Consider the following 144,179-nt stretch of genomic DNA (forward strand, 5'->3'; position numbering starts at 1 on the left):
GACATTTATAATCTTCTTATCTTTTATAATACAGACGTTACTTAAAAAAAGAAGATGATTACGTCCTACGCGTATTTTGTATTTTGATAATACATATATTTAGCAATGATTGAAAAAAATATAGGGCCTACTTAAAAACAAAAAAAAAAACAGATTTTGCCTAAACAATCTTTAAAGTATCCACCCAGTAGGGTACGAGAAGAGGGTCGGGGGGAGCACCAGCTAGTTTTTTAAATAATTTTTATTTATTTTCTGCATTTCGCGCTTCTGAACCACAGACATATGATACAATATATATAGGTCTTAGTTCTGAACTCACATCTCCTTATAATGAGAAAATCTGAAGTCAAAAAAGGTAAAAGGTAAGATCACAGACCTACATAATCTACATTGTCGAAACATGACATTTTTTGTTATCTCCATGGAAACTAAAAGGCAATAAACTTTTGATTATATCATAGATTAGATTTGAGTGAAAATTTTCTGAAGTTCTGTGATTAATAGATCTAGCCTCTTCTAGATCTATTTAACTATTTAAAATCCGCGAAACGGGATTGTAATATTTCTAAACTTTAAAGACTAAAGATCTTTTTTTTTTTCTGAGAATGAAGACCGATTTCCAAGATCGAACCACAACTGGTTGGGAATAGGGTCCGCCTTCCAAGATTTAGAAATTAGATCTATAGATATAGATAGAATAGATCTAGATGATATTACTATTACTAGAGTCTAGATCTATATATCACAAGCTTAATAGGAAAGCCTTGATGCTGAAACCAAGAAGCACCAGCATACCACATGCTGGCTAAATCAACTAAATGATCTTGCCATTGGCAATGAGATGTGAAACTAGATCTAGATCTATGAAATTAAAAAAATGTACAATGTGAATAAGCATTTGTAGCATGTGCAGGGGCGGACTGGCTATATGGGCATTCGGGCAAATGCCCAGTGGGCCGGTATCCAAATGGGCTGCTAGGACTACAGTAAGTATCTCTCCTTTTTTGAAATCACGTTTGGTATTTTATAAGATAAAGTAAAGGCTATAATTACTATAAAGGCCACATGGATGCCAATATTCAATTGGGTATTAGTATACGACACTAGAAACGCTAAATTAGGTTTCTCTTATATTTTCAGAATATGCAGAAAAAAATGCAGATTACAAATATGCAATTTGATTTCCTCGGAGATAAATAGTTTTTAAAATATATATTTTTTAAGTTTTATTTCTTATTACCATATATTGTCATTGGAAATACGCCATTTTGGTTTTAAGGCTTAGTACTAGACTATCTCCCTTGAATTACTTGCCAACTTTTTTCTGTTGCTGTTTTGTCTTTCTTTCTAGCAGCTATTAGATCTAATATTAAAATTCATTTAAAATGCAAACAATCTTTTGTACTTTGAAAAATAACTAAAAATCGAAATTAAAATCATGTAGTTAAAGTAATAACAACAGACAAAAAAATTAATAGAAAAATAAAAAAAATAACTCTAAGCCTAACAAAATATCTTTTATTGGCAAAATAAAAGTAATTAAATAAATAGATACCGGTACCCTGACTTTAAATACATGAAAATAATGGACATAAAAATTGTTATTTAATGATGAAATTAATGACATGCAAAAGAAAAATGTGGTATCTTTTAAAAAATGGGTATATTTCTATGTATTTTTATGTAATAAAATACAAAGGCAAGAAAAAAAATCAAATAGCCAAATAGATCTAATCTGAATATATTGTAAGATGAAATATTAATCAACACTTAAAAATTTAGGCTAAATCATCATACTCCAAGCAGTGGATTTGGCAAAAAAACGGTTACACGTGGCCTCTTGTGGTACAACCACATCAAAGTGATTACCATTTGTATGCAATAGTGTTATATTGCAGCATATATGGTTGTCTGTGTGAGATAGTATGTATGTGTTTGCATCATGAAATAAAGGTTTTAATAATAGCCATGAGTATTTTGTTTTGTTGTGGTTTGGTGAGAATGTATAGATGTCTCTTTGCAGTAGTGTAGCAGCTGCAAGCATTTCTGCAGATTTGTCCCATGTTTTTTCATCAGCTCCATATGCTGCTGTTAAAAAAAATATGGTAGCTATAAGTACAAGTTCTTTATCCTTCTCTTATTATGTACGGTAACTTATAATCATATTGAATGAAAAACAATGCACAATATAAGAACAAGCAATATCTACAACAAGGTAGAGAAAGTAATGATAGGCTTGAAGAGTGGAAGGGAACTGCTTTTATAACAGATTCGGGAAATGTTACAATGGCATCACAGTTAGTAACCTTGTGATGGCTCCAAATAGGGATGGGGCGATGAAAATCAAAGGCTTTATCAAATCTCTTTAATGAGATGAAAGAGCTTCAAGATAAAAATACTATGTCACTACTTCTGTGGACCAAATAGGGGAGGGGGACTAGACTCTATGACAATCAGAGTGTATTTGTCATACGTAACTACTTCTTGATGTAACTACTTATAGACTGCCGGCCAACACGATATGATCCAACCACGGGAGTTTTTGTAGTACATAACTATCTGTAGAAGCTGGCCGACATTATAGGATACAACCAAGAGAGTTTTGATCATGACATGGTTTATGTTGCATCACGTTTCAGTCTTAGTCTCATCCGACTAGACCTCAGTTGAACTGCATGTCGGTGAAACGAACCGACAAAGAAAGCGAAGAAGGATAAATTTTGACCAAGTAAAACACCGTACCTTGCCCTTCTCCCTTTATGAGCATACCAGCGATCCTAGCAGTAGATGACCTAATATGACCACGTCGCCGGCGAAGCTCTGAGCAGGGGAAGGTGATTACATCACACCTAGTTCTGCCGTAAAGACAAAGATCGCGTGTGACGGCCGGCGCAGCGAGGGTTTAAAGGTACGTAAGAATAAATGGAGACAATCGCCACCTGTACGGTACGGCGGGAGAGAAAAACTTGATTTGGACTCCGTAACGGAATGTAATACATGGGCGCTAGTGGATCCATGTGAAGAGAAGGGTTGGTAGGTGGAGTCGCTACCCCCCCCCCCCACACACACACACAACTACACATCTTAAACAAATTTAGTGTAATAGGTGAGGAGTTGTTTTTTTTAATGAACTCCGAAAGTAAAGATGCATAAATTATCTAAATAGTAGTGTATATGCTTCTTACCTGTTTCTTTATACATTGGCTTTTGTTCCCCACTCTACGCAAAGTAAATTTCAGATTGTGAAACATGATAGTTTAACAGGTGCTACGTAACGTTTAACAAAGACGTTCGTGATCTAGTTACACTCGACCTATCCTCCCTCCAAGAGAGGTGGAGCCAGAGGTAGTGGTAAGAGTTATAAACACAGACATTAGTCCTATCTGATCATAAAACACACGCCAAAAAATCTCTGGTAGACAGTAGACTCCACTCAGAAGACCTTACGGCGAAAGAGAAAGGGACACTGATCTGTGTCAGCTTCATAAAATTCTTTCTCTTCGTGGTGTGATTTTACGAAAATAGAGAGTGCTCAAAATTCGTTAGAAATGTATAGATCTAACTGTAGTCTTAATCATCAACAGATAAACATAAAAGTATTATTTCTGATAGTAATAAGTTTCCCGTACTAGATCTATATCATTTATTGTCATTGCTCTAAAAAGATCACTAAGTCATAATGCATAATTTTGTTCAAAAAAAAAAAAAATAATTAAACATAACATGTATATATAGATGCGTGTTTCATTTCATTTAATTCATGCATATTTGTTTTTTTTATTTTATCATTATTTCGCTTTGCTTGGTGAGTTAATATATTAATTATAGATCTAATTGTTAACATATATTTTTTAATTAATAATTTCATAAGTAGAAAAAAAGAAGAAACAACAAGTTCATCAATTTATTAATAACATTTTATTTAGACCTTCATTTCAGTACATACACTTAAAAAATCATAAGTTGACAGCATAAGAACAAAAACTCTCTTTAAAAAAAGTTATTGAAAGTTCAATATAGGTAAGGGAGATAAATATTGTTAACAAACAACACGGTGGTCGGCAAAGGTATCTGCGTATCTAAACTATTACCTTTTAAATTGTTACATTTGTCATAGTATTCTTTTTTCAGGGGACGTGTCCTCTGAGCGAAGTATTTCCTTAAAAATCTTTTACAGACTCTACTAGGCCTAGTAATTTAATCTAACACATTTTCCGAAATAATGTAATAGCCTACATCGATAGAGCTTCTTCCTTTTAGGGCCTAGTAGTAGAGTCTAGATACACTTTACCATTAAAAAGCAACATAAAGCCTTTATTCCTTATAAGGACATAGTGTTCACTTTAAGCATGTGTACATCTATCGATACATTATCAAATTTAACAATGATTTTGAGGACAGGTAGACCTAGAACTGGATGCCCATAATATAATATACAATTTATGGGCCGGATGATTTAGAAATGCCCAGGCTGGTTTTGATACCCAGTCCACCCCTGAGCATGTGTCACATATATAAAAGGTTACTCATTAAATTTTCAAATAAATAAATATATAAGTATTTTTACCAGTAACCATTTGTTTCCTAATTTAACCAGTCAACCAATTCATATGAAATAGTTTATAAACATTTTTTTTTGACCAAAACAAAACCTACAATAAAATTAACTTTACTTAATAGTAAAAAAAAAAAAGAAGTAAGTACTATTACTTTTTTCTGTTTATATCTAATAGCCATTTTTATCCAAGACAAGGTTCTAATATTGGTGCATCCATGTAAAGCTCCCATCACCTCTTGGTTGGTTTAGCAGCAAAATGTTTACATTTCTCACTCATCCCTCTGTACTCACTCTACTTTCATAAATATGTTTGTTAAAAATATCAATTGTTGCCCCTAGTGTTTGTTTATATTTGTGTCTGTATCTTGACCTGCAGTATGTGTGAAGTCATTTTTTTTTTTTTATTCATTGTAATAAAGCTTAAAATGTTAACACTGTTTAAGTAGTACAGCCACCCCCAATGCAGCTTTATCTGCATGGGATGGGATAAAACATTTTAAAATCACAATTAGGTCTGTCTCACTATGGAATATTTTCTTAATCTTTGGGTTTAAAGACAATTTACTTCATTATTTTTATTTATTACAAACAGAAGTAATAATTGGATGGCTGCCTGGTCGTGAGGTTTGCGCGTTGGACTGTCGTTCGGATTTATCGATGGTCGAGGGTTCAAATCCTGCCCGCTCCCATCCCCCGTCGTCCTGCAGGAGGTTTGGACTAGGAAGTAAACTATCTTCAACTCTGAAGGAACATCCGAAACATGTAAAACATTTTACAACATTTTACAAGTAAAAAAAAAAAAATTAAATGTAGAGAACAAACTTATAAGATACTGTACTGTATGCAGAGCTTTGTGATGTATGAAAGCAGGTATCGTAGTCTTAAACATATGTTCCAAGAAGAAAGATATTAAATTAGGACAATTCATATGTACATGATTAGTGTTGATCTTTGCTCAAATAATACTAAAAATAATTATTGTAGGCCTTAAATTAGGTTCTAGTCATCATAATTTAAAAGAAAATATATTTTGCAAATGTATACATTCTGAAAATTTAAAAAATGCTACATTTTTTTTTAATTTTCATGATAGGCTTTTTTTTTTTTTTCTCATAGGAAATAATTCTTATTATGTTTTAAGGACAACTCCATTTCTAAATATAATTTCTTAATATTTTTTAATTTTTTTTTTACAACTATGTGACTCGGTACCCACTGCATTATTACAGGGGTGCCATAGCGTTGTTTTATGTTGTGTGAAGCCATGATGACAGTGTCGATATTGGGAGGCCATGGTTTGGGGCTTTGCAAAGCCTGTAGTACAGATTTTGAGTCAGTGACCCCAACAATCTGTGTTGCCCTCAATTGTCCCTCGCCGAGTTAAAGTCAATGACTTTTAAGGCTTCACAGACTGCCATGGTCTCCGCATTGAAACTGCAAACACTACCACATGGACCAAAGATTTTGACTGAGTGAGAGCCAAGAAAGTCGATGTAGGCTCCATAGCCTGCTCTTTCAGAATCTATCGATGCCGACCCATCAGTGAATGCAAAAATAGCACTGAGCTTGAAGGTATTAATGGTCTCCAGTGCTAGAATTTGAAGGTCTTTAGATGAACGACTTAGCTTAGTGGCATTAGGGTCTACTAGTTTCAAACATATATTAGGGTCTACTAGTTTCAAACGTATGTCTGGGGCCGATGGGCGACACCAAGGAGGAAGGGGATGAAAATGTTGAATGTTTTATCGGTTGGTGGAGAGGCCAGCATCTGAATACGTCTTCTGTATCTCCAACCATCCACTAGTTTTCTAGCTGGGAGGTATTCATCCAGCCTTTTATACTGCTCAAAGCAGGTCAGTACTGACCTTTCCCTCCTAAGGTTTAGTGGACCTACATTAGCCATTATTTCAGCTGCATTTACTGGACTTGTCCCACAGACAAATCTTAGTGCTTTGGACTGTATTTTATCAAGTTGTTCAAGAGCAGTCCTAGAGCCATAAATTTGCACAGGTAGGCTGTAGTCTGTGAACGGACTGCTCCTAAATACAGTGATTGGAGCATGTCTGCTCCGCTCCCCACTTTGTGGATGCCAGCTTCCGCACTTTTTCCACTATTGCAGACTCCTTGGCCCACCAGGGAGGGCAAATTCCACCCACTGAACAGGCTGTAAGTTTTCATCATGCTCTGGCTATAATTAAAAAAAACAGAAATGGAAAAGTAGTTTGAGTGCTGGGACAAATCCTAAAAAGCCTGTGGAGTCTGGGAGCGCATGAGGTGCCCTGACCACACTTCCCCATGGTGGAGACTGTCCAGGCCTGAGCAAGCTATTATAGCACAGTGCAGGACAGGCCATTGTCCTGTTGGCTCATATTTCTCATGGCTAAAAATTGTACAAGAAATGATGGAGAGCCTAGATAGAGAGGCACCCAAAATTTGGCATCCACATAAACTTGGACAAAACCTGAAATTCTGGCCCGAATTGCACAGTCCACAACAGCCCTTTCAAAACTATTGATCATAATTTTTTACTTTACTAAAACTTGACTAAAAGAACAATATTCACTACTGTGATATTAACCAAAAATTGGAGGGATGGGGTGACATCTGACCTTGCACACATAAACATTGCAATGAAGATTCTTGCTACATGTCAGAGTATATATATATATGGCTCCTTTTGTCTCAAAAAGCAATGGATGCGCCCAAATGAGTCACTGGTTTTGGCTTAATCTTGAGACGGGGCAGAATCTGGTGTGGCTAATCAAGCCAATTCTAGAACGGCAGACTTTGCCACAATTCATACATCTGTATGCCTCTGATTCAGGGCTAGTGGACAGGGCAGCTTTTTTTTTCCCCTCAGAGTATACTACTGCTGCAAACCTGCTACATCATACAAACATTTCTTAGTGCACACTATGAAGGGACACTACTTTTGAATTTTTTGCCCCTTTTTCAAATTTGGATGCTGGCAGCTGCCATGGTATGATTATGAGCTCATTTTTTATAATAATATTTTTTTTATTAACCTGAAGGAAATTTGTTATAAAAAATAGTGCCTTACATATAAATTGTTACAATGCCAAAAATGAAATATAAATTCGTGTTCCTCTATTTTCTAGTACATCTAAAAATGTCCGAGAAAAGTTGAGGACATCCTCATACTTGTCTAGAATCTCTTGAAACTTAAGGCTCTAGGAAATTATAATAATTATAAGAAGAATTACAATATTAGAGCAAAGGTTTATTTTAGCTCATATTATTAAAAAAGTAAGTTCCCCTTTCAGACCATGATGTCTATAGTGCAAATGATGTAAAGGTGATCTGTTTCTGTGGCCTATGGTTAGCTAAAGTCATGTGACCAGCACAATAGCCGTCATTACTTTTCCCCAACTAATGTCAGGTACCCATTAGATCTGGGTTGACTAAGAGGGGCCTTAAAGATCCTGAAAGTAAAAATTTCAGTCTTCTAGGATTCGAACCTGGGACCTGTGCTCATAAGCCAAGTGCTTTACCACTCCCCACTGTGCCTCTCATATTATTAGTTAGGCTTTAAACATTTCTTCATTAGAACTGAAAACTTGGTGATTCAAAGATATAACTATACTTGTTTAATTAGTTAATTAAAGTGTTTCAATTTCACTTTGTTTATTATCTTCTGTAGATTATTCATTATTGAGTAGGTCTATTTAGGAAAAAAATCCACTAGATTCAACCAATTCAGTGAAGCATTTCATGACACTTTTAGCTATTAAACAAATCCACTTACTTGCACCTGGTTAGAAACAGAAGTAGGCCACCAATTTCCTTCCTATTGCATGAAGGGCTAAGGATTCTTGGCCAAGGCATAATATTTTAATCATGATGATATGTAGGATTTGAACACAGGTTATTATAATAACAACATTAGTGTAAGTCAAGTTTACTTTAGCCAACTTAATGAAATTATGCGAAAAGTATCTTAATCTAGTTATTATTCCATAGGATGTTTCAGTCATGATTGCCTTTATATGTGGACAAATAAGCCTATACAGTATTTCCAAGAATGAGAACTTTGCAGGGTAGAGTCATTTGACTTACAAGGTGAAGGTTTTTTATATTTAATTTATGGATGTTTTTTTTTGCAAAGCAAAATAACTTCAGGTTGTATAGACATACTCAAAAGAAAGAAATTTTTTCTGAAAGTGACCTTAAAACTTAAAATAAATAAATTATGGCTTTTATTGGTAGTGTTTAAAGTTAAATACTTTGAAAGCTGATCACTAGTTAAGATGTTTAAGTTTACAAGATAATATATTAAATTAGCTAGATGATATTAAATTTACTAGATTTTACAGGAATTAATTTATTCCCAAATGTACTTAAAAATATTTTATTTGCTGACCAAAGACTTTTTTTTCAGCCTCTTAGAGACCACTGGGACATTGTTCTGGGCTGCCTTTGGTATTGGGAACTCTCAGGCACCAGCTATTAAAGAAGAAACAAATAGCAGTCAGGTTAATGGTGACTCAGAGATAACAGACAGCTGCCGGAAGTCATTGAGGTGGTTGGCTACGTTTTGTATGGAGTTTACATTCTTGATGCTGTCGTGGTCCTGATCAACTTGTTCATTGCTATGATGAATTTGAAGACATTTAGGTTTGTTTCATGTTATGTTAATCATTAAGTTAAAACTATTTATATATCACATTTCATTCAAATACTCTTTACCTATCCATTCATCGGAGAGGACCTTTTTGTAGTTTGTTTTACATGTTAATTCAGGTTTGATGATTATTACATCCTAGTCCAAACCTCCTGCAGGAGGCAGGGTTTGAACATATCAGTAGGACAGTATAGAGTGTATGCTTCATTAATAGAAAATCATCCAAAGTTGTGGGGTGAAAGTCTCTGATGATTAAATATAACATCATCTATCTATTTCCTTTAGAAGTGTTCAGTGCACTTATGAAAAAAAAAAAAAAGATTCCTCTGAACCTTTGCACTGTTATCAGCAGTAGACATCTTGGCTAGCTTGGACATGTTCATGGAATGCCACAAGGTTGACTTCCTCAAGACATTTTGTATGGTGATCTATTAGAAGTCAGGAGAGCCTTGGGTCACCCACTACTTCTAACTATCTCAACATTTCAGCACTACTTCTAACTATCTCAACATTTCAGCACTACTTCTAACTATCTCAACATGCCAATTTTGGATGAAGGAATGATTCCTTGCCAAGGCTGATTTGTTACAAAGCAATATATAAAAATCCAAACCTATCAAAGTGGTAATGAAAACTATGGCTTATGAAGCAAATAATAATAATGGCAATGTCATTGCTATATCAGCATAGAAATTCAACACTGGCAAAACAAAGAATGTGATTCCAGAATTAATATGTCGTTCTTAGCTTTGTTCTAAGGCTGTTAGCCGCTTGATAAACAAAAATAATATTGTATACATGAACAGATTTTATAACAGTCCCACTGTTTGACACTTTAGCCAATGATTATGGAATATTTGCTGATGGAACTGCAATGGCTTTAAAAAACTGACAAAGTTGAAGAAAAAGCAGAGAAGTCAATCTGAATTGATCTATCATGGCAATAGAGTAAGTCTTATTCTGGATGGAGAAATGACCCATTCATCTGTTCACACCACAATCCAGGCAATATTCTTATTCCATATGCTAGGCCAAATTCCTACAAGTGCTCTTTCTTCCCTAGTTTGAATATAGAATGGGCTGCCTGAATCAGCCAGGAAAACCAGTGACTTAGCAGAGTTTAATTCCCTAATTAACATGCATGACTAGATTGACACATGAAATGCATAGAACATAATTATATTCTTTTTTGAAGCAACATCAGTAATCTATAAGATATGAGGCCTTGTTAGGATGGACCAAAGAGCCATTCATTTTAGTTTTTCATCCAACACAAATGGGGACCTTAAAAAAGAAGAAATAAAGATGGAATATCTGTGGATGTGCTAAAACCATTGCTCTGTATTGACTTCACCAAATACATGGTTTTGATGTCAACAACCAGGTTTGCAAAAATGGCTCTTTCATCCTTTTCAAAAGAAAAGATAAACTGGGTACTTTATATTTATAAACAACTCTTGACAAAAAATTGAAACATATTTGGAAAATTGGTAGGCCAATGATTCCACTTTCACATGGATAAGCAATTGTGGAAAAATGATTTTCTATTAAGAACTAGAGAATTGCAACTTGGCAGAGAAAACACTGGACTCGGAGAATCGTCATAGACAGCTTTTGAGGATTCTAACTTAGTGACTTTGTTATTAGACCAAAAAGTTTTAATCTGATGGAAATGTTCATGGAAGATGTACTCTGTATTTGATGAGCCAAGAAATAAATGTGAACAAGACCAAAAGGGAGTAAAGAGAACCAACAGTAGAGATGATGCAGTGATGCAACTGAACAATAGATAATGAGTCCTCTATTTGAGAACCCTCAACTCAATAAAACATTAAGAAACTAGAATACACAAGATAGAGCAGTGAGATTCCGAACTAACAAATATTCACATTTGATTATAGTTAGACCTCTAGTAAAATTATTACATTTAGAGATCTTTCAGGACAGAAGACTTCAAAAGTAAAGTAGCAATTATACAAAAAAAATTAAACTATAAACTTCAAATACAAAAACAAAACTTAAAAAAATACTTAGAAAGACACAAAGATAAAGGAACATTCCTCATCCCATATGCTAGAAGAAATTTATACTCCTTCTTCCCTAGTGCTATTAGAGCATGGAATGGGTTGCCTGAGTCAGCTAGAAAAAACATGTGAATTGGCAGAGTTTAAGTCATTGATTAACTTGCATGACTAGATTGACCCTTGAGACACCCCTAGTATGTAATAATCTTGGATAAGAAGATGAGATACTGCAAAAAGATGGCAATAGACTGGGGGCTGTTAACGCTCTTAGTTTATTTCATTTGCCAATGAACAGTCTAAGAAAGAGTGAAGGAAGGAGAGTCCAAATCAGTGGAAAGACAGTCTGAATTAAAAAACATGGGTTTATTTGTTTAGATTGGTTTATATTTGTATCAAACTGGTTGTTATTATTTTGATTTTGTTGAATTTTCTGTTTTAACTTGATGATTTCTCACTTTGATATTGTCTGTAATATTCTTCACCTATCTCTTAGTTTGTTGGGGCATCTTACAAGATTTGTAGATCTTCTTTTGGGGTGTTATTCAGGAAGTCTAACTTGCATCTGGTCACAGCTATGTGATGGGGATGGTTCTGAGGTCCAAGGTTTGAGTCCTCCTTAAGACTTATCTATGCATTACTACAGTTTCTTCACCTTCTTTTCCCTGGGTGCTGCTATTATGTTTGATGTCATGTTTATTTCATCAATAGTCAAAGTAAGAAGTATTTGGGCCTGGTATTGATTAATTCCAAACCTACTATTACTTAGTCATAGTAAAAAGTATTTGGACTTAATAGTGTTAAGTTTTGTTTCACTTTCAAATAGAATAGTTACTTATTCAAATTCATTTGTTAAGGTATGAAAGAGTTGAAAAAAACATGTAAATTTTTTTTTTTTTTAATGCTTTTGATGTAGTGCATATTTTATGCTTAGAGCATACTTATTTTGCTATGGCCCAATCTCCTTTTGTTGACTATTGGGGGAAGGGAACACATGGGAGGTTTACATGCTGTCTTTGGGCTTTCAGAAAACAACTCTGCTCGGTTCAGGATTCAAAATTGAGCCCCCATGGTAAGTGGCTAAGCTGTAGCCAAGCAGTGTAGGCCCGCCTCTCAGCCACACATGCCACAAATTTTGTGAATGAAAATGGGAAAATGGAACCTGCATCTGACAATGTTATTATAGAAACTCTTTTAGAAAATACTTTTTACTATGACTATGGGTGGCTGCCTGGATGTGCAGAATGCACGCTGGACTGTTGTTTGGACTTGTTGATGGTCCTGGATTCATACCTTGCCCTTCCCTATCGTCCTCTGAGATGTTTGGATGAGGAAATAAATTATCTTCAACTTTGAAGGAACATTTGAAACATGTAAAACATTTTACAAACTATCATCTCTATTTTAAAAATGGCCTCGTTCTTAAATAGGGCACTTGCTAACATTGGATACTAAAGAAGTTACAGTGTTACTAGTGCAGCCTTGAGTTCAAATCACAGTATAAAATGCAATTTTTATTTAGGGCTTCAGGATGCTTCCAACCTTGAGTTATGGATACATAACTTCATTTTGGGGTATTATCTTTCCTGAACAAAAAATCCTTATTCTATTAATTTTTTACTGTTTGGCTTAAAAGTTTTTAGGATAAGAAGAGCAGCATTCAGAGTCTGAATCTGGGACTGTCAAATTGACCACCATTTCTGAAACTTAATTTAATTTTTTATTTAAATTACATTGTGATACCATGCAGTGTTGACTTGATGTGAATAGAACTGATGTAGGTCAGTGAGTTCAGCAATACAAACTTAACTAGCAGAAATAACTGGAATATAATAGCAAAGTTCCCCTTTCAGACCTTGCGATCTATAGTGTTAAGGCTCTTTTTCTTCTCTAATATATGTATGTGTACTTCAATGCTGATTACTAAATGTACCCAATTCCTGGTAATACCTTAACAACACATATAACTACAGAATAAAGTGTTGAGGAGATGGAGTGTTGAGATGGAGCGTTGAGGAGATGGAGCATTGAGGAGCTGGAGCATTGAGGAGCTGGAGTGTTGAGATGGGAGTGTTGAGATGGAGCATTGAGGAGATGGAGCATTGAGGAGCTGGAGCATTGAGGAGCTGGAGCATTGAGGAGCTGGAGCATTGAGGAGCTGGAGCATTGAGGAGCTGGAGTATTAGGAGATGGAGCATTGAGGAGATGGAGTGTTGAGGAGATGGAGTATTGAGGAGATGGAGCATTGAAGTTGAAAAGCTGGAGCATTGAGGAGATGGAGTGTTGAGGAGATGGAGTGTTGAGGAGATGGAGCATTGAAAAGCTGGAGCATTGAGGAGATGGAGTATTGAGGAGATGGAGTGTTGAGGAGATGGAGCATTGAAAAGATGGAGCATTGAAAAGATGGAGCATTGAAAAGATGGAGCATTGAGGAGTTGGAGTGTTAAGGAGATGGAGTGTTGAGGAGATGGAGCATTGAGGAGATGGAGTGTTGAGGAGATGGAGCGCTGAGGAGATGAAGTGTTGAGGAGATGGAGTGTTGAGATGGAGCATTGAAAAGCTGGAGCATTGAGGAGATGGAGTATTGAGGAGATGGAGTGTTGAGGAGATGGAGCATTGAGGAGATGGAGCGTTGAGGAGATGGAGTGTTGAGGAGATTGAGCATTGAAAAGCTGGAGCATTGAGGAGTTGGAGCATTGAGGAGTTGGAGTGTTGAGGAGATGGAGTGTTGAGGAGATGGAGCATTGAGGAGATGGAGTGTTGAGGAGATGGAGCGTTAAGGAGATGGAGCATTGAGGAGCTGGAGCATTGAGGAGCTGGAGTATTGAGGAGTTGGAGTATTAGGAGATGGAGCATTGAGGAGATGGAGTGTTGAGAAGATGGAGCATTGAGGAGCTGGAGTATTAGGAGATGGAGCATTGAGGAGATGGAGTGTTAAGGAGATGGAGCATTGAAAAGCTGGAGCATTGAGGAGATGGAGTATTGAGGAGTTGGAGTGTTGAGGAGATGGAGCGTTGAGGAGATGGAGTATTGAGGAGATGGAGCATTGAAAAGCTGGAGCATTGAAAAGCTGGAGCATTGAGGAGATGGAGTGTTGAGGAGATGGAGCATTGAAAAGATGGAGCATTGAAAAGATGGAGCATTGAGGAGATGGAGTATTGAGGAGTTGGAGTGTTGAGGAGATGGAGTATTGAGGAGATGGAGTGTTGAGGAGATGGAGCATTGAGGAGATGGAGTGTTGAGGAGATGGAGCATTGAGGAGATGGAGCGCTGAGGAGATGGAGTGTTGAGGAGATGGAGCATTGAAAAGCTGGAGCATTGAAAAGCTGGAGTGTTGAGGAGTTGGAGTGTTGAGGAGATGGAGTGTTGAGGAGATGGAGCATTGAGGAGATGGAGTGTTGAGGAGATGGAGCATTGAAAAGCTGGAGCATTGAGGAGTTGGAGTGTTGAGGAGATGGAGTATTGAGGAGATGGAGCATTGAAAAGCTGGAGCATTGAAAAGCTGGAGCATTGAGGAGTTGGAGTGTTGAGGAGATGGAGCATTGAAAAGCTGGAGCATTGAGGAGTTGGAGTGTTGAGGAGATGGAGTATTGAGGAGATGGAGTGTTGAGGAGATGGAGCATTGAGGAGATGGAGTAGTTAAGGAAACAGGAAACTTGTTCTATTCTAAAGTCACTAAAAGAAAGCCTTTACATTTATTTTGTTTAGTTTTGTAATTATTTTTTTCTCTTTTGTTAAAAAAATTTGAACAGAATTTTTTAAATACTCATTTGGGAATCAACTGAAATTTATTAACCGGCATATAGGCTAATTGATTAATACTATTTGATATCTATCTTGTAATTTTGCTTTCCTCTGCTATGCTGTTTTTTTTATTTACACATTTTATCTCATATTGTTTGAGATCTATCTGTGATCTATATTATCTTGTTTAAGATCTATCTGATCTAATTTGTGATCTATCTTATTTGAGATCTAAATGATCTAATTTGTGATCTATATTATCTTTTTATGAGATCATTATTTTCATATTTGAGATCTCTTAGCTTCTGCAAATAGAATTTCAAGAGATGATGATATTTATATTAAGCCCTTCTTGCATTTATTTCTTCCAGAATGCCCAAAAGATTAGTCAGCTAAGGAGCCTAAAATGTTAGCCTGTTTACAAATATGAGATCTTCCTTGACTACACAAGTACCTTACAGAAGAAGGCTACTCACTTGTGTTTGGATATGTCAGCTGTTTTGGTAATAAATCAAGTGTTGTTTTTTCTACTATCTCTAATGTTTGTAGGTTCTAAAGTTAGAAAGTGTTGTTGTTTTTTAATGCCACATTGCCTGTCAATTCTGTTTAGTTTTTATATATTCTTTTTTTTAAATACAGTCCCTGTGGCCCTTTTCAAGCATGACAGATACTATTCTAAGCAGCTTTTTTCTCTGGAAATTATTCAACCACAGAAGCTGTGAGGGATATCTGAAATCCATTGCTTACTTGTCTAGAAAGACTTCCATCGATTGAGTGATAAAAGATTAAGCATACACAACTTTTAGTAGTCACCACATAACACTTAACATTTTGATGCTCAAGACAATACTGTTCATGAATGGTTTATTTTTCTTTATGCTGAGAGTGTCCAAGAAGGATAAGGTCAAAGGTTAATTGGACAAACAAGTTAATAAACTTTGTCTTTGAATCTGAAATTGTAGAACTTGTAGAGAAAAAAAAACAACTAAGTGTTTTTTATTTTAATTTACCAGGCACCAAGTACCTACTATTCATTTACTTTGACTGTTGACTTTAAGTTAGAAATTAAGGAAAGATTTCTTTGAGCTATATTTGTCAATGACCATAGGCATTAAGAGAGTTGACACCTCATTTTACTTTTCAACAAGATGATGATGTCTTAAAGAAATTAAGAGCTTTTGATGGAATTCTGTGGTTGAATAACAAAAGGAATAATCACAGGATTCCATCAAAATCATTGCAATTTGAACATTGTTGGTAGTGTCAATGTTATTAAGTTTACATAAAGTATTTAAGTATAGTTCTTGGTGTTTTTACATTATTCATTTTCTAGTGACCAGGCAGTGTTTTATACCATGAATGAATATCTGTTGTAAGAGATTTAAGGTATACAACTCCATTAATAATATCTTTGACAATAAAATATTTTGATCAAGTTTATATTTTTGGAACAGAATATGCTAATGTGTTAACTGCACATTTTTCTTTTTTTTTTTGAATAACAACTGATATTTAGTTTTATCCCTTTGTATCTTTCTACAGTAGATGCACTGTCATACTAAATAGAAATTTTAAAAAATTATAATTTCTAATCAAATTGTCTCCCTTTTAAAATCAAATATCTAAATGAATCATGCTACTTTGATTCTACACAATCTACAGGACTACCAATGTACATTAGTTTCGAACAAAAAGTTGCTAACTTTAAATAATTGATTAACACATTTTGATATTTATGTATACCTTGTAATAAAAGTGGCATTCATTTTACAATTTCATTTTTTTTTTATTGTAACTGGTCTGTGTTAATTTCTTTTTTTTTTCAAATTACTTTGTATTGCCAATATGGGGAAATGGTATTTCTGGTGTTTCTTTGCTCAGCAAAAACAAGTCAGGATTTGAACTCAAGCCCCCTTGACAGTGGTTTATGCCAGATATCCAGCATTTCATGTAGTTTGTAGGCCAAATTTGATACTCACAGTGCCCCAGTGCAGGTAGAAAGAGGAAACCTTGCCTCATTAATGTTTGCTGCTCCAGACTTGCTGCTCTCTATCTCAACTGATCTAGGAAGCACTACAGCTGGGTTTCAGTCCACTGCATTGGCTAGAGAGGATTTCAGTCTCTCAGGCTGCAACTTAAATGAAGTCTGATGTGATTTTATTTATAAAAAGTTGTATGGATGTCTTTAAGCTACATAACTTATCCTAGTCCAATGTGTTGATTGACATAGTTACCAGGTACTGGTACTAAAAAAATTGCCGCTTTTATCCTCCCCTTCCAGCAACCCTTAGATCTAGTTTTTCTAAATTTCTAGTAGTTTAATAGTGCTTTTCCATATGTCATTAAAAAGTTATGTTAAAAGTTAACAGGTTTCTTTAGCTAATTGCTTTGTAACAATATTTGTTTTTGAGCAAATTTTTAGCAAATCTCAAACTTTGATCTGATTCTATGGCCTCCTTCAGTCACAAAGCTGCTATGGATCATCTCATTTTCAAAACATTAGCTATGAATCATTTTCCTGACATTATTTGTGGTTGCAATGATGTCACCCACACAGCTATATATTTGAAGGAATGGAATATGCCAATACAGTTTGGGATCAATGGCATCGTAGGCTCTGCCTGGGAGTAGCACTGTATGCTGCTAACTGAATGGTTGACTCCTGATTTTTCCTCAAAGGCTTTCCCATGTTGGTTTTAGCTGCAGACTTTGCAATCTGTAGGGCAGATGATATAAAGGTCATCTGTTTTTGCGTCCCATGGTCGGCACTATGACCAACTGTCTTTACCTTTTCCCTAACAAATGCCAGGAACCCATTAGAACCAGGTGTACTCAAAGGTGCCTAATAGTCCTAAAATTAAAAATCCCAGTCTTCAAACCCTGGACACATGTTTGGAAGCCAGGTATTTCACCGCTCAGTCACCTCACCTCCAAGTGAATTATATAGAAGCTTTTCACTGTTTGCTCAACTTTCGTTCTACAACTAAAGCAAGGTAATTATGTATTGTTAGGGACAGGGGTGGTCTCAATGCTGTCTGGAATGATTCAAGAGAATATTAGTATTATGTTAGCATGGCAGGGCCCAAGGTCATGTCTAGCCTGCACTAACAAGAAGTTACAGTTGCCAGAAGGTCTACTGGGTGGGTTGTATCTGTGCACCTCAGTCTGTGACCAAAGAAATCAAGAAAGAGAAGAAATAACAAAATGATACTTTAATTCAAATGAGCAAAGCAGCAGTTACAAAACACTGCAGATAAAAAAAACAAAAAAATTAGGAAAAGATCTAGTACATAAACATTAGAAGTGGCCATCATTTTAAAACAAACTTTAAAAAAACAAACTGCCAATTATTTTGACGGTTGTTTCAATTAGAAAAATAATGTACCATAATATATAACTATATATATAAAGTAGCTTTACATATAGAAAAAAAAAAACAAATTCTGAAACTTAAAGGCAGTTCAAAGTACAGAATAATTAAAACTGACACACTCTGGTCAACAGTACAGGAAACAGCATCGCCCTAACCCATATAATAATAGGCGGAAGTATAAGCATACAGCTTAGCACTAGTCTACAAAAGTAGCAAAAATAAAAATACATAAAAATAGCTCTGAGAGCATCAGTTCACAATTATAAAAAAATGCTTGCATGACCTGTTAATAAAGTCTAGGTCTACTGTTTCTTTTCTTGGTTTTACATGTGTTCCATCAGAAATAGAGATTACATCCTAGCCCTAACCAGGACAGTGAGTGTTCATACCAGAGAATATGAATAGTGGATACCCCCATGATCACCATTAGATAAGACAAAGTGAATTAGTATTTGAAAGTTTTAAATAGATTATGGGGATGAACTCAATGCTATAGTGAAGTCTGACAATATTAAATATTAATATAATCTTTGTTTATGAAACAATTTCTTATTTATGATTTCAGACTAAAACTTAAAATGCATTCATAGCAACACACAAACACATTCATATTAATAACATCATAGAAAATGCTAACAGTTTTAGTTTAAATATAATATAACATATAATTGATCTAAATAATGTCAAGTCACTATTTACACTATAAAAAGCATAGAAAAAATTGTGCATGGATGTGACACTAATGGACATTAATATGATAGCACACAAAAGCAGGGGAGATAATAAATTGAATTAAAAGCATAATGTATCAAGGCTTTGGTGTTGTGACTTCAATAATAATAATAATATACGACAGCCCCTCCCTCCTCCAAAAACAAAAAAGATAAAAACATTAACTGAAACAACAAGATGATTGAGGGAACAAAAGGAATATTAAAAAAGAATGAACAATGACTGGACTGATTGTCAAGATATACCTATATATAGAACAAGATAGAAATCAATTATGGTGATTCCACCTAATTAGTTCTTACAAAGTACATCACTTGAGTACTTGTACCTGTATCAGAAATGATTGTTCCACTCATTGTCATCTGTTAGGTTTTCTGACTTTGCGACCACTTCTTGTAATGTAACCTCTTTTTCTTCTTCTTCTTCTAGCCAGCTTTATTGCTGCTGAGCTGTAAGCTCTTTTGCAGACTGTGCCAAGGAAAAAAAGTGTGCTGTTTTCTTCAGTTGTTCAGCACTGCCGTACAGGGTGTTGGTTATGTTGGGCTGTAGTGGAAGTAGGGTCTGCCTAAGGTGGATTAGGGAGGAGCATTCAAAGAGGATATGGTTTACGGTTTCAAAGGGGTGGGCGCAGTGTCTGCAAAGGAGGAGTTGTGTGGAGTTTATTTTGTTCAGGTGGTAATTTAATAGTGGAGTGTGTCCTGTTCTTAGTTGGAAAATTGTAGATTGTTCTTTGCAGGGGGAGGAAGTTAATACTGTCCAGTTTGTTAGGTGTAGTCATTTCTTTGTACATGGCTCTGCCTGTGTTTCCTGATGCCCATTGGTTGAGCCACTCCTCTTTATGATTGTTGACTAACATTGACCTTAGGGTGAGGTAGTTAACAGGTCTATCTGGTTGTTCCATAGATGAACCTGCCTTTGATAGCTTATCTGCCTTTTCATTTCCCATGATGCCAATGTGTCCAGGGATCCACTGTAGTGTGATATTGATATTTAATTTTGATATCATCTGATGGATTATCACAATGAGTGTTGTCAACTCTCTTGGGCTGTTTGAGGTGCTGCTGTTAAGTTCTTGAAGAGTAGATTGGGAGTCTGTAAAGACAACAATATCTGATGGTGGTTGCATTCCTTCATATAATTTGTTTTCCACTGTCTGTAGTGCTATGGTAATGTAACATAAAGTAGGTGACCACGGGTACTCAGCCTGAGGTTGGGAGGAGATCTGAATTTGAAGTAGCATTAGGGAAATGTTCAGTTCTTTCAGATGCAGGTTCCCTCACAAAAAAGGCTCTAAATGATGGTAGAAAAGGAAACAATCTCTTATGTATCTGCTGTGTCTGTGTCTTTGCCTATAGGAATTGTTTTCCCTCTCAAGATGTTCACTGTAAAGAGAACAAAAATCAATCAAAACATTTTCATAGTCAGTGAAACACAAAACTTGGCAAAGCTTTACTTAGAGGTTTAGTATAAAAAAAAATATTAATTGATATACATAGCTTTGCTTACCTTTTTATTCCATACATCTCTTGATAAATATTTTGGTCTACATTTCATCTTCATGTCAGTCTACATCTTCATGTTGGTCTACATCTTCATGCTGGTCTACATCTTCATCATGCTGGTCTACATCTTCATCATGTTGGTCTACATCTTCATCATGTTGGTCTACATCTTCATCATGTTGGTCTACATCTTCATCATGTTGGTCTACATCTTCATCATGTTGGTCTAAATAAGAATAAGAAAAACTTTTGCCTTGAAAAGGGAAAAAAAAAAATTCTATTGCTTTTCTTTTCATGTTCAATAAAACTATTCTGATGATGCAGCTTTATGTTTTAACTTAGTATTTTATGAATAAACTTTAAAGAAAAAAAATACACTCAAGACACCTACTACAGCAGCAAAGAATAACTACCCAAATTAAGTGAAAAAAAAATTTAAGTTTTATTAAGCCTTTAAATTCTAAGGAATTTATTAAAGATTTTCAATTATGCCAAAAAACTATAAATAACTAGCTATTTAGTGTATCTAATGTACAGAATACAGAAAGCTTTAATATTTAGAGTGAAAATTCTGCTATAAAGTTTGTGCTTTTCTAGAAAATAAAATCACAACTTTTTAAGTTCTTTTGCTTGTAGTCCAAACTAATTTGTTTTGTTTAGTTGGCAATAGCAATCTTTCCAAATAGCTACAGAGACTGTCTAGATTGTTTCAAATTCTCTAGGTTTATTCTTTTTATATATTCTTTTATTTGATCTCACTTTCTTTATATTGCTTCAGCCAATCTCTATATTGTTTGCTCTCCTTTTACTATCCTTATGTATTGTATTTCTTTTAGAATGTACTTAAAAATCAAAATGTAAGCAAAGAGCAAATTATCAAGTTTAAAATTCCCACGAGATAAGATCCAAACAAATGAAAATTCAGTTTGATTACAATTATCCTTAGGATTACCACTATAACAAAGACAATATAGATGCAAACAGGAACAACATTCACACATATAAACATATAAACACACAGTCTTATACAGCCAGTGCTTAATGAACTAAGTTTCTTAATGATGTGACAAATGACTATGAAACACACTGACAGAAAGTAGAGTAAAAGAATAATAAAATCTTTCTGTTCTAGCCTTAATGAAGAGGAGGCGACCACTTTATCCAGATCTGATGTAACTGGTTTAGTGGCTGCAGATCGTCCTCAAGAATGCATAAATGAGATCAGATAATGTTTCAACATTACTTACATGTACACTGCACTTGCTTGATATTCTTGTCAAATGTTTGACATGTTTTGAATGTTTCTTGAGAGCTGAAGAGAATCTACTTCCTTGACCAAATGTCCAGCAGAATAAATGTCATCAGGCAAGATATGAGCATCAAGATGACCACACACAGTCCAGCACACATATCACATGACCAGGCAGCCATCCATTCTTATGAGAAGACAAAGTCTTAGTGTAGTGACCTCTTTTGCTTGAATTTTTTCTTGTAACTTAGTGCACAAAATAATTGAGAACTGAAATGACTTCAACAAAATATGAAAATCTAGGAGACAAAAAAATGCTAAGTAGAGGAAAAATGACAATTATAATACACATTTTGTTAATGTTTTATTTCATGTCAGTTCTCTGCAATTCTATAGAATTTGAAGAGTTAGAGCATGAATAAGATGATAATTCCCCTCTCCCTTTTCAAGTTAGTTGTTAGTAACACCAGGTTAGTAGCAACAAAATCATGTAGAAATAGACATGGCTTTATTTAATTTAGTCTGACTGTTGTTGACTTGTAGCACCAAACTGCTGGTAGGCAACTAAACTGTTGAAGGCATAATATATCTTAGCTAATAAGAACTTGAACAACTTCCTAGTGAACGAAACTAAATATAACATTTATAATACTTGTGATCACATGAAATAAATGTAGTAGAGACTTAAGTAATAAAATTTCTTACAATCTAACTCACTACAATAACACAACCTTTCAGTCTTACATTCTGGAGTCGTCTCCCCTAAGACCAAGTGACGACAATGCCACTTTTGCATCATTCACATCCAATCGCTAACCTCTTTCCACAGTCACCATAAAAACACACACACACACACTCCATAACACTTCTGCTTGTCCAACATTCTTTCACTGAATCAAGCCACAAGCATCCTACTTGTCCATATGTTAGACTTTGCAATGACCATGTTTTTAATCATACTAGTTACATTTAGCAGACACTCTGGCACATATTGAAAATAATAGTGCAAATATTATGACTAATCAAGCTTTAAAAAACTCTAAATTAGATTCTTATTTCTGTACCTTGATATCTGTCAACAAAAACAACTGATACATTTGAACCTAAGGAAGAACAAAAAGAATCTGAAATATAAAGTTGTGTAACAAAAACTTGAAAGAGTTCAAGGTAACAAAACTTAATATATAGATATAAATTCCAGATATAGGCGAGAACCTAAAAAATTGGAATTTAATTTTGTAGCTTGATATCTGTTAACAAAAAATTAAACTTCAGTAAAAAGAAGTGTGATTAAACATTTCAAATATATAAATTCATATGTTGCTAATGACACTGAAAAAAAAAAGTGTTTCTGGGAGTAATAAACAGGACTACACATTTGTAAAAACACTGCAGATTATGTATAATATATAATAACCATAATCATATATATTTATTTATTTATTTATAACAGTAATCAAAACTAACATAATATAATATAGTATAATATAAAGAGAGAGAGAGAGTTGAATGAATACTTGATGTGCCCCAACAGTTAATAGGACACTTGAGGTGCCACATAAGTTAAAAAGACAAGCAGTAGTTAGGACACTTGTGGTGCCCCAACAACTGATAGGACACACATGAGGTGAACAACAGTTGGTATGATGGATGAGGTGCCCAACAATTGATAGGACAGAGTGCCCCAACAATAAGAGTTGTTAGGATGAATGAGATGCCCCATGATAGGATACTTTAGGTACCCCAACAGTTAATAGGAGACTTGTGGTGACCTAACAGTTGGTAGGAAAGAAGAGGTGCCTTACCAACTGATAGGATATTGAGGTGCCCCAACAGTTATAAGGACATTTGAGGTGCCTAAAAAGGTGCCCTACCAAACAATAGGACAAGAGGTGCCCTACAAATTGATAGGACACTAGAGGTGCTCTACCAATTGATAGGATGCTTGAGGTGCCCTACCAATTGATAGGATATTGAGGTGCCCCAACAGTTATAAGGACATTTGAGGTGCCTAAAAAGGTGTTGAAAAACTTGTGGTGCCCCAACAGCTGATTGGACAGACTTGAGGTGGACAACAGTTGGTATGATCGATGAGGTGCCTAACAATTGATAGGACATTTGGAATGCCCAAACAATTGATAGAACACTTAGAGTGCCCAAAAATAAGAATATTGAAGTGCCCAACAGTTGTTAGGATAAATGAGATGTCCCAACAAATGATAGGACATTTGAAGTGCTTCAACAATAGATACAATACCTAAGGTGCCTCTAGAGTTAAAAGGATATTTGAGGTGCCCAAACAGTCGTTAGGACACTTGTGGTGCCCCAATAACTGACAGGACACACTTGAGGTGCCCAACAGTTGGTATGATGGATGAAGTATTCCAACAATTGATGACCATATAGGTGCCCAACAGTTGGAAGGTATTGATATTTTGTTTTTTTGGCACATCAGCACAATTAAGGCTATGTCATGCCCATAATCCCTCAAGGGTTATTCCCCCTTCATAGCTCAAGAGCTAAGTTTTATACAGTTGGGTCATTAAAAACAAGATTCATTCACAGCTCAGATGGTGAAAATAGTAAACATTTACATAAATGAATAAAAATCTATTTTAAATATTACATATTCACAATTGCTTTACCCTATCACAAATCAAACACTGGTAGACAGTTGAAGGATGAATAAGTTGCCGTAAAAATTGACCAGACACTTCAGTTGCACCAACAATTAATTAGTAAATAGTATATTGAAGTTGGACAGTGATTGTAAATTTTGACACAGGCAGACAATATTTTTATGCCAATGTATATTATATATCTCATCAAGTAATAGTCAGTAATTTTGTGCAGTACAAGTATATATATTGCATTGAAGTTGAACTGTAATTGTAAAATTTAACCCAGGCAGACAGTACATTTGTGTATATTATATATCTCATTAGTAAATAGTATGTAAACACTCGTAGACAGATGAAGTCAATAATTTTATGCCAATGTATATTATATATCTCATCAAGTAATAGTCAGTAATTTTGTGCAGTACAAGTATATATATTGCATTGAAGTTGAACTGTAATTGTAAATTTTGACACAGGCAGACAGTACATTTGTGTATATTATATATCTCATTAGTAAATAGTATGTAAACACTCGTAGACAGTTGAAGGATGAAAAAGTGCCCCAAAAAATCAACCAGACACTTCAGGTGCACCAACAATTAATTAGTAAATAGTATATTGAAGTTGGACAGTGATTGTAAATTTTGACACAGGCAGACAAAATTTTTATGCCAATGTATATTATATATCTCATCAAGTAATAGTCAGTAATTTTGTGCAGTACAAGTATATATATTGCATTGAAGTTGAACTGTAATTGCAAAATTTAACCCAGGCAGACAGTACATTTGTGTATATTATATATCTCATTAGTAAATAGTATGTAAACACTCCTAGACAGATGAAGTCAATAATTTTATGCCAATGTATATTATATATCTCATCAAGTAATAGTAATTTTGTGCAGTACAAGTATATATATTGCATTGAAGTTGAACTGTAATTGTAAATTTTGACACAGGCAGACAGTACATTTGTGTATATTATATATCTCATTAGTAAATAGTATGTAAACACTCGTAGACAGTTGAAGGATGAAAAAGTGCCCCAAAAAATCAACCAGACACTTCAGGTGCACCAACAATTAATTAGTAAATAGTATATTGAAGTTGGACAGTGATTGTAAATTTTGACACAGGCAGACAATATTTTTATGCCAATGTATATTATATATCTCATCAAGTAATAGTCAGTAATTTTGTGCAGTACAAGTATATATATTGCATTGAAGTTGAACTGTAATTGTAAATTTTGACACAAGCAGACAGTACATTTGTGTATATTATATATCTCATTAGTAAATAGTATGTAAACACTCGTAGACAGTTGAAGGATGAAAAAGTGCCCCAAAAAATCAACCAGACACTTCAGTTGCACCAACAATTAATTAGTAAATAGTATATTGAAGTTGGACAGTGATTGTAAATTTTGACACAGGCAGACAATATTTTTATGCCAATGTATATTATATATCTCATCAAGTAATAGTCAGTAATTTTGTGCAGTACAAGTATATATATTGCATTGAAGTTGAACTGTAATTGTAAATTTTGACACAGGCAGACAGTACATTTGTGTATATTATATATCTCATTAGTAAATAGTATGGAAACACTCGTAGACAGATGAAGTCAATAATTTTATGCCAATGTATATTATATATCTCATCAAGTAATAGTCAGTAATTTTGTGCAGTACAAGTATATATATTGCATTGAAGTTGAACTGTAATTGTAAATTTTGACACAGGCAGACAGTACATTTGTGTATATTATATATCTCATTAGTAAATAGTATGTAAACACTCGTAGACAGTTGAAGGATGAAAAAGTGCCCCAAAAAATCAACCAGACACTTCAGGTGCACCAACAATTAATTAGTAAATAGTATATTGAAGTTGGACAGTGATTGTAAATTTTGACACAGGCAGACAAAATTTTTATGCCAATGTATATTATATATCTCATCAAGTAATAGTCAGTAATTTTGTGCAGTACAAGTATATATATTGCATTGAAGTTGAACTGTAATTGCAAAATTTAACCCAGGCAGACAGTACATTTGTGTATATTATATATCTCATTAGTAAATAGTATGTAAACACTCGTAGACAGATGAAGTCAATAATTTTATGCCAATGTATATTATATATCTCATCAAGTAATAGTAATTTTGTGCAGTACAAGTATATATATTGCATTGAAGTTGAACTGCAATTGTAAATTTTGACACAGGCAGACAGTACATTTGTGTATATTATATATCTCATTAGTAAATAGTATGTAAACACTTGTAGACAGTTGAAGGATGAAAAAGTGCAACCAGACACTTCAGGTGCACCAACAATTAATTAGTAAATAGTATATTGAAGTTGGACAGTGATTGTAAATTTTGACACAGGCAGACAATATTTTTATGCCAATGTATATTATATATCTCATCAAGTAATAGTCAGTAATTTTGTGCAGTACAAGTGTATATATTGCATTGAAGTTGAACTGTAATTGTAAAATTTAACCCAGGCAGACACTACATTTGTGTATATTATATATCTCATTAGTAAATAGTATGTAAACACTCCTAGACAGTTGAAAAATGAAAAAGGTGCCCCAAAAATTGACCAGACACTTCAGTTGCACCAACAATTAATTAGTAAATAGTATATTGAAGTTGGACAGTGATTGTAAATTTTGACACAGGCAGACAATATTTTTATGCCAATGTATATTATATATCTCATCAAGTAATAGTCAGTAATTTTGTGCAGTACAAGTATATATATTGCATTGAAGTTGAACTGTAATTGTAAATTTTGACACAGGCAGACAGTACATTTGTGTATATTATATATCTCATCAAATAATAGTAATTTTGTGCAGTACAAGTATATATATTGTATTGAAGTTGGACAGTAATTGTAAATTTGGACACAGGCAGTAATTTTGTGCTGATATATATTATATAACTCAAGTAACAGTATATATATTTATATATACATTCTATTGAAGTTGGACAGTGAAAAGATTAAGAAGCACTCTTCAAAGTGATGAGCTATATCAGTGCTAGTATTCAATGACATTACAGGAAGATAATCAGTATTGAAATATATTACTGATAATTTTGATTTTCATTTTTAATTTTTATGTTCTATATTTAGAAAGCTGTTGACAGTATTGTTCTTGTCAAAATTTGGTATCACTGATATTGTGTCCTTGTTAAATTTTGTCATTTTTCAATGTGTAAAAAAAATATATATATGATCAGAACATAAGGTTTTAGAGGTCGCAGATTTAACACTGTAGATTTTTGTGTTTAGACTATTGTTTATTTTAATGTTTACATTGTATTAATATTGTGCACAATTTCTTGGGGTCTTTAAGTCATTTTTATTTATATTTGTAAGTATATGTAGTATTTCTTGAAAATTTTCTGTCTTTTTCCTGCTGTGCTTGTTTTTTTTATATATAGACCAAATCATGCTTTTGGAACAGGATGTGCTTTAGGGTAAGAGAGTGAGGTCAATGTGTTGCTCGAATCCTCCTCAATTTAATCAAAGTTTTCAGTGCACTGAGTCATCATATCATCATTTATATAATTGTAACATTTGGTATAAACTTTGTTACATTTTTTTTTTACATTATAATATTTTATTAATTTTGTTTTCTCTTTCTATATGACAAAATAATATATTGTAAAGACATAATAATTGATTATGACATTGATTATTAGATTGTTGACAATTTAGTGTGTTATGTTAATCACAATAGTATTGGCTTGATAATATTGTCAGTGATTGTAAACTATAAAAGATATTAGATATCATTATTATCTATAAAAAAGTACAGAATGCATTGGTACATTTGATAAGTATTAATAGATACATGGATGGATATACTGAAGTAAAGAAAGTTGCTGAATTGTTTGGTCTTAAAGATGAAGAAAAGAAAGATGTTTTGACATAAATGGAAAGGAAAGAAAATCAAGTTGATATTTTAAAGAGTTGGCGAGAGCACAAAGAGAAGAGAGAAATGCAACTAGATGCTGAAAGAAATTAAAAGGAAGCAAAACCAGACAAAGAATCAGAAATTAAAAAAAAAAAACAACTGAAAAATAAAAGCTGCAATTCAAAACAAGGGAGACAAAACAGAAACTACCAAGCGTGAGCATAAAGAGAATATTTATAGGCAAAAAATGAGGGACCTTAAAGAAACTGATGAAATACTGAAGTTATTTTCAGACTATCTGTAAAACTTGCAATTACAATGAAGATACTTGTTCTAATATATTCATATGTAAACTAAGAGGCAAGACTTTGAGTGTTATTAACTCATTAATAGAGAGAACAAAGAAAGAAATGCATCCTGTTAAAAGCAATATTATTGGAATCTAGATCACCAAAGAGAAATTTATTATCAACATCAAAGACAAGAATCTAATTCTCCAAAAATATAATGTACCAAGAAATAGATAAGGAATTGGAAATCAGAATAGGTAACAAAGTAATAATGTTAATACAAATGAAGTTCCAACCTACAGTATATAATATTGAAGTAGAACTGGAATTTTTTCCAGCATATGTTAATGGTGTACTAGTGAAATATACCACAGTCACTAATGATAAACATGTTAAAACAAGATACTATAACAGGTATAACTAAGAAAATATAACAGGTATAACTAAGATAATATGACATGTAAAACTAAGGAAATATGACAGGTAAAACTAAGAAAATATGACAGGTAAAACTAAGAAAATATGATGGGTAACAGTAAGAAAATTATGCTGGCAAAACAACAAGATATCATGTCCAATAGCATTTATTGACTGCCCATGGATAACAGAAAGAATCACAGCTATGGTGATGAAAAATGTTTGTCCCCTGATTATTGCAAATATTCACTGTTACCATGTTCATCTTTCACCTCACCAAAAAAGACTGCTTTTGGCATACGTTCATCACCCATATGGAATACATGCCCTGCCCAGCATAACTGTCAGACCAAAAGAAGTCTCTCTATTTATAAGACACAGAAGAGAGCACATGGTTGCATGCGGCTTCAGGGTGAGAACGCTAGAGGTCACTTACAAAGGCAATGATAACTACTGATTGATGATAGAACTACTCCTGGCTACTCTCCATTTGAATTGATAATTGGATGCAATCCAAAGAGTCCTTTAACAATATTTTTTTAAAAGTTAATTGGAGGCTATATGTTATTAAAGAATGAATTTGAATTTGTAAATAAAGTAAGAGAAAACAGTTATTTTACTTCTAAAGTAGCAAGAGCTAATTCAGATAAGCAATGAAGAAGACAAAGGAACATAAAAAGTTAACACTGCAACATGAGAAGGCTGATAGAAGATTAAGTTTTTGTGTGGTTGGATTACTGGAAAAAATTAAAAGATCTGAAATGGAACTTTATAATTATAAAAAAAAAATATGAAATGGAACTTTATAATTATAAAAAAAAAAAAAGTCAATTATATGATCAATATTCATGTCGATGGAAATGTGGTTCCAAGTTATGATGATGCTTTGTCCAAGGCATTGTAGCACGTGAAAAAAGCAAAACAAGAAAAAGGATGTGCACTGCTGGGTTGTCTACAAATGCACACAGACATAACCAACTATTTTGTCTTGGATCAACAATTCAATTGATGACTATTAATACATCTAGTCCTCAGCTAAAAATCCTCATGTTTAAAACATAATACAATATCCTTTCCTATAAGTACAAAGATGGCCACCGAGACCGATCTTCTTTGAAAAAGTCCTCAACTACATCCTTTTAACATGAAGATGGCTAAAGAGCCCAGTCTTCACTTTTAAAATTCCTACGTTAATCATTCCTATGAACACGAAGATGGCTAAGGAGTCCAGTCTTCGCTTTTAAAATTCCTCCATTAATCATTCCTATAAACACGAAGATGGCTAAGGAGTCCAGTCTTCGATTTTAAAAGTCCTCCATTAATCCTTCCTATGAACACGAAGATGGCTAAAGAGTCCAGTCTTCGCTTTTGAAAAGTCCTAAGCTAAACATAGTAAAGTCATCAATTAAATGTGTTTTCTCCGCAACTATTTAGTTGGTCTGCAAGTACAAATGTTGATTAGTGTGCGTTGCATCACGAGCGGCGATATTTCCTTTGATGGACAGGTTCTTATGTTCCTTGAGTGTGACTTAATTATTGTTACAAACCTTCCATCGGAATATAAATGAAGACGTCTAACACAGTTATACATCCTTATGAATTTCTTTTTTAAGCACTCAAAGAATGATTTCACTGGGAATCGCAAATACATTTTGATCACCACATTAAGTGCAGAGATGAAAAATCTGCGAATTATCACATATTTGTACACAAACGTTTGTAGATATCCTCATCACAATTAAATAGAGATGTTTCGAAACATCACTGGTTACATCGCTTCACAATGTCTCAGTGGATGAGAGATGAGCGTGATACAAACGACACAAATCCCAACTGTTCCTGCACAATCATATACATCTGATGGCTTCTATTTTCATCCTTTTTTTTTTAACATTTGTTTTGCAAACGTGCATCAGTTGAATAGCTGGAGCCCAATAAAAAGTTTCAGGCTTGCATTTTCGGCTGACTCCTGTTTTGAGCTTGTCGACCGACAACTTCATTTTGATGAACTGACTGTAACAATATTTTTGATGACGTCGTGTTCAAGCTATTGAAGGTGGTCTACAAGCATCCGGTTTGAGGGCTGAATCAGCCTCACAAACTTCGCACTCAACTAATGTCGAGTGAGTTGAATCAGCCTCAAAGCTTGCACTCAACTAATTATGTCCCAACTATTATTCAACTGAACTGAAATAACCGGTTATTTCACAAACTCATTCTTCTATGATATTTTTATAATGCCTTTAAACATTCCAAGTTATGATGATGCTTTGTCCAAGGCATTGTAGCACGTGAAAAAAGCAAAACAAGAAAAAGGATGTGCACTGCTGGGTTGTCTACAAATGCACACAGACATAACCAACTATTTTGTCTTGGATCAACAATTCAATTGATGACTATTAATACATCTAGTCCTCAGCTAAAAATCCTCATGTTTAAAACATAATACAATATCCTTTCCTATAAGTACAAAGATGGCCACCGAGACCGATCTTCTTTGAAAAAGTCCTCAACTACATCCTTTTAACATGAAGATGGCTAAAGAGCCCAGTCTTCACTTTTAAAATTCCTCCATTAATCATTCCTATAAACACGAAGATGGCTAAGGAGTCCAGTCTTCGATTTTAAAAGTCCTCCATTAATCCTTCCTATGAACACGAAGATGGCTAAAGAGTCCAGTCTTCGCTTTTGAAAAGTCCTAAGCTAAACATAGTAAAGTCATCAATTAAATGTGTTTTCTCCGCAACTATTTAGTTGGTCTGCAAGTACAAATGTTGATTAGTGTGCGTTGCATCACGAGCGGCGATATTTCCTTTGATGGACAGGTTCTTATGTTCCTTGAGTGTGACTTAATTATTGTTACAAACCTTCCATCGGAATATAAATGAAGACGTCTAACACAGTTATACATCCTTATGAATTTCTTTTTTAAGCACTCAAAGAATGATTTCACTGGGAATCGCAAATACATTTTGATCACCACATTAAGTGCAGAGATGAAAAATCTGCGAATTATCACATATTTGTACACAAACGTTTGTAGATATCCTCATCACAATTAAATAGAGATGTTTCGAAACATCACTGGTTACATCGCTTCACAATGTCTCAGTGGATGAGAGATGAGCGTGATACAAACGACACAAATCCCAACTGTTCCTGCACAATCATATACATCTGATGGCTTCTATTTTCATCCTTTTTTTTTTAACATTTGTTTTGCAAACGTGCATCAGTTGAATAGCTGGAGCCCAATAAAAAGTTTCAGGCTTGCATTTTCGGCTGACTCCTGTTTTGAGCTTGTCGACCGACAACTTCATTTTGATGAACTGACTGTAACAATATTTTTGATGACGTCGTGTTCAAGCTATTGAAGGTGGTCTACAAGCATCCGGTTTGAGGGCTGAATCAGCCTCACAAACTTCGCACTCAACTAATGTCGAGTGAGTTGAATCAGCCTCAAAGCTTGCACTCAACTAATTATGTCCCAACTATTATTCAACTGAACTGAAATAACCGGTTATTTCACAAACTCATTCTTCTATGATATTTTTATAATGCCTTTAAACATTCCAAGTTATGATGATGCTTTGTCCAAGGCATTGTAGCACGTGAAAAAAGCAAAACAAGAAAAAGGATGTGCACTGCTGGGTTGTCTACAAATGCACACAGACATAACCAACTATTTTGTCTTGGATCAACAATTCAATTGATGACTATTAATACATCTAGTCCTCAGCTAAAAATCCTCATGTTTAAAACATAATACAATATCCTTTCCTATAAGTACAAAGATGGCCACCGAGACCGATCTTCTTTGAAAAAGTCCTCAACTACATCCTTTTAACATGAAGATGGCTAAAGAGCCCAGTCTTCACTTTTAAAATTCCTACGTTAATTATTCCTATGAACACGAAGATGGCTAAGGAGTCCAGTCTTCGCTTTTAAAATTCATCCATTAATCATTCCTATAAACACGAAGATGGCTAAGGAGTCCAGTCTTCGATTTTAAAAGTCCTCCATTAATCCTTCCTATGAACACGAAGATGGCTAAAGAGTCCAGTCTTCGCTTTTGAAAAGTCCTAAGCTAAACATAGTAAAGTCATCAATTAAATGTGTTTTCTCCGCAACTATTTAGTTGGTCTGCAAGTACAAATGTTGATTAGTGTGCGTTGCATCACGAGCGGCGATATTTCCTTTGATGGACAGGTTCTTATGTTCCTTGAGTGTGACTTAATTATTGTTACAAACCTTCCATCGGAATATAAATGAAGACGTCTAACACAGTTATACATCCTTATGAATTTCTTTTTTAAGCACTCAAAGAATGATTTCACTGGGAATCGCAAATACATTTTGATCACCACATTAAGTGCAGAGATGAAAAATCTGCGAATTATCACATATTTGTACACAAACGTTTGTAGATATCCTCATCACAATTAAATAGAGATGTTTCGAAACATCACTGGTTACATCGCTTCACAATGTCTCAGTGGATGAGAGATGAGCGTGATACAAACGACACAAATCCCAACTGTTCCTGCACAATCATATACATCTGATGGCTTCTATTTTCATCCTTTTTTTTTTAACATTTGTTTTGCAAACGTGCATCAGTTGAATAGCTGGAGCCCAATAAAAAGTTTCAGGCTTGCATTTTCGGCTGACTCCTGTTTTGAGCTTGTCGACCGACAACTTCATTTTGATGAACTGACTGTAACAATATTTTTGATGACGTCGTGTTCAAGCTATTGAAGGTGGTCTACAAGCATCCGGTTTGAGGGCTGAATCAGCCTCACAAACTTCGCACTCAACTAATGTCGAGTGAGTTGAATCAGCCTCAAAGCTTGCACTCAACTAATTATGTCCCAACTATTATTCAACTGAACTGAAATAACCGGTTATTTCACAAACTCATTCTTCTATGATATTTTTATAATGCCTTTAAACATTCCAAGTTATGATGATGCTTTGTCCAAGGCATTGTAGCACGTGAAAAAAGCAAAACAAGAAAAAGGATGTGCACTGCTGGGTTGTCTACAAATGCACACAGACATAACCAACTATTTTGTCTTGGATCAACAATTCAATTGATGACTATTAATACATCTAGTCCTCAGCTAAAAATCCTCATGTTTAAAACATAATACAATATCCTTTCCTATAAGTACAAAGATGGCCACCGAGACCGATCTTCTTTGAAAAAGTCCTCAACTACATCCTTTTAACATGAAGATGGCTAAAGAGCCCAGTCTTCACTTTTAAAATTCCTACGTTAATTATTCCTATGAACACGAAGATGGCTAAGGAGTCCAGTCTTCGCTTTTAAAATTCATCCATTAATCATTCCTATAAACACGAAGATGGCTAAGGAGTCCAGTCTTCGATTTTAAAAGTCCTCCATTAATCCTTCCTATGAACACGAAGATGGCTAAAGAGTCCAGTCTTCGCTTTTGAAAAGTCCTAAGCTAAACATAGTAAAGTCATCAATTAAATGTGTTTTCTCCGCAACTATTTAGTTGGTCTGCAAGTACAAATGTTGATTAGTGTGCGTTGCATCACGAGCGGCGATATTTCCTTTGATGGACAGGTTCTTATGTTCCTTGAGTGTGACTTAATTATTGTTACAAACCTTCCATCGGAATATAAATGAAGACGTCTAACACAGTTATACATCCTTATGAATTTCTTTTTTAAGCACTCAAAGAATGATTTCACTGGGAATCGCAAATACATTTTGATCACCACATTAAGTGCAGAGATGAAAAATCTGCGAATTATCACATATTTGTACACAAACGTTTGTAGATATCCTCATCACAATTAAATAGAGATGTTTCGAAACATCACTGGTTACATCGCTTCACAATGTCTCAGTGGATGAGAGATGAGCGTGATACAAACGACACAAATCCCAACTGTTCCTGCACAATCATATACATCTGATGGCTTCTATTTTCATCCTTTTTTTTTTAACATTTGTTTTGCAAACGTGCATCAGTTGAATAGCTGGAGCCCAATAAAAAGTTTCAGGCTTGCATTTTCGGCTGACTCCTGTTTTGAGCTTGTCGACCGACAACTTCATTTTGATGAACTGACTGTAACAATATTTTTGATGACGTCGTGTTCAAGCTATTGAAGGTGGTCTACAAGCATCCGGTTTGAGGGCTGAATCAGCCTCACAAACTTCGCACTCAACTAATGTCGAGTGAGTTGAATCAGCCTCAAAGCTTGCACTCAACTAATTATGTCCCAACTATTATTCAACTGAACTGAAATAACCGGTTATTTCACAAACTCATTCTTCTATGATATTTTTATAATGCCTTTAAACATTCCAAGTTATGATGATGCTTTGTCCAAGGCATTGTAGCACGTGAAAAAAGCAAAACAAGAAAAAGGATGTGCACTGCTGGGTTGTCTACAAATGCACACAGACATAACCAACTATTTTGTCTTGGATCAACAATTCAATTGATGACTATTAATACATCTAGTCCTCAGCTAAAAATCCTCATGTTTAAAACATAATACAATATCCTTTCCTATAAGTACAAAGATGGCCACCGAGACCGATCTTCTTTGAAAAAGTCCTCAACTACATCCTTTTAACATGAAGATGGCTAAAGAGCCCAGTCTTCACTTTTAAAATTCCTACGTTAATTATTCCTATGAACACGAAGATGGCTAAGGAGTCCAGTCTTCGCTTTTAAAATTCATCCATTAATCATTCCTATAAACACGAAGATGGCTAAGGAGTCCAGTCTTCGATTTTAAAAGTCCTCCATTAATCCTTCCTATGAACACGAAGATGGCTAAAGAGTCCAGTCTTCGCTTTTGAAAAGTCCTAAGCTAAACATAGTAAAGTCATCAATTAAATGTGTTTTCTCCGCAACTATTTAGTTGGTCTGCAAGTACAAATGTTGATTAGTGTGCGTTGCATCACGAGCGGCGATATTTCCTTTGATGGACAGGTTCTTATGTTCCTTGAGTGTGACTTAATTATTGTTACAAACCTTCCATCGGAATATAAATGAAGACGTCTAACACAGTTATACATCCTTATGAATTTCTTTTTTAAGCACTCAAAGAATGATTTCACTGGGAATCGCAAATACATTTTGATCACCACATTAAGTGCAGAGATGAAAAATCTGCGAATTATCACATATTTGTACACAAACGTTTGTAGATATCCTCATCACAATTAAATAGAGATGTTTCGAAACATCACTGGTTACATCGCTTCACAATGTCTCAGTGGATGAGAGATGAGCGTGATACAAACGACACAAATCCCAACTGTTCCTGCACAATCATATACATCTGATGGCTTCTATTTTCATCCTTTTTTTTTTAACATTTGTTTTGCAAACGTGCATCAGTTGAATAGCTGGAGCCCAATAAAAAGTTTCAGGCTTGCATTTTCGGCTGACTCCTGTTTTGAGCTTGTCGACCGACAACTTCATTTTGATGAACTGACTGTAACAATATTTTTGATGACGTCGTGTTCAAGCTATTGAAGGTGGTCTACAAGCATCCGGTTTGAGGGCTGAATCAGCCTCACAAACTTCGCACTCAACTAATGTCGAGTGAGTTGAATCAGCCTCAAAGCTTGCACTCAACTAATTATGTCCCAACTATTATTCAACTGAACTGAAATAACCGGTTATTTCACAAACTCATTCTTCTATGATATTTTTATAATGCCTTTAAACATTCCAAGTTATGATGATGCTTTGTCCAAGGCATTGTAGCACGTGAAAAAAGCAAAACAAGAAAAAGGATGTGCACTGCTGGGTTGTCTACAAATGCACACAGACATAACCAACTATTTTGTCTTGGATCAACAATTCAATTGATGACTATTAATACATCTAGTCCTCAGCTAAAAATCCTCATGTTTAAAACATAATACAATATCCTTTCCTATAAGTACAAAGATGGCCACCGAGACCGATCTTCTTTGAAAAAGTCCTCAACTACATCCTTTTAACATGAAGATGGCTAAAGAGCCCAGTCTTCGCTTTTAAAATTCATCCATTAATCATTCCTATAAACACGAAGATGGCTAAGGAGTCCAGTCTTCGATTTTAAAAGTCCTCCATTAATCCTTCCTATGAACACGAAGATGGCTAAAGAGTCCAGTCTTCGCTTTTGAAAAGTCCTAAGCTAAACATAGTAAAGTCATCAATTAAATGTGTTTTCTCCGCAACTATTTAGTTGGTCTGCAAGTACAAATGTTGATTAGTGTGCGTTGCATCACGAGCGGCGATATTTCCTTTGATGGACAGGTTCTTATGTTCCTTGAGTGTGACTTAATTATTGTTACAAACCTTCCATCGGAATATAAATGAAGACGTCTAACACAGTTATACATCCTTATGAATTTCTTTTTTAAGCACTCAAAGAATGATTTCACTGGGAATCGCAAATACATTTTGATCACCACATTAAGTGCAGAGATGAAAAATCTGCGAATTATCACATATTTGTACACAAACGTTTGTAGATATCCTCATCACAATTAAATAGAGATGTTTCGAAACATCACTGGTTACATCGCTTCACAATGTCTCAGTGGATGAGAGATGAGCGTGATACAAACGACACAAATCCCAACTGTTCCTGCACAATCATATACATCTGATGGCTTCTATTTTCATCCTTTTTTTTTTAACATTTGTTTTGCAAACGTGCATCAGTTGAATAGCTGGAGCCCAATAAAAAGTTTCAGGCTTGCATTTTCGGCTGACTCCTGTTTTGAGCTTGTCGACCGACAACTTCATTTTGATGAACTGACTGTAACAATATTTTTGATGACGTCGTGTTCAAGCTATTGAAGGTGGTCTACAAGCATCCGGTTTGAGGGCTGAATCAGCCTCACAAACTTCGCACTCAACTAATGTCGAGTGAGTTGAATCAGCCTCAAAGCTTGCACTCAACTAATTATGTCCCAACTATTATTCAACTGAACTGAAATAACCGGTTATTTCACAAACTCATTCTTCTATGATATTTTTATAATGCCTTTAAACATTCCAAGTTATGATGATGCTTTGTCCAAGGCATTGTAGCACGTGAAAAAAGCAAAACAAGAAAAAGGATGTGCACTGCTGGGTTGTCTACAAATGCACACAGACATAACCAACTATTTTGTCTTGGATCAACAATTCAATTGATGACTATTAATACATCTAGTCCTCAGCTAAAAATCCTCATGTTTAAAACATAATACAATATCCTTTCCTATAAGTACAAAGATGGCCACCGAGACCGATCTTCTTTGAAAAAGTCCTCAACTACATCCTTTTAACATGAAGATGGCTAAAGAGCCCAGTCTTCACTTTTAAAATTCCTACGTTAATTATTCCTATGAACACGAAGATGGCTAAGGAGTCCAGTCTTCGCTTTTAAAATTCATCCATTAATCATTCCTATAAACACGAAGATGGCTAAGGAGTCCAGTCTTCGATTTTAAAAGTCCTCCATTAATCCTTCCTATGAACACGAAGATGGCTAAAGAGTCCAGTCTTCGCTTTTGAAAAGTCCTAAGCTAAACATAGTAAAGTCATCAATTAAATGTGTTTTCTCCGCAACTATTTAGTTGGTCTGCAAGTACAAATGTTGATTAGTGTGCGTTGCATCACGAGCGGCGATATTTCCTTTGATGGACAGGTTCTTATGTTCCTTGAGTGTGACTTAATTATTGTTACAAACCTTCCATCGGAATATAAATGAAGACGTCTAACACAGTTATACATCCTTATGAATTTCTTTTTTAAGCACTCAAAGAATGATTTCACTGGGAATCGCAAATACATTTTGATCACCACATTAAGTGCAGAGATGAAAAATCTGCGAATTATCACATATTTGTACACAAACGTTTGTAGATATCCTCATCACAATTAAATAGAGATGTTTCGAAACATCACTGGTTACATCGCTTCACAATGTCTCAGTGGATGAGAGATGAGCGTGATACAAACGACACAAATCCCAACTGTTCCTGCACAATCATATACATCTGATGGCTTCTATTTTCATCCTTTTTTTTTTAACATTTGTTTTGCAAACGTGCATCAGTTGAATAGCTGGAGCCCAATAAAAAGTTTCAGGCTTGCATTTTCGGCTGACTCCTGTTTTGAGCTTGTCGACCGACAACTTCATTTTGATGAACTGACTGTAACAATATTTTTGATGACGTCGTGTTCAAGCTATTGAAGGTGGTCTACAAGCATCCGGTTTGAGAGCTGAATCAGCCTCACAAACTTCGCACTCAACTAATGTCGAGTGAGTTGAATCAGCCTCAAAGCTTGCACTCAACTAATTATGTCCCAACTATTATTCAACTGAACTGAAATAACCGGTTATTTCACAAACTCATTCTTCTATGATATTTTTATAATGCCTTTAAACATTCCAAGTTATGATGATGCTTTGTCCAAGGCATTGTAGCACGTGAAAAAAGCAAAACAAGAAAAAGGATGTGCACTGCTGGGTTGTCTACAAATGCACACAGACATAACCAACTATTTTGTCTTGGATCAACAATTCAATTGATGACTATTAATACATCTAGTCCTCAGCTAAAAATCCTCATGTTTAAAACATAATACAATATCCTTTCCTATAAGTACAAAGATGGCCACCGAGACCGATCTTCTTTGAAAAAGTCCTCAACTACATCCTTTTAACATGAAGATGGCTAAAGAGCCCAGTCTTCACTTTTAAAATTCCTACGTTAATTATTCCTATGAACACGAAGATGGCTAAGGAGTCCAGTCTTCGCTTTTAAAATTCATCCATTAATCATTCCTATAAACACGAAGATGGCTAAGGAGTCCAGTCTTCGATTTTAAAAGTCCTCCATTAATCCTTCCTATGAACACGAAGATGGCTAAAGAGTCCAGTCTTCGCTTTTGAAAAGTCCTAAGCTAAACATAGTAAAGTCATCAATTAAATGTGTTTTCTCCGCAACTATTTAGTTGGTCTGCAAGTACAAATGTTGATTAGTGTGCGTTGCATCACGAGCGGCGATATTTCCTTTGATGGACAGGTTCTTATGTTCCTTGAGTGTGACTTAATTATTGTTACAAACCTTCCATCGGAATATAAATGAAGACGTCTAACACAGTTATACATCCTTATGAATTTCTTTTTTAAGCACTCAAAGAATGATTTCACTGGGAATCGCAAATACATTTTGATCACCACATTAAGTGCAGAGATGAAAAATCTGCGAATTATCACATATTTGTACACAAACGTTTGTAGATATCCTCATCACAATTAAATAGAGATGTTTCGAAACATCACTGGTTACATCGCTTCACAATGTCTCAGTGGATGAGAGATGAGCGTGATACAAACGACACAAATCCCAACTGTTCCTGCACAATCATATACATCTGATGGCTTCTATTTTCATCCTTTTTTTTTTAACATTTGTTTTGCAAACGTGCATCAGTTGAATAGCTGGAGCCCAATAAAAAGTTTCAGGCTTGCATTTTCGGCTGACTCCTGTTTTGAGCTTGTCGACCGACAACTTCATTTTGATGAACTGACTGTAACAATATTTTTGATGACGTCGTGTTCAAGCTATTGAAGGTGGTCTACAAGCATCCGGTTTGAGGGCTGAATCAGCCTCACAAACTTCGCACTCAACTAATGTCGAGTGAGTTGAATCAGCCTCAAAGCTTGCACTCAACTAATTATGTCCCAACTATTATTCAACTGAACTGAAATAACCGGTTATTTCACAAACTCATTCTTCTATGATATTTTTATAATGCCTTTAAACATTCCAAGTTATGATGATGCTTTGTCCAAGGCATTGTAGCACGTGAAAAAAGCAAAACAAGAAAAAGGATGTGCACTGCTGGGTTGTCTACAAATGCACACAGACATAACCAACTATTTTGTCTTGGATCAACAATTCAATTGATGACTATTAATACATCTAGTCCTCAGCTAAAAATCCTCATGTTTAAAACATAATACAATATCCTTTCCTATAAGTACAAAGATGGCCACCGAGACCGATCTTCTTTGAAAAAGTCCTCAACTACATCCTTTTAACATGAAGATGGCTAAAGAGCCCAGTCTTCACTTTTAAAATTCCTCCATTAATCATTCCTATAAACACGAAGATGGCTAAGGAGTCCAGTCTTCGATTTTAAAAGTCCTCCATTAATCCTTCCTATGAACACGAAGATGGCTAAAGAGTCCAGTCTTCGCTTTTGAAAAGTCCTAAGCTAAACATAGTAAAGTCATCAATTAAATGTGTTTTCTCCGCAACTATTTAGTTGGTCTGCAAGTACAAATGTTGATTAGTGTGCGTTGCATCACGAGCGGCGATATTTCCTTTGATGGACAGGTTCTTATGTTCCTTGAGTGTGACTTAATTATTGTTACAAACCTTCCATCGGAATATAAATGAAGACGTCTAACACAGTTATACATCCTTATGAATTTCTTTTTTAAGCACTCAAAGAATGATTTCACTGGGAATCGCAAATACATTTTGATCACCACATTAAGTGCAGAGATGAAAAATCTGCGAATTATCACATATTTGTACACAAACGTTTGTAGATATCCTCATCACAATTAAATAGAGATGTTTCGAAACATCACTGGTTACATCGCTTCACAATGTCTCAGTGGATGAGAGATGAGCGTGATACAAACGACACAAATCCCAACTGTTCCTGCACAATCATATACATCTGATGGCTTCTATTTTCATCCTTTTTTTTTTAACATTTGTTTTGCAAACGTGCATCAGTTGAATAGCTGGAGCCCAATAAAAAGTTTCAGGCTTGCATTTTCGGCTGACTCCTGTTTTGAGCTTGTCGACCGACAACTTCATTTTGATGAACTGACTGTAACAATATTTTTGATGACGTCGTGTTCAAGCTATTGAAGGTGGTCTACAAGCATCCGGTTTGAGGGCTGAATCAGCCTCACAAACTTCGCACTCAACTAATGTCGAGTGAGTTGAATCAGCCTCAAAGCTTGCACTCAACTAATTATGTCCCAACTATTATTCAACTGAACTGAAATAACCGGTTATTTCACAAACTCATTCTTCTATGATATTTTTATAATGCCTTTAAACATTCCAAGTTATGATGATGCTTTGTCCAAGGCATTGTAGCACGTGAAAAAAGCAAAACAAGAAAAAGGATGTGCACTGCTGGGTTGTCTACAAATGCACACAGACATAACCAACTATTTTGTCTTGGATCAACAATTCAATTGATGACTATTAATACATCTAGTCCTCAGCTAAAAATCCTCATGTTTAAAACATAATACAATATCCTTTCCTATAAGTACAAAGATGGCCACCGAGACCGATCTTCTTTGAAAAAGTCCTCAACTACATCCTTTTAACATGAAGATGGCTAAAGAGCCCAGTCTTCACTTTTAAAATTCCTCCATTAATCATTCCTATAAACACGAAGATGGCTAAGGAGTCCAGTCTTCGATTTTAAAAGTCCTCCATTAATCCTTCCTATGAACACGAAGATGGCTAAAGAGTCCAGTCTTCGCTTTTGAAAAGTCCTAAGCTAAACATAGTAAAGTCATCAATTAAATGTGTTTTCTCCGCAACTATTTAGTTGGTCTGCAAGTACAAATGTTGATTAGTGTGCGTTGCATCACGAGCGGCGATATTTCCTTTGATGGACAGGTTCTTATGTTCCTTGAGTGTGACTTAATTATTGTTACAAACCTTCCATCGGAATATAAATGAAGACGTCTAACACAGTTATACATCCTTATGAATTTCTTTTTTAAGCACTCAAAGAATGATTTCACTGGGAATCGCAAATACATTTTGATCACCACATTAAGTGCAGAGATGAAAAATCTGCGAATTATCACATATTTGTACACAAACGTTTGTAGATATCCTCATCACAATTAAATAGAGATGTTTCGAAACATCACTGGTTACATCGCTTCACAATGTCTCAGTGGATGAGAGATGAGCGTGATACAAACGACACAAATCCCAACTGTTCCTGCACAATCATATACATCTGATGGCTTCTATTTTCATCCTTTTTTTTTTAACATTTGTTTTGCAAACGTGCATCAGTTGAATAGCTGGAGCCCAATAAAAAGTTTCAGGCTTGCATTTTCGGCTGACTCCTGTTTTGAGCTTGTCGACCGACAACTTCATTTTGATGAACTGACTGTAACAATATTTTTGATGACGTCGTGTTCAAGCTATTGAAGGTGGTCTACAAGCATCCGGTTTGAGGGCTGAATCAGCCTCACAAACTTCGCACTCAACTAATGTCGAGTGAGTTGAATCAGCCTCAAAGCTTGCACTCAACTAATTATGTCCCAACTATTATTCAACTGAACTGAAATAACCGGTTATTTCACAAACTCATTCTTCTATGATATTTTTATAATGCCTTTAAACATTCCAAGTTATGATGATGCTTTGTCCAAGGCATTGTAGCACGTGAAAAAAGCAAAACAAGAAAAAGGATGTGCACTGCTGGGTTGTCTACAAATGCACACAGACATAACCAACTATTTTGTCTTGGATCAACAATTCAATTGATGACTATTAATACATCTAGTCCTCAGCTAAAAATCCTCATGTTTAAAACATAATACAATATCCTTTCCTATAAGTACAAAGATGGCCACCGAGACCGATCTTCTTTGAAAAAGTCCTCAACTACATCCTTTTAACATGAAGATGGCTAAAGAGCCCAGTCTTCACTTTTAAAATTCCTCCATTAATCATTCCTATAAACACGAAGATGGCTAAGGAGTCCAGTCTTCGATTTTAAAAGTCCTCCATTAATCCTTCCTATGAACACGAAGATGGCTAAAGAGTCCAGTCTTCGCTTTTGAAAAGTCCTAAGCTAAACATAGTAAAGTCATCAATTAAATGTGTTTTCTCCGCAACTATTTAGTTGGTCTGCAAGTACAAATGTTGATTAGTGTGCGTTGCATCACGAGCGGCGATATTTCCTTTGATGGACAGGTTCTTATGTTCCTTGAGTGTGACTTAATTATTGTTACAAACCTTCCATCGGAATATAAATGAAGACGTCTAACACAGTTATACATCCTTATGAATTTCTTTTTTAAGCACTCAAAGAATGATTTCACTGGGAATCGCAAATACATTTTGATCACCACATTAAGTGCAGAGATGAAAAATCTGCGAATTATCACATATTTGTACACAAACGTTTGTAGATATCCTCATCACAATTAAATAGAGATGTTTCGAAACATCACTGGTTACATCGCTTCACAATGTCTCAGTGGATGAGAGATGAGCGTGATACAAACGACACAAATCCCAACTGTTCCTGCACAATCATATACATCTGATGGCTTCTATTTTCATCCTTTTTTTTTTAACATTTGTTTTGCAAACGTGCATCAGTTGAATAGCTGGAGCCCAATAAAAAGTTTCAGGCTTGCATTTTCGGCTGACTCCTGTTTTGAGCTTGTCGACCGACAACTTCATTTTGATGAACTGACTGTAACAATATTTTTGATGACGTCGTGTTCAAGCTATTGAAGGTGGTCTACAAGCATCCGGTTTGAGGGCTGAATCAGCCTCACAAACTTCGCACTCAACTAATGTCGAGTGAGTTGAATCAGCCTCAAAGCTTGCACTCAACTAATTATGTCCCAACTATTATTCAACTGAACTGAAATAACCGGTTATTTCACAAACTCATTCTTCTATGATATTTTTATAATGCCTTTAAACATTCCAAGTTATGATGATGCTTTGTCCAAGGCATTGTAGCACGTGAAAAAAGCAAAACAAGAAAAAGGATGTGCACTGCTGGGTTGTCTACAAATGCACACAGACATAACCAACTATTTTGTCTTGGATCAACAATTCAATTGATGACTATTAATACATCTAGTCCTCAGCTAAAAATCCTCATGTTTAAAACATAATACAATATCCTTTCCTATAAGTACAAAGATGGCCACCGAGACCGATCTTCTTTGAAAAAGTCCTCAACTACATCCTTTTAACATGAAGATGGCTAAAGAGCCCAGTCTTCACTTTTAAAATTCCTCCATTAATCATTCCTATGAACACGAAGATGGCTAAAGAACCCAGTCTTCATTTTTAAAATTCCTCCATTAATCATTCCTATGAACACGAAGATGGCTAAGGAGTCCAGTCTTCGCTTTTAAAAGTCCTCCATTAATCATTCCTATAAACACGAAGATGACTAAAGAGTCCAGTCTTCACTTTTGAAAAGTCCTAAGCTAAACATAGTAATGTCATCAATTAAATGTGTTTTCTCCACAACTATTTAGTTGGTCTGCAAGTGCAAATGTTGATTAGTGTGCGTTGCATCACGAGCGGCGATATTTCCTTTGATGGACACGTTCATATGTTCCTTGAGTGTGACTTAATTATTGTTACAAACGTTCAGTCGGAATATAAATGAAGACGTCTAACACAGTTATACATCCATCCGTATGAATTTCTTTTTTAAGCACTCAAAGAATGATTTCACTGTGAATTGCAAACACATTTTGATCACCAGATTAAGTGTAGAGTCTCAATGAATGAGAGATGAGTGTGATACAAATGACAATCCCAAATGTTCCTGCACAATTATATACATGTAATGGATTAAATCTTTTTTTTTTTACATTTGTTTTGCGAATGTGCGTCAGTTGAATATCTGGAGCCAAATAAATAGATGCATCATGAGCGGCAACATTTCCTTTGGTGGAAACGTTCATACTGATTGTTCATTGAATGTGTTAGGGTTAGGATTTTTTGCATTTGTATGTCATATCACATGGAATAGTAGATTTTTTTTTTCACATTAACTCCCAACAATAGTAACTTGAATCATCCCAATCTCCAGTAACTTGAATCATCCCAATCTCCAAGTGGCAAAGTGAAAGTTGATGGTGATTCACAACTTTTCATTTTTGTGTTTGAATTCCATATTTAGAATACATTACTATTGAATTAATCCAAATGACAAAGAATCCAATTCCATTATTTGTTGAAATATATTTACATTTATACAGTTGGAATTATTTCAGAGCAATTCAGTTTTTCTGAAAAATTTAATAGGAACATCCACATATTTTAACTGAAATTAAAATGGTATATCACTAAGTTTAACAAATGAAAATTCAGTTTACTTTCATAACTACACACTACTAAAACAAATACAATACAAATTTCTTTAACTAGACAGGTGAACTTACAAGTTGTGTGCGAAGTTGTTATGTGTTTGTGAAGTAATTACTGACATCATAATATACAAAACAAATACAGGAACCATGCATACATATACAACATACAACTAATGCAGGATATTTAAAGTAACATGCACAAACAACATACAACTAATGCAGGATCATCACTTTACAAAAAAATAGATGCTGTGAAGTATAAGAATATTTCTTACCTTATTCTGACTATGGCTCCATTTGAAGAAATGGCAGATGAACTTTAGATAAACATGTTGATCATTTGTAGATCGGTAGAATCTTTTCACAGTGAGAGAGATGTTTAATGTTCCTCCTGCAGCCTTGAAATGTTCATCCTTTTTCCTTGACCTCATGTTTAATAGACCATTTAGTCCCTAGTTGATTTGAGAAAAACTCACTGTTTAACAGATATATATCACATCTAAATGCATTACCATATAATGCAGTATTGATAAAATAGTGCAACTAAATATTTTTTTCAAATAATTAATTTAAAAAATTTAAATCTAATGCAAACAAATAAATAAAAAACTTGAAAAACAGAGCTAGTTTAAAAATACTTCAAATATCTTTAGTATAAGTACAAGTTTTAAAAATACCTAATTTCCCAAGTTGGCCTTATAAGCTGCTATATCTGGACTTTTCTTTAAAAACATTTTCAGAAAAAAAAAAACACTATACAGATCTGGCTTTTGTTTTGTGCTTTCATTCTAAACTAGCTCTGATTGTCTGAAAGTTTAAGAAACTATTGCCAGGGTCCTAAAACATACAACAGAATTAGGCGCATAGTGTAAAAACAATGTATCCTAAAGAAGAAGTTCTTGGGTTATAGAGTAGAAAAATATTTATTACCTTGATCTGTAGATCAGTAGATAAACTTATGGCAATCAAGGCATCAGTGGAGAATCAGTGCACAATGATTGAGCCACTAACCCACAGATCAGCAACATGTAGTGTCTGTCTTTAAAAAAAAAACCTGAAATGTTGAAGCAAATTTACAAATTGAAATAAAAATGTCAATAATATATTTTTAAAAAAAAAGGAAACAGAGTAATTGCCCTTGCCCATGTGTATAAATTTTTCTCCATAATTATTTTCCACATTCTGGCAGAATTGTTAATGTTTCAATTCCACCCTGTTATGATTAAACTTCAATAACATTTTTGTTTGTAATCAGAAAACGTTACATTTTGGTATAGAATTATAGGACAATGCATGCTCTTTTTATATAATACAGTATACTTTCTAAAAACAAAATTATATATTTAATAAATTGTCAACCTTATAAATCAGAGGGTAAGTTATTATGAAAATGTATGCACTATTCAAACATTCTTACAGTCAATGTGAAGCAGCTCTTGCGTGATTAAGTACACCACTTTATAAAAGTTTACATTTTGGTCCTAATTGATTCCCTTTAGAAGAAAATGTATCTTATAAACCTAAAACTAGAGCAATATCTGAAAATTTGCTGGCCAAACAACCCATGGTTAACCATTGACCATAGAAACAGTTGAGCTTAACACTATCTGACCTATGATCAGATGGTCTGAAACGAGTACTCTAAAACTCTAGACATTGTGTTTATATAATAGATTTTTTATATGTTATACATTTTTTTTTTTTTTTTCATTTTGCTAAAAGGTATTTGACTGGTACACTAGAATTCAACTCACCTATTGTTCTCAGAGAATTACCTAAGTAACCTTGGACACAAACTTGATCTCCTTGGCCTTGGGCTGACATATCCAGACTCCTGAAGTGATTGAAGTACAGTAAAGTACTACCACTGCAAGAAAGGTGTACACACTGTTTGGCAGAGTGACTTGGCAATGAAGACTTGTATATCATAGGGGTGCATTGCTGATAGCTGGTACCCAGAAAACAGTTTAGATCACATTATCTTATTTGATTGACCTAAATTTTAAACTAATAAGTGCCTTTGAACATTATATTAGTTATGATGATGCATTGTCCAAGGCTTAGTAATGCATCAAATAAACTTGATCACTATAACAAGAAGGTTGTTTAGCAAACTAAATACCTATAGCTTTTATTATTTTTTTTCAATAGTAAAATTTGTGTTGTGAATGAAAATAAAACTTTGTACTCACTGTGTAGCCATCTTCATAGTGAGAGAGATGAACTAGACACACCAAACATTTGTTAATATGTAGTACAGGATTATGCTAAACAAATCTGAAACATGACCAAAACACTGAAAAATGGTAGAGAAATATGTATAAAAAGTTCTTTATTATTTTTAACATGCAATGATAAATTATTTTAGAATTAGCAGTCAAAGAAAAAAAAAGTAAGTCTTACTTAAGCCTTGAAAGCTTTAATTCATAAAAATGCCAACGAGAAAACTGTTATCTGATAGCAGATTACCAAGGAATATTTGTTGCTTGGTTGACAAATTGGTACTGTTGGCAGCAGAGAATGTGTGCTTGTTAAGCTGATGATATATGGAAACATCATATACTGAGCTAGAATATCTCTTAAATACAATATCTCATGGTATTTTAAAAAAAGTTTTTTCTATGGAAACAATAGTAAAGCCTATAAGTATTACATAGTTTGACTAATTATGTTAAATAAGATATAAAGGAAAAATACTTGCCTTATAATTGGACTTCCCATGATGTTTACCTCTAGTTTCAATTACCTGGACTGTCTATTTACAGCTTTGGCTATTTATCTCCCAAGCTAAAAGTTGAATCAATACTCAACATCTTGAACTATTTTAAAAAAAAAGTGCAAGCTAAATAAATAATTTTACAATTACAGATTAAGAGGCAATTGTTATCTGAATTCAACCAGATATCAAATAGCTAAGCATTTAAGTAAATAAATTGCATCTAAAAAAATTGCTTAAAAGTAATCACTATACACTTGTAAGGAAATATCTGTAGTTTAATAGTTTTGAAATATTTGTGCTTCTAGTAGGATGTTCTATTGAGAATAAACTTTGTCTTGACCACAGAAAAAGAGGGGGGGGGGGGGGAAGTATTTAAAAAAATAGACAAGAAAGTAGATCAGAAAAAAAAGCAGGGTTGTGGTATCACATATGTTGCCTTGTTTCAAGTCTCCTAGTCCTGCTCTTCATATTAACTACTTGTAGATGGTTTCCATAATCTGTATTGGCACTCCATTTCTTGAATAAGATCTATTCACCATCTTAATCTGAAAAATGTGAAAATATAATTGTATTTAACTTGTTACAATAATCATGACTATATGTACCTAACTCTAAATGCTAAATGACAGAAATGAGTGTTTTTATGTAAATAATTTCAAAGCAATTACTAAAGACCAAGAGGACAAAGAATATTCAAAATGTTATCTAAGGGTACCCATGATGAAAAAGCTTAGTAAAAAGCACAAATGCTTAAAAAAAAAAAAAGAATTGTTAACATTGATAATGCATTCACCAATGCAAACACTAACACAAAAGATGGAATTCAAATGAAACATTTAAAAATAAGCATTACAATATTCATAATTTGCCTATCACTTCAGTATACATTATATTAAAAAAAGGTAAATCCTTAACATTTAAATGAACTACTTGCCTTTTAAGCTCAATACACAGATGAATGGAAAGCATGTCCAGAATTCTTGATGGCTAGAGAACCACAAGAATGAAATTGGCTTGACTAAAAAAACTTCTGGATAAGCTTGCTACACTGCTTTTTCCTGTTCCCTATAACTTGTAGTTCTTTTCATTACCTACATCTGAGGAGCACTAAGCTCTACTCAGCATCTTAACCTGAAAGTTGTAATAAAATGTGTACAGGCAGATAAACACAAATACAAGTCTTAGTGAAGTGAGATTTTGACTAAACTTCATAATGAGATAATCCCCAATTGATCTAGCTCTCTAAATGTTAAAGTGAAGAAAATAAGTTTTATTGTTATGTATACATTTGAAACTAATTACCATAAGGCTAAGAGATAACAGAAAACATGTATTTTGAGATTTTGATAGGAAAATATTTAAACATTTTCAATTAGCATGCAAAAAAAGCAACAACAAAAAGAAAAAATGCAATTAAAATATACAAATACATAGAAAAAATATACTTGCTTTGATAGATCTGTAGTAAGAAACTGGTTCTTATTTAACATACATGAAAAGAAATGAATTAAAAGTAGTTAAATGTAACTTTGGAAAGGACCACTTGCCTTAAGAAAAATGTGGTACAAGCTTGCTACAATTCTGATTATTTGTGCTTTATAGTTCATAGTTCTCATAATCTGTATTCATGCTCCATTTCTAGATCACTCGGTTGTAAACTGCATTTGGAACTGAAAATGTTATAAAATAGGTGAATGTTGATAGAATGTTATGGCTGCAAAGATAAAGAGTTTTGTTTTGAAAATACTGACTTTATTACCAAATTAGTAAGGCTAAACCTGAGTTTACCTATCTCAATAAATAATACATCAAGGTAATGAGGCTTCTCTAACATGCATATATTCAAAACTAGTTACCAAAAACTAAGATAACAGAAAAGTATACGAAGTGTTATGTTAATATTAAAAACAAGTTTAATTAGCATGCAGTACAAAGTCAAAAAAACTATACTATTACTTACTGTGCTGCTCAATATCTATATATACCAATTGCCTGCCTATTCTTTATTAAGCAAGCATCAAAAGAAACTTAAGTCTAAATTACATAAATTATAGCATTTGAAACAATGTCTTTGGAAAAAAAAAAAAATTGATCATCTTATCTTCACTACTTTCCATCACAACACCCTCACCTGTTCTTTTGTTGGACTGTCGGGGCACCACACATGATCTGTTGACTGTCCTCCTTCACTTCACCCACAGGCTGTACACAATCTTGTTCTGAACATGTTTAATGTGACATGAAACTTGTGTTGAAGATTTGGCTGCTAACAACAAAAAAAGTTTTATTTCATTATTTCAAGATGCTGTTAAACTTTAAATTATAATACTCCTAAATCTATCTTGCACATCAAGCTTCAAGAAGTTCAACCATTGTTATGCAAATATTTTTAATTACAAAATGTTCTATAAAATCAGAAAAAAATTTCTTTAAATGTTATATAAACATTGAAAACATTCTCAAATTGCATGCACAAAAAATAATAAAAAATAAAACTGAAACATTAAAAAAAAAAATACATGCCTTGCTAGATCAGTGTTCCACAGCTTTCCTGTTCTTAATAAACATACACCAAAAGAAACTATGAAATTAAATTTAAAATTTAAATTATATTGAATAGATTACTTGCCTTAAATACAACTTTGTGGCCTAGCATGTTTCAACTTCTGACCAGTTCCTCACAAGTGAAGGTTCTAATCCTCTGATAACTAGACATTGATCTGAAAATGTTCCAAAATTTAATTATGATAATGAATACATAAAACATTTATGCAGAGTTGTTGAGTTTAAGTCTGTTTGAAGATCAAATTTCAACTTAACCATTAAAACCTTTTTTTTTTAAACTAGATCTATAAAATTTATATGAAGCTAAATGATTAATTATCTAACAATTATTCTTAAAATAATTTTAATTAAAAACATGCTCCATTTGCATGCAATAACACAAAAGGTAAAGCAACAAACAAACAAAAAGAATGAAACTTATAAAGACACTTGCTTTGCTGGATCAGCGGTTTCATCGCTTGCCCTTGCTTAGTAAAAACATTTTTATGATAATAAATCAGAATAGTTAAATTCTAGCTTTGTATGACTACTTGCCTTAAAGAATGCCGGCATCCTTGATTCACCATTTTTTTTTAAAGTGTTTTCATTTCTTGTCTGTTTCTCAAAGGTAATAATTACCAGCAATCTTTATGATGTTCCCATTTTTTATTTCAAAGAAGAGATCTGCGTTTTGATCTGAAAGAAAAAAAAATCTGCACAGTTAAAAATTATTTATTGCAACACTCCTGTTTAAAATATAATTGGTTTGGTAAATTTTTTAGATCTAACTTATATTTCTAGCATAACAAGGCACCATCTTTAATACAAAGGACTGTGAGGGTAATGGATAAGTAGACAGTCTTTAATACAAAGGTTATGGATGTGTAGGCACCATCTTTAATACAAAGGACTGTGAAGATTATGGATAAGCAGACACAGTCTTTAATACAAAGGTTATGGATAAGTAGACACAGTCTTTAATACAAAGGTTATGGATGTGTAGGCACTTTCTTTTAAACAAAGCTTATGGATAAGTGACACCATCTTTAAAATGTAGGTTATGGATGAGTGACACCATCTTTAAAATGTAAGTTATGGATGAGTGACACCATCTTTAATATGTAGGTTATGGATGAGTGACACCATCTTTAAAATGTAGGTTATGGATGAGTGACACCATCTTTAAAATGTAAGTTATGGATGAGTGACACCATCTTTAAAATGTAGCTTATGGATGAGTGACACCATCTTTAATACGTAGGTTATGGATGAGTGACACCATCTTTAATACATAGGTTGTGGATGAGTGACACCATCTTTAAAATGTAGGTTATGGATGAGTGACACCATCTTTAAAATGTAGGTTATGGATGAGTGACACCATCTTTAATACATAGGTTGTGGATGAGTGACACCATCTTTAAAATGTAGGTTATGGATGAGTGACACCATCTTTAAAATGTAGGTTATGGATGAGTGACACCATCTTTAATACATAGGTTGTGGATGAGTGACACCATCTTTAAAATGTAGGTTATGGATGAGTGACACCATCTTTAAAATGTAAGTTATGGATGAGTGACACCATCTTAAATATGTAGGTTATGGATGAGTGACACCATCTTAAATACGTAGGTTATGGATGAGTGACACCATCTTTAAAATGTAAGTTATGGATGAGTGACACCATCTTAAATACGTAGGTTATGGATGAGTGACACCATCTTTAAAATGTAGCTTATGGATGAGTGACACCATCTTTAATACGTAGGTTATGGATGAGTGACACCATCTTTAATACATAGGTTGTGGATGAGTGACACCATCTTTAATACATAGGTTGTGGATGAGTGACACCATCTTTAATACAAATGTTATGAATGTGTAGCCTGCAGTATTTCACATGACTATGCAGACCAAGTTGTCAATGCATATTTTGCCACAAATGAACAACTTAAGACCTAAAATCTAAACTAAGTAACTAGTTATGTTATTAAGGCAGCATTTTTCTTTTCACAAATAGTTAGGAACAACTTAAGACCTAAAATCTTAAGTAACTAGATTTTACTAGATCTAGTTATGTTATTAAGGCTGCATTTTTCTTTTCGCAAATAGTTACGCTTTACAGTATCTTTTTTTGTTCGTTTACACATTTATCATTAAGATCTAGATCTAGAATGTTGTTTGTAAGCTATACAAGATCTAGCAAGACTAGATCTTGATATAATCTAAATTATTCTAAATCTACAGGTCAGCAAGCCTAAAAAGGAATGAAAAAGAAATGTCCAAGTTTTGCATAATCTCTGAGCTGGTTTAAGTTTAAGCCCAAAAATTGATTATTCAACTAGATCTATAGTTACAATGGCAACAATGCCCCTTAAGGATTACATTTTTGATAAGTTGTGCTGACAGCTATTTCTAGGACTAGATCTAAGCCAAGCTTATCTAGAGCTAGTCTAGATCTAGAGTTCTAGAGTCTTGATGATTAATAATAATACATCTAGATCTAATCTAGATTCTAATGAGACTAATGTAGAGAGGTCCTATGACTATGTAGTCATGATAAATCTAGTTTACTGTAATAGAGTTAGATCTAGATATAATAGATCTAGATCTATATTCTATATAGCATAGCCATAGCCGCCATAGGATAGCATAGGCCAGGCATCCATATTAATATATATATGATAGAGAAGACCACTAGACACTAGAGATCTAGATCTAGTAATAGAGTAGTATCTAGTAACTAGTAGAGATCTAGACTACAGATGAGCTGGTTACCCTAATAAAATTATTAATTATTCTACTTTTGTGACTTTATCTAAAAATAAAAGGCCTTAATTAATGCCTATCTATTATTATAGTATTAATTATTATTTATAGATGATAATAGATCTAGTAGGCTATACTATTAAATTACTAGTAACTCTAGTATAGTTATACTACTTTAGTTATAGAATAGATCTATATAGATGTCTAGATCTAGATAAGATATAAAATATATCTATTATCTAGATTCTAGACAATCTAGAATTCTAGATCTAGTCTATCATTAGTATCATATTATAAAAGTTATTGAATCTTTGACAAAATTTATTACCATATCATAAAGTAAAGAAAATAGTTTGTTGCCAAAGCAAATAAATATTGACTAGATAATACGATGGTATGAGATCTATAATAGTTGGATGACACTGGAAACGAGATGACACAGATAGAACTAGATAAATAGGAGCGTACCGTTTGAATGCGCCACACGTGACTGAGCTCTGTTCACTTGACCACGGCAGTGACCCATCATATGATCATAGGCATCTGTGCCAAAACTTGATTTGATTAGATCTAACTAAAAGATGACCGATTGGTCAATTTATCCGAGGCGTGAAATAGCTTGTTACATCCGGAACTAGATAGACCTACACGGTACACACTTTGACGTTTAGTTGCTATGAAACTATAGATCGCTTAAATTACTCTGACCCGTGACCCCTCAATACACATACACACAATCTACTAACCAGTGGTCGCCAAACTCGTCATCCAAAAGAGAGATACAAAATTGAAGTTTGATCAGAGTTAGCAGCCCTGAAGACATTTTTATTGCAATAATTAGGTTTAAAAGTACAATCTCGCGCCAACCGCTACCTTTGTCTTAGGTTGGGGGGGGGCCTAAAACTTAGTATTATACCAAGGCCGGATTTACCTAGCCTATAGGCAACACATGTTAGGATTAGGGTTAGCCGTCCCTAACCCTCAAAAGCTACGGTCTGCGGGCTTTTTCTGTGCACGGCCTAAAAATGTGGAACTCACTTCCCATTGATCTCAGACAACCTGCTTCGGTACACTACATTCAAGAAGAACATTAAGACCTATCTGTTTAAAACTTTTTTAGATTAGTTTGTCATTTTATGTTTGTAATGTTATCACAGCGCCTTGAGCCTACATTTTTTGTTTGTTAATTAACAGCGCTTTATAAATAAAATTACTATTATTATATAGAGCCCCAAAACATATTTAGCAATCACATAATCAGGACTTGGTCGGCTAGGGTTTAATTTGTGTTGTTTTATTCTCTGCGCACTACGCGGCACATCCGAGCAACAGTGTCTCTTTGCCTGTGTGCTGTTGTCAAAGACTGTGTTTACGTCATCTCTTAGCGTCCTTGGCTACCGATGGACGATTGTTCAGCATGGCACAGAGGCTGTTTGTGGTATTGTACCTTTGTTGCCCCTTTCAACTAGGAACGAGATCTACCTTTAAGGTGTGAGCTAATGATTCGACCAGGTTCAATATTTTGCTGAGTGATTCGCTAGACTTGCCAAGGTGTGTTGAATTTATGTTGGCCGTGTAGATTGGAAGTTGTGTGAAGAGATAATAATAAATGTAGCTTTTATATAGTGCTACCTTCATGCTTGTAAACACAACCCTACTCGAGTCGGGTGTCGAACCTCGAGCCCCCTTCATAGGTAGCCAAGCCAAGATAAGTTCAAGCGTACTTAGCCTCTCGACCACGCTTCCCAGATGTGACGACATATTCGATGATTAAATCGCAAAGTGTTGCGTAATAACATGACTTATGTCACTCAATTATTCTAAAATGTTTTACATGTTTCGGATGTTCCTTCAGAGTAGAAGATAATTTACTTCCTAGTCCAAACCTTAGCCAGGAAGACGGGAGCGGGCGGGGTTTGAACACGGGACCATCGAGAAGTGCGAACGACAGTCCAGCGCGCATACCGCACGACCAGGCAGCCATCCTCGTAAATAATCCCCCATCGTAAATTATCATTCCATCAAATATTGACTATGTTCGTTATCTGTGCACAGTGAATAGTGAATACTCATGAAGATTTTAAAAAAATTCTATTTCTCTCTCTCTCTCTCCCCCCCCCCCTCTTCCTCTCTCGGGCGTAACAAAGATCCCCCCCCCCCCGGGCGCTATAAAGGTCAAATGAGGCGCCATTTTGATCGAGCTGACAGAGAAAAACAACTGCCAAAAAAGAACACATTTGATTGGAGTAGCACAATGATCGAAATCACTCAGAAGGCTAAAAAGTAAAGTAGCAATAATACATAACACTAGCTGTACCATAATTTACAAACACGAAAGGTCACCCGTCGTCATCGAGAAGTACATAGAAGTCTAACTTATACAGCGCTGGTTGTTAGTGTGTATGTGTTCCGTGTGTGAATGGTGTTCGTATTTGCATCTATATTGTTAATGTTACAGTAGTTGCTCTTCATTTGTGTCTGTGGGAAAAAAAAGAGGGCGCGGGTCAACCTACGAAATAGAGACGGAGGTCGGTCTGCACGACTGGTTTAAAGTCCCCGAAATTGTAGGCGCCTAGCTGGATCTCAGAGTTCAAGGTCAGGTCTAAACTTGTATCAACTGCATGTTATAATAAATGGATAAAATAACTAATACAACAAAAGATATATATTTTTTTTTAACTGAATATGCCTAACTACTCAATGGTTGCCAACATGCGTTCTCTCCCTTGTTTTTTTAGTCTTAAAAAAAATAAGTATCCTTTCAGACCTCACCATTTATAGGTCAAATGATGTAAAGGCCATCTGTTTTTAGGGCCAGATTTAAGGGAGATTATGCCGGGCTACAGCCTCTATAAAAAAATAAAAATAAAACCGAATTATGACGGGTCAGTACGTTTTTTTTATTTTTTTTTTGTTAAACATTTTATTCGCATTTTTACCACCTACACTTTAAATCTTACGTCGGCTGGCAACATTGTCGTGATTAAGAAGTGCCCGCTTGTCGCATGCTCATGAGTCATTAATAATAATAATATCCCTCATAATATGTACAAGTAGCTCCGAATTTACGGCAGTGCGACTACCAAAAGCCTTACCGTCCACAAACTCAAGACTATGGGCCTACACTTTTTATGCGTTTTAAAAAAATGGTTTTTAAAATGAGATTAAATGTAAAAGTAGGCCTACTATTTCTTTCTTCTAAAATATGGCATCCTTTTGGATATAAAAGTACCGGTAGTTATTTATATTAATCATAAGTGGATCTTTTTAAAGGTTTTCGAAAAAGTGTAGGTGCCTTAACAAAATCCTGCCCCGGGGCCTACACATATTTTAAATCCGGCCCTGTCTATTTCAATAGCCGACGCTTAACGATAGTGCCATGTGGCCAGCACAGCGACCAACCTCCCCACCAGGTACCCATTAGCCCGGGTACGCTATTCTGCCTCATCGTGGCACCTGGGTGGAAACGGCTACTTGAGGGGGTAGTTAGGCTAAATGAATGGCGAAACATAACTCCCGTGGGGATGCCCACGGGTAGACGAGAGTCAACCTCTTGCACGGGCGGGGTTGTAAAAAAGTCCCCACGAACACGTCCCACATCCATGCGCTGTTCCTCAAAGGGACCGTTACATCAATGGCGGTTCCCACACAGCTAGCTTGGTACAACGAAGGAAAATGACGGTGGCTCCCGGTGCCCTCGGCCTTCGGCCATGTGCAGCCAAGCATGCGTCGGGGCCAAAGGCATTGGAAACAGCAATGTTTTACATAGGCATTGACTCGGGTCCCTCTCAAACAGAACTGTGTTCCCACAGGTTTGTTTTTTTTTACTGTTCGGCTGGACGTCCAAACAGGTTTTTTTTCAAACTTAGAGCTCGAAGAGCCTTCGGCTCAACTCTTAGACATCAACAAGGTACCCATTAGTAGCATTAGAGTACTGTAGACACAGGCGTCATAATTATCACGAACTTAAAAATACCAGTCTTTAGAAATTCTTGCTGAGAACCCTTGGAAGCCAAGTGCTTCACCACACAGGTACTTATCCCCCCTTGGAGTTTTTAGAACGGATAAAACAAAATGGAGTTGGGGGTGGTAGCTCATAGCGCACCCACCCACGTTCCCCTGTGTCCACCAACTGACATTTATACTGTTACGAAGTGTCCAGTTCGGTTGACTCATCGAACAGCTCCGTGTTAGTCTCACATTTCGTCCCGCGCCACAGACGTCTGCCAGTCTACCATCACAACAGTCTATGGCAGGGTTTCTCAACCTGTGGGTCGATTTGCCAGGGGGTCGCCTAAGACCATCGAAAATATGGATTGTTATTGTCTACTCTTCTATTGCTATATGTGTGTGTTGGAAAAGGGGGGGGGGGTCGCATCAGAGTGGGAGATTGTAAAAAGGGGTCGCCGAGCATAGAAGATTGAGAACCGCTGGTTTATGACGTAATCTTCTCTGCTTGAGATTTTTTTTTCTGGTTGCGCTACATCGAAGAAGGCGTAGGTCACGGAGAGTTCATAAGGCTGTCTTTCCCGAGCGGGTCCTTCGCGATCAGTGCAGAAGTCGGCTCAGTGCAAAACATCATGATTTAATATAGACCACGGCATGAGCCTCGCTTCTGTCCGTTTTTTTTTAGTTTTTTTTTTTGTTTGTTTTTTGTTTTTGTAACGTTGTTATTTGGGGGGGGGGGGGTATTTTTGTGTGTGTGTTTTTTTTTATGTTGTTTTTTTTTTATGTTTTTGTTATGATTTTTTTTTTCAGTGTTTTCCAGTGCCTAAAGAGAGAGAAAGAGAGAAATTGGAGCCCCGCCACAAAGAGAATCTTTCGTCCCCTTCAGCCCATTGTACAAATATTCGTGCCCCTAATGCTATCTTCATTTTTTTTTAAATACAGTTTTGTAGAAACAAAGGGAGGATACTAGAATCAAAGCATACCAAACGACGAGAGAGAGGAAGAGAAACACAAAGAGAGAAAGAAAAAATTAGAGATGTTGACATTGTGTTGATGTGTATGTGTTTGTATGTAGAGTTATTCCCCTTGGTAAGAAAGCTCCTATTGTTGTGTGTGTTACGTGTGTTATTAAAGAGTTTGCATGTACCCAGCGTCTAGTGTTAGCGCGGCACCTTCGACACGGAGGTCACAGTTAGCGTCGCAGGTATAGAACATCTTAATCGACCACCGGCGGACAATGGTTATGCTTGCCCTGGGTGTAGTAAAATAAGTAGGTCACGGCTGGGACTGCATAGCCACGAGAAATGTTGCATTCCTCATTAATCTTCGGACTCCAAAACAAGCCTTATTATTATTAGTAGCAGTAAAGCTAACATGAGAGGGAAAGAGAAAAATATAGAGAAGAAAACAGAAAAAATGAGAGAGAGAAAGAGAGATTGGAGACCTGATGATACTCGACGAGAGGGAGAGAGAAGGAGAGAGAGAGAAAGAAAGAGATAAAAAGATAGACTTGTTGACATTGTATTTATGTGTATGTGTTTGTATGAAGAGTTAGTCCACATGGTAAGAAAGTTCATACTGTGTTGTATGTAACCTGTGTTTTAGAGAGTGTTTTATGAAAGAGTCTGGTGTAGGCTATCTAGCATGTAGTGTTCTTAAGTGCTTTATTAGGCTAATGAGTGTATCATTGTTTTAAAGAAATAGAGGAAAAGAGAAAAATAGAGATAGAAAGAGAAAAATAGAGAGAAAAAGAGAGAAAGAGATTGGAGCCCCACCACAAAGAGAATCTTTCGTCATCTTCAGCCCATCCTACAAATATTCGTGCCCCTAAAGACACTCGCACAAGCCCCGTCCAATGCTAACGCCGTCTCTGAAGACTGCCCACCTTTTTGAAATAAATTACCATGTTTTAATTACTTTTTTTTAAAGATTAGAAGTTGTAATACCATCTTCCAACAGAACTAGACCGTTGCAATAGGACGAATCATAAAGATAGAAAGTGTCCATTTTGTACACCAAAAATTGGTGATTCTTTTCATTACCTGCTGGTGTGTGAGCATTTTAAACAACACAGACTAAGGTTGGTAAAAAAAGAAAATATTATTCCAGGTCCAATGTTGAAAAATTAGCTGAACTGTTAAATTCTAAATCTGTAAAAAAAAAAAAAAAAAAAAAAAAAAATCTTAAAAAAAAATATTGGTTTATTCATAAAGTTAATTCTGCCTTTTTCAGAAGCTAAATCGTACTATAGAATGTTATATTGTTATTTTAATATATAAGTTTATTAAATTATTGACATCATTATTCTCATATTGTGTGTTGCTATGTCTATGGCTTAGAATGTAATTGGGTTCTAGATGATTATTTCACTGTTTGTGAATCACGTGATCTGATAGTTGCGGTATTGTTGTTCATTATTACTGTTGTAAATATACTTTAAATTACCGATTTCATTATTACTAGTCGACCGGCGGCGTAGCATACGCCGCTATTTTGCAGGGCCGAGCTTAGGCCACTGCAACCTATGCGACCACAGTGGGACACGCACTTTTATAGGACCCGCGCTAATTTTAGGTGTATAAATTATTAAATTAAACCATTTTATAACTTATAACAGATTTCTCGCGGCCTCCTGTCGATTTAACAGGAGGTCCTGGAAATATTCTGAAATTGCAAAATATACCTACGAAAAAGTCCTGGAAATATCCTGAAATTATTAAAATCTTTTGAAAACTTATACAAATCTCACGTAATATATAGACGAATATTGTCATTTTGGGGTGTCATTCAATATGGAAAAAGCCAATCCTACGCACGATAAAAAAACGGCATTATGCAATACCCGCAATTGTGGAATCTATTGAAATAAGCTTCTCGCGCCTCAAACTAATGAAGAATTACTTGAGATCAACAATTCTCGTAGATAGTTTGAAACATTTGGTAATTCTTGCTATTGAGCGTGATCTATGTAGGAAATAGAATTTTTATGATAGACTGTATATGACTTCGCTACACGCAAGGCTCGTAAAGTAATTCTGTACGTAGTAAAGAATGAATAAAAATGCAAAGACGAATTTATTTTCTAATACAAACTCTTAATTTTCACTTACTATCCGTATCCCTACCCAAACTTGGCCCCGCGAAATCCGTTTCGCATAGGGCTCTACAATGGTTAAGTCCGGTTCTGCTATTTAGAGACGGATGAATAGTACTTCACCCTCCCCCTCTCTTTTTTTTTTTTTTTTTGCCTCTAGACTCTAGGATAACTCCCTCCGTCCGACTTGCAAAAATAAAAGAGTGATCTTTCCATGGTGTCCAAACTCTTGAGCGTGCTCCGTGTCGCCTCGATAGTTACTACAGAGTAGATTACTCCCCCCCTCCCACACACCTTTTTTTTTTTAACGTGAGGTAGAAATAAAAAAAAAAGTGATATTTCAACGGTCCGGCTCTGCTATTTTGTGACAACGTGTTAACCCCCCCCCCCCAACCCCTTGTTTTCTCGTGGAATATCCGCAGAGATAAGAGAGTGATCTTTCCTTTACTTTTATACTATTGAGGGAAGAGGAGAATTATATATATAGATTACTTTTCATTTATCTTAATCTTGATCATGTGTATATTGAAGTTTATATTTTAATTGACTGCTTCAGTAGCACTTGTGCTTAGCCACGAAACAAATCACATTATGAAATTGTTCAAAAAAAATTTTATTCTTGTAGTAATGCAATTTTTATTTTTTGAATAAGAAAAAGAAATGTAATATACATATATTTATAATTCCCCCCCCCCCCCAAAAAAAAAAAAAAGATTGTAGAAGCGAAGGGAGGATACTAGGATCAATCCATAATTCGTGGATTATTTACCCTGTCTATTTACAGTGTTTAACTAATCTCCATCGTTTGAAGATCAACATGTTTAAGAGAGTCTCAATTTTAGAATAATTTTGTTTCAAATCATGTTGCTATTGATGTCTAGATGACACACTGTACAGTAACTGTTAATAATTATTGTTTAAATAAAAAAAAAATTCAGAAATTGTATAAATGATGTCATGCATTTTTAATTTTTCTTTTCATTCTAAAGAGAAAAATAATTAGGCAGTACGAGGATCGAACCCACACGCTGTAGCATGACGCTATAATAACTTAGCTAACCAGCCATACTACTAAAAAGTTAAAAGTAGTTACCCTTTCAGACCACACGGTTTATAGGGCAGATGATGTTCAGGTCATCTATATCTTTGGCCAACTGTTTACGAGAGTTTCATGTGGCCAGCACAACGACCAGCCTCTACTTCCATCAACTAAAGTCATTAGAGTTGGGTGGACTCTGAATGCAGAACTAGAGGGAAGGATCCTAGCAATGGAATTGAGATGCTACTAAAAGATCCTAGGTATCACATACAAAGACCTCATCACAAATGAAGAGATTAGGATTAGCACTGCGAATGGACCCCACGATAACTTGCTAACTACTTTCAATAAAACGCAAACTAAAACTCTATGGCCATATCACAATATCCTCAGGGCTTGTAAATGCCTTCCTTCAGGGAAAAGTACCAGGTAAAAAAAAAGAAGATACAGATGGAGAAAGAAGAAGGCAACATCAAAGAATGGACGTGCTTGTCATTGAAAGAGATTTTATCCAAGGCAAAAACAGAGACGATCTATTGGTCTAAACTGGGTCAAAGGTTGTGACGAAGCAGGTCAAGGTTGAGGTCTTCTATAACGATTGGACTCGATTAACTACCCACTTTTAGACTTAGCGGTCTACATGGCAGATGATATAGAGATTATTTTTCTTTGACAAACGGTTAACGAATGAGGGTGTCATGTGGCTGACAAACGATCAACAGCCTTAATTTATCCCAGCAAATGTAAGGTACATATTATAGTTGGATGGACTCATAGGTGTGCTAATATTAGAAGATATTACGTCATTGTTTGTTGTTTATGTTTTATGCGAAAGCAAAGAATCGGACGGAAATAAAAGTTAGTTATATATGTCTACCTTGATAAAGACAGTCTCGTTATTATCATTATTAATTAGTAACGTCTACAGTAATTTATTATTAATCTGTGATAACAGAACAATAGGTGTCCTAAAAAATCCCGAAATTCAAAACCAAGTCTTCACCGAGATTCGAACCTGAGACCACTCATCCCCCACGGCCACATAGTAGGCCTATTTTTTAAAAGAAATCGTTAAATTGTCTGTGCTGGATCAACTATCTTGCATAGACAGTAACAACTGACAGTAAATGACTTTCAAAACACATATAATGTATAGAGGTGTATGTTTTACAAGTTTCGGATGTTCTTTTCAATATGAAGTTTATTACATCCTACGGCGTTGGTGGGGTGGCGGGCGAGGTTCAAACTATGCACGAGTGAGACAACAGAGCGCATAACACAAAACCTGACAACCAAATGTCCACATTTGATATCCCATGTAAAGCTCTTGCTGAGAGAGAGAGAGAGAGCTTATAGAAATATACTGGCCTACAAACAGACGGAAGTACGGATAGATAGACAGACAGATAGATAGATAGATAGATAGATAGATAGATAGATAGATAGATAGATAGATAGAAAGAAAGAAAGAAAGATCATGAAAAAGACGTCGTGGAAATCAACATGCATGCCCTCAGGCCTGTCTACCAAGTCAAGTGAGACCATGGGATAGAAATGTTGTACACATAGCACTGGCTTAACGAGTTCTATTGAACTCCTGGAGAGTAGTTCAGGTCATTTAGAGCAGTTTATCTTTCTAAAAATAGTTTTCTTAGTCAATGGTCGGCTTTGAGTATTAACTTGTTTTAATTTCCTTTCATATGTTTCATCATAATAGAAGATGAATACATCCTAGAAACCTTTGCATGAATAACTTGTGTAAAGCAACGGGCGGGGTTTGAACCCGGTACCAACGAGACAGTAGCCCAGCGCTCTAACCACGTCACCAGACAGCCATAAATAAAGTAAGCACCCCTTTTTGACCTTGCAATCTATAAGGCAGATAGTGTAAAGATCATCTGTTGCTATGGCCTACTGTTAACGAAAGTGTCATGTGGCCAGCACAACGACCAACCACTTTTACTTTCCCTAACTAATGTCAGGTTACGTGTTGATAGATAGATAGATAGACAACAGGGGCGGACTGGCTATATGGACATTCGTGCAAATGCCCGGTGGGCCGGTATCCAAATGGGCCGGTAGCCGGTAGGACTAGAGTAAGCATCTTCTTTTTTTTTAAATCACGTCTGTATTTTATAAGATAAGGGCCGCATGGATGCCACTATTAAATTGTTAAATGTTTTATAATATTCTTTTTTTTCAGGGGAAGTGGCCCCTGAGCGAAGTAGTTGTTTTGTTTTTTTTAAATAAAATAAATATACTCTACTAAGGCCTATTAATTCAATCTAACATATTTTCCGAAATAATGTAATACTAATAGCCTAAATCCATAGAGCTTCATCCTTTTAGTTTAGGGCCTATACACTTTGCGATTAAAAAGCAATATAAAGACTTTATTCCTTATAAGCAGGACACAGTGTTCACTGTAAGCATGTGTACAGCTTTCGATACATTATTTATCAAATTTAACATAATGATTATGACGTCAGGTAGACCTAGATCTGCATGTCCATCATATAATATACAATTTTATGGGCCGGATGGTATTGAAATGCCTGGGCCGATTTTGATACCCAGTCCACCCCTAACAGACAGACAGAGATATAGAGTAGAGCACCTATTTTAGACCTTGCAATCCATAAGGCAGTTGACGACGCTTAACTAGAATGTCATGTGGCTAGCACAACGACCAACCGCTTTTAAGTTCGCTAACTTATGTCAGGTACCATTAGAGCTGGATGGACTCAGGAGCACCCTAAAAATCCAGGAATTCCTAACCCACTCTTCACCGAGATTCGAACCCGAGACTCATCGGTTAGGAAGCCAAACCACCAAGCAGTCATCAAGCATTTTCTTTCTTACAAATTTTATTTTCGAAATAGGCCTAAATTGATTGTATGCAATCTCCCATAACAAATATTGTTCTGTTACTTTGATATTGTCCTTAGAAACTTTACAGGTAAAAAAAAAAAAAAACACAGACATATAGGCCTATGCCTTTATGTCTGTGGTAAAAATATAAACTTAAGTAATTGTTTCGTTCCCCTAACACTTCAAAAATAAAACTCGGCCACTTTTGAGTCTTGAACATATAGCAGCGCACAGACCACAATTACAAGTCGCTAAGGCACTTTATTGATGTAAAGTAAAAAATAAAAGTAACTTTTTATAACAAAATGAATTTTTTTAAAAAGCACTATTGTGATATAAATTAAATTTTGAATACATTTTATTCTGAGCGCTGATGTAAAGTATTACCAACAAATATGATAATAATATTCACATAGGACATAGGCCTAGTTGCCTAGACTATATTAAGTATAATATACTAATATAGCCCCTATATATATAGTGATGGTATCCTATAGGTCTAAGTATATCTACTACTAGAACTAACTAGATAGATTGACTTGATCTAGATCTAGTTAAAAAGTAGTAGTTTATTATACATTATAAGGCTTGTCTTTGAGTCCCAAGATTAGAGAGGAATGCTTGTATTTCCCATGACTGTGCAACCCCAGCTGTGACCTACATATTTTGCCACATCCAGGGCAAGCATAACCATTGTCTGCAGGTGGTTGATTTAGATTTTTTTTTTGCCATCTGCATTTGTCCTTGGCAGCGGATTTTATTTTTGTCTCAAATGTGTATCCCGTGGCCTTCGTGAGTGACCTCTAGCTGTCTCGTTCTGAGGCCGCCTGCAACCAGGTGCTCTCTCTTCTATGTCAGCTAAGAAAAGTTGACACTTAAGCTGGTGTTTGAAGCGTTTCCATGGAGCACCTCTGTTACGTTGACCACCTTTTACTTCATTAAAAAAGACTGCCTTTGTCATATGTTTGTCTCCCATACGGGATACGTGCCCTGCCCAGCGTAACTGTCAGACCATAAGAAGCCCCTCTATACTGTCTATACTGGCGTTTGCAAGGACATCACTGTTTGTAGTGCAGTCTTAACACCGTATGTCCATGATGGAGCACAAGCATCTTTGGTGAAAGCGCTCAAGAAGTCTTGTTTTCTGTATAGTGTCCATGTCTCAGAGTCATACAGAAGGGTTGAGAGAACCACCGCTTGGTAGACATTGATATTTGTAGGCAGGCGGAGCAATTTGTTCCGCCAAACTCTTGCCTGAAGGCATCCAAAAGCGCGACTGGCCCTGGCCAGACGGTTATCAACTTCCCTTGAAAGTGAGGTGTTATTTGACACAATACTACCTAGATATGTGAAGTGGTCTACATTTATAGTACCATTTTATAATTAATATTGTTATAATATAGAATATCCTAGATCCTAGAGATTTAGTAGAGGTAGTCTAAGGTCACTATGGAGATTTAGTTACAGTTAGTGTATGAGATTAGAGTCTTATTAAAATTAATATTGTTTGTCTACAATAATAAAATAATCATTTCATATCACCAACAGAAAGAGAGACCTGACAACCCAGCAAGTCCGACACTTCGTTTTTCAAATTAAGGACACAGAATAGAGGTACTTACACAGCTTTTGTAGTTACAAATAGATATATGAAGAAATAACCTGTGGTTAGCATGGCCTTTGCCCCCTTGTAGTAAGTGGGCTCATGACCGGAGTCTGGGCACTATGTATGTGGCACAACCCAATCTAAAAATGGTTGCTGCCTTTGTGGAACCTTGAGACAAGACTTGGGTTGAAGAGATTTTGATCCATATCTGGCCTTAAGAGAAATACTTTCTAACAGTCAAATGAATAATGGAGAGCATTACAAGCACTCTGATTTCCTAATTGACTTTTTCAAAGGCTACAAATGTGTATCCGGTTTTAAAAGAAAAAGTTCTGAAATATATCTTGCCTTTTCAAAATTTATATGACGTTACTTTTTCAGCGTTCTATTGAAAAAATAGGAACAGATGTGGCACAGTGTCTCAGATTAAAATTAACAACCAGGAACAGATGATCTGTCATCTCGGTTAGGGGGGGCTAGGTATGCATATGTTAAAAGTTTAGGAAATGCTGGTGTAGATCTATTTGAAAATTTAATTACATGACTGATCCAAACTTATTGATACAGCTATAGATGCTTAATATAATCTTTGTTTTTCTTTTTTTCTCTGAATACTAATAGCTCTGATGTACTGTTACATAAAAATGATTATGCTTTGTTTTAAATATTTATGTATTTAATTATACTTCAATGTTTATAGAACACATTTTTTTGTTTTTGGATAGAACAACACATTAACAATATATATTTTTTAATTTACAGCTGCAATATATATGGATCCATCAATCAGGTTAAGCATTTTTATTTTATTTAATTATTTTCTTTAAAGCACAATATTTCATACTGTTTTTCATAATTGTAAATTATTTTTAATGTACCGGTATTTTAAAAAATCACCCTGTAATTTATAACAAAACATTAAGCATAATTGATAATCTTTGTTTACCTTTATTTACGTATTTTACTTTTTAATTTCTTGTAACATAAGGGATGCTTATGCCAGATACATTAGGTGTTGAACCTTTTTACAAAGCTTAAATATCAACTCTCTATCTGCCTGTATGTTATGTCTGACACCCGATCTCGGATTAAGCTGAAATTTTTCACAATTATTTCTTTTACCTGATAATACAACAATCAATAAAATAATTTAACAAATTTAGTAAAATAACTATTGGTAATTTATTATTTTGTTTCATATCTTTAAATGAGGGAAAGAAATTGTTTCGATACTTGACTGAAGTGGTGGTATAAATTGAATGTCTCCTTTTTAGGTTGCCCCTCTAAATGGAAACAAACATACAATCTTCCAGTCACAAGTACCTCACTAGCAGACTGGTTAGCACCTCAGCCCAAGGAGGCATGAGCCTGGATACTAGTTTGAATTCAGGTCATTCCCTTTTTTTTTTAAATGCCTTTAAAAATCAATTACAGTAACATCCACCCTGGTCCAGATAAGTGTCATACTGAGAAAGCTAAAAGCATGAAATAATTCTAAAAAAAAAATTGGTAAAAATATTATTAATCGTACAGATTTATTGTTGTTGTTCAATATTACTATAATTTCTTATTATAATTTATTATAATCTATTAGAAATTTGATTACATGACTGATCCAAACTAATTGATACAATTACACTTCGTTTAAGCTTTTTTTTTTTTCAAACCATTTTTGTTTTTACAATTTTAACATTAAGATCAATAGTAAAGCTGCTGAGCAACTCAACACATGCATGGTTGCAGTGCTAGTCATTTAGTGTTGAAGAGTCATGTTTTTTTTTTTTTTGTTTTTTTTTAAGCATTTCAATAGTACCTAGTTTCAGACCTTGCAATACATGGAACAGATGATGTACATGTCATTTGTTTGTGTGGCTGATTAGGGTGTCATGCTGCTAGCACAATGGCCCACTGCCTTTACTTTACCCAAAAAAATTTCAGGTAACCATTAGAGTTGAGTGAACTCAGGTGCATCCTTAAATTCCTGAAATTCAAAATCAATCAGATTGGAACCTAAGATCCCTCTGTTTAGAAGCTAAGTGCTTTGTAACTAAGTCACTTGCCTTTTTTAGCTTAATATCTTATCTTATCTTATATAATACAGACGTTACTTCAAAAAAGAAGATGATTACGTTGATTGCGTTTAGTCATGCATATTAACCAATGATTAAATTCTGCCAAGTCACTGGTTTTCCTGGCTATCTCAGGCAACCCATTCCATGCTCTAATAGCACTAGGGAAGAAGGAGTATTTGTACAAATTTGTCCTAGCATATGGGACGAGGAATGTGCCTTTTAATATGTTATATATTAAGTTTCAGTATTTGTAAACCTGCTTTCTTTGTCTACATCTTTACAAAGAAATTCAATTCAAATATTGCTAAGAGTTCGCCCTCCTGATCCAAGTGAAAAAGACTTTGCACCACGAGTTCTGGATGTTAACACTGCAGACAATGCCATTATTCTTCACACAAAGCCAGAGCCCAAAGTTTTCAGATATGACAATGTAGCAGATGCTGACACCACACAGGTTGGTCACAGTAAAGAATGAAATTTTATTCCTAACCTTTAACCTTTAAAAAAACCCAAAAGAAATGAATTAGAATGTTTTATCCAATTTTTTGATGTTACAAACTACTTTTCCTTTAATATTCCTTTTTAATGTGAAAAATTTAAATTGTGTGAATGCTTGGTACAGACAGTAGTAGAGCAACCTAGTTTATACAATTAAAAACAAATGTTCACTCTATTAAATTTTTATTTGCAAGAAATTCTATCAAAATTTCTGCCGCTGTCTTAGTATGTCTATCTATATAATTCAGTGTTGCAAGCAGGAAAAAATCATGTATGATTTGAGATGAAAATGTGTATATTTATATATACACAAGAGATATGATTTACACTAGACAAATAGAATAGGTTTAGTTTTGAAGAATTGAAGATTTCCTTCTTTTTCTAGCCAGCTTTTTGTTGCTGGGCTGTAAGCTCCTTTGCGATCTGTGCCAAGGAAAAATTTGAATGTTTTTTTTAGCTGTTCCACACTGCCATACTGAGTGTTGGTTTTGATAGGTTGTTGTAATATTGTCTGCCTAAGGTGAATTAGATTGGAGCATTCAAAGAAGATATGATTGACAGTTTCAAGAGGCTGGGCCCAATGTTTGCGGAGGGGTTGGTGGGTCTGGTTTATTCTGTTATGGTGAAAATGTCAAGCTTTGTGTCCTGTTCTAAGTTGAAAGAAAGTAGATAGCTGTTTTAAGGGGAGGAAATTGATACTGTTTAGATAAAGCTTGTTTTTGCATGGTCATGCAATTGCTTGCTAACATTGAGTTTTGAGTGTGGCAATTAAATGGTCTGTTGGGTTTTTCCATGGATAATTTGCCTATTCATTTCCCATGATGCCTATGTTAACAAGGATCTATTGTAATGTCACAGTGATGTTAAAATTCAACATTATATAAGATAAGATAATGTTTATTGATCCAATCTAATGGAAATTCAGTTTGACTACAACTGACAACCTCAGGGTAACTACTGTACTGTATAGGTTATCAAGATTTCTTGGGCTAGATGAGTCTGTTAAGACAATAATCTCTGATAGTGATAGTTGTTATAGACTTTGTTTCTTACTGTCTGTAAAGAAATATAGATTGCATCCATTTCGGCTTCAATATTTGACCAATGCTTTCCACATTTTGCATTTATCCTTAAGTGTTTATTTTCGGGAAAGACTTGGAGGACACTTAAGACCATCATTTATAATGGCTTTGAAGAATGAAGTGTATATGTGGATAGCTATTTTTGGATAGCTTTCTATTGATTCTAGGGTACCTGTATCCAATTGGTTAGGTTATTGCTTATTAATTTTATCTTTTAGATTTGAAGATAAAATTCAAGATATTATTAAAACATTTCTTTTTCATTTCCAGGAAGCTGTGTTTTCACTAGTTGGTAAAAAGATTATTGAAGATTGTTTAAATGGCTACAATGGATCCATATTAGCTTAGTAAGTCATGAAATCTAATTTGTTGAAGGTATTTAGAAGATGGAGTGATAAATACATCATTGTCTAGTCGTGTTTGTCAAGTCTTAGCTCTTTCCTCTTAAGCTTCAATAATTTTATAGCTCACCTTTGTTTCAGATTTGTTTTTAACATAACAGTTTGTTTTTTTATACAAAGACTCTGTCAGGGGCAGTGGTAGAGGTTTGTACACTGTACACTTACATTTCACTCTCTCTATTGTTAACATTTTATTTATTTTGCACTTTTTTAGTGGTCAGACTGGCTCAGGAAAAAGTTTTACTATGTTTGGTAAGTGTTCTTTCATCATTAAAAAAAATAAATCTTGGCATTTGTGATATTGTATTATTTTTTTGTTACAACGAAAATTAATTTAAAAAATTACCTTAAATTAAATAGATTTTCTGAAGGAGGCACGGTGGCTGAGCAGTAAAGTGCTTGGCTTCCAAACAAGTGTTCAAATCCTGGTGAAGACTGGGATTTTTAATTTTGGGATCTTCAGGCGTCCACCCAGCTCTAATGGGTACCCAACATTAGTTGGGAAAAGTACATGTGATTGGTCATTGTGCTGGCCACATGACACCCTAAGTAACTATAGGCCATAGAATCAGATGACCTTTACATCATCTGCCCTATAGACCACAAGTTCTTAAAGGGGGAATTAGATTTTATGAGTTCTTTGGCCAGCATTTCTCAAGTAGGGAGACATGACATGCATACAAAAGGGAAAGCTTTTTTTCAAAGGACAAAATATTAGTTATATTTTAATTGTAGTTATAAATATCTATATTTGAATATATTGATCTAGTAAAAATTGCATTATTGCCGATGTTTAAGAAAAACATTTAACAGAGAAATTTATTTTAAATCTTTTTTTATTTTATTAAAGGTCCCTCTGAGAACTTGGAAAGCTCTCAGCTTCGTGGTGTGATTCCCAGAAGTTTGGAGTATCTCTCTAGTGTAATAGCTCACCAACAAGATGTAACTTTCTTTTATTGTATACAATTGTTTTTATAAGGTTTAACTGGTGTAATGAAACCATTAGATTTAAATGTTTCCTTTTTTTTTTCTGCCCCACTTTTGTTTAAAACACGAATCATAACATTTTTTTAATTCTCTTCACAGCATGGCAGTAAAAAACAGTTTTTGTGTCACTGCTCCTTTTTAGAAATCTATCAAGAGTAAATCAAGAGCAAATCTTTGATCTTTTGGATACAGCTTCACAAGGTATTCGCTTATGTGAGAATATGAACAAAGGTGTCTTTGTAGATGGACTCATTGAGCAAGTTATCTGCAACCCAAGAGATGCTTATCAGGTATTAAAGCCATCATTGAGTTAATTCTAGTTTTACACATTTTTGTTTTTTGTAAGATTTTTCTTGATAATAATATGCCTGAATTGAGTTTTAAAGGAATGGAACATACTTTGTTGTCTTCAGTTAATAATCAAGGGCTGGTTGAATCGTAGAGTAGCTCCTACTTCCATGAACAGAGAGGGTTCGCGCTCTCATGCTGTTTTTACAGTTAAAATAGAGTCAAAGGTATAGTTTTTATTTCAATTAAATGTTAATGTTAATTAAAACATGTACACTTAATGTACAAATAGACATTTATTTTTGTCTGTGTTGATCTACTAAGAGGAAGTAGGTGGTTTCTTAAAAAGCAATATATCACAGATAAATCTAATTGATCTGGCAGGATCAGAGAGACAGAAAGCTACCAACACTGACAGCACTCGACTCAAAGTAGTTCTTCATTTTCTTTTGGAGTAGAAGAAAGTTATAATATTAATTTCTGATAATTGCTCATGAAATAGTCTATGATAGAAAACTAATGTCAAAATGGATTCTAGCTGAATTTTATGTTTTTGCTAAAGTTACTTATATTCTGTGAAATTTTACAAAGGAAATGTTTGGTAAGCTAAGTTTAAATGTTTCAATAGAGATAAAAGAAAAAAAAAAGTATAGTTTCTTAACTTTGATAATAAAAATCATGCAAGTAATAATTGAGCATAAAATAAATTTTATATATTAAATGTACATTTTGACTTGCTACTAGCCTATGAAAATAATAAATTTACTAGATAATTAATTAGTTCTAGTCGTAAAAGTGTTAAAGTAGTACAAGATCCATTTGGGTAGATAACTGCCTTTCTAAACAATGCAATCAAACCAAAATGAGTTTGGATGTAAGCTGTAATCTTTCAAATTCCTTTAGGGATACACATTTTTTTAAATCAGGTACTAATATTTTTTAATTTTTAATAATACATTTCTTGTTATTTTAATTAGATGCTTCAAAACTTAAATATTTAAAAAGAGGTTGAATTGGTCAAGAAGTGTACTGAGAAAAAAATTTACTCAAATATTTTATTATTTTATTTTATCTTAAAACACAGGAGGCTGGAAGCATCAATAAGTCCCTCTCTGTCTTATGGAATGTCATCATGTCTCTGAGCTATGGAAAAAAACGTCACATCCCTTACAGAAACTCCAAATTAACATTTTTGTTGAGGGTTAGTGCTGGCTCAATGAATTTAGTTTGTTTGATGAATATATGTTTACATTGTTATAAGTGTCTTATAAAAAAAAAGAAACAACACCTTCTGGATTTCAAAACTAAGAGGCTGTTAATGATGTTAGACTTATATTTTCATGTCACTAACTCAGAATAAACTTTTCGTATAGGATTCAATTGGTGGAAAAACAAAGACAAGAATGATAGCTTGTGTTCATCCAGACTCCAGGTAGTTCAAGTAGAAGTACTAATGACTCTAATATTGCTCAATAGTTTTGTTTACTTTCTTTTTCCTAATCTCATATACACACACTTACATCTATATTTAATTGTGCAGGTGTTGTCTAGAAACATTATACACTTGAAAGTTTGCCAAAAGTGCCAAACAAAAGAAAAATAAGGTATGACTTTAATCAGATACATTGTTTTTTTACTGTTAAGTGAGTAGAATGTATTCAATTGATAAATGAATTATGCAATTCCATGCATCAGGCTGTTGTAATTAAAGACATTCACAGCAATAATCAAGAACTTCAAATTGAAATTAGTCGATTAAAACAACTAATCGAAACTATGCACAGTTCACCTGGGCCAGAGATAAGACCGAATGTTGTTACCGCACCAGGTAAACTGTTCTTCTATTTCATATTTATTAAGTGCTATTTTTACTTTTTTAAAAACTCTGCCATAGGACGGTCCCAAGCCCATTTGAGAAAGGAAGAGGGTTGGGCATTGGGCTAGCTACCCTACTCTTTTAAAACAACCACTAACTATAGAAACACAAAATAGCAAATCAACAGAAGTCATGGACCTGGGAAAAGATGGACCTCCAGCTGGAAGTCCAGAGACACCAGGAAGCTGACAGGCCAAAGACCATCGTCTCTACCAGGACCACCACCACCATCGGTCCTTGAAACGTCCGGACCGTGTATGAGACTGGGAAGACAGTGCAAGTGGCGGCTGAAATGAAAAGGTTCAACCTCACCATTGTAGGAATCAGCGAGTAAAGATGGACTGGTTCCAGGCAGAAATGACTGATTTTGGGTGAGCTACTTTTATGCTTAGGGCATGAGTGGGAGGCTACACACACTCAGGAAGTAGCCCTGATGCTTTCTCAGTGAGCTCAGAAAGCATTTATTGGTTGGGATGTGCATGGACCACAAATAATAACCTCTTTCCACACAGTGAAGAAGAGAATTAACTTAGATATTGTCCAATGCTACACCCCCAGTAAAAAGGAGGAGAAGGATAATTTTTACAACAGGCAGACTACGATCATATAGGACAGACCTGAAAAGAACATCCTCATCATAATGGGTGACTTCAATGCTCTCATAGGATATAAGGAGATCATGGGAACGCATGGACTAGGTGGAACAAAAATGGAGAAAGATTTGAAGATATGTGTGCCACAAGCAACTTGGTGATAGGAGTAACTGTCTTCCCACACAAAGGAATAAACAAGGCAACAGACCATGTCTGTATTGTGAAGAAGTTCTGTCAATCTCTTTAGGATGAACGTGTCAGGCAAGGAGCAGTTGTTGCTTCAGATCATCATCTTCTGATCGCCAGAGTGAGACTGAAGCTGAAGAAGAGTTGGACTGGAGTGTCCTGAGTCAGATGTCCTGAAGGTCCGAGAATGTCCCGTTCCCTATTATGGACCTCTTGACCAAGGAAAGGCTTTTATCCATGGCCAGGATGAGGCATCGGCTCTTCACCAATCCCTCTGTCCGAAATCCCGCCTTATCTGAAAGATCATGTATTCTCGTCCGGTATGTCGCTGGACACGACCCCCTTGAGCCCCACACGAGTATCCCCCTCTCATGCGAGGCTGGAGGCCGAGCCACGTGGGGGCCTTTCGTATGCCTATAATGTCCCACCGAACCCGTGCGAGGGTCCATCACAGCACGTATGGCCCCCATTGGGGAACGAATCAGTGGGGGGTTGGACGGGTTAGCGAGCCTTTGTTACATCCCTACCACGTGCAGTGTACAGTCTCTCGACCGTATGAGTGGTAGCTCACTGAGAGCTATGTGCGCTACCATTCTTAGCCTATCCGCATCCCCTGGCGGATGTATCCACGGAAGCGCCACGCTGAGGCGACGGTAGCTGGAATATCCTCCGGACTGGAGTGTCCAGCCAATGCCAACACTACACCATTGTTCTGAAAGACTGCGAAAATGGTAAGAGTTCAAGGTCATTTTATCAAATAAGTTCCAGCTCCTAAAAGAGCTGCTTGAAGAGGAGACAGTAGAAAACAGACGGGGCAGAAAGTGTACATGCCAAGAAGTACTAGAGTCCAAGTCATAAACACACAAGGAGTGGATTTCAACAGAAACTCTTCAGATGATAAAAGAAAGAAGAGAGAAGAAAGCAGGCATGAACAACAGTAAAACAAGAACAGCAAAAGGAAAAAGCACAAAAAGAATATGCTGAAATAGTTAGGAATGCCAAGCATAGCAACAGAACAGACAGGAGGAACTACAATGAAGCATGGCAAAAGCAGAAGAAACAGCCCTTCAGAACAGTACCAAACAGCCCTTCAGAACAGTACCAAACAGCCCTTCAGAACAGTACCAATGACCTGTACTAAGTCATTAAAATCTGGAAAATTTGCTAAGCCAGAGAGACAAGTAAATGGCAAGAATGGTGAAGTGATATCACGAAGAGATGGATCGAGGATAATTTGTTATTTAAAACTAAAATAACTTTTGGTCCTTAAATGATTATTTAATTTTATTAAAAAGGACATACATTTCTCCTTAATTCTTTACCAATCATAACATTTTTTTTATAACAAAAAGGTTATTGAAGTGTAATCATAACAGGGTAGTGAATGATGAACATGCCAAGAAAATAATTCCATCAGATGTTGAAAATAATTATGGCAAGAAATATTTGAACCTGTGCCTCGAACTAGACCTAACCATCTGTCTAAAAATTAAACAAACTTATGTTAACATTAAATATAACTTTTGTTTTGTGCTTCTCTGAAACATACATATGCTCATTAAAAGACCATATGTGTACTATACAATAGGCCAAACTCATGCACTCTAACAAGTCTAAATCTCTGCTAGCAAGTTAAATATGTTTTTACATAATAAATTTTTACCTTTTTACTTCAGATCTCCAAAAATAGAGGATTTGAATCTTTCTTTCAAAGATTATCAAAAAATCTTTTTACAGGAGGATTCATTTAAGGTTGGTTGAACTTGAAAAAAAACCTGTGCTCATAAAGTGAAAATAAGATATCATGTATATACATTTTTTTTAAATTGAATTAGGGGTCGTTGAAAAACTGTCTATTTTTATTTATTGACAGAAATTGTATGCTGTCATTAGTAAACTTCAACAAGAAAATCAAAACTTGCTGGAAAAGTTGAACTTTATGAATCACTTAGAGGTTTGTTAGTGATAGCTAAAATAAATTAGCACTTTTCATTTAAAGTTTTTATAAAACCAATATTTATGTATTGTACGATAATAATAAGGCTTGTCTTCGAGTCCAAAGATTAGTAAGGAATGCAGTATTTCCCGTGGCTCCTCAGCCCCAGTTGTGACCTAAATATTTTGCCACATCCATGGCAAGCATAACCATTGTTTGCAGGTGGTCGATTTGGATTTTCTTTTCGCCGTCTGTGTTTGTCCTCAGCAGCGGATTTTCTTTTGGTCTCAAATGTGTATCCTGCGGCCTTTGTGAGTGACCTCCAGCTGTCTTGTTCTGAGGCCGCATGTAATCAGGTGCTCTGTTCTATGTCAGCTAAGGAAAGTTGACCCCTAAGCTGGTCTTTGAAACATTTTTGTAGGGCGCCTTTGTTACCTTTTAGCTCACCAAAAAAGACTGTCTTTGGCATACGTTTGTCTCCCATATGGAATAACAATAGACTTAAAATGAGTTCTTTGTTTGCGCAGCAGCTTTTAAAATGGATAAATAAAAAAATGACATGTAACAAATCAAAGCAGCACTAGGGTACTTAAGTATAAAGTTAATAACATTTGGTGAAGCATTAGCTCTTAAATCATAGAGTTCTGAACTGCCAACGTTGACCAGGTACTAAGCTAACATCTGATTGTGCCATACAGGTCCCCCCAGAAAAAAAAGCTTCCAAGCCAGTAGAGTTATTTTGGTCTGTAGACCTGTATTGTTACCCAGGGTAATGTCAGAGCCTATCTTTGTTTCACCAGATTTTGTTCACTTTTTTCTGTCAGCAATTATTGTGCTTATGTTATATGTCATGTTTTATTTGTTTTAGGAGGCCTGGTAAATGCTGGCCCTCCAAGCCGGGGGTCCCGGGTTCAACTCTTGGTGAAGCCTGGAATTTTTCATTTCAGGATCTTTGGGCGCCTTTTAATTGGTACCTGACATTAAGTGGGGAAAAGTAAAGGCTGTTAGTCATCATGCAGGCCTTGTGACACTCTTGTTAACTGTGGGCCACAGAAACAGATAACCCTATATTTCACTAAGGGGAACTGTACTGACAACACTTTTTTATTTGTTTAACATTTAAGCTTCAAACACCATTTACGTTACCTATTAAAAGAATCCCACTTTGTAAACTTTTCTATTTAAATGTTAAAATGGTTAAAGTCCACCTGATAAAGATGTAAAGAAAGATGATTTCAAGTGAATGATTGTCTCACACCACTCTCTCAAACTGAAAAGATGTTGCATTGTTTTCAATTTTTTAGGTAACAAATACAAGAGTTTTCTTTATCTATTGATAATGCTTAATTTTTTTTTATTAAGTTTAAGGACCACAGCTGCTCCAAGCCCCCAGCAGTAGACTGCATCAGTGAAGGAGAAGAGGAGGAGGAAAGCAATTTATCTTGAACAACTGAAAAAAGAGACATTGACATCCAGACAGACATGAACACTGCAAATGGTTTAGATGAGATAAGAAAATGTGCGATGGATAAGCTTGAAATCAGTCAAGATAGGAAAAGCATGGACCTAGTGAAGCAAGAGAAATGTGTTCAACAGAATAATGACCAGCCGAAACGTGAAGAAGAACTTTTACAAGATAAGCTGGATGAATTGTTCTCTAAAGAGAAATCGCTGTCATGACAAAGGGATAGTAAAACCGACATAGAGAACAAACTATTGGAAAGTAAGGTCCGTGAGCTTGATGAGAAACTCCTGGCGATAAGCCTAGAGATGTTTGAATAGGAAATACAGACAGATTTATTTTTAGAACCAGTCACTAAAAGAAAAGATGGTAAATGTTTGTAAAATGTTTTACATGTTTCGGATGTTCCTTCAGAGTTGAAGATAGTTTACTTCCTAGTCCAAACCTCCCGCAGGACGACGGGGGATGGGAGCGGGCAGGATTTGAGCCCTCGACCATCGATAAATCCGAACGACAGTCCAGCGCGCAAACCTCACGACCAGGCAGCCATCCCGACCAGGAGGAAATACACACAATGAAAGCTTTACTAGCCCTAAGTTCAGAACATTGCAGTAGAATAAAGTTTGATACAGAAGTCAAAGTGTAAAAAATAGAAACTATGCAAACTAAGTTACAAATGGAGTAAACAAAATATTTTTTATTCCTCAGAATCTCAGCTGACAGCCAAAGAAGAAGAACTGCAAAGAGTGAACATGACTCTTCAGGTGAATTTCTTGAGTGAATGATCCTAAAAAAAAAAGTCTATGTCAGTAGTTTTTAAACACAGAAAAAAACAAGAAAAATAAGTATGAAAATAAATACAAAATATTTTCCTCTAAAGCTTTGAATAGTTAACTTGAAAGAAAGGGTACCTTAAGGAACAATGTTTGTCTAGATCAGGAGTGGGCAACATTTTTTCATCCAGGGCCGCATTTAAAAAAAAATTGGAGATGGGGTTCCGCACATGTACAAATGTATGTATGTGTACTTACAACTTAGAAAAAAATGATAACTAACTATGTATACTATCTTTTAATTCACATATGTACTGTAATATACATTTACTTTAATTTTTTACACTCCCTATTGAAAAGCTACAACAAGAGTTGTAAATTAAATTAATTTTACTAATAATCTCTTTATAGTGGCCTCCAACATCATAACATTTCACCACAATGGCTTTGTCTGAACGAAATGCGGGAAAATATGCAGGTTGCAACTGGGTTTGTGAAGTCATGTGAAACACTGTAATCATCCTTAATCTTCGGAATCGAAGACATTAATATTATAGTTGTTGTCAATATGAAGTATTTAACTGTTTACATTTGTGCATAATGTTCCTGAACTGTGGAACTAGCTTACTGGTTGTTATCCTCTTGACTGCTTACACTTGTTTATTTTTAATCATATTTTCAAAGATGTATGTGGACCCTAATAATGGAAAACAGCAATGTTTTTTAAGTTTGGAAATGCAGTTACTAGAAAAGACCCATAAAACTCCTGTGGAAGAACTTACTTGAACTTCTCTTTCAAGTCATTATTTGCTTGGAGGTGTGTCCTCTAGAGTTGAATCAGCTAATGTGAACTGATGATATTGAAAACTGTTTCTAAGGGTGACCCGTCAAAACAGCGGGAACAAAATTGCGCGAACAAAATAGCGCAAGACAAAATAGCGCGGACTTATATATGATGTGTATAAAAGTACTGCATTATTAGTAATTTATTGTCCTGACTATGTTCAACTCTTCAAGAAACTGCTGGAGCTAAGACCAACTCTTGCTTCACTGAGTGTGATGTTAGATTTTGAGAAGGCAAGTCAAAATGCAGTAAGCACAGTGTTCCCTGCAACAAGACTTGTTATTTGTCTATTCCATCTTGTATGACTATTGGGAGGACAACTATATTGGTTGCCAGAGACGAAACCGCAGAGTGACAATCTACCACAAACAAACAATCCAGTGGAGGGATGGCACCATACATTTCATCTGTCTATTGACGGTCATCACCCCAATGTGTACAAGTTAATCTCTCACTTCCTCAGAGAACAGGAGAACACTGAGAACAAGATTCTGCGCTACAATGCTGGAGAACGAAGTAAAGCTACAAGGAAGACAGAGTACCTGAAACTTAACAGACGACTTGAAGCTATATTGCTAATGTACGGAAACAAGCCAGTGACTTAATTTCTACGTGTCATTTCCTATAATTTAACTTAGTGCCATATTTTGAAATTATTCAGTTGACCTTATTATGATTTTTGCCTATTTATGTTTTACAATATCTAAAGTGTTTCCTGCAAAATGACGAAAAAAATATAACATTAAAACAAAAAATAATATTGGCACTATTCATATTTTACGATATCTAAAGTATTTCTTTCAAAATGACTGAAATATATTTTTTTCTGCGCTATTTTGTTCGCGCTATTTTGTCCGCGCTATTTTGTTCGCGCTATTTTGACGGGATACCGTTTCTAAGTTCTTGGCTTCTTAAAATTTGCTTTCAAATTCCACAATCAAAGAATAAGTCTTGTACTTTTCAACCCCTTTGCTAGAAATAGTTTCACATTTCAGCAAATGTCAAAACCTGTCTTTACTTGCTTGCCTGGAGAAATGGGATGACTTTGTTTGAAAAGATTTAACATGCACATACATTTCATGTGCAAATAACCAATTGGGATAGTGTTGATGGCAAACATAAAGGCTGTCTTTCACTCTTCCTTAGATATATTAGTTAAAAAGTCACAGGAACAAAACAATTTCTTCCTTGAGATCTCAAGTTTTTCTCATTACCTTGAACATGCTAAGCTAGCGGATAACACTGTAGTACCGAACATGGGAATGATATGTTTCCAAATTTCCAAGTAGTTCTCTGAACTGCCTGTGATCAAGATCCCTAGCTCTGATAACTTTGAGCTCTGAGATAATTGGATCAATAACATGTCTAATATTCAATGCAGCTTTTCACAAACTTTCCAGTGTAGAGGTAAGAGTTTATGGTTGGGATATTGTTCTTTATTTTATTAGGAAAGCTTTGTGCGTGTTTTTCTCAGTCAAAGCTCGGACACCATGTTGTTAAACTCGCCATCTTGTTCCATGCCAACCCAACACTTTCAACTAGTTCTTTATAGTACTGAATAAAAAATGGCCTGAGTTTGTGTCTTTGACTAAATGTTTCGACATATTACCAATTACAAAAATCCTCCTTTACTTTAAACTTATTAGAATGGCATATAAAGAAATTTTTTTTTAGCGTCTTCGTCATAAGAATCAGAAGTTTCAATAATTTAAATAGATTTTTTAAATCTTTATATTTTTACACATTATGTGGGCATATATAATGTTTTTGGGTGTCAGCGGGCGGCATAAAATGCTCCGGCGGGCTGCATGTGGCCTGCTGGCCATAATTTGCCCACCCCTGGTCTAGATGGAAGGGCAAATTTTAAAAATTCTTTAATGAGGGGAGTGGATGTACAATAAACCTTATTTAAAAAATTATAATTGGTTAAAAAAAAAACTTTCATTTTGATTTCTAGAAATTTGAAAAAGACAACAAAGTTTTACAAGCTAAGTTGAAGCACACAGAAGGTAAGACTGCCCTATTACTAACAAATATTTGATTGTAACTTTCAGAAATAAATTTGCTTAGTTGTTTGACATTGCATTCTGATAGTAGGAAATTTCTAGCTCAGGTTCTCATAATAGTCCCTTGCCATTAACAATGTCAGAAGGTTATTACTTTGGTTTATAAATAGATGTATGTGGTATTTGTTATGCTTGCTCATGAAAAGTAAATTATATAAGTAAAGTCAAAAGGACCAGGTAGCCCATCCATACCTAGTTGTCATTGTAGGCAGTAGGCTTTTTTGAGGGGAAAACTATCTGAAAAACCTAGGAAAGGGAAGTCACATTATTTTTCTTGTATGAATTAAACACTTTAAAAGTTCAAAAGAAAATACAACTTATGACACTTGTAGTTGTATAGTTGTATAGTCTTATTAAATGAGCGTCACTAAACAAGATAGATAACTTTGACCCACTACAACTATGTGAGATCATCTCAAAATGGACAAATTCTGTCAATGAAAAAACTGAACATGACAAAAAACATAAACAAATGCATTAATGGCTCTAACCTATTAGCTTTGCTAATTTATTTCAATTCTTTTTTAGTATCATGACTTTTTTTTTTATTTAATACTTTGAAACAAGAAAACTGCAAAATAAAACAACTTAATGAAATAAAAAAAGCTTCTTCTGTGTTTATTTATTTAGCTCTGTAGTTTGTAAGGTCATTGGTCTTTACCAAATTCAAATGATCAAGCTAGAATAATTGTATAATTTTGACTTTTCTGGAATAAAATTATTCTAATTTCTTTGTGTTCAATAGTTTGTGAGCAGAAAGCTCCTGAAGTGCCAAATTTTCAAGTTATTAAGAAAATTGAATTAGCCTATAGCCGCAAGATGGAAGAGTTTGAGAGGTCAATCTTTGGCAAAGATGTAAGTATCAAAGATACTGTCTAACTGTTGTAACTGTTGAGGAAACTGTAACATTAAAAAAAAATTCCTATGCCTTTTTTTTTTTTTACAAACCCTGCCTTTTTCTTAATTAATACAATGATTCTTCACCAATTTAAGGACTCAGCATTGATTATGTTTAATTTTACTTGTTTAGATTGTAATCTGTTTTTATGAGTCAAGTTTACTTAACCCTTTTACTAATATGTTATTCTTGCAAGGTTTAAGAAATTCTAATTTATCATTCTTTGAATGGTCATTGTATTTCCTTTGAACACTTGTAACTGAATATCTCAGCTACACCACCTTGTGATCAATATCATTTAAATATTGCATGCAATTATTGTAACTATACATGTTTTATTTTCAATCAGAAAAAAGTAGCTGAGTTATTATTTGAAGTAGCAAAATTAAAAGAGGAACTTCACCTTGCCAGGGAAAACACATGCATCTGTTTTAAAAGACAGGAATGTAAGTATATTTTGTATTTTGCATTGTTTTCCCCCTTCACTTTACAATTGATTCATCAAGCAAACTAGGGATTACTAAGACACTCCCTTCTCCTATATTAAGCCTTTTTTTTTCTTTACGATGCCATCTGTTCATTTAAGAAACTGGTGAATTCTGGGACTCCCCTTTGATTATGTAGATCCCCTCACAGCTTCAATTCAATGGCACACCCTTCAATCTTAACAAATGCATCATGCCCACCCAGTTGAGAAGGAGACTTTTTATAGTATCACAAGCCTTAACATTAGGCTCTACTCAACAAAATCTACTTTGACTCAATCCTTTCTGTCTTTTCAATTTTTTTCCTTACATTTTAGTGCTGTTCTGTGGAATCTTTTCAAACTTCCTTGAAACATTGAGAACATGCACACAATTCAAAACTTCCTTGAAACATTGAGAACATGCACACAATTCAAAACTTGATTGAAACATTGAGAACATGCACACAATTCAAAACTTCATTGAAACATTGAGAACATGCACACAATTCAAAACTTCATTGAAACATTTAGAACATGCACACAATTCAAAACTTGACACTCTTGATGGCTAGCCATGCAGCTTTTGCCATTCAGCTGGACATCCCATTTATAAGTAGAAAAACTCCTGCTCATGAAAACAATAGATTGAATAGATTAGATTGAATAGATTTTAAAGACATTTTGTAACTTTATTAATTTCAAGTCAATGATGCTAATTAAAACACTATTTTTAAGGTATTAATAATCTATTACTTTTTTCTAATGATTCATTTTAAAACAGGGATGTCTACCTTGTCTAATTGTCATTAGATGGTCACAATGTTGACTTACTTGACTTATTCCTTTTGACTCCCAGAAGGGCATAGGGCTTTAACAGTACCACTCCATGGGTGTCTGTTCTGGGCAACTCCCTTCAGTTGAGTCTATGTTGCTTCTTGGATGGCTGCCAGATCGTGTGCTTTGTGCTCTGGACTGTCGTTAGATGGTCATGATTGTCACAGTCTCAGTGGACATTGCCTGATTTAAAGTTCACGTCATGTTAAGAGGTTAAAAGACACGTGGAATTCCTGATGTAGAAAACAGGAAAAGTAAAAAGTATGTTACAGGCTTGGAAACAGGTGTTGCATTGCTCAGTCCATACCACATTTGTTACTGATTGTCCTGATAGAAAGTTCAATTTGAATTTGGCCATGTTAGCACAATTGGTAAGGGTTAGGATCATTGAATGTGTTTGTTCTCGTACTCAAAATTACTGAAAGGATATAGACTTTATACATTCTATATATTTTTAACATTTTTGCATAGTATCTTTTTCATGCTTAGAACATGATCATTGCTCTAAGTTTTTTTTGTTTTTTTTTTGTGTGGAAATGTAGGGGGAGGGGTATATGGGTTAAGGTTTTCTGTGCTGATTTTGGCGGTCAGCAAACAACTTAGTTGGGTTTCGAACTGAAGCCTCCTTGCAGCCAAGCAGTTTATGCCACTGACTTGTAAGAACATATTCTTCTTGTTTTCATATCAACACAATTATTTTACACTTTATTGTTATTTATCTTTTTTTTAGTGCAATAAAATGGGTGCTGCTGAGGCGTTTCAAGAATTTCAGAGTGCTGTGCCTATGCATGGAGGTGCTATTGGTGAGCCTGGAGAGAGAAAGTCATCTTCAGAAAAAAATGGCTCGGTTAGAGGTAATTATGCCCAGAATAGTAATGCTTTACACTTTATATATTTATATTTCACTACACACACAGATTATATCACCCAATTATATCACCAAAAATGGACAACAAACATTAAGACTACTAAAACAATGTCCTTATTATGCATTACAAAAAATATTGTCAGTGTACTATGCTCTCATCTGTAATATTTTAATTTTCAATATCTGCCTGGTTTGGTAATTTGAACATTAAAAATAAACTTAATACACCCTTAAAAGTACAATCATTGGCATTTAACACAAACCATACTTAGATACTTATTTGAGGAAAACATTAAGAAAATTATAAAGATTTTAAAGATAAACACCCTCTGGGTCACAATTTTAACATTTACTCTCACATGGACAATTATAAAGACACTGATCACAAAAACAGAATCAAACACTCTTTTGTGTTTCCATAGCAAATTAATTATTGAAATGTCGTCCCGAGACATGACGTTAAACTGCGCTCCTCTTTCCTTAGCACTTTTGGAGCTCAAAAGTGCCCTACTTCTTTTCTATCATTGTGTCTGCCTCCTCTTTTCCTAAGTCTGCCTTCATTGATCATCACACTGTCTCCTTAACTTTAAATTCTCACTACGTCCTAGACCAGTCCGTTTGCCGTGGACTGCGACGGGTAAGGGGGGATAAAGAGATCCTGGTGTTTGAGTGGTGGCTATCTGAGGATAAACCACAACAACACAATACTTTGGCTCCAAGTTCCCCTAGACCTGAGACCCAGATGGCCCGCTCTGGGTCAACCGGCTGGTCATGCCGAGCTACCAGCATAGGTCGTCGACCTATGCTGGAGGGCGGTGGCTGGAGGGTCAATCAGGGAGCTGCTGTATCGGACACATGTCCGATGTAGCAGCTGACTGAGTATAGCACCTGTGTAGCCCTGGCGGGCTCATTCTGGACATCCGAATGGCCCGTCCCCTTGTTGGACTCGATGGCGGGTGGGAGCACAGGTGCCGAATTAACCAAAATATATATGGACAAAAAAACACACACAAAACTACTTGCCCCAGACCTATGTCTGGGCAAGAAACGACGAATTGACGATAAAAAAGAGGAGGTCCCAAAAAGCTGTGCCACCTGGCCATCATTTCTGGTGGTTAGATGCACAGAGGAGGGAAAAAGCCTGACCAAGTTGAGCCCTTTTATTATCTATAAGGGACTCAAGTCAGTAGTGGGAGAGCCCAAGAGTGTGTCTAAGCTACACAAAACAATGGAACTCCTTGTAGAAGTAGACAGCAAGACACACTCTGATGGGCTTTTAAGATGCAGAAGACTCTGTGAACTCCAAGTGGAAGTCATGCCACACAAGAGTCTGAACACCAGCAGAGGTGTAATCAGCTCTAGGGACCTACTGGAATGTTCCGAGAAGGAAATAGTGGAGGGCATTGAAGGAGTCACCCATGCCCGGCGCATTACCAGGCGCAGGGAGGGTGAGGAGGTCAAAACCGCCACTATTATCCTCACATTCGGAACTAGGACACCGCCAGAGTATGTGAAGGCAGGATACCTACGAGTTCCAGTGAGGCCCTACATACCTAACCCCATGAGGTGCTTTAAGTGCCAGGGTTATGGACACGGCGCGGCAGTCTGTAAGAGGAACACTGTGTGTGCCAGATGTGCTGGAGAGGGTCATGAGGACAAGGGCTGCACAGCCCAGTTCAAATGCCCAAACTGTCAAGCTGGCCACTCAGCCTACTCCAAGGACTGCCCTGTGTGGAAACAGGAGGTTGCCGTGCAGGAGTACAAGGCAAGAAACGGATGTACCTTTAGCCAGGCGAAATCGGCTGTACTGGCCCTACCCAAGGGCCAATTCGGCTTGACAAAGACCTACGCCCAGGCTGTTGCTAAGAAAGGAAGATCCATAGCCACACAGACGGACACATTGACCCCACCACCCCCTCCTCCTCCCCCAACTCAGAAGAAAACACCGCCAAAGAACACACCTCTGAAGAAACAAGAAAGCCCTGTTGTCATGCTAAAGAACAGGTTCTCTGTGCTCGCTGATGAGAGCATGGAGACTGAGCAGCATGTCAAAACCAATACTCCGGGAGAACCCGGAGACATCATGTCTGACACAGGTTCTCCTCAGAGAACCCAGCCAGACACCCCAACCTCTACTGAGTTAGAGGTTGACCAACTCCCTAAGGGGAGAAATCAAAGCGGAGAGGATGCCCGAGGTGAGAGAGGAGGAAATAACCTCCGCTCTAACCAGAGGGATCTCCCCTCTCCAGAGAGAAAGACTTCCCCCAAAAGGGGGTTGTCCTCCTCTCCATCCAAACCCAAGAATAAAAATACCAAGGTCACTGGAATAAAGGGAAACCCCTCCGGGGGCCTCCCAAGGCCAAATAGCTCCAAGTAGGTCATCTAGAATAAGCCATGGATTCCAGAATTGTACAGTGGAATTGTAGAGGCCTCAAGGCCAATTACGAGGAAATGCAGCTACTGATGGACTCTGAGACTCCTGTAGCTGTCTGCTTACAGGAAACATTTCTAAAAGATTGCATCAGCTTCCGAAGCTACCGTGCTTACACCAAGAATGTTGAGGATGCAGAGAGAGCATCAGGTGGAGTCTGTATCCTTGTGAAGGATAGCATCCCCCATGAGAGGGTAGAACTACAGACCACACTACAGGCCGTAGCAGCTAGGATAACCCTTCACAAGGTTATCACTTGCTGCAGCCTGTATCTACCACCAGGCGCTCCATTAAACCGAACAGACATGGAGGACCTATTGAAACAACTCCCCCGGCCTTATTTAATCCTTGGGGATTTCAATGCCCATAACACCATGTGGGGATCCAACAATACCGACACAAGAGGTCGTATGCTGGAGGATATCTTCCTCCAACATGATTTATGCATACTTAATGATGCATCACCGACCTACTTGCACCCAGGAACTGGATCATTCACATGCATTGACCTCACCGTATGCGTCCCCGGACTTCTGGATGATTTTAAATGGTCAGTTAGCAATGATCTACGGGGAAGTGATCACTTCCCAATCATCATTACTAACAATCTCCCTTCATTGGGACGACCTCAGCGGTGGAAACTGAATAAGGCCGATTGGGAACAATTCCAAAAAAGATGCTCTGAGGATATCACAGAAAATATCCTCCATGAACAGAACCCAGCTGATACCTTTGCTAGCAAGCTACTAAGTATAGCCAGGAAAGTTGTACCCCTAACCTCTGCAAATCCAAAACGGCCTAGCAAACCATGGTTTGATACAGCTTGCAAAAGTGCTATTGGTGATAGGAAAAAACGACTGGCTGCATTTATAAAGAATCCTTCCCAGGAAAACCTAAAGCTATTCAGGATAGCTAGAGCAAAGGCTAGACAAACCATACGGTCAGCCAAAAGGAATTCCTGGAGAAGTTTTGTCGGCAGTCTGGATACCAAAACTTCTGCTAGAGCGGTTTGGAAGGCAGTAAGGCGAATCAAAGGGAAAGAATCAAATGCAATAGGGCATTTGAAAAACCAAGGACGAACTGTCACGTCCCCCAGAGAAATAGCTGACTGCCTTGCATCCTCAATAGCAGAAAAATCATCCACTGCACACTACACGCCAGAGTTCCAAAAAGTCAAAACCAGGGAGGAAAGACACCCCATTGATTTCAAACCGTTCTCGCTTGAGGAACTGAGGGAATCGCTGGACAAGTCACATGACACAGCGCCTGGAGAAGACGAAATCCATTACCAGTTCCTCAAGCACCTTCCCGAACCCTCATTGGCAGTCCTACTAGGGGTCTATAACTGTGTGTGGCAAACAGGCGCTTTCCCAAACAGCTGGAGGAAAGCCACAGTTATACCGATACCTAAACCGGGAAGAGACGGCTCTGACCCAGCTAACTATCGACCAATAGCACTAACAAGCTGCATCTGCAAAACCATGGAAAGAATGATTAACAGTAGGCTGGTCTGGTACCTGGAAAGGAATAAAGTGATCTCAAACTACCAGTGCGGATTCCGGCAGGGGCGGACAACAACTGACCACCTGGTAAGGCTGGAAGCTTATATTAGAAATGCATTACTCAGAAGAGAACATCTAGTAGCTGTATTCTTCGATATAGAAAAGGCCTATGACACAACCTGGAAACATGGCATTCTACGTGACCTGGCACTTATGGGGCTTAAGGGACACCTCCCCCGTTTTGTGGAGGAATTCCTGAAAGATCGAAAATTTCAGGTCCGAGTGGGCAACTCCGCTTCTGACACTCATGACCAGGAAATGGGTGTACCCCAGGGCAGCATTCTGTCAGTCACCTTGTTCAACATTAAAATAAATAGCATCATAAATGCGCTGTCCCCTGGCATTGAGTGCTCTTTGTATGTTGATGACTTTGTCATTCTTACTTATGGGAAAAACATGAACACCTTAGAAAGGAAATTACAGTTATGTTTAAACAAAATTCAGGGTTGGGCAAACTATAATGGTTTCAAATTCTCTGACTCCAAAACAGTTAGTATGCATTTTTGTAATCTAAGGGGGCTCCACCCAGACCCTGAACTATTTATACTCAAAAAGAAGATCCCTGTCGTGAAAACTACAAAATTTTTAGGCCTCACCTTAGATTCCAAATTTAATTTTCTCCCCCACATTAAGGAACTTAAGAAGAAATGCCAAAAGTCATTAAACATACTAAGAGTACTCAGCCATACGGACTGGGGAGCTGACAGAGATACCTTGCTGCTGCTCTATCGGAGTCTAATTCGATCCAAGCTAGACTACGGATCCATAATATATGGAGCAGCAAGGAAGTCGTACCTAAAAATACTGGAACCAATACAAAATGCTGCCCTGCGTCTCTGTCTTGGCGCGTTTCGTACATCACCTATCCCAAGTCTCCATGTGGAGGCTGGAGAACTCCCCATGGATATAAGAATGAAAAAGCTTGCAATGCAGTATATAGTCAAGCTAAAATCCAACCCCACAAACCCTGCTTTTGACTCCATATTTAACCCCACAGAGGTAGAATTATACAATCGAAGGCCTAACGTCATACAGCCGTTGGGCCTTCGAATGAGAGAACCCATCCAAAATTTAACCCCACCCATTGACCAAATCTCTAAAATAGAAACCCCTCAGAATCCTCCTTGGCTAATGAATAAACCTAAATTAAATTTATCCCTCCTTAATTTCAAAAAAGAAAATACAGACCCAAGCATACTACAAGTCCACTTTAGGGAACTGCAGGAGAGCTACGGAGATTGTGGCACCATCTACACAGACGGATCCAAAATGGAGGGAAAGGTCGCGTGTGCCTGCTCCTTTCGGAACAAAACAATCTCCCGTAGACTCCCCGATGGCTGCTCCATCTTTACGGCCGAATTGCACGCAATATTGCTTGCACTTATGGCCGTAAAAGCATCAGAAAGGAGTAAATTTATAATCTGCTCCGACTCCAAATCTGCATTGCAAGCTTTGGGGCGGATGAAGACTGACATCCCATTGGTACATAAGAGCCTGAAGCTGTTGGACCTAATAACAGCCGACCGTAGGGATGTCACCTTCATCTGGGTCCCCTCCCATGTTGGCATTGAGGGAAACGAAGCCGCAGACAGAGAAGCAAAGAGAGCCCTAAATCATGCGGTGTCAGGAACCCAAATTCCCTACTCGGACCTGAGACAAAGTATTGCCTCTGCCACCTATCGAGAGTGGCAGAACCGATGGGAGGCTGAGACTCACAGTAAACTCAGGCAGATTGTGGCGGATGTCAGGTGGCGGCCCACATCTAAGGGTCTGACAAGGCGTGGTAGCACAACCATGTCCAGACTTAGGATTGGCCACACCTACATCACGCACTCTTTTGTACTGAAGAGAGAGGAGCCCCCACTTTGCGAGTACTGTGACTCTCGCCTCACCGTGGAACATATCCTCGTTGATTGCCCCAGATACCAGGATGTCAGGGCGAAACATTTTAGAGCCACTAATCTAAAAACACTATTTAATAATGTCGACCCTGGGAAGGTACTGGGCTTTATTCGGGAAGTGGGGCTATCTACGAAGATCTGATTTCTGAATTTGTGAACATGCACTATTTACATTAGATTTTTACCAAATATTTAAATTTTTACTACCTTTACTATTTTAACTGTGAATAGACCTTAATTTTAATTATATGACTGTATAGAATCTGGCCCTTGTTGTTTAGAGAGAGAGTAGTCCTTAAGGGACTGCAGGCACGACATGGCCTAAATTGTGCCGATGTGCCTCAAATCAACAACAAACAACAAATTATTGAATGAAATCCAACTTTAGATTTTAACTCCTAGCACTGTGTTGAAGTGAACTGGGCAATGAATGTATAAAATGTATTTATTTGTTACAGTTTAGTAGCTATTAGTATAGATAAAGTAGTAAGTACATAGATCTTCATTAAAAATATTTGTTAAGTATTATTTTGATTCTATTTTACTGCTACATTTTTTCAGGAAGAGCTCTAATAAAAGAAACAAAAATGCCAGAAATAAATGAACAATCTTGGAGAAGTAAAAAAAAGTGAATGAACTAATAACATCCACTTCATTCTTCTTAAAAAATCCAGTACAAGAGATACAGTACTTGTAAGCATGTCAATGATTGGTTGAATCCTACTAGTATTTGAATAAACATATATTTTAGCTTGAAGCCCAAGATTGGCATTGACTCTAGACAAATAATTGTGTTTATACACAGTTTGACTGTAAAAGAAATATGTCGAGATATTTTTGTTAAGATTTTTCTTAAGTTCAAGCTACTACACTCTTTTAGTCAATAAGTTCTACAATGGAATTTAAAAAGATGTTTATGGAAACTGTCTTTCATTTCACTAGCCATTTGTTTCTCATAAAAATTGTGGAATTGAAAATGTCTGTTACATGTGCTTCTATATCTAATATTTATGAATATATATATATAGAGAATATCCTCTTCTTAAAAGTATGCTTTATTGGAATATGTTTGATGTCAATACTTGTAATAAAATGAACAAGAGGTGTTTCACTCTAGTAGTTTAAATTTTCATAAGTTATGAACTAAAGGCCTTAAATAAAATTGACTACTTTTGGATAAATTTGTCATCTCTGTTGATGTACAAATAATGTAACTAGGCCTCAAGGTTTCCTAAATTGAGCAAAGAGAAAGAGCATCCACATTTATCTTTTTCTAGAAAGAACAAAAATAAAGCTCAAAAATATTTCTCCTATTTTGACACAAATTAAGAAAAATAATATGACCATTTTTGTAGGAGCTCGCAAGGTTGAATTTATAGGTAGGCTATTTAGGCATGGTTGTATTTTACACAGCTACAACTGCATTAATACATAAATAAGCCGTCCTATTGTAAATATGTACTGTATATGAAGAATTAGTAGAAATAGCTATTTGATCTTCATGTATTGTCTTGAATCCTTTTTTTTTTTTGTTGGTGTTTTGATTTTTCTGAATAACTTGTATGTTAAACTACTTGTATAATGTGTTTGTAAATTTTCATATCAGATAATTTCTATTGCTGTTTATTATGACAGTCTTAAGTTTAAGGAAGTTGGAAGTTTGGTTTATGTATCAACACAGACCATGAGCTCTATTATAACTGTCTGTCTGGTCTTTCAGTTTTGTTTAATTGTGGCAGTCTGTATTTATATTTAGTGTATTCTTGCCATTTTATGCCCATAATTGAACCCAGACTCCTTTGGTTCAATCCTTCTAGCACCCATAAATGCTTTGCATGTAGCTGCCAAATCTGAGAGCCATAATGAAGTGCTTCGAGGCCACTGCCTGGTAGATATGTAACTATTTATCTATCACTAATTGCAGAAGTTTGGGCCCTCTGAGTCCACCCAACTCTAATGGGTACCTGGCATTAGTTGAGGAAAAGTAAATGCGGTTGGTCATTGTGCTGGCTACATGATACCCTCATTAACTGTAGGCCACAGAATCAGATGACCTTTACATCATTTGCCCAATAGACCACAAGGTCTGAAAGGGGAACTTTACTTACTTAATTGCAGAAGTGCGTTACATAAAAACATTCCGTACTCAAGTTTAACTGCCATTAGTTAGAATCAATATCTTAAATAGAATAAGGTGTAATTTTTAACACTCCACAGAAATGTGACCCTACAATGACTATGCTACGAGTAGTAGTTGTTATTTATAATTATAGCAATCAATTTTTTTGTTAAAGGCCCCTAGCACTATTAGATCTTCAAATTAGCTTAGTGATATTGTAATATGTGATTTATATTAGCTGATATTTTATTGCTTTCATGGATTAGCAAGATTTGGTTCTGTTACTTTTCATAACATTTGTCATTACACCACAACTGATGCCTTACTGAACAAAATGTTCTAATGAGTGAAAATAAAGTTATTTATTTTCTAATCTTGTTTTCAAGTTTCATCAATTTTTCTTTTACTTGGCAGAATTTACAACAGAGTAAGAAGCATCACACAAATTTTATTGGGATATATAAATGGGGTCATCAAGTGGCTTCTATACTTTAAATACCAAACCACACCTTATAGTTCTCTAGTTCTGACTCAGTGTCATGTTGATCTGGTTGCTCTGTTCATCACATTTGACTTATAACTCAAGATTTGAAATAATTGAAAAAAAAAAAAAAGCTCAACATTTCTTTAACTTTGTTCAAAATTTAGATTAGACCAATGAAAATAATTATATGATTTCAAGTAAACTTTAAATGTATAAAATATTAATAAGGAGAGATAATATAGACCTAAAGGCTGTGGAATATGCTAAATTTGAAGTAAGTGGGAACTGGGAATAAAGCGAAACAACTGAGCATGATGCATATTCTACAAACGTACTTTTCTTGTTAGTGAAAGTAAACATGAGGATATAACATGTTCTATGTTTTAGATTTGTATTTTCACTCCAAAGAATTTGAAGGAGGGTGCCATTCTATTTTAATAATATAGATCAAGTAAGTGATAAATGCATTATAACTAAGAAAGAAGATAGCGAATAGAGTAGGAGCAAGTACACAGCCCTGCTTTACGCCATTTTCTATTGGAAAGTGATCAGAAAGGGCACCTCTGTGTCAAACTGGCTTTCAGATAAGACCTAGTCCACTAAAGAGTGGGTTAGTCGGTCGAGCAACACTACTAGCAAAGATCTTTCCTGCTACTCACAGAAGTGTAATGCCTCGATAGTTTTAAGGTTTGAGCAGATAGACTTGTCCCCCTTTTTGTCTAGGGATATGATTACGGAGTCTCGAAGTTCAGGTAGGACCACGCACTTCTCCCAGCATAGAGCGAACAAGTCTGTTAGCCTCTTGGTTAGGGCGACACCACCCATTTTAAATATTTCAGCGTCCATCAGAGCCAGGTGCCTTGTGTTTCTTTTTTTTAGTTTAGATATTGCTGTCTCAATTTCCTCAGATGTCGGTAGGTCGTCGAGCTCCTCTCTCATAGTTTTCTGGGGGACATTTGCAAGCGATTCCTTCGATAATGATGGGTCCATTGAGGCAACGATTGCACGAAGGCATCTATATCCGGCTTCGTTCTACCAGCAATGTGTTCAATCTTCGACGTCTACTATTCCATACAAAAACAAAGGAGATGGTCATAACGGAGCTTCTCTATGCCGATGATTGCGCCCTGCTAGCTCACAATAAACATGACCTCCAGAACGCGGTCAACGAATTTACATACGCTGCCGCCTAACCCTAACCTCGGGAAAACAGAATTCATGTTCCAGAAGTCGCCCAATAAAACATACTCAGCCCCAAGGATCCCCGTAAACGGACAGCCCCTTAATGTGGTAGACCACTTCACATATCTAGGTAGTATAGTGTCAAATGACGCCTCACTTTCAAGGGAAGTTGATAACCGTCTCGCCAGGACCAGTAGCGCTTTTGGACGCCTTCAGGCGAGAGTTTGGCGGAACAGATCGCTCCGCCTGCCTACAAAAATTAGTGTCTACCAGTTGGTGGTTCTCTCAACCCTTCTGTATGGCTCTGAGACATGGACACTATATAGGAAACATCTAAGACTTCTTGAGCGCTTCCACCAAAGATGCTTGCGCTCCATCATGGATATACGATGGCAAGACCGCACTAGAAACAGCGATGTCCTTGCGAACGCCGGTATGGACAGTATAGAGGGACTTTTTTTGGTGCGACAGTTGCGCTGGGTAGGGCACGTATCCCGTGGGAAGCGTGGTCGAGAGGCTAAGTCTGCTTGAACTTGGCTTGGCTTGGCTACCTAGAAGGGGGATCGAGGTTCGACACCCGACTCGGGCAGAGTTGTGTTTACTGAGCGCCTAAAGGCAGCATGGAAAACCAACTCCTAGATACCCCCTCCCCCCACTGGTCCACAAATGAGATTGGACCAAAAGCGCTCTGAGCATGTTATAAGCATGAAAGTAGCGCTATATATAATGAGAGACGAACGTATGCCAAAGGCAGTCTTTTTTTTTTTTGTGTGAACTAAAAGGTGATCGACGTAACAGAAGCACCCTACGGAAACAAGTCAAAGACCAGCTTAGGCGTCAACTTCCTTTGGCTGACATAGAAGAGAGTACCTGGTTGCATGCGGCCTCAGAACAAGACAGCTGGAGGTCACTCACGAAGGCCGCGGGATACACATTTGAGACCAAATGAAAATCTGCTCCCTAGGACAAACGCAGACGGCGAAAAGAAAATCTAAATCGACCACCTGCGGACAATGGTTATGCTTGCCCTGGATGTGGCAAAATAAGTAGGTCACAGCTGGGACTGCGCAGCCACAGGAAATACTGCATTCCTGTATTATATAAGATAAGATATAATCTTCGGACTCAAAGACTAGCCTTATTATTATTATAACAAAGAAAATAACGTGGAGGTGATTGATCTGATATAGCATGTTCAGTTAGCAATATATAGATATAAGTAGCCTACTGTCATAGACTATATATAATCTATGGTACTGTCAGTAAAAAATACTTTTAAAATGTTTCGTATAATCTTTTTTTTCATTTCAAACATGGGTATTCGTTTCGGATCAACATCAGAGAGAGAGAGAGAGAGAGAGAAAAAAAAAAGGGGTTATTTGACACGGTTTTCGTCTGGGTAGTAATGAGCTCTTCTGTTAAACAAAATAAGATTTTTTCGTTGTTACAATTTTTACATGATTTTTAATTAGATGGGCCTTAAAAGTTAATGCCCTTAGGCATAACTAAGTAAAGTAAGTACCTAGCTAGCTGATTAGTTTTACCGCTGATTCTATTTTGGCTAAGATCTAAATCTAGACTGACATCTAGATCTATCTAGGATTAGAATCTATTATTATTCTTTATTTTTATTCTTATTACTATAGTAGCTTCTTATATTAGGCACAGCTCATCGCATTCTCCTTTAAGAAACACGTCGCTTTTTTTGTTGATAATTAATTTGTTTTTATGTTTGGAGCTAAAAACGATGTTTCGGGACAGTGCATGTCCAATTTTAGATAAGTTCCTGTATTTTTGTTCCGCTTTTCTAAAGCAGATGGCAGTTTTTTAGATTCTCGGTAACCATGTATGTAAAGCTATTGTTTAAACCTCCCCCGGCAATTCATACCCATATAAGGGATGAAGGCTATATTATGAGCCTGTTTGATCGTAGGCTGGTGGATCTATCAAAATAAGCTTCCAAACATCTTTAGAAAGACATTCCAATCACATTTATACCGTTAGCTGTTAAATAAAATTTAAAAAGGAGGTGTTTCAATGAATAATAATGAATTAAACACATTCTCCTATAGTGCACAAGGCAAAATCGTAATAAGAAATATTATTGGGATTAATAAATCTATGATTTTTTTCAATAAATAAATGTGACCTAGATCGAGAAATCTAGAAAATATAATTTATGAATGAAAGAAAAAGTGCGGGCTGCTAATTTGAAGCCAGAGACCATGCCCACTGCAGGTGATCACGCCAGGCGAGCGCTGGTGGTGAGGAGAGGTATACACTAAGCGTGTAGTGTCACAACCTATCATACAGGCAGTGAAGGGAAGGGGGAGAGAGTCATGAAAAGAATTATAAGCATCTATGGGAGGGAGGGGATGTAACAAAATGAACATCCAAATTATGAAAAGAAGAGGGTCCTTGGATGGGAATTAAAAGAAAGAGACAGAGAATACATGTAGCCTAGTCTAAAATATCATGTTTGTTGAATTATAATAATTAATTTATAGATCTATAATTATATAGATTTATTTCTGTTTCTACACATAGATTATATAGGTAGGCATATATATATATATATCTAGAGAGAGAGAGAGAGAGAGGCAATATACTATAAATACATATTGCAGAAGTGAATCTACTTCTTTTAATACAATCTAAATAATTTTTAATTAACACAGATATAATTTATTAGCAATAACATAGTGGTGTTTCTTAACGGTGCTCGATGTGTGCTGAAGGAGAAAGCACAAAAACTGCGTTTATTATAGGAGCATGAAGTGACCTGATTTATTTTAAAATAAAATCTTGACTATGAGTGGTAATTCAAAGAAACACAGCTATTTTTATAGTCCTTTAGTTGCAGAATAAGAATCTGCTTTCAGTTTTTTTGTAAGTTAAACCGTCACCAAATAAAAAAATAAAATAAAAATTTGACCTAGTTCCCGAATACGGTGTGCCTAATATAAGAATCTACTATATATTAGATCTAGAATCTTAGATGACTGGTTCAGTGGTTGCCGCATCTAGATATTTTTTTTGTTTGTAATTCATTTGTTTTTATGTTTGGAGCTAAAATCGACGATTCGGGACTGAGCATGTCCAATTTTAGATAAGTTCTGGTAATTTTGTTCCGTTTTTCCAAAGCAGATGGCAGTTATTTAGATTCTCGGTAACCATGTATGTTAAGGTGTTGTTTTAACCTCCCCCGGCAATTCATACCCATATAAATATAAGGGATGAAGGCTATATCATGAGCCTGTTTGATCGTAGGCTGATGGGCATATCAAAATAAGCTTCCAAACATCTTTAGAAAGACATTCCAATCACATTTATACCGTTAGCTGTTAAATAAAATTAAAAAATGGGGTGTCCAAACAAATAATAATGAATTCAGCTCATTCTCCTTTTTGAACACAGCAAAATCGTATTAAGAAATATTATTGGGATTAATAAATCTATGATTTTTTCAATGAATAAACATGACCTAGATAGAGATATCTAGAATATATAACTTATGAATGAAAGAAAAAGTGTGGGCTGCTAATTTGAAGCCAGAGACCATGCCCACTGCATGTGATCACGCAAGATAAGCTGGCGGTAAGGAGAGGTATACACTCAGCGAGTAGTGTCACAAACTATCCAACAGGCAGTGGAGGGAAGGGGGAGAGAGTCATGAAAAGAATTATAAGCATCTATGGGAGAGAGGGGATGTTAAGGTGTCACAAAACGAACATCCAAATTATGAAAACAAGAAGAGGGTCCTTGGATGGGAGTTAAAAGAAAGACAGAGAGAAAATACAAGTAGCCTAGTAGAAAATATCATGTTTATTAAATTAAAATAATTAATTTATAGCTCTATAATCTATATAAATTTATTTCTGTCTCTACACATAGATTATATAGGTATTTAAATAAATAAACTATACACGATATATATATATATATATATATATATATATATATATATATATATATATATATAAAGAGAGAAATAGAGAGAGTATATGAGGAAATAGACTATAAATACATATTGCAAAATTGAATCTACTTCTTTTACTACAATCTAAATAATTTTTAAGTAACACCGATATAATTTATTAGCAATTACATAGTGGTGTTCAACACCGGTGCTCACTGTTCAACTAAAGGAGAAAGCCCAAAAACTGCGTTCAAAATAGGAGCATGAAGTGACCTAATTTATTTTAAAATAAAATCTTGACTATGGGTGGTAATACAAAGGAGCACAGCTATTTTGATAGTCCTTTAGTTGCAGAATAAGAATCTGCTTTCAGTTTTTTTGTAAGTTAAACCTTCATCAAATAAAAAAATAAAATAAAAAATTGACCTAGTTCCCGAAAGTCGGTGTTCAGTTATAAGAATGTACCATAGAAACCATACTAATTTAGTAATTATACTATGGTAACTATGCCATACTAATACTATGACTCTGAGTAACTATGGGACTATGGACTAGTCTAGTAGATCTAGTAAGTAGTAGCAGTCTAGATCGTCTGACTCAAGATCTATTGCTAAGGCGTCTAAGTCTAAATGTAGATCTAGTAGTAGTAGTAGTAGTAGTGTAGATAAGATACTAGATCTAGACTCTAGATCGATCTATCCGTATCGACTATTCTAAAAATAAAAAAAGAGTCAAAAGACTAAATCAATCAGCAATCTAGTCTAGATCTAATGATCTATAGTATTAGGAAGTATATTTTATATACTATTTACTATACTTAACTCAGTCAGTTAATTAATACTCGACTACAGTAGAGTGTACTTAAAACTTAGTCTTAGTACTAAATAGTACTTATAATAGTTATATAATAAGTTACTAGTCTAGTTAGACTCTAGTTATTAGGACCAGTGACAGTGTCCCAGTCACACCCAGGCCAGTGACAGTGCGTTTAGTGACACTAGGCGTGACTAGAACAGGGGTTTAGACTTAGTGACAGTGCAGTGAGCGACTGATACTGAGTGAGTGCTTTTTGAAGTTTTTGTGTATAGATCTAGATATGATATAAATTAACTAATAACTTAATATAAGTCTCTATCTAATTTAGTAATTATATATCAAAGTATTAGTTTACATGACTAGATATGCACAATCAGGTGGTAAAACTTCCCATCGAAGGACCCTTTTGAAGAATGTTACGCAAGTGGCAGCGCCATGCTGTCTATTGCTTCAGTAATCAGGTCACAAGTTTACTGGCTTGACTGTGTCAGTAGTATCTCCCTCTAAAGCAAAAAAAAATAAAATATATTAAGATCAAGGCGTCAATGCCAGGAAGTGTCTTTTATATATATATATATATGATATATATTATATAGTATACATGCTTTTGGCCTAGAGATCTAATTTTGAAGTCTTGATATTGTTATAACTGTGGAGGCAATGCAGATAGGGGAATTATGTGTGTATAATCAGCTGACACAGATAACACTGGCAAGTGCTTGGCAACTATTCAGCATAGATTTGTGTTGTAAATAGTACTGAGGCCAGTCACATAGGATGGGTTATGTGACATCCAGAAAGGACAAGTGAAGCTCTATTGGTTTTGAGAAGGCTTTCAGGGAACCTATGTAAAGAGAGAAGGTGACAGTCAAAATGGTTTGGTTTGGATTCAAAGTGAGGACACTTCACAAGTACGAGACAAAGTCAAGTTCAGTACAGTGAGTCCAGTGTGAAGGTGGTACAGAACGGTTGAATCCAGTTCGAGCCTGGGATGAGGTGGAGAGGCCAGTAGAGTTTGGTACATCAGTATGGTTATCTACTTTGAAGCATTTGTACATTCATTGTTACATGTTGTCAGTGGTGCAGTATTAGCTGTGATTTATTAGTCATTAGTTACTTTACACATTATTTGGAGCCATGACTTCTCAAGCTCTTTGAGTTCTCAATGATGCATTGTGCAGAGTATTTATTTGTGTCTAAATATAGACAGATGTTACAATATTTAAATCTAGTAGTGCTTATTCAACTTTAGATAGAGTAGTTTATTTATTCCGGACATTACATGAATTTGGACAACTTGAAGTGTTGTTGATTTTACCTCGTTTTGACGCGATTTATTTCAAAAGTGAGGGTTTGTGCACTGTGCATGTCCATTTTCAATCAATTCTATGTCACTTTCGTTCATTTTCAATATCTTCCAGACAGTATACATCATTTTTAAAGTTGCATGGTAAGCCATTTTTATTTCTGTCACCTGGATAAACTTAGCTAGCTTCCGGATTAAAAGTTTTTTTTTGGTTCCTGTTAAATGTTGTGCACTTTCAAAATTGATCATTACGTTCATTTATAGACAGAGCATCACTTGTTACATTGACTGTGCCTCATTTATAGACAGAGCATCACTTGTTACATTGACTGTGCCTCATTTATAGACAGAGCATCACTTGTTACATTGACTGTGCTTCATTTATAGACAGAGCATCACTTGTTACATTGACTGTGCTTCATTTATAGACAGGGCGTCACTTGTTACATTGACTGTGCTTCATTTATAGACAGAGCATCACTTGTTACATTGACTGTGCTTCATTTATAGACAGAGCATCACTTGTTACATTGACTGTGCTTCATTTATAGACAGAGCATCACTTGTTACATTGACTGTGCTTCATTTATAGACAGAGCATCACTTGTTACATTGACTGTGCTTCATTTATAGACAGAGCATCACTTGTTACATTGACTGTGCTTCATTTATAGACAGAGCATCACTTGTTACATTGACTGTGCTTCATTTATAGACAGAGCATCACTTGTTACATTGACTGTGCTTCATTTATAGACAGAGCATCACTTGTTACATTGACTGTGCAAGATCTATATGTGATATAATGACTTCAATGATTTATTCTGGGTTTGATTTGACCCCCCCCCCCCTCTTTCCCTTTTACCCCCCCCCCCAATCATCACATAAGCTATTGTAATTAAGCTAGATGTCAAATCATTATAATTGCATGCAAATGGTGTTATTATTGATAATTAGTGCTATTGTATTCTATAATCTACTTTTAAAAGGCTTCATCATAAATAAAGTTCATAATTTGATTCAGTTTGAAAAGATGTGGTAACACATATTTTTTTTTTATACTAGAGCAACATTTAAAAAAACAACAACCAATGAATAAGAAAATATTCATTCCTTTGATTTATAAAATTTTAGACCAATTTATTCTCCTACTTTAATATTATGAAATTTGCTGTATAATACATATTTTTTTTTTTTCAAAATCTACAATGATGTTAATTAATATATCGTTTACTTTGAAGGAACTGTTAGATCATGTAGCACTGTCACACTTACTAAAAGGTCCCCACCGCAACATTATTGTTAATACCTGGAACCCTTGGGGAAAGGGACTTACTTCTCAAAGGTAAACTTTAATTTTACTTTCATTTTTTATTTTCCCTTATTTAGGATATATTTACCTCTAGATGATCTGCACATCTTTGTGAAAAGATTTGTATCCGAACCTTATATAGGCCAGACTAGATTTGTATCCGAACTTTATATTGGCCAGACTAGATTTGTATCCGAACTTCTTTGGTCACCTACTGAATACATGTAGGATTGCTTAGATCCAATATTTTCCATCTAAATAGCTTTGTATTGCTAATTGTCTATAAATCTGTCTTTCATCCAGTAAAATCTTTTCTTATATAATACTGATACTTGGACTCATGCCTTTCTTAACATTTTACAGATGTTTAGTTTTTCATTAAATAAGAACAATCTGGTATAAACTTTGTCACATGTAAATTATGAGTGAGTCTGGTGTGAATGTACATTTTGGTTTCTTATAGTTATAATGTTTTTTGTTTGGTGTAATGCACAAATTGTAAGACAAATTTCCATACGGATAATAAAGATTATTATTATTATTATTATTTTGGCTAATTCAGACAGATATTTTATGTCTGTTTGAACTATTTCTCAGAAAGAAAGGCACTTAAAGTATTAGACCATAATTGGAAAAAATGATTAACATGTTTTAATGTTTCACTAGTTCCTGTTTCGAACCTTGCAATCTATTGTACAGATGATTATGTGGCCAGCACAATGACCAACTGCCTTTACTTTTCCCAACTAAAGTTAGGTACCCTACCTATTTCTTCTTGGGACTGTGGGTCACACTAGAATTCTTGCTTAGCCTTTAGGATCAGTTTTCATCTCCAAACCAAGTATTTCTCAAATATTTGCTGGTTGAAAACAATAAGAATTTCATTTGTGCCGCCTTAAGTTGGCTGGAGAAATTTTTAGTGCTGTAGGCTTTTACAATGAAGGCTTTTAGAATGTAATGAAAAAGAAGACCTATTATTATAAAACAATATTCTGATTTTATTTATCATAAATATTTACAATATGTATAGAATCCAAATTTATGTATCGGTATTAAATGTTCATTGACTCGCTGTTTTTCTTCCGTCCCCTTTTCACATTTTTTCAAATTGTCACTCCCCACAGTTTGAGAAATACTGTCCTAGCCAAAACCTCTTTCAGGGATAGAAGCTGTCTGGTTCTAACTTTTTTTTTTCCGGAGGATTTCCAGCTACCCGTCGCCTCAGCGTGGCCCTCCGGTGGAAACATCCAGAGGTGGATCTGGACAGGCTAAGAACGAGTAGCGAACCAGGCCTTCTAGCAGGTCTCCCTGGGTGAGCTTTTGTTTTTTTTATCTCACTCGGGGTGGGGATGGAACAAGTAACCTGCAACTCAGTCCAAAAAGTCAGCCACGCCGTTCCACAAAGGGGGTCGTCATCAGTACCAGGAGCCTGGAGTGGCGACCCTCGCACGGAACTGTGGCGGTTACAGTATAGGAATATGAGACAAGCTCCCCGCAGTTAGCGCTGTTCTCGGCCACTTATAGCGAGTGGGCAAAGAGCGAGGACGGTGCGCTGTGTACGCGGCACGGCCCGGTCTGGCCCAGTCAATCAATATGGCCGTCTACCACTGGGTGCCCTCAGACAGGACAGGGGTGAAGAGCCCCATGTCCAGGCCTGGTGGTTGGATAAAAGCCTTTCTAACCATCAACAGGATAATGGCGCCTCCGGCGCCGATTCCCTACTGGACTTCATCGAAGGTTCTAACTTTGGACCATAGTGGTGACATTCTAAAACACATACCAAAATAACTAGGCAGCCATCTCTTCTGTTGACTAGTTGCTTGCATCCCTCTCTGCACTCAGAATGACAGTCACAGAGTCAGTTCTGTCCACTCCTTGCTCGATTCTTTCCCCCTTTCTAATTCACCAGATGAAGGACAAATGATGTTGTAACATGACCATACATTGTTTATGGTTTTATCAGTAGTCAATAGGGCACCATGAGAAGGAATCAACTTCAAAACACTTGTCACAGTACAAATGTTTTTTTTTTAAACTAAAACAGATGTTTAGACACAATTTATATTTGTCTTCATATTGTTACTACTTTAAAACATTTAAATACTGTACTCTTCCCTTTGAGGCCACATACTTTTTTTCTTTAAGGTCAAGTGCATTTGTCTTTGACGCCAAGTACCCTTTTCTTTTTAGGCCAAGTACTCTTTAGTTTAAGACAAGTACTCTTCTCTTTGAGGCCAAGCCATTCATGAGACAGTTCCAGTACATCATTTTGTTGCGACTAGTCATTTGGCCTGCATTTTGACAACCTAAAATAACTTTCTCCAACATAATTCACATACATAAGATCTGACTTACATAAAATAAGAGTTAAGATCTTTTTTTACTATTTAGAATCTGTGTATGCTCTGCAGCTTTGAGTGACCAGGGTTTGAAACCTGAAGACATCTACTATGTTATTTGCATAAATAGACACATAGAACAGATTGGCAACCTCAACCTCTTCTCTGGAGCTGTCCAATGTGTGGGCTATGATATTTGTTGACATGATCAGTACTTACTGCATGAGTTGAAAGAGGTATCTACAGACTAATATTTTTTGTTTGTTTTTAGTGTTTTGTGCAGACACAGTTTAAATTCTTTTTATTGCTCCCCCTACGATTGCAGTAGTTGCATAGATAAAGATTTTGTAGACATAATAATGCAACTAGCGAAGCTTCCCTTTGCTATCTTAATATCCATATAGCTGGTGAAGTAAAAGTTCATCAGTCGCTGGGCCATTTCAAGAGCTCTTTGTCAAACTCAGAGATTATTCTAATCACGTCTTAAATTTATTTTTTCTATGGGAAGATTGGACAGACATCTTAATGTAGACAGAAAATGTGATTGTTCTACAAATTTATTCTTAAACACTCAAACATTCATAAATGTTCTCAAATCTTAAGGCAATTCTCAAACAGAATCAAACTATCCAACTCATCACATTCCATTTAAATTCCTCTTCTGCTATACCATGGCATCATGATGTAGCCTGATTTAGACATTTTTAGTTTTTGACATGCCGAAGTTGAAGTTTTGTTTGTTGACTGGCTTGCATTTTGAACATGTTTATGTATTTGTATTGAAGGTGTTTACTTTTGATATCCTTGAGTTAGTTTTGTGTAAAACAAGATAAGAAATAGAAAACTTCATTGTTACACTGACTGTTTAAATATAGCTAAGTCATTGTTTCCCTATTTCCTTCATTTGTTAGTAAATAAAGCAATTGGCTTGTTTTATCAACTACTTTTCATTTGTCATTAATAATTGCATACAATGTTTAATTTCTTTAAATATCTTTGCGTGCTGAACTACCTAGAATGTCATCATTATCCTTTCCTTTAAGTTCGGGGGCAACACAGAGTATGATGAATTTATATGTCAGATCCTTTCTATGTGCTAATTTCTTAGTATAAAAAAAAATAGAACTTAGTATAAAAAATCAGAACAAATTAATTTCTTAATAAATAAAAATAAAAATCATTTTGTTTGCATAAAAACATCATTTCAATCTTGAAATAGCTTGAAGAAGCCATCAGTTAAGTGAATATCTCATGTTTACTTTTTTACAAATATCTTTCTGAGTCCTACCCTGCGTCACTGCACATTATGGATAAACTTTTATTTATTTATTCTTGATACTGCAGGTCTTATTTGTTCTTCCTGCAGGGGATGCCCTTCAACATAGATGAGGATGTAGAAATAGGGCCAACACCTGGTCATACAGGAAATGATGTGTCGGTGGTGGTGAAGAAGGCTAATCTTGGAGTATTAGCAGTGGTTGGTTAGTTGTTTTTTTGTTGTTGTTGTTAGGTGGTGTAAGAAAAGTACAACCTTCTGCTTGACACAGAAAATCATGTTGAAGGATTGTACTATCCAGCTTTAAAAAGTATGGTTAAAGTTCCCTTTCCAACCTTGCAATCAAACGCAAGATGATGTAAAGGTCATATGTTTCTGTGGCCCCCTGGTTCGGAAGCCAAGGGCTTTACTGTTCAGCCATTGGGCCTCGTGTTTATTTTCAAACTGATGTTTAATGTTTTTTCAATTTTGTGTTTCACAGGGGATTTATTTTATTGTGAAGGTGACCTTTTCTCCCCCTCCCTTTGGCTAAAAAAAAGTGAGCGACCACATCTCCAGGTGCAATCAAGATATACCATATTGGAGATGGCTGACTTTATCATACCAGGACATGGACCTACGTTTAAGGTGCATTTAAGTTGTTTTGTCCTTCCCTTTGGCATGAGTCTGTCTTATATGTTTACAGCATTGTCATTTTCATATTTTCATATTTGATGTTTGGTACATATTCATGTAGGCTCTATTTTTATGCACATTATTATGTTTTAATATTAACATTAATACATTCTATAACAGACATTGATGGAAGGAGGTCCACTTTGTGCATATTAAATAGGTGTACTTTTACTATTCGGCCAACTACCTGGCAGTGATATTTGACCGGAGCCAAATATGGCAGAATGGGGAAAAAAGGCCAAATATTCGACAGAAGCCGGAGCGACTATCCGGTGCACCCCTATTACATTGCTATGAATTCAAGAAGAAGGTCTTTTACTTTGTGAAAGGTGAAAGGTTTTGTAATAGACTATAACAACAAGAGTCTCAATTAACACATTGAATTTTTTTAGTCTTCCATTCGTCTCCTTTACTCCAGCATCTTGTTATGAGTCTGACCCACTTTTACACACAGTCCTGACTTACTTTCTTTGCTGTTCACTCAACCATTTACAATGAAGATCAACTGGTCATTTCTTACACAGGCACACACACTGCACTACCTGCCACTCAAAACACATTCACTTACTATCACAGGTTTTTCTATGACCTTTCGCTTGTAGGCCTTCATTCAATTCTTTTTCTTGATTTTTCTATTGATTTTCATGTGAGCGAAGAGCTTTACCCTCTTTTAATACTCAAGGTAGCTAACACATATGATGTGCTAAATTATAGAATGTAATTCTTATATTAAGGACTGCATCTTAATTTCTAGGCACCTCTTCTCTTTGTCTTGTATAGATAAGTCTAATCAGAGGTAACACTCTACTAAGGAAATAACACAGGGGTGTAAGGCCAAAAATATTAAGGCAGTTAACGCTGATGAACAATGTCGAACAAGAAGTTTAATACGTAATGAAGGGAACTGTTGAATGTTGTATTATCTAAACATCTACTACTTCAGAAACTAAAGCCGACCTGACTCAAGAGCTGCAAAAAAGTCTTCTATTAACCTTTTGCTCTACTTCCCAAATCTAGTCCTGGATAAAACACATATGAACTGTGTAAAAGTATATCTAGATTTATCCTTGACTATCAGATGTGTTATTTGTTTGCTAGACAACTCAACCCTATTATACACAAGGAAAAACACCTGGCAGTCTTTTCATCATTTAAAGCAAATAATCGACTAGACTAGAATCACTAGACCTATCTGACCAATAGACCAATACAACACACATTTATGTCTACTGTCCAACATTTAGTGTTCTAGCCTGTTTATTTTAGGGCAGAGAGGGAGGGGTGTAGATGAAAGTGTTACTTTTTTTTTCTAGGGTTGATTACCCAGATGCTCTGAGCAGATAACTGTAAATGTGTAAGTCAAGAAATCTAGATCTCAGTACTGCAGACTATAGAATCTATTATATAGGCCAACGCTTCCGAACCATCTGTCAAATGTTTAATTATCTGTTTTAAGTTGAAACTATAAAAAAGATAAACATCTAAGTTCTCCTATTATTAACAAATTATAGTTTGGCACTAATTAATTAATTAAAACCACCAATTATTATTCTAAAACGCTTCAGCTTCCCACTATAAATTAACAAAAGTAAGCAGAGCATGAGACGTAAACACAACCATGTGATGTAAACATAACCATGTGACTCAGAAGAAATTTGGAACAACCCCATTTGCCATCACTGTTCTAGATCAACAAATATTAGATTATAATTTAATCTAAATTTTATACTAATTACTAAATCTAGTAAATTTTAGGATCTAATCATTCTATCATTAATTTAGATCTAGTCATCTAGACTAGCGTCACGATTACGCTAGATGTCTAGATCTGGAAAATCTAGATTACTCTAGATTTAGACTTTACATAGTGACAGAGTAGATGATATAAAAATTGATAAAGATTTTTAGAATCTAGGTAAGATCTAAAACTATAAGAAGATCCAATACTATAAGAACTACTCTGAATTTAGATCTTAACTTGGTCAGAGTCTCTATATTCTATCATGGAGACTATCTAATTTAGTCTAGTAGTAGTAATCTAGATTAGTTTCTAGCTGTATTCTGTGTTTAATATATACTTTATAGACTTTTTTAGAATGGTAGAGATATTTGGTATATTATTATGGAATGTATACACACTTCTGGTTAGTGTGATTCCAGCCCCCACCTCATTGTGGTTACCCTGGGGTGGTCAAGAAGAACTGTTTTTTTTTTTTTGGTTGTGGTTTCATGGCCACGACCAATGTAAAATAGCCACACAGCTCTGTCCCAGCTTGTTGGAAATATGGCAAGCTTAGTAGCCACTGTACCTGACTCACCAGGTTCGGAATGACGGCAAAAAGCTGGAGGTCAATGTGCTAGCTGAAGAAGACTTGAACAAGTGAGCCCAGCCAATTTCAACATTACACTACCATTGCACTGAAAGACTGCACAAAACAGGAAGAGTTGAAGGTCACCTTATCAAACAAGTTTCAACATTACACTACCATTGCACTGAAAGACTACACAAAACAGGAAGTGTTGAAGATCACCTTATCAAACAAGTTTCAACATTACACTTCATTGCACTGAAAGACTACACAAAACAGGGAGAGTTGAAGATCACCTTATCAAACAAGTTTCAACATTACACTACCATTGCACTGAAAGACTGCACAAAACAGGAAGAGTTGAAGATCACCTTATCAAACAAGTTTCAACATTACACTACCATTGCACTGAAAGACTGCACAAAACAGGAAGTGTTGAAGATCACCTTATCAAACAAGTTTCAACATTACACTACCATTGCACTGAAAGACTGCACAAAACAGGAAGAGTTGAAGATCACCTTATCAAACAAGTTTCAACATTACACTACCATTGCACTGAAAGACTGCACAAAACAGGAAGAGTTGAAGATCCCCTTATCAAACAAGTTTCAACATTACACTACCATTGCACTGAAAGACTACACAAAACAGGAAGTGTTGAAGATCACCTTATCAAACAAGTTTCAACATTACACTACCATTGCACTGAAAGACTACACAAAACAGGAAGTGTTGAAGATCACCTTATCAAACAAGTTTCAACATTACACTACCATTGCACTGAAAGACTACACAAAACAGGAAGAGTTGAAGATCACCTTATCAAACAAGTTTCAACATTACACTACCATTGCACTGAAAGACTACACAAAACAGGAAGAGTTGAAGATCACCTTATCAAACAAGTTTCAACATTACACTACCATTGCACTGAAAGACTACACAAAACAGGAAGAGTTGAAGATCACCTTATCAAACAAGTTTCAACATTACACTACCATTGCACTGAAAGACTACACAAAACAGGAAGAGTTGAAGATCCCCTTATCAAACAAGTTTCAACATTACACTACCATTGCACTGAAAGACTGCACAAAACAGGAAGTGTTGAAGATCACCTTATCAAACAAGTTTCAACATTACACTACCATTGCACTGAAAGACTGCACAAAACAGGAAGAGTTGAAGATCACCTTATCAAACAAGTTTCAACATTACACTACCATTGCACTGAAAGACTGCACAAAACAGGAAGAGTTGAAGATCCCCTTATCAAACAAGTTTCAACATTACACTACCATTGCACTGAAAGACTACACAAAACAGGAAGTGTTGAAGATCACCTTATCAAACAAGTTTCAACATTACACTACCATTGCACTGAAAGACTACACAAAACAGGAAGAGTTGAAGATCACCTTATCAAACAAGTTTCAACATTACACTACCATTGCACTGAAAGACTGCACAAAACAGGAAGAGTTGAAGATCACCTTATCAAACAAGTTTCAACATTACACTACCATTGCACTGAAAGACTGCACAAAACAGGAAGTGTTGAAGATCACCTTATCAAACAAGTTTCAACATTACACTACCATTGCACTGAAAGACTGCACAAAACAGGAAGAGTTGAAGATCACCTTATCAAACAAGTTTCAACATTACACTACCATTGCACTGAAAGACTACACAAAACAGGAAGAGTTGAAGATCCCCTTATCAAACAAGTTTCAACATTACACTACCATTGCACTGAAAGACTGCACAAAACAGGAAGAGTTGAAGATCCCCTTATCAAACAAGTTTCAACATTACACTACCATTGCACTGAAAGACTACACAAAACAGGAAGAGTTGAAGATCACCTTATCAAACAAGTTTCAACATTACACTACCATTGCACTGAAAGACTACACAAAACAGGAAGAGTTGAAGATCACCTTATCAAACAAGTTTCAACATTACACTACCATTGCACTGAAAGACTGCACAAAACAGGAAGAGTTGAAGATCACCTTATCAAACAAGTTTCAACATTACACTACCATTGCACTGAAAGACTGCACAAAACAGGAAGAGTTGAAGATCACCTTATCAAACAAGTTTCAACATTACACTACCATTGCACTGAAAGACTGCACAAAACAGGAAGTGTTGAAGATCACCTTATCAAACAAGTTTCAACATTACACTACCATTGCACTGAAAGACTGCACAAAACAGGAAGAGTTGAAGATCACCTTATCAAACAAGTTTCAACATTACACTACCATTGCACTGAAAGACTGCACAAAACAGGAAGAGTTGAAGATCCCCTTATCAAACAAGTTTCAACATTACACTACCATTGCACTGAAAGACTACACAAAACAGGAAGTGTTGAAGATCACCTTATCAAACAAGTTTCAACATTACACTACCATTGCACTGAAAGACTACACAAAACAGGAAGAGTTGAAGATCACCTTATCAAACAAGTTTCAACATTACACTACCATTGCACTGAAAGACTGCACAAAACAGGAAGAGTTGAAGATCACCTTATCAAACAAGTTTCAACATTACACTACCATTGCACTGAAAGACTGCACAAAACAGGAAGTGTTGAAGATCACCTTATCAAACAAGTTTCAACATTACACTACCATTGCACTGAAAGACTGCACAAAACAGGAAGTGTTGAAGATCACCTTATCAAACAAGTTTCAACATTACACTACCATTGCACTGAAAGACTACACAAAACAGGAAGAGTTGAAGATCACCTTATCAAACAAGTTTCAACATTACACTACCATTGCACTGAAAGACTGCACAAAACAGGAAGAGTTGAAGATCACCTTATCAAACAAGTTTCAACATTACACTACCATTGCACTGAAAGACTACACAAAACAGGAAGAGTTGAAGATCACCTTATCAAACAAGTTTCAACATTACACTACCATTGCACTGAAAGACTACACAAAACAGGAAGAGTTGAAGATCACCTTATCAAACAAGTTTCAACATTACACTACCATTGCACTGAAAGACTACACAAAACAGGAAGAGTTGAAGATCACCTTATCAAACAAGTTTCAACATTACACTACCATTGCACTGAAAGACTGCACAAAACAGGAAGAGTTGAAGATCACCTTATCAAACAAGTTTCAACATTACACTACCATTGCACTGAAAGACTGCACAAAACAGGAAGTGTTGAAGATCACCTTATCAAACAAGTTTCAACATTACACTACCATTGCACTGAAAGACTGCACAAAACAGGAAGAGTTGAAGATCCCCTTATCAAACAAGTTTCAACATTACACTACCATTGCACTGAAAGACTACACAAAACAGGAAGAGTTGAAGATCCCCTTATCAAACAAGTTTCAACATTACACTACCATTGCACTGAAAGACTACACAAAACAGGAAGAGTTGAAGATCACCTTATCAAACAAGTTTCAACATTACACTACCATTGCACTGAAAGACTACACAAAACAGGAAGTGTTGAAGATCACCTTATCAAACAAGTTTCAACATTACACTACCATTGCACTGAAAGACTACACAAAACAGGAAGAGTTGAAGATCACCTTATCAAACAAGTTTCAACATTACACTACCATTGCACTGAAAGACTGCACAAAACAGGAAGAGTTGAAGATCACCTTATCAAACAAGTTTCAACATTACACTACCATTGCACTGAAAGACTACACAAAACAGGAAGTGTTGAAGATCACCTTATCAAACAAGTTTCAACATTACACTACCATTGCACTGAAAGACTACACAAAACAGGAAGAGTTGAAGATCACCTTATCAAACAAGTTTCAACATTACACTACCATTGCACTGAAAGACTGCACAAAACAGGAAGAGTTGAAGATCACCTTATCAAACAAGTTTCAACATTACACTACCATTGCACTGAAAGACTGCACAAAACAGGAAGAGTTGAAGATCCCCTTATCAAACAAGTTTCAACATTACACTACCATTGCACTGAAAGACTACACAAAAAAGGAAGTGTTGAAGATCACCTTATCAAACAAGTTTCAACATTACACTACCATTGCACTGAAAGACTACACAAAACAGGAAGTGTTGAAGATCACCTTATCAAACAAGTTTCAACATTACACTACCATTGCACTGAAAGACTACACAAAACAGGAAGAGTTGAAGATCACCTTATCAAACAAGTTTCAACATTACACTACCATTGCACTGAAAGACTGCACAAAACAGGAAGAGTTGAAGATCACCTTATCAAACAAGTTTCAACATTACACTACCATTGCACTGAAAGACTACACAAAACAGGAAGAGTTGAAGATCACCTTATCAAACAAGTTTCAACATTACACTACCATTGCACTGAAAGACTACACAAAACAGGAAGAGTTGAAGATCACCTTATCAAACAAGTTTCAACATTACACTACCATTGCACTGAAAGACTACACAAAACAGGAAGAGTTGAAGATCACCTTATCAAACAAGTTTCAACATTACACTACCATTGCACTGAAAGACTGCACAAAACAGGAAGAGTTGAAGATCACCTTATCAAACAAGTTTCAACATTACACTACCATTGCACTGAAAGACTGCACAAAACAGGAAGAGTTGAAGATCACCTTATCAAACAAGTTTCAACATTACACTACCATTGCACTGAAAGACTGCACAAAACAGGAAGAGTTGAAGATCCCCTTATCAAACAAGTTTCAACATTACACTACCATTGCACTGAAAGACTACACAAAACAGGAAGTGTTGAAGATCACCTTATCAAACAAGTTTCAACATTACACTACCATTGCACTGAAAGACTACACAAAACAGGAAGAGTTGAAGATCACCTTATCAAACAAGTTTCAACATTACACTACCATTGCACTGAAAGACTGCACAAAACAGGAAGAGTTGAAGATCACCTTATCAAACAAGTTTCAACATTACACTACCATTGCACTGAAAGACTGCACAAAACAGGAAGTGTTGAAGATCACCTTATCAAACAAGTTTCAACATTACACTACCATTGCACTGAAAGACTGCACAAAACAGGAAGAGTTGAAGATCACCTTATCAAACAAGTTTCAACATTACACTACCATTGCACTGAAAGACTGCACAAAACAGGAAGAGTTGAAGATCCCCTTATCAAACAAGTTTCAACATTACACTACCATTGCACTGAAAGACTACACAAAACAGGAAGTGTTGAAGATCACCTTATCAAACAAGTTTCAACATTACACTACCATTGCACTGAAAGACTACACAAAACAGGAAGTGTTGAAGATCACCTTATCAAACAAGTTTCAACATTACACTACCATTGCACTGAAAGACTACACAAAACAGGAAGAGTTGAAGATCACCTTATCAAACAAGTTTCAACATTACACTACCATTGCACTGAAAGACTGCACAAAACAGGAAGAGTTGAAGATCACCTTATCAAACAAGTTTCAACATTACACTACCATTGCACTGAAAGACTACACAAAACAGGAAGAGTTGAAGATCACCTTATCAAACAAGTTTCAACATTACACTACCATTGCACTGAAAGACTACACAAAACAGGAAGAGTTGAAGATCACCTTATCAAACAAGTTTCAACATTACACTACCATTGCACTGAAAGACTACACAAAACAGGAAGTGTTGAAGATCACCTTATCAATTAAGTTTCAACATTACACTACCATTGCACTGAAAGACTGCACAAAACAGGAAGAGTTGAAGATCACCTTATCAAACAAGTTTCAACATTACACTACCATTGCACTGAAAGACTGCACAAAACAGGAAGTGTTGAAGATCACCTTATCAAACAAGTTTCAACATTACACTACCATTGCACTGAAAGACTACACAAAACAGGAAGAGTTGAAGATCACCTTATCAAACAAGTTTCAACATTACACTACCATTGCACTGAAAGACTGCACAAAACAGGAAGTGTTGAAGATCACCTTATCAAACAAGTTTCAACATTACACTACCATTGCACTGAAAGACTGCACAAAACAGGAAGAGTTGAAGATCACCTTATCAAACAAGTTTCAACATTACACTACCATTGCACTGAAAGACTACACAAAACAGGAAGTGTTGAAGATCACCTTATCAAACAAGTTTCAACATTACACTACCATTGCACTGAAAGACTACACAAAACAGGAAGAGTTGAAGATCACCTTATCAAACAAGTTTCAACATTACACTACCATTGCACTGAAAGACTGCACAAAACAGGAAGTGTTGAAGATCACCTTATCAAACAAGTTTCAACATTACACTACCATTGCACTGAAAGACTACACAAAACAGGAAGAGTTGAAGATCACCTTATCAAACAAGTTTCAACATTACACTACCATTGCACTGAAAGACTACACAAAACAGGAAGAGTTGAAGATTACCTTATCAAACAAGTTTCAACATTACACTACCATTGCACTGAAAGACTGCACAAAACAGGAAGTGTTGAAGATCACCTTATCAAACAAGTTTCAACATTACACTACCATTGCACTGAAAGACTACACAAAACAGGAAGAGTTGAAGATCACCTTATCAAACAAGTTTCAACATTACACTACCATTGCACTGAAAGACTACACAAAACAGGAAGAGTTGAAGATCACCTTATCAAACAAGTTTCAACATTACACTACCATTGCACTGAAAGACTACACAAAACAGGAAGAGTTGAAGATCCCCTTATCAAACAAGTTTCAACATTACACTACCATTGCACTGAAAGACTGCACAAAACAGGAAGAGTTGAAGATCCCCTTATCAAACAAGTTTCAACATTACACTACCATTGCACTGAAAGACTACACAAAACAGGAAGAGTTGAAGATCACCTTATCAAACAAGTTTCAACATTACACTACCATTGCACTGAAAGACTACACAAAACAGGAAGAGTTGAAGATCACCTTATCAAACAAGTTCCAGCTCCTAGAAGAGGAGACAGTAGAGCAGACATGGCAGAAACTGAAAAAAAAAAACAGTAACCTTCACATACCAAAAAGTACTGGGTCTCAAGTCATACACCCACAAGGAGTGGAGTTCAGCAGAAACTCTTCAGAAGATCAAGGAAAGAAGAGAGAAGAAAGCAGGCATGAACAACAGTAAAACAAGAGCAGCAAAAGGAAAAGCACAAAAAAGAATATGCTGAAATAGATAGGAGTATCAAGCATAGCATCAGAACAGACAGGCAAAAATACATTGAAGCACTAGCAAAAGAAGCAGCTCTTCAGAACAGTACCAAAGAACTGTAACCAGTCATCAAAAACATATCTGGAAAATTTGCCATGTCAGAGAGGCCAGTAAAGGACAAAAATGGTGACTTGATAACAGACGAAGAGGACAAAAGAAGAGATTGGTCGATCATTTCCAAGAGCTTCTTTACAGACCTACTCCTGTCAACCCACCAAAGATACCGCCAGCTGTAAGAGACCTATCAAGTGCAGTGCACCCACTAAAGAAAAGTAAAGTTCCCCTTTCAGGCCTTGTGGTCTATAGGGCAGATGATGTAAAGGTCATCTGTTTATGTGGCCTACGGTTAACAAGGGTGTCATGTGGCCAGCACAACGACCAACCGTCTTTACATTTCCCTAACTAATGTCAGTCAGGTACCCATTAGGGCTGGGTGGACTCAGAGGCGCCTGAGGATCCCGAAATTAAAAATCCCAGTCTTCAGCAGGATTCGAACCCCAGTCCCCGGTTCAGAAGCCAAGCACTTTACCGCTCAGCTACCGCGCCTCCACCCACTTATTTGAAGAAGTAGTTGATAACAACACAAACCATATTCATCTATTGGAATCTGCAATAGAAAAATTTGATGTAAGGTTCAAGCATATATTGTATTTGTCCTCACTGTCATGAGCTCTTTTGCAGAGTAGTATTGTCTCTATTCAATCACACTGAAGAAATCTAGATTAGAATGTATCTTTCTTGAGTTTAATTTCTTCAAACTTGATTCAATCAAATAAGCTATCCAACAATAAAAAAATTAACATGAATCACTTTTATGAAATAGCTGGCTATCTTACAATATTGTCAAATAACTGAAGTACATAAACTACTAGTCGAATAATGACCACTGAACAATGACTCATCTAGGAAGCTTCGTGTTGCCTGGCCTTTCTTGCTACATAATTCTTAGTCTTCTACCTATTCCTGACTACTCATGCATGTTTACCTAAACATCTCTTCAAGGTCATCTAAAAGAATGACCTATTTACCTAGTCGTTCACTCACACACTCCACTTTTAGCCCACTTGACTAGTTAACTTATTCTTGGAATTAAGGCACTTAACATTATTTCCTGTACCATGACAAATAAAAATTTTCTTCCTACTTGAGCTATTATTGTACAGAATGTTACTGGTCTCTGCCCAGATTTTCAACTATTCATTGTATTCACAAAACTTTTTTTTTTCTAAAAGGCTTCCATTCTGTATTCTGTTTGTTCATTTGGCTTCAAACAAGCTACAAAATGAATGTCTGTCCTTGTGTCACTTTCATCTCTAATAAGTTCACAATCTCCATCAAATATTTCGCTTACACCACTCTTGACGACGTCTTCAATTGTTTCTGTGTTCTCATTATCTTCTGTACTCTCTCTTCCTCACCCAGGCTCGCTTTATTAAGTCTGTTTAGTGCCACTCTGACAAATACACCGCCATGTCTCACAAAAAAACTTTTCCATCTTGAAAGACCAGGTCCCAACCATCTTTCTTTGCCTTCACACTTGTAAAAAAACTTTGTCATCATTTTCTGATGCTTGAACTTTAGAATGCAGGGCTCATTGTATTCTTTCACTTGAATCAACTATGTTATTCTTAATTAGGAGAGAAAGTCTAAATTTCACTTTTTTTTTCTTAAGTTCATTCGAGAGTAGTAGTTGCTGTTTGTTTTGACAGGTTGAACTAGAGGAGCAAAAAAGAACTAAAGAAAACTTTAGGAAGAGAATGCGTGAAGTAAAGGAACTGGATATAACAGCTGACAATCTGTGAGTCTTGAAAAATATATTTATTTACTTATTTTTTTACCATGTTTTTATTAAAAATATGAATATGTTTTTTTCTTACTTAAAATGTGAGACAAATAAAACAGGGTTCTCAATTCTATATGAATAGAACAATATCTTAATTAAAGAGCCTTTTTATTACCCTCTTTTTGTTCTGTACATTATCTACTTTAAGATTTAAAATTACATTGCCCCAGCTAATGTGCATTTTGGACATAAATTATAATAGGATGTCTAAATAAAGTAACTTACTAAACTTAAGAGTTGCAATTTCCTACTAATACCAATGGATGACACTGTTAGACATTGTTATGTACAAAATAATATCCTAGAATTAGCAAAAAAACAAGAACAAAGCTTTTTAAATATTTACTCTCATTCTGAAACAGTAAAAGGAAAAAACAAACAATTAACTTAAGTGAATGTATTATGAAAACAATGTAAGGAACATCATAATATATAAAGCAAAACATTTTGGCAAATATTTTTTTAATGGTTAAGTCAGTATTTATCCTCTTAGCACACTCATCAAAAAAATGTAGGCTTTCATTTATTGACTTATTCAGACAGACTTAGCTTGAAATACATAAAAAGTGAAATTAAAATAATTCTTTTTTAAAAAAAAAAGCTTATGAGATGATCCAATTATTGTCAGCTTTAGTAGAAAAGGTTGAAGATACTAGAAAAAGATTAGCATTAGCCTACTATAAACATATACACCTTAGTCAAGAGTGAGACCAACTCATGATCTTTTTAATGCCTATGAAAATGTCTTAGAAGAAACTGCAACAATAGAAAAATGAGATTTTTGTTAAATATTTTGACAAGATATGGACAATCAGTAGAGAGAGTTTTGTAGGTGAAGGAGAGCTGAGAAAAGTACAACCACCACATTTCTATATTTAAATTCCAGTGTTTCTCATACTGGGGAAAGGGAGAGGGGCTTGAAGGTCCTGACAAAGGGGGACGGGGCAGTCAATAAAATTTTAGAAGCAAAATAAAAGTTTGAATGTCATTAAAGTTATCACTCCATGTTTGAATATTAAAACACACACACAAAAAATGTGATTCTTACCATTGCTTCAATAAATTAAAATATTTTAAATAAAAGGCATCCTTCACCTTTTTAGTAGGACCTTTTAAAAATGTATACTGTTTCGTGAGATGTGACAGCATGAAGTCATTTCAAAGTAACTCTGCAAATGTGACTTTATGTCTGAGTGGTTGAAATTCTCTCGACTTTTGCGATCATGCCTTAACATTAATAGTCTTTTTTATGCTTGAGGACATTTGTCTTATTTGTGTATCTGTGTTGATCTCAGAAGCTGTTTTTTTTTTTAACTTTAAAAAAAAGGAAAAAAAAATTTTAGTCAACATTCACTTTTGGATAGTTTCATTTCAGTTTTCTAAATGATTCAACTAAACACTTTATTTCTAATTCATTTTTTTGATTGACAATGTTTAAAATGAAACCAGTACGTCCCAACCCTATATTTCAACTGTAATAGGCTTTGCCAGAAATGTCAACTAAAAGTTTATTGCGTAGGCATCAGAAGTTTCTATTTAGTTTCAATTTTTTTTCTTGATCTCAGGGTCAAGTCTCTAGAAAGTTCATTGAAAGAAAAAGAGCATGAGGTGAAACAGGAGCAGCAGAGAAACAGAGAGCTGGATGCCAAATTTAAGAATCTACTCCAGGAGAAAGAAAGTATTGAAGCTCAGTGAGTGTTCTCATTATTTGTTGATGAACTTAGGTTGAAACAAATTCACTTTGAAGAGGACTGATTCTAGATTGGCCTTGAGGGATTGTCAGCTGTAGATGGAAATGTTTTCATTGTCGCTGAACTCTGCAGTAACTTATATAACCTTTATATAAAAGCATTAGTTACATGCTAGGAAAATATTTTACATTTCTGCAACATCTTATTTTAAGTCGCTGCTACAGGCCAGTTTACAAAAAAGGGGGGGGGGGATTGGACCAAAATTTCCTAAAATTTTTGTAAAGTCTATTCCCATCACTGGTATGTGTAACCACATATAAAACCACACTCCAACATAATCGTTCAGAGACAATACTATATTACTATATTGATTGTAAAGTATTTTATTTAACATTATGTAAAGGATCAATGAAAACAAGGCAGTTGAATCCTTGTTACATAATTCCCAAAATGTTTGCATGATAGAAGTGTGCTTATTATATAAAAGAGTGAAAAAAAAAAGGTTGATGACGGATCTAGATTTTTATAACTCTTGTGATTCACTAGGAATGTTAACTTTTCTTTTCTTTCAGGCTTCAAAAAATACTTGATAATCATTACACAGAGAAGTCAGAGTTGAGTTCTAAGATTAAAAGTCTTCAAGAAGAGAAAAAAAAACTCAAAGATGTAAGAATTTAGTAAACTAGAAATAACATTTATTTTTTTGTCTTTGTCAAATCTATGACTACAGACATTATAGCTTATTGTTATCAAAAACTATCTGAATTGAACGTTAGCAAAAACATACAAGCTTGGATTCTAATCTTTCTCATCAAACGCCCAAAATATGTAAAAGTGAACGGGTATGTGTCTGGCACGAGAGAACTTAGCACTGGAGCGCCGCAGGGGTGCGTCCTGTCACCAGTATTGTATACCATATACACAAATGACATTCAGAGCCTATCAGCTGACACTCCCATCATAAAATTTGCTGGCGACAAAGCAATCATTGGCCTTATTTCAGGTGACGAAAATCTGTACCATTCAACAATTGACACCTTTTACCAATGGTGTATAGACAACTTTCTAATTTTAAATGTTCAGAAAACTAAAGAAATGATTATTGACTTTAGGAAACATTAAGGCTATATTGCAGAAATTCAGATGAACAATCAAACCATAGAACAAGTACAAGAATATAAATATCTAGGAACAACTATCAACAACAAACTGAAATGGAGTGAACACTGTCAAAACCTCTACACAAAAATTCACCAGTGACTCTTCTACCTTAGAAAGATAAGAAAATTTAACATCGACAAAACCATTATTTCACTTTTTTATACAGCAACTATAAGCAGTCTAATTAACTTTGCCATCACCTGCTGGTATGGTAATACTTTACTGGCACAAAGACTTAGACTAAATAGACTAATTAAAAAAGCATCGCACATCACTCAAATACAGCTACCATCTCTTGAAGAGCTTTTTCATGAAAGATGCCTTTCCAAAACACTCTCGCTTCTTAAGGACAACCTGCACCCATTAAACCACTGTTACATAAAATCTGAATGAAGTGGTCGTCTCCTTTCCATTAGAACTAAAACAGAAAGATTTAAAAACTCCTTTATCCCACTTTCGGTCAGAGTGTTACAAGATCAGCTGTCGTCATCGAGAAGTACATAGAAGTTCAAATTCATAAAGTGCTGGTTGGGAATGTGTATGTGTTTCGTGTGTGAATGTTGTTTGAATTCTTCATCTATACTGTTATTGTACAGTAGTTACGCTGATGTTGTCAATTGTAGTCAAACTGAATTTCTATTTGATTGGATCAATAAAATTATCTTATCTTATAATATATAAATTGAACTGATGTCATTCTATAAAATTGGTATTGCATTGATCAGTTTTATGTTTCAATGCCAGGAACTTGCTGCTCTTGAGGAGCTAAATGCCCAACTAGTGGAAGAAAGCAATCGTATTAATGATCACACAAATACCAACCAGAAAATCCAGCTTTTTTTTTATTATTATTTTTTTTTTCAAAGAATTTTACTTTCTTATCCTACCCTTCTAGATCATTATAAACATCATTCATTGGTAAATATCTGGAGCTTGTCTGTATTCTTAGTTGTTATTGTCCAAGTCTTTGTGCCAAAGAACTGCTTTCAGATTTCATTGTGTAGGGACAGCCTTGTATTACTCCTGTCTTCAATTTAAAGGATAAATAAACATATAGTAACAACTATTTCAAGTATAGCGCAGCACATGGATTAGGTAATAAAATATCTGTCGACAATACTTAGCGCCAAAATGACTACTGCATCAAAAAGCCTTGTTTTAAGGATACTATTAGTTTAATGTGGTCTATCTATCATATGTAGGTCTTAAAATTTGAAAAGCTATTGAAAATCCCACCATTTCATGATATTTTGCAAAGGCTACATTTTCTGTTCTGAAAGCAAGCGCACCATTTTGTTTTCAAAATTATGTATTGTTGTCATTCTGCATGCACAAGGCGCAACAGTGCACTATTAGATCACTGTATATGAACTGGAGCAACTGGAATTCCATCTAAGTGGAAAAGGAAGAATATAATATTTTAGACGAGAATTTGGCTTGATCCCCCTAGAGTAATGGTTCAGCAAGGTTCTTTGTGTGGGTTGTCTAGTCAGGAAGTTTTTGCCTAGGAAAACTGTGGTAAGGGTGTTCTAGTGAGTGGATGACATTCCTGTTGGTTTGTTATTGGAAAGTGAAGACAGAGGCGGCGACAGTGAACCCTGCAGGAAAGAGTTTGAAGATCTAAAAACCAGAATTGACATTTATGTTCATTGTAATCATCTCACATTTTTTACATATCAAAATGAAGTTATATCTATCTGTCTATCTATATATATATAGGGCCTATCACATCTCTCTCTCTCTCTAAATATATATATATATAATTAATGTGTTTTCTGTTATATGGGTTAGTAAAGTTTACCAAAAATATTTTTTTTTTTTAAGAATGCATATTCTAGTTGTAAGCACCTATATTTATTCATGTTTTTAATCAAGGCATCTTTTAGTGTTATTTATTACCAGCTTCTAGCTTTCAAGGAAAGGACTTTTACCAGAAGTCAGGAATGAGAGTTTGGCCATTCATCAGCTTCTTGGTTAGAAGGTCAACCATCAATAATAGATGATCATTTAATTATCTGTATTGTGTGATCAATGCTCAGTTACCCCTGCCAATACAAGGCCAGAAGCCCAGCATCTCAAGGGGCCTTCATATTCTACAATTTAGCGGGGAAAAAACACCACAATTAAGGGTCAGGTTCTGCTTGAATAGATGTATTTAACAATATATACATGCATTCATCATACAAAGTCACTAGGTACTGGGCCTAACACCTATTGTTATGAAATGTTTTGAAAAATATATGCTTAAACAACTTGTAGCAAAAGTCAATAACAGCCTTAATCCTGATTAATTTGCATTCAAAGCAGCTAGAGGAACTGAGGATGCCATTCTATTGCTTTTGGACCAGCTTTATAAGCATCTCGATATACCCAAAACATATGCACGAGTCCTCTTCGTAGATTTCTCCTCCGCTTTCAATACCATACAGCCACATCTAATGATAAACAGAGTAACTTAAATGTAAGCCCTTACTTACAAGCATGGGTTCTAAACTTTTTAACCCAATGCTCCCAGTATGTTAAAGTCAACAACACCAAATCGTCAACTCGAGTACTATGTACGGGTGCTCCACAAGGTTGTGTGCTTTCTCCTGTGCTATACACTCTTTACACTAATGACATAAGAAGCATCTATGACTCAGTTAAACTCATTAAATTCGCTGATGATACTGCCATAGTCGGTCTTATTTCAGGAGACTCAATAGAAGAGTTTACAAACTGGTGCACCGACAACTTTCTAGAACTGAATGTCACAAAAACTAAAGAACTTATAATAGATTTTAGAAAGAAAAAACAAACTATACCTGAACTGCAAATAAACACTACATCTATAGAGCAAGTAAAGGCATATAAATATCTAGGCATTATCATCAACAACAAGCTTTCATGGGAAGACCACCTTGGAACTCTGACAAAGAAAACAGCCCAGCGACTCTTTTTTCTATACTAACTCAATAGCTTTAAACTAAACAAGAAGATCCTTGAGACTTTTTACGGCGCGACTATACAAAATCTGCTAACATACGGAATAACTTGTTGGCAAGGTGTGACGTCTAGAAAACATCATTAAAAAAGCATCAAAAATTACACTCACAACATTACCACATTTAAAGGAACTTTTTGAACAAAAGTGCCTAAGAAAAATCGAAAAAATCTCCATCAGAACTACATCAGGTCGTCATGAAGTGGGCGACTGCTGTCAATCAAAACAAGAACGGAGCGGTACAAAAACTCGTTCGTACTTCACTCGGTCAGACTCTATCACCGCCACTCATTGATCAGGGAACATGAAATGCACCAAGATACGTGTGTGTAGTCGCTGAATGAACTCTTTATGTTGTGTCTGTTGTATTTATGTGTATTTTTCTGTTGTGTTGTCTTTATATGAGAAAAGAGTCCTTGTAATCACAAGTTTCCGTAAGGATCAATAAGGCAGTCTTAGTCTTAGTCTTAGTCTTGTGTGCATTCTTTTCAACATACAAAAACATTATTTTATTCTATAAGTTTTAAACAATAAGAATGTAATTCAGAAAAGTACAATCATTAGATTAGGCTCATACTGAACGTTATCCTCATAACAATCAGTTCACTGAAAAAAACATGTCAGGTAATCTAGATACCCTCAGTTCAGAAGCCAAGAGCTTGACTACCAAACCCTGTTATTAATATTAAAAAGTTACCAAAACAAAAAAGTAACGTTTACATTTCAGACCTTGTGATCTATGGGGCAGATGATCTTAGGTCATCTACTTCTTAAACCAATGGTTAATGAGCAGGCTGTAGCGCCACTGGGATGGATGGATGGTTATTTGGCCAGCAAAATGACCAACTGCTTTTATTTTCCCCAACTAATGTCAGGTACCCATTAGAGTTGGTTGGACTCAGGGGCGCCATAAAAATCCCAGATTTGAACCCAGGATCCCAGATTTGGAAACCAAGTTCTCAACCACTCAGCCACTGCGCCCTATTATAAATATTAAGAATGTAATAACAATAATAATACCTCAGCAGTCAGCCAAACAAAATACTTTCTCCTGCACACATCTACTTTGTATAGAAGGAGATGGATTTGTGGTTGTTGATAGTTTATACCTATTGATATTTCTTTTTTACCTGCATAGGTGGATCTAGTGGAGGGCTCCCTCTGAGCTTATGTGAAAACACAAACTCTCTTTGAAATTTATTTTTAAAAATTATTATGGCTCCTGTTGTTATTTTAGAAATACATTGAGCTGCAAAATGAACACCCCATATAATACCCCATCATTCTGGACTAGGAAGTAAATAATCTTCAACTCTGATGTAAAACATTATACAAAAAAAAACATATTCCAATTCTGACTCTGATAATGCTTTCTGCTTCTACTTCAACTTAGCACATAACATGTTGTTTTTTGCACAGGTCAAAGAGCAAAACAAACAATGTGAACATTTGAGCGACTCTGACAGCACTGAAATAGATCTGTGAGTTGATTAAAATTACAAGTATTTTATCAAATATATTATTTTGTTTCTCAACTTTGTGAAATTACATGAAGCAGAGCTGACTGGTATATTCCAGTCTTTTTATTACCGTATGTTCTGTACATTGTCTGCTCTAGCATTACTTGTATGGTGTATCTTTTTGTTTATATTTACTCACACTCTGAAACAACAAAAGGAAAAAAAGCAATTTAAGTTTACTGAATTCAGAAAGAAAATAAATAAAGCTAAACAATTAGAATTATTATTATTATTTTTTAAAATCTTGAATGGATAAATCAGTAACTTCTTTGCACATTTAATATTTTACAAGAGACAGTTCAATTTTCCTGCAGGAAGACGTGGGATTGCAACCAATAGACCATGAACAACCAAGCAGCCATTCCGTGTAAGCCATCATTTATTGAATTATTCATTTATACTTATCTTGAAATATTTTTGAAAAAAACAACAACAAGTAATGGTCAAGACAAGCAGTCATATATATAAATATGTATGCATATGTAGAGAGACACTATTATACTGGTCTTTAGTTATTTGTAGCCATTGCTGAATTTTCTGTTAGTAATTATTTGTTTTTGTTTTTTTAAAACATGATTAGCTCAGAAAAAAGTAAAAGAGGCAGGGGCAGAGATACTAACCTGATAGAATCCCAGACTGCCCAGCCAGAGGTCAAATTTTTTTTTTTTAAATTTTCTCCATAGTGTTGTCATAGTGTAATTTCTAAATGTTTATTTCAATTTTTTTAATAGTGTTTGTTGTGTATTTATGTTCTTGTTGTGTGTTGTGAACTGATCTGTTCTTGTGTGTTGTGACAAGAGGGACAATAAGGGCAGCTACTTTATTTTCAGTAAGAGTTAGCTCCCTTTAATATACTATTTAATTCTCAGTTAACTGTTTACAATAGCCACTCACTCTTGAGCTGACCAGTGCATTTTGAACGAAATCTCCATCCATAATGTTTAACTAATACTTGTGTTGTTGTGCTCTGACTGTGTTACTCAAGAGGAGTGTGCCACTGTTATGGGAAGAGTGTTTCGTTAACGAACTAAGTAGACTTTATTTATTTGTTAGTACTAAGTTAGTTTATGTAAATAGTATGTATGTTGTTTTTTTTGTAAAAGACATCTTTTGTTTTGAAATGAGACAGTAGTGTGTCTCATGGATGTTGTCATTTGATTATGACATTTATTATATTATTGTAAACCATTGTTTTGGTTTTTGAGATGAGACACTATTGTGCCTCTGTGATGCTGGTTCTTTGATTATTTTGAACTGAACCTGTCCTACTATTTTGATTTGTTTCATTATTTTATTTTGTTTTGTTGGCCTTTATTTCCGTTTGTTTTTTACATAATCTTTTTCTTATTTTCTAAACAAACTCTGTTTTTTTTTTTTTGTTGCAAAAGAAAAAAGGTTCAAGACCAGAAAAACAAACGGTACTTAGTAAAAGCTCAAGAAGCAGTACTTAGAAAAAGCTCAAGGTTGTTGTGTATGTAAAATCTTTGTTTCATGAAGTATCTCTCTTTTTTTTTTATATAATATCGCCTATCAAACTTGTATAAGCTCTCTGCTTATAAATTTCTGATAATTCAATTTCCAAAAGAAAAATGCCCTGCAGCCAGTGGCGTAGCTTGGGTGAGGAGAGGAGGGGGGAGAATTTGAAGATTCCCCCAAATTGAGTGTCTGAAATTTGTTTTTAAATAAATTAAATGTTACGTCACTTTCATGTAATCCTGCCTTTCAGATTGTTATATCAGTTAGTGACCCCGTTGCATGTATTCCACACAGAGTATTAACTCTTTCCATGCGGGGTCATCCTCAATTTCAAGGATTAACTTCCATAGCGCTGACTAGTGCCGTGTTACTCTCAGGAAGTAACTTAGTATAAAGGGTAGTTTAAGAGCACTGAAAACAAAGGAGACCATGAACGTGTTGAAGAAAAGTATCACTAGTCAGATGATTCATACAAAGATACAGCTATTGAAGTAGTGAAAATGTCTCTTAATAAGAGAAGTAGTGCTGAAGAGATTTCATTCTGTGCGCTGCTTCTAGTGTCCATCCTACAGTTGCTGATTCAGAAAGTTTCTTCAACAGCTTGATGATTTTGTCAAGCTGCAAAGAAACTGTCGACATAGTTTTCTCTCTTGCAGACCACCTTGTATTACTGTCCTCTTTTAAACTCCAGGCTCCAGCTTCTTTCAGTTTGGCCCATCTCTGGGGTGAATTGGAAAAAAAGTTGACTTCATATGGAGATGAAGGACAAATTCAAAGTCTGGAAAACCATTTGGACACCTTTGGGTTTCTTCTTGAATAATGACACGCTGATGAAAAACTGTTACTTTTTCCTGTTTGATGAAATACAGGCAAAGTGCTTAATAAGCTAAAATGTTGTAATTTTTGTTGCCTTAGAAAAAGACTAATAAAACTACATCTCTATGTTATAGCTAGGAGTGAAGAGAACTTGAGAAACACAAGCAATGAAGTTAGTAACCTAAAGTCAAGGTTGATAGTAAGTATTTACAAATGTATATCAACTCACTCTGTCTGTCTGTCTGGCCAAAAGTTTGTACACAATATTTCTCTGATACCCAATCTTAAGCTGAAATTTGCACAATTATTTCTTTTACCTGAAATTTGCACAATTATTTCTTTTACCTGAAAACACAAGAATCAATTTAAAAAATCAATTAGTACCCTAACCTGCACCCATGAGGGGACCTTCACCACCCATAGGGGTAACAGTGGTGGGTTTTGAACTGGTTAGCAAGCCTTTCTCACATCCCCACCACGTGAAGGTACACTCGCTAGAGCATACAGTAGCTCACTGAGAGCCATGTTTGCTCACGTACTTAGCCATCTTAGTGGGTAACAACTGGCCACTTCAATACATGTGTACTGCTCCGAGTACCAAAGACAACTGACTTAAATTGAGTTAAGTAATAATCACTTCCTCTTCTTCTTTGAGGTTTTTCTCATGCTATCACCTTTTTGACCCAAGGTGAACAAATAACATAGTGGCTGAGTGGTAAAGGACTTGACTTCTGAACCAAGGGGTCATGGGTTCAAGTCCTGATGAAGATGGATTTTAATTTTTGTGATTTCTAGGACACTGAGTCCACCCAAGTTGAATGTGTACCTAGCATTAGTTGAGGATAATTAAAGGTGGTTGTTTGTTGTGCTGGCCACATGACACCTTTGTTAACCTTTGGCTACAGAAACATAACAGGTTTTTTTTTTTATAAATAAACAAACAAAACAACATTTAAACCCATTAGCCACTTCTGCTGTCCAGAACGTTTTAGTCCTATACTGTTTTTATTAGATGTTCCTAAAACCCCTTTTCAATATTTGAAACTTTTTAAATTAAATATTTCTTCAGTCTCATTGCTAGGTTAATTACAAATCATTTTGGAGAAAACTGATTTTATTTTTCATTAAAAGGAAGAATCTTTATTTTCAGTTATAATCTCTATTTTTCTAGCTGTAGTTTGTATTTTATATTAAATACAAAAATGTGACCTACTTCTCTTTGCTTAAGATTATTAAGGTAATCGGGGGTAGGACGTAGTGGGCTTATATAATGTTCAATATCAAATGGTTAATTTTTGGTAAACTCTTTAATTTCTTCAAATTTATCAGTCTTAGAGAAATTGATTAAAAATTTTGTCTTGGGAAATGCTATTAGGATGTAGCTTATATCTTTCAAGACAATTTGTCTATATTTTAAATTGCTCTCTTTTCAGGATGTGGAGCATGAAAAAATCATGCTAGTGAAACAGCTGACACAATTTAGATCAGTAAGTTATATCTTTTACAATCAAAGTTGATCTTAAGGACCATACAGAAAAAAAAAGTAAAGTTTCCCTTTCAGACCTTGAGATCTATGGCGCAGATGATGTTAAGGCCATCTGTTTCTATTGCCAACGGTCAAATAGCAGGATGCCATGTGGCCAGCACAATGACCAACCACCTTTACTTTGCCCAACTAAAGTCAGGTACCCATTAGAGTTGGGTGGACTCGGGGGCGCCCTAAAAATCCTGAAATTTAAATTCCCAGTCTTCCCTAAGATTCCAACCCAGGACCCCAGTTTCAGAAGCCAAGCGCTTAACCACTCAGCCACTACCACCCCACCCCTTATTCCATATGCTTAAACAAATTCCTGCAAGTTCTCCTTCTTCCCTAGTGTCATTAGAGAATGGAAAGGGTTGCTCAAATCATCCAGGAAAACCAAGGACTTAGCAAAAAGTAATTGATTAACATGCATAACTAGTTTGAAAGGTGTAGGATCTAATTACCTTTTAATTTTGATACAAGGTCTGTAAGTAAAATTGTGATAAGAATAGAATAAGAAAATGAATCTGATTAACAAATATTTGTTTTTCTCTTCAGAAATACAACTACATAACCAGACAGAAAGACAAAGAAATCCAGGTAAGAATAAAAAAAGCTATGAAAATTTTTAGACAATACATTTTTTTTTCTTAAAGGTGTCAGAGAGAGAAAGAAGATTAAAATCTTTTTTTTTTTTTTTTTCCAGAGACTCAAAAGTGAACTGGAGCTGTAAGTATCTTGCCTAACACTTTCTTTTTAGCACTTTTTTGTTCTAGATTAGTGCTTGTTTTTTTTTTTCTGTAAAAATATTCACTTGTGGTTGAAACAGACAAGTCTTGAAATGGAGAAAAGGGATTGCTCTTCTTCTTCTTCTATAATACAGACGTTACTTCAAAAAAGAAGATGATTACATCCCATGCGTCTTGCATTCAGTCAAGCATATTAACCAATGACTTCAATTAAATATTAGACCTAGACTATAGTCTATAGCAGGGTTAGCAAATTATGGGCTGCAGGCCACATGCGGCCCGTCAGAATATGCGGTCTGCGGACACATACAGAAATCAGGTGTGTCCACAATATATACATATAAAAATGCAAATAAATTAAAACTAATTTTAAATATCTTTATAAATATTTGGCAATGTCTCATAAAATGTTTCATGTAAATGAAGATTATTCTTATCGGCTATATTTCAATACATTCAGTTAAAGCAGTAGTGGCCTTAGGGGGTAGCTAGTGGGGCAACCGCCCCCCTGCAATTAGAGATTCCATTGTTATAGTCAACTTCGAAAACCAGATCAGTTCTCATAAACTAAGATATTTGATAGTATATGATTTGATTTGATACAAATTATTATGTAAGTTCTTAACATACTTTTGGTTACAAATTCTCATTCTGTTTGGAAAAGACAGCATCTTATAACCTGCTGTATTTTTTTGTTAAACCTTTTTTTTTTTTTAAATCTTGTTAAATTTCTTTAAATTACAGTGTACAAATTACAACTTGTGGATTGTTCTTTGCATTATCATTACATGATACATTTCATGTGAGGACAAAGAATCCGCTACTAGCCCTAAACTTTAATAAACTCAACAGAGCATCACATCTTAATTTAATATACTCCAGCTATATCGTGCTTTGGTATTCAATGTATTCTAATGTTTAAAATAAAAAAGCTAAATACAATTATTTCTTTTTTTTTTTCTTTCAGTGAATTTGACCTATATAGGCCTAGATATAATCATTCAACTGTATGCCTACAGTTCGATCTTATTCTTTTAACTTTGTACAAATATTTATCCATAATAAAATCAGTAATAAGGAAAATGTTTCTTACATAAACATTAATGCACAATAAAATTATGTTTAAAATGCTAGCACAATACAAATGTCTAGAATAAAAACATAGAGCCCGGAAGCTCATAATTGGAACCATTGAAATCTGCCTATGTGGAGTGTCACCAGATAATGCCGACCATGTCCTCCAAAATTGCTCTCTTTACCAAGAGGCCCGTACTAGACACTGGCCCCAAAACACCTCAATAGAAAGAAAACTATACAGAGAGCTCCCTGATTTGGTAACCACTGCGCAGTTCATCTCATGTATTGGTCTAGTCGTCTGAACACTTTAACATAAAATGAGAACAAAGAAGATGTATAGAACCTACTGATAACATTTGTGTTAGTGGAGCCAGGAGAACCAACCTATAGTTTTTGTGGAGATATCTACCTTCTACAAGTTTCATTACAGATCTACTTGATAAGACCATATACACTATAAACACTTATGTACATTTGTACATACACATATGTGATTCAATGTAGTTAAGACTGCCCAAATTAAGCTTGTTGCAGTTAGTAATGTTGTTGAGTATATTTGTAAAAATGTACACTATCAAATAGCGCCACTTTCTTCTGTAGGCGATGACGTCATTCATGGTATTAATATTTTGTGCAAAATTTTATTCCTTGTCCCATTGTCATGAGTGACGTAATGTATCAGCTCTTATTTTGGGGGCATTTTCGCCTTATTGTAATTGATAGACAAGATGTACTTTTTGAGGTCCTGAATGAATCTTGGTATTATACTACTGGTCAGCCTTACCATATTGCCTTGGATTAATTCTTGTTAGGACTATTTGACCTCTGTTTAGGGTGAGTTGTATTTTATATTGTAAAGATATTCTTTAAACGGATTTGTTCGTATTTCTAGTTTTAGAAATTGTCTGTTATTTTTATAGGGTTTCAGTTAATTATTTCATCGTTGATTCAATGCTGTGGGTTTTTGGTATTACCCTGGACATTGTCGTCGTCATCTTTGTATTGTTGGTCAGAAGTTAATGACAGTTCTAATATGCTGCTATCATGATTGATGTCCGTTGGCAGTTTATACAGAACTTATTACAGAGACGAATCTTTGGCATACGATATGAAACTGTGATGTTGAAGTCAGTATTTTCAAGCAACATATTGGTGCTTACTTTATTTATGCTTTTTTAAGTTATTACTTACAATGAATTTATGACTTTTTATCTTAATATTTATTTGTGAAAAATTCACATTCACATTATTCCTTTCGATATTATTGTATAAATATTATTCTATTAAATTCATATTTTATTTTAACTTATCATACATATTGTTTATTATTTTATGAACAAGCTGAGTGTGTATGGTATGTCTGTTAGGCTAAACTTCGCGACTATGTATAATCATCAAGCAAATGATAACATTTATTCTTTAATGCACACACATATTGCAATTAAAATTTTACTTAATTACCTAGACATTTAAAAATCTAATCATAAATAAAGTCATGACAGGACAGGCATTATTTAGATTGTCTTTTACAATAATTTTTAAAAAATGTTAAACCATATAAATACATAATAACTATTGGCAGAACTAATTCACAACAACAACTGAATCAAAGCTCTACAAATAACAAGAAATAAAATGGCTGCCACTAGAATGATTGTAGGAATCAGAACACAAAAGAGTTCTTCTGTCAATATACAAGGTGTTTAAATGTAAAAAAAAAAATATATGGATTAGTAACAGTGATGAATAATAATATATCATATTACAAAACCGTTTTTTTTTTAAATGTACTAATCACAAATCTGAGATAAAAGAATATTTTAAATTAAGTCAACAATAAAGGCTTTAGAAAAAAAACAACAACTTAAAAAACGCTACCAAATACAATTTATATATATAAAAAAATATTAATCAGATGTTCCCTCAGCAGCTTGTTTGGTTTCTTCATACTGGTACTTAGAGAATGAATAACAAAAGAAAATAAATGTCAATTAAAATAAAGCGTAAAAAAAACAACATAGAAAACACTTTTTTGCCCCCCCCCCTCCCCTTTCCACTAAAATGAATTTCAATGAGTGGCTGTGTGCTAGTAATCTAGCTAATTACAGTTTTAAAACTCCCTCACAATTATATCTATTTTAACAATGGTAGTAGACATGGCTAAGAAAAAAAAAAGTTTCATTACTTTTCTATGATTAACGTTTAGTAGATTTGAGAGTGCAGAAGTTAAACAAAAGCATAAACTAAGATAAACTCTTTTCAATAAAAGGTAGAATCAAGGTGATAGTCCAGCCAGTGAAACCAATGTTTTGATGAAGCAAGTTTTATCCAGCAAAACTTTTGCAGTTTGTCTAATGAATGGAATAATGACAAATTTATGTGGTCAAATAAAAACAAGTATCATCTGGACATCTAATACTAATGTCACTGGTAAACTTTAAGAACAGTTCTAGAGAAAAGAAGATGTGTGTTAAAATAAATAAAGATCTATACAAACAAATATACACTTATAAATGTATGAAATAAGAGTAATTAGCCACAGAGAAACTGAAGTGAAACTCGTTAGTAAAAATCATGAGCTATTGTAATATACAATATTTATATAATATTTAACTTTTTTTTTCAGTTTATGTTTAATAAATGTTTCTATGACAAAATAATTCACACTTTGTTTTTCATATTGAGAATAATTCAAGTTGGAGGTGATGACATTTTTAAAATTGACCTTATAAAACAACGAAAAATTTTAAGTCTCAATAAACTAATCTTTTTGTAGGACTGAATACTATTTTTAAATACTAGTCCAAAAACTTAAGGTTACAGAGCACCCCACCCTGAAAAAGAAAACTATTTTTTTCTTTCTGTTCTATCAACATTTAAAAAATCCAACAAGTTTTTTTTAGGTCTATGAAAAATTGGACAGGAAATAAAATCATGTATTGATGTGGACAAAACTCAAAGAGGATGATTTAGGTCAGTGCTGCCCAACCTTTTCCAGCCTGAAGGCTGAATTTCTTATACATGTCATGGGCCACATAAAAAAAAGGCAAGTCCAATGAAATTAGTCTCTGCACCATGAGCAGAAGCTTCAAAAGCCAAACTGTACTGCATCATGGGTCAGATATGGTCTGCAGGCTCTAGGTTGGGTAACACTGTTTTGGATGCATACATTCTTTTTAAGAATGCAAAAAAAAGACATGAAAAAAATGTGCATCTATTTTTATTATTATCTCGGATTGCCAATAGTGGTTACCATGTTCTAAGATACATAACAAAACAGTTTTAAAAAATGTGATATGTTAGGTTCAAATTATTTTTTATATTTCAAAGATTTGATAAAATATTGTTATTAAACAAATAAATGTGTCATTAGCAAAGATGAAAATGAGGAGAAAAGAAACAAAGAAAACTGCCAACAAAATTATTGTTTGTATTTATTTAAGAGAACTTTTCCCCTCTTCAAAACATGCACTGGCTGAAAATCCTTTTTATATTGGTTGTTAGCAATAGTCAATAAATACTATTTTCCTGTGCATTAGCTTATAACCAATATGCAGTAGTTCCTTGTGTTTTGGCTAAGCCAATCTGCCACCCAAACCTTGAATGCAATTAGCTTTTGAAAATGAGTCATCTTTAAGTTTAAAGGAAATTTTTTAAAATGCTCATTTTTATGAAAGAGACAAAAGAGACAATAGTGCACTGGCTAATCAAACAGAGCTCCCAATAAACAAATAATGCCCAAGTGGACTTATTAGACATTTGAAATACACCTGGTTAAAATTCATACTTATGAATTAACTCAGTTTAATTTTATTGGAACCAACTTTTGAAGTAGCCTATCACAAACTTCATCTTTTAACATATTTATGATTAGCAGGTTACCTTTGTAAAGAATTGAAGAAAGTGGGCCTCAATTTTGGTAGACATTTGTGTTTTTCAAATACAATAATAACAAACTGTCTGTTTGTTATGTCAGCATTGAAATAAAGGTTTCAGGTCGGGATGAGAGGTCAATATCTGGAGAGGATTTTTCACTCATAGTTTCCAAGTTCTGTTTTGGGCTGGGCATAGGTCACATATGCTCTCCACATTAGCACTGACCTGGGATGAGCATTTGCTGCTACAAGTAGCATCACTGCAGCCACCATCACAGCCAAAGCTAACATCATTAAAGTTATTGTTTTGATAGGATGAGTTCTGCTTTTACTTACAGGAAAAAGTTTTGAGATTGATGAGTGCCTAGCGGCAGAAGTGGATGAGTTTTTGCTACAACGAACTTGACGTTTTTTTTATGTTGTTAACCTAGTCTCTTGCCCATCAGCTTCATCTTCACTTCGATACTCCCTGATTGCAGTGGCAGGTCCCAAAAAGTTTAATGTCTTAGCATAGGTCAGTAGGATGAAGCCCTGCAGGGTTTAGTTTGTCTGATGTTTGGGTGTCAAGTGAAGCTTCATATGTAGATTGAGATTTGAGCGGAGAGGTAATGTCTTTCATAGACCCTCTGCTGTTATTGCGACGATGACGAGACTTCCTGGCACGCATTTTCGTAGGAGGTGGTGGTACCAGCTAAGACCTGGTTGTCATGCTCCCTTCTCTGTTTTTTATAGAGTCAGGCCTTAAGTCAAAAGAGAAAAAAAAAGTGTCTTTATTTTTGTTGTCTCATCTCTATCTCTTAAAAAAAAAACTAGATGTATAACATTCTAAAATTCATTTCTTTTTTTTTCTTTTTCTGAATACCAAACTATTGGTCCTAATAGCACAGTCCACAGCAGCACTTTCAAAACTTAAAATAATATGGAAAGACAAGGGCTTAGCCCTCAGCACCAAAATCAGACTGATGTGCTCCCTGGTCATGGCCACATTTTTATATGCTTGCGAGTCTTGGACGCTGACTGCAGAGCTAGAGAGGAGGATCCTAGCAATGAAACTAAGATGAGACAGAAGGATCCTAGTTATCACATTCAAAGACCACATCACAAACCACGAGATTTGAGACAGGGTTACTGCAGCGATTGGACCCCATGATGACCTGCTAACTATTGTAAAAAAAATGCAAGCTTAAAATCTATGGCCATATAACAAGATCTAGAGGGCTTGCAAAGACCTTCCTTCAGGTAACAGTACCCTGCTCACTACGTTTGAAAGGAAAATTCTTCAATATATTATTCATCAATGCCCATACCCCTACTAAAGATGCAGATGATAATACAAAAGAAGCCTTGTATGATGGACTGGAAAGAATTTATGATGAAGCACCAAAGCATGACATCAAAATAGTCCTAGGAGATTTCAATGCAAAAATTGGAAAGGAACCAGCATTCATACCAATAATTGGCAAGGAAAGCTTACATGAAGAGACCAACAATAATGGCATAAGATTAGTGAATTTGCATCAGGAAAAGGAATGTCTATCAGCAGCACAAAATTCCAACATAAGAATATTCATAAGGTTACCTGGATCTCACCTGATGGCAACACTCCCCAGAATCAAATAGATCATATACTCATAGATAAGAGACATGGATCAGATATACTAGATGTAAGAAGTTTCAGAGGAGCTAATGCTGACTCAGACCACCTAATAGTAAAAGCTAAACTTAGACAAAGAATAAGTACCATACACAATTACCAAAGACAGAGAGCACAGCAATATGATAGTCAAAAACTCACAAAGGATCCACTTGTTGCAGAAACTTATAGAATGGCACTCCAAACGCAACTAACAACATTATAAAAGGACTGCGAAAATAACATAAATGAGCATTGGGAAATAATAAAGCATGCTATCAAAACAACAGCAGAAGAGATGGTTGGATTTAAACAAAAGAAAGAGAGAATGGGGTGGTATGATGATGAATGCAGACAAATTATAGAAGAGAAAAACAATGCTCTGATGATAATGCTACAGAGAGAAACCAGAAACGCTAGACAGCAATACAATGAAGCAAGAAGAAGGGCCACAAAAGTTGTGAGAAAGAAAAAACAGGAATGGGAAAAGTCCAAGATTACTCAAATAGAGGAACTAGCAAAGGAGGGAGACATGAGAGGAATGTATATGAAAATTAAAGATGAAAAGAACAGATTTCAAGCTAGATCACACATGTGTGAGAACAAAGCTCATTAGAGAAAACAGCAGGGTCATTGAGAGATGGGCTGAATACTTTGAGGAGATCCTAAATACCACTGAAGATGGAGACAATGGAGAATATGAACTGCCACATGGGGGACCAGATCCGTTAGTGAACCCTCCAACACTCATTGAAACATCAGAAATAATTAGGACCATGAAGAATCACAAAGCACCAGGAGAGGACCAAATCACAGCAGAACTAATTAAATATGGAGGGAAAGACTTACATTCCCAAATACACAGACTAATATCAAGAATTTGGGAAGAAGAAGTAATACCAACAGAATGGGAAACGGCTCTTATAACCCCAATACACAAAAAAGGATCCAAGCTAAAGTGCTGTAATTACAGAGGAATCTCTCTACTAAATGTGGCTTATAACATACTGTCTAGGCTTATAACTAAGAGGCTTAGAAAATATTCAGAAGAAATCTTAGGTGACTACCAATGTGGTTTCAGACCCAACAAATCCACAACCGATCACATCTTCACACAAAGATGTATACTAGAAAAATGCCAAGAATGCAACATACCAATCCACCAACTCTTTATAGACTATAAAATGGCTTATGACAGTATCAGAAGGAAATACCTATATGACACTATACAGGATTTTGGAATACCCAAAAAGCTGACAAGACTTATACATATGACATTAAACAACTCAAAAAGCATAGTCATAATACAAGGAGAACACTCACAGGAATTTAGGATTAAACGAGGATTAAGACAAGGAGACGCACTTTCCTGCATGCTTTTCAATTTGACACTGGAGAGAGTTATAAGAAATATACACATAAACACAAGGGGAACTATTACTAACTACTTCAGGAGAGAAAACAGGGGTCCACAACCAACTATTTCTACAATACCTTGCTTATGCCGATGACATTGCCTTATTGGGTAAAGAAACCTCTGACATCGCTAGAGCCTTCACACAACTAGAAGAAGCATCTCGACCAGCAGGACTTGAGGTCAATGACAGTAAAACCAAGTACATTGCAATGACAAGAGACTATCAAACAGAGGGACAGCATATCAAAATCAAAGACCACGAATTTGAAAACGTCCAAACTTTCACTAGGAAGTACTATTAATTTCAAAAATGACATACTAACAGAAATAAAGGAAAGAATAGCAGGAGGCAACAGGGCATTTTATAGCACCCACCATTTACTTAAGAGCAAAACGATTTCAAGGAAAACCAAGAAAATAATATACAAAACCATAATAAGACCAGCAGCAATGTATGGAAGTGAGACCTGGACATTGACTTAAAACATCTGAAAATTTACTTAATACTTGGGAAAGGAAAATTCTTAGGAAAATCTATGGTGCCATACAGGATGAAACAGGGTGGAGGACACGCACTAACCATGAGATGATATATCAATTGTATGAAGAACCACAGATAGTGAACGAAATAAAAAAGAACAGACTACGTTGGGCAGGTCACCTTGAAAGAATGTCAGATAACAGAGGAGCGAAAATCGTTTACAGACAAAAACCAAAAGGCAGACGACTTAAAGGCAGACCCCGAATGCGATGGATTGATGATGTAGAAGCAGATCTGAAGCAGCTTGGGGTCAGGGCATGGAGACAAAAGGCCCAGAAGAGATCTGAATGGAAGGATGTGTTGAAGCAGGCCAGAGCCCTCCATGGGCTGTAGCGCCACTGGGATGGATGGATGGATAAAGATTTTCTTTATGATTGCTAGTTAATATTTACTTAACAGTGTAGTAAATTACAAGTCTTATCAGTTCCTCAATTGAGGACCCTAACTTTGACATTATGTCTACCTTGTCATTTAACTTTAGCCTAAAAGTCAGCCTCTTTATTTCCTTTCGTAAGTCTATCTTTTCATTTCTCTTTATGCCTACATGGCCAAGGATCCCTTGTGGTATGATAGTGGAGTGTGAGCTATAGATTGGGGAAATAAAGATACACTCACACAACAAGAAAATTTACTTACATGGTGACTTCAGACTCTGACCTATGTGTCAGTTTTTTTTTACCAAGTCGATCTAGCTTTTCTAGAACTTTTATGATTGGACAAATTATACTCTTTCTACTATTATTGTAGATAGTCAGTAATTGTTTTCATCTGATAAAAAAAAATTCAGAATTTAAAATTAAATGTTTGCAATGATACAAAATAATCATACAGAAAATAAAACATCAACATCATAAATAAGTAAGAGTCAGGTTAGGGGGTATTTAAACTTATGAATGAAGAGGTGAAAAGATCCAAAATTATTTCACATAACTTGGGTTCTTGGGTTCAAAATCCATTTGTTAGCATTGAACTTACCACTGATGGGTCTAATTTAAATAAGATACCGGGTATGCACTTCAAGGACCCAAAGTCATAAAGTCATTTTTTTCAATATTTTGATTATAACAACAAAGTTTATGCTAAACATAAATTCTAATACAAAATAGAAAATATGTTTCAAAATATATATTTTACATGTGAGGAACATTCTACCTTTAAAAATAAGATAAATGTTAAGCTAAATTTTTCCTATGTGCAAAAATTTGTTATTACAAAAATTTGAGAAACACTTATTTGGATACATTTAATGATACATAAATAAATAAACAGCAGCACATGGGACCAAGTTTTTAAATGAGAGAAAGTAGTGAATTAAATGCGACGAAAATAAGGGACTGCCCCGACCAAGGCTCGAACCAGTGACTATTGACCACTGTTGTGGTAATTTGCAAAAAGGCGAATGACTCTGGACCAAAAGAATGTTTTTTGGACATTCCGATGGTCTAGAGGTTAGTATGTTATCGATAGGCGGTGTTGTTGTTTGCAGGTTTTTTATCCATATCTTGTAATTAGAAAATGAGAATACCTCAGATCCTTTCTTAGAATATCTTGATGATAATGACAGAATCTGTGTCTTTCAGTTAAGGACTTCATTGAGATTCAGAAAAGTCCTCCTGACTGAACCAAAGTAATTTAGCAGAGGCAATCTCAAGGTGCATGAGAATTTGTCTAAATGATGGTCTATTTTTGAGCTTTGCACTCCTGAAAAAAAAGAGAAAGATATTTACTATTCTTTGATGATGGTCTTTTTTTTTTAAGGAGTGTGTTGATGATTTTATAAATTTCATTTATATAGAGTGTGTGGTAAATATTGCATATATTTTAGTCAATTAATAGTAGTAAACCTTGTTTGCATAAAAGTATCACACATGACAAAGATTTCAGACATGAAAACTAATGTACAGCTGTGTCTGCTGGTTAAATTTTTGGGTCATCTTAAACATCTTATTTCTCATTTTTAGTTCTAAAATGTCAATTATAATGTTTATTCTGACTGGCTTTATAACAATGTCATTGAAATTATATATACATCTTTATCAAAAAAAAGAAATTACAGCAACAACAACACACAAAAAATGATGAAAACTTAAGGAATCATATCTTGCATATCAATACTAAGACTAAGACTGCTTTATTGATCTGTACGGAAATTTGTTGTGATTATGAGTGTGGACACCTAAGACCATAAAGTCATATTATAAAATACAGGTAAATTATTTTTTTTAGGCAGGAGAAATCGCACCAGGCTACTTACCAAATGTCTACTTTTTCATTTCACTGCACATTTTATTTCAAATGACTTCTGATGCCATTCAGGCCACAGTGCCAGCAAATGACATTTTAGTGCTTTTTTTCATTCCACTCTCGGCTGGTTCCTGACATTTTATTTCAAATGACTTCTGATGCCATTCAGGCCACAGTGCCAGCAAATGACATTTTAGTGCTTTTTTTCATTCCACTCTCGGCTGGTTCCTGACAATATCATTGGATGCCACAAGAACACTGCAGACAAAACAAACAAACAAAAAAATATTTGAAATAATTCTTTTTAAACATAATCACAAAATGATTGCTGAGAGGTTGGTAGAGAGAGCATTCCAAAAGTAGGTAGAAACACACATATTAGTTCTAGCTAATTGCACTAAGAGAAAAACCCAGTTTCAGGTAAAACTAAGAAAACAATTTACTACTACATCATTAAAGAATTTGAAGAATTTCTAAAACAAGAAGGATGTTTCTCTCTGCACTTTCAAGTATGAATGAAAATCTCTGACAAAGGAACATAGCTACTGTAGTATATAATCTGTTTACGTTCCTGCATAGGACAATTAATATAACAATATGTTTTTGTAACAAAATAAACTTAGCTTTCAGCATAGGAAACTTATTGCTATTACTATGACATCTTTCATAATATAATATAGAGGTTTGGAGAAAGATTCAAATAAACAGATTTAGAGGATTAAGATAAAAAAAAACAGAGTAAGCATGTATAGTTGTGCAAATAAAATTATCAAGCCATACAGCTAAGAATATGATACAATCTAATCAAGATTCCAATCTTATGTGAGTCCTTACTGCTGCTTAATTGCTCAAAACTTCAGAAAGTAAAATATTCTCATTTTACATCTGACAATGTTTACTGATGCAGAAGGAAATATGTTGTCTTGTGTCTATCCTATACAGTTATTTTCCTAATTCCCTGCCTACCCCATCACCTCCTTTGGTTTATAACACAATTAAAAAAACTATTTTCTATGAGAAGATTCAAAACTGGATCACACTCACAATGACCTGCTGACTACAGTCAAAAAATGGGTACTAAAACTTAATGAACAATTACAAGGTTCTCAGTGTTTGCAAAGACTCTCTCTTCAAGGAACAGTACCAGAAAAAAGGAAGAGGCAGAAGGAGAAAGTGATGGGAAGACAACATTAAAGAATGGATGGGTCTGTCACTAAAAAAGATTCTATTCAAGGCAAAAGACAAAAAAAAAAATGGATATACTAATGGACAGATGAGGATGATATACAGAGATAAATATACAGCTTAGAGATGTTTTAATTAATAATAAAAATTATACTTGCTGCTTTGCATACATTTTTAAAAAGATAAATTTTAAATTGACTTTAAACCCAGCTGTGACTGATCACATCCAGGGAACAATAATGTATTTTTTTAGCAGGAATGTCTAAAACTTATTGTTTTAAATTAAAAAAGAAGTCTGACAGATTTAGTACTGGTGTCAATTGTTATTGCTAGTACTTATATTACAAATTTTTGTTTTAGTCATGTTAGGAAAAAAACATTGTCTAAAAAAGTATCTTTACAAAAACAAAACAAAAAAACACTGCAGTCAATGAGTTAAAAGACAATGGAAAATGCAAAGATACTACAATAGAACCTACTTGAAGGCTATAATGTTTGGGTGATTCAGTTTCCTTAAGTTCCAAATGTCTGTCTCTTTAACATCTCTGACCTTCTTGACTGCTACTTTTTCATTACAGAGTTTGCCAAGAAATACAGCTCCCTGAGCTCCACTTCCCAGCCACTGGAGATCTGTGATACTTTCAAATGTAATTTCCCAATCATCAGAAGAGGAAACTGAAATAAAAACATTAGAATATAAGGATAATATGGTCTTTGTATTAACTGAAGGGTACTTTTCAAAACTTAAGTTTAAAGCTTGCTGATATCACCAGCACTGCACAGTCTGTCTGACCTTAGGCTATTTCCTCCCACATACTAACATTGATGTCTGAAAACCTGATAGACCAACTGCAGACATCAATGTCAGACTAAAGTATAGTCTAGACTTTAATTATAAATATTATTATAAATATATAGGTAGCCCATAACATGAGTGGCCACAACCCAGACCTAATGATATGGGCTTTAGACTGTGATGGTGGTTCTTAGTTTAAAATGTCAATAATTAAAGGGAAGAAAATGATTGAAGGATTAAAAAAGAAGATGGCCGAGGAGAAGGTTGCAAAGCAATCTACTTAGATATCAATGGAGGTAGTAGAAGAGAGATAGAGTCAACAACAACTTAGATATCAATGGAGGTAGTAGAAGAGAGATAGAGTCAACAACAACTCAGATATCAATGGAGGTAGTAGAAGAGAGAGTCAACAACAACTTAGATATCAATGGAGGTAGTAGAAGAGAGAGCCAACAACAACTTAGATATCAATGGAGGTAGTAGAAGAGAGATAGAGTCAACAACAACTTAGATATCAATGGAGGTAGTAGAAGAGAGATAGAGTCAACAACAACTTAGATATCAATGGAGGTAGTAGAAGAGAGATACAGTCAACAACAACTTAGATATCAATGGAGGTAGTTGAAGAGAGATAGAGTCAACAACAACTTAGATATCAATGGAGGTAGTTGAAGAGAGAGTTAACAACAACTTAGATATCAATGGAGGTAGTTGAAGAGAGAGTGAAAAACAACTTAGATATCAATGGAGGTAGTAGAAGAGAGAGCCAACAACAACTTAGATATCAATGGAGGTAGTAGAAGAGAGATACAGTCAACAACAACTTAGATATCAATGGAGGTAGTAGAAGAGAGATAGAGTCAACAACAACTTAGATATCAATGGAGGTAGTTGAAGAGAGATAGAGTCAACAACAACTTAGATATCAATGGAGGTAGTAGAAGAGAGATAGAGTCAACAACAACTTAGATATCAATGGAGGTAGTAGAAGAGAGAGTCAACAACAACTTAGATATCAATGGAGGTAGTAGAAGAGAGATACAGTCAACAACAACTTAGATATCAATGGAGGTAGTAGAAGAGAGAGTCAACAACAACTTAGATATCAATGGAGGTAGTTGAAGAGAGAGAGAGTCAACAACAACTTAGATATCAATGGAGGTAGTAAAAGAGAGAGTCAACTACAACTTAGATATCAATGGAGGTAGTTGAAGAGAGAGTCAACAACAACTTAGATATCAATGGAGGTAGTAGAAGAGATATAGAGTCAACAACAACTTAGATATCAATGGAGGTAGTAGAAGAGAGATAGAGTCAACAACAATTTAGATATCAATGGAGGTAGTTGAAGAGAGATAGAGTCAACAACAACTTAGATATCAATGGAGGTAGTTGAAGAGAGATAGAGTCAACAACAATTTAGATATCAATGGAGGTAGTTGAAGAGAGATAGAGTCAACAACAATTTAGATATCAATGGAGGTAGTAGAAGAGAGATAGAGTCAACAACAACTTAGATATCAATGGAGGTAGTTGAAGAGAGATAGAGTCAACAACAACTTAGATATCAATGGAGGTAGTAGAAGAGAGATAGAGTCAACAACAACTTAGATATCAATGGAGGTAGTTGAAGAGAGATAGAGTCAACAACAACTTAGATATCAATGGAGGTAGTAGAAGAGAGATAGAGTCAACAACAACTTAGATATCAATGGAGGTAGTTGAAGAGAGATAGAGTCAACAACAACTTAGATATCAATGGAGGTAG

The 144,179-nt window shown here is 35.4% G+C and overlaps 2 protein-coding genes and 2 long non-coding RNA genes across 25 annotated transcripts; 3 read left to right on the forward strand and 1 right to left on the reverse strand.

Annotated features, from left to right (window-relative positions):
• The first annotated feature begins 435 nt into the window (after positions 1-435).
• LOC129928633 (uncharacterized) lies at positions 436-17,331 on the forward strand. 3 transcript variants are annotated; one of them, XR_008780086.1, is made up of 6 exons: positions 436-986; positions 5,151-5,320; positions 8,540-8,638; positions 8,958-9,193; positions 15,337-15,468; positions 15,605-17,331. It is a non-coding gene; the product is annotated as an uncharacterized LOC129928633 (long non-coding RNA). The 3 variants fall into 3 exon arrangements; XR_008780087.1 differs by lacking the exon at positions 5,151-5,320 and having other exon boundaries at positions 441-986; XR_008780085.1 differs by lacking the exons at positions 436-986; positions 5,151-5,320 and adding an exon at positions 7,247-7,538 and having other exon boundaries at positions 8,550-8,638.
• Positions 17,332-18,214: 883 nt separating this feature from the next.
• LOC129928807 (uncharacterized) lies at positions 18,215-49,340 on the reverse strand. 10 transcript variants are annotated; one of them, XR_008780285.1, is made up of 9 exons: positions 48,678-49,340; positions 48,467-48,551; positions 48,029-48,222; positions 47,205-47,328; positions 46,550-46,749; positions 22,886-22,945; positions 21,820-22,390; positions 20,577-20,798; positions 18,215-20,452 (listed from the first exon to the last, which is right to left on the reverse strand). It is a non-coding gene; the product is annotated as an uncharacterized LOC129928807 (long non-coding RNA). The 10 variants fall into 10 exon arrangements; XR_008780277.1 differs by having other exon boundaries at positions 21,820-22,100; positions 46,550-46,726; positions 48,678-49,339; XR_008780283.1 differs by having other exon boundaries at positions 21,820-22,100; positions 22,886-22,924; positions 46,550-46,726; positions 48,678-49,338.
• A 14,949-nt stretch (positions 49,341-64,289) lies between these two features.
• Positions 64,290-82,786, forward strand: LOC129928822 (kinesin-like protein KIF15). Its single transcript, XM_056045070.1, is given in 19 exon segments — positions 64,290-64,486; positions 66,810-66,875; positions 67,630-67,657; positions 69,225-69,393; positions 70,790-70,866; positions 71,135-71,172; positions 71,771-71,862; positions 72,007-72,057; positions 72,060-72,197; positions 72,321-72,422; positions 73,280-73,396; positions 73,569-73,627; positions 73,736-73,799; positions 73,891-74,023; positions 76,527-76,602; positions 76,724-76,804; positions 78,957-79,012; positions 81,823-81,874; positions 82,677-82,786. Coding segments are annotated over 11 exon segments (888 nt in total). The 5' UTR covers positions 64,290-64,486; positions 66,810-66,875; positions 67,630-67,640; the 3' UTR covers positions 73,764-73,799; positions 73,891-74,023; positions 76,527-76,602; positions 76,724-76,804; positions 78,957-79,012; positions 81,823-81,874; positions 82,677-82,786.
• Positions 82,787-96,100: 13,314 nt separating this feature from the next.
• LOC129928715 (uncharacterized) lies at positions 96,101-132,032 on the forward strand. 11 transcript variants are annotated; one of them, XM_056044284.1, is made up of 17 exons: positions 96,101-96,190; positions 100,833-100,861; positions 101,959-102,062; positions 104,441-104,604; positions 105,713-105,849; positions 106,126-106,271; positions 117,592-117,680; positions 119,291-119,416; positions 119,989-120,082; positions 124,980-125,041; positions 125,373-125,447; positions 126,469-126,551; positions 127,507-127,571; positions 128,806-128,859; positions 129,453-129,494; positions 129,601-129,623; positions 130,388-130,604. In XM_056044284.1, exons 5-17 carry the CDS (start codon positions 105,738-105,740, stop codon positions 130,563-130,565), a joined length of 1,149 nt encoding a protein of 382 aa, XP_055900259.1. In that variant the 5' UTR covers positions 96,101-96,190; positions 100,833-100,861; positions 101,959-102,062; positions 104,441-104,604; positions 105,713-105,737; the 3' UTR covers positions 130,566-130,604. The 11 variants fall into 11 exon arrangements, with proteins under 11 accessions (XP_055900259.1, XP_055900252.1, XP_055900260.1 ...); XM_056044277.1 differs by having other exon boundaries at positions 96,102-96,190; positions 105,735-105,849; XM_056044285.1 differs by lacking the exon at positions 130,388-130,604 and adding an exon at positions 130,611-132,032 and having other exon boundaries at positions 96,103-96,190; positions 105,735-105,849.
• Positions 132,033-144,179: the final 12,147 nt, after the last annotated feature.

Source organism: Biomphalaria glabrata, chromosome 10 (assembly GCF_947242115.1).
Source record: "Biomphalaria glabrata chromosome 10, xgBioGlab47.1, whole genome shotgun sequence".
In the NCBI taxonomy this organism is placed as follows: domain Eukaryota; kingdom Metazoa; phylum Mollusca; class Gastropoda; family Planorbidae; genus Biomphalaria; species Biomphalaria glabrata.

Bases quoted from the DNA above. Each gene is read 5' to 3' on its own strand.
- LOC129928715 (XM_056044284.1), top strand. From the start codon at position 105,738: ATGCCCTTCAACATAGATGAGGATGTAGAAATAGGGCCAACACCTGGT. The intron at 120,083-124,979 runs GTAAGAATTTAG...TTTTTTGCACAG, and splicing joins AGAAAAAAAAACTCAAAGAT to GTCAAAGAGCAAAACAAACA. The intron at 127,572-128,805 runs GTAAGTATTTAC...CTCTCTTTTCAG, and splicing joins ACCTAAAGTCAAGGTTGATA to GATGTGGAGCATGAAAAAAT.